The 120,216-nt window shown below is 41.3% G+C and overlaps 6 protein-coding genes across 7 annotated transcripts; 4 read left to right on the top strand and 2 right to left on the bottom strand.

Moving 5' to 3' along the window:
* The first annotated feature begins 3,312 nt into the window (after positions 1-3,312).
* On the top strand, positions 3,313-14,323 carry LOC308109429 (bifunctional apoptosis regulator-like). Its single transcript, XM_080462983.1, has 9 exons — positions 3,313-3,532; positions 4,935-5,232; positions 6,184-6,282; positions 6,448-6,541; positions 8,483-8,655; positions 9,072-9,216; positions 9,915-10,094; positions 11,398-11,594; positions 13,036-14,323. Exons 2-9 carry the CDS (start codon positions 4,943-4,945, stop codon positions 13,226-13,228), a joined length of 1,371 nt encoding a protein of 456 aa, XP_080319109.1. The 5' UTR covers positions 3,313-3,532; positions 4,935-4,942; the 3' UTR covers positions 13,229-14,323.
* A 683-nt stretch (positions 14,324-15,006) lies between these two features.
* Positions 15,007-26,264, top strand: txndc11 (thioredoxin domain containing 11). The gene is made up of 13 exons (XM_080463460.1): positions 15,007-15,338; positions 16,424-16,520; positions 16,843-16,962; positions 17,311-17,408; positions 17,968-18,097; positions 18,194-18,287; positions 18,422-18,534; positions 19,972-20,175; positions 20,261-20,939; positions 22,075-22,262; positions 23,146-23,258; positions 23,371-23,451; positions 24,579-26,264. The coding sequence occupies exons 1-13, from the start codon at positions 15,214-15,216 to the stop codon at positions 25,096-25,098; spliced, it is 2,562 nt and encodes an 853-aa protein (XP_080319586.1). The 5' UTR covers positions 15,007-15,213; the 3' UTR covers positions 25,099-26,264.
* Positions 26,265-30,002: 3,738 nt separating this feature from the next.
* Positions 30,003-65,433, bottom strand: mslnb (mesothelin b). 2 transcript variants are annotated; one of them, XM_080463421.1, is made up of 65 exons: positions 65,400-65,433; positions 61,979-62,078; positions 59,318-59,336; positions 59,102-59,138; positions 56,391-56,513; positions 56,002-56,201; positions 55,810-55,913; positions 55,352-55,464; positions 54,965-55,222; positions 53,785-53,859; positions 53,465-53,706; positions 52,651-52,732; positions 52,292-52,435; positions 51,972-52,174; positions 51,776-51,885; positions 50,932-51,050; positions 50,652-50,828; positions 50,536-50,567; positions 50,179-50,276; positions 49,945-49,967; positions 49,385-49,409; positions 49,250-49,280; positions 49,061-49,139; positions 48,838-48,984; positions 48,545-48,756; positions 47,859-47,959; positions 47,649-47,770; positions 47,382-47,558; positions 47,252-47,283; positions 47,073-47,170; positions 46,642-46,664; positions 46,534-46,555; positions 46,412-46,439; positions 46,226-46,310; positions 45,989-46,135; positions 45,384-45,589; positions 45,201-45,304; positions 44,519-44,637; positions 44,284-44,439; positions 43,490-43,704; positions 43,312-43,397; positions 43,096-43,226; positions 42,454-42,579; positions 42,185-42,372; positions 42,007-42,095; positions 41,715-41,842; positions 41,199-41,326; positions 40,968-41,085; positions 39,799-40,017; positions 39,504-39,671; positions 38,363-38,512; positions 38,198-38,262; positions 37,976-38,105; positions 37,386-37,471; positions 37,178-37,307; positions 36,362-36,552; positions 36,190-36,280; positions 35,965-36,085; positions 35,696-35,886; positions 34,346-34,501; positions 34,121-34,257; positions 33,168-33,313; positions 32,989-33,083; positions 32,396-32,705; positions 30,003-30,680 (listed from the first exon to the last, which is right to left on the bottom strand). In XM_080463421.1, exons 2-65 carry the CDS (start codon positions 62,028-62,030, stop codon positions 30,595-30,597), a joined length of 7,806 nt encoding a protein of 2,601 aa, XP_080319547.1. In that variant the 5' UTR covers positions 62,031-62,078; positions 65,400-65,433; the 3' UTR covers positions 30,003-30,594. The 2 variants fall into 2 exon arrangements, with proteins under 2 accessions (XP_080319547.1, XP_080319548.1); XM_080463422.1 differs by lacking the exon at positions 59,318-59,336 and having other exon boundaries at positions 61,960-62,078.
* Positions 65,434-73,099: 7,666 nt separating this feature from the next.
* Positions 73,100-82,597, top strand: ears2 (glutamyl-tRNA synthetase 2, mitochondrial). The gene is made up of 10 exons (XM_080463039.1): positions 73,100-73,462; positions 74,473-74,628; positions 74,836-75,025; positions 75,119-75,269; positions 75,430-75,751; positions 76,058-76,166; positions 77,186-77,339; positions 78,742-78,872; positions 78,952-79,087; positions 81,574-82,597. Exons 1-10 carry the CDS (start codon positions 73,291-73,293, stop codon positions 81,667-81,669), a joined length of 1,617 nt encoding a protein of 538 aa, XP_080319165.1. The 5' UTR covers positions 73,100-73,290; the 3' UTR covers positions 81,670-82,597.
* A 2,006-nt stretch (positions 82,598-84,603) lies between these two features.
* Positions 84,604-96,725, top strand: LOC308109225 (ADP-ribosylation factor-binding protein GGA2-like). Its single transcript, XM_080462661.1, has 16 exons — positions 84,604-84,886; positions 87,980-88,064; positions 88,678-88,753; positions 89,190-89,288; positions 90,739-90,862; positions 91,052-91,152; positions 91,231-91,311; positions 91,393-91,530; positions 93,247-93,457; positions 93,568-93,729; positions 93,808-93,866; positions 93,956-94,065; positions 94,207-94,361; positions 94,483-94,652; positions 95,046-95,156; positions 95,949-96,725. The coding sequence occupies exons 1-16, from the start codon at positions 84,736-84,738 to the stop codon at positions 96,057-96,059; spliced, it is 1,944 nt and encodes a 647-aa protein (XP_080318787.1). The 5' UTR covers positions 84,604-84,735; the 3' UTR covers positions 96,060-96,725.
* A 2,760-nt stretch (positions 96,726-99,485) lies between these two features.
* Positions 99,486-116,136, bottom strand: LOC308110363 (3',5'-cyclic-AMP phosphodiesterase 4C-like). Its single transcript, XM_080464611.1, has 18 exons — positions 115,675-116,136; positions 115,150-115,314; positions 113,994-114,754; positions 112,893-113,027; positions 110,351-110,478; positions 110,080-110,262; positions 109,926-109,965; positions 109,635-109,705; positions 107,799-107,961; positions 106,994-107,087; positions 106,728-106,885; positions 105,022-105,120; positions 104,741-104,905; positions 103,828-103,927; positions 103,585-103,739; positions 101,883-102,005; positions 101,612-101,794; positions 99,486-100,840 (listed from the first exon to the last, which is right to left on the bottom strand). The coding sequence occupies exons 3-18, from the start codon at positions 114,033-114,035 to the stop codon at positions 100,055-100,057; spliced, it is 2,625 nt and encodes an 874-aa protein (XP_080320737.1). The 5' UTR covers positions 114,036-114,754; positions 115,150-115,314; positions 115,675-116,136; the 3' UTR covers positions 99,486-100,054.
* Positions 116,137-120,216: the final 4,080 nt, after the last annotated feature.

Genomic DNA, 120,216 nt, shown 5'->3' with positions numbered 1-120,216 from the left:
CGTTTCCCCACCGAGTGGGAACAAATCACTTAGAATCTCTCATCTGTCAGACACACCTGAGCTGAGACTTGGGCCTCAATCATTCACTGTCAATTTCCCCGCAAAATTGTTAAAGTCACCTTCCTGAGATAGAGATGGGGAAAAGCACTTTTTAACTTCCATGAAAGTGAGGAAAGAGTTTCTGATTATGCCACTGAATATTGCCCCCTTGCAGCTGATCAGTTTGCATCGCTGGATTTACCCCCAGACATTGGACAAGGAATTTCTCTAGGAACCTCAGTCAGGTTACACGGTCTCCTGGTGAACTCGTCCTGGTTCCATTAAAACTTAAGCGGACCCCCGTGACCACACCACTGAGATGGTTGAGATCCTGTTGAGAGTCATCGCCATGACCTCACCAGTCTGTGGCGGAGTCACCGTCCTGTCAGCTTCAGCTGGATTCACCCACTTCAACTGGTGTCACAGTCAAGTTGCAGCTCCGCTCCACCTCCTACAAGCTCCATTCTCTTTGATGCCAGAGAAAAACCGAGCATCTAGGAAGCTTAAATTGGGCTTTAACAGTGCTCCTATTCCGAATATTCCTGACTTGAAGAAAGGTAGATGCGTCTGATGATTGGTTTGGGGGCCTTCTTCTGCACCCTCCTGTTCCTTCTCATCCGAAGTCGAACATTTCCCTGGATTTCATCACTCGTCTCCCCGAGTCCAAACGCAATACGAACCTCCTCACAGATTCTCCAAGATGGATTATTTTATCCCATTGTCCTCTACGCCTGGGTCTTTTTCCTTTGTCTTTGCCCCCTCTTGTCGTTTTTTTTTTTTTTCTAGTGCAAATATTTCTGGTGTTACATCAGTGACGTGTGTGTGTGTGTGTGTGTGTGTGTGTGTGTGTGTGTGTGTGTGTGTGTGTGTGTGTGTGTGTGTGTGTGTGTGTGTGTGTGTGTGTGTGTGTGTGTGTGTGTGTGTGTGTGTGTGTGTGTGTGTGTGTGTGTGTGTGTGTGTGTGTGTGTGTGTGTGTGTGTGTGTGTGTGTGTGTGTGTGTGTGTGTGTGTGTGTGTGTGTGTACACAGTTATAGTGGATTGATTCTCTACTAGTTTTTTCCCCTCTGGTCTGTCATCTTCTCACAGTTATCTGTCTGTAGGTGTCTTATGTTGGTGGAGCAGAAAGTTGAAGTTCTCTCTTCCCTGGAGCAGACCAAGTGATCTTCTGGTTTTCTGTTGTGCATCATCTTCTTATTTCGTATGGTGTTTTTCTTTTCCCACTCTTTGTATTGGCTTGTCTTTTTTCTCGATGGAGCAGAAAGATCACCATCCGGCCAACACCCTGTCTTGCTTTTTTATGCATTGTACTCAGATTTTTTTATGCTTTTTTTGCTGTTCCATGTATATTTTTTTCTTTTAACAAGTATTTCCTTGTATCATCAAAACTGTGACCTGTGGGCTTTGGTCTCATGGGACTGTTGAGTAAGGTTGAGTAAGGCTGTTTCACTCGAGCATGCGCTTTAACATCTTTTTGCAGTTGTCTCATTTTTCTTCTCTGTTTCCTGTCTTTGGATGTGTCTGAAGTTGGAGCAGTGAGTTCAGAATCTCTGGTTCCGGCTCCACGTAAAGTTTTATACGCAATGTAATGTGGTCCATTGTTTTTTCCTTTGCTCATACCCTTGTGTCTTCTCTTTGAAGCTCCCTCTGACACTGGATCAGTGTGGCCTCTGTATCTTGGCCTCATCCGTCTCTTTTCTTTTGGTATCTTTGGCCTTGAACTCTGCATCTTGTGGCCAACATCGGGTTACGTTATTGATTGTTTTTTACTGCATGCTTCTGTAGTCTTGTGTGATAGTTTTATATTGTTTGGTTTTTTTTGTTCTTGCTTCACAGAGACTTCTGATGTTAGAACAGAAACTCCAGTATTCCTTTTGTCTTGCTCACACTGCATTGTTTAGTACTTAATTGTTTGTTGAACCATCTCTTCTTTTTTCTCTTTTCTAATATTCTTTTTCTCAGTTTTTTCACAGCAGGTATCTTTGACTTTGTAGCAACAAGTCTGAACAACTGGGCTGATCCTTTTTTTCCCTTTTCTTTTCCTCTATCCTATACTCCAATATTGTGACTGTGTATGCCTTTTCCACTACTATACTCTTTAAATTTACCTTTGCATTTAATTTGACAGATTTTAGTCACGTTTACTTAACCACCCTGATGGCAAGCTTAATCTGTGACTCCCCTCAAATGGAAAAGGCTATGACCTTCATCAATAATAATTAATAGTGATTAATTTTTGAATGAGACAGCTGTGTTTTCATTTACTTGATTTAACTATTTAAATATTGATGACTTGATTCAGGATCCAAAAGTGTATTGAACCGTATCAAGTGTTTTTGAGCAGTTCAGACTCTGCAATTCCAGTGACTACTTTGTCTTTTGAGTTGAGTTTTTAAAGCTGGAGAAAACGTGCCTTAGGTCAACTATAACTGATAATACCTGGGTGTACTGACTAGGATACAGATTAGACCTTTTCCAGAGGAGCTACTTCTGTTTGAATCACGTATACACAAAATGGAAAAGCATCAAAGGCGAGGCAAGTCAAGTAGGGCTTAGTAGATACTAGTGGAAAAGCTCCGATAGTGTTCCAGCTGTGAGTTTACTGTCATGTGCTGGAATCATTTCAGAATGTAAGCTTACTATTTGCTGGTTATTTTGTGTCTCTGTCAACGGCCCCCAGCTGGCCCCCGAAAGCTGACCTAGAACCTCCACTGGTCCCAGTCAAGAGAACCTTGCCATTTACCCAGTTGGGTCTCTCTCTCTCTCTCTCTCTCTCTCTCTCTCTCCTCTCTCTCTCTCTCTCTCTCTCTCTCTCTCTCTCTCTCTCTCTTCTCTCTCTCTCTCTCTCTCTCTCTCTCTCTCTCTCTCTCTCTCTCTCTCTCTCTCTCTCTCTCTCTCTCTCTCTCTCTCTCTCTCTCTCTCTCTCTCTCTGCCAGCTCGGAGGTCAGAGTTTCATTTTTATCATAAAGGAGGATTATGCCTCAGGCTTCACAGGGTGGGTGTGAACTTTGTATCTCTACCGTTTGTTGCTCAGCTGTGCTTCCCGGGAAGAAGGGGATTAAGAAGAGGAGGAGGAGGACAAGGAGGAAGAAGAGCAGGAGAACAAGAAGAGGAGGAAGATTAGGAGAAAGTAGAAGAGGAGGATGAGAAGGGGGAAGAGGAGGAAGAAGAATAGGAGGATTAGAAGAAAGAGGACGAAGATGAGAAGGCGGAGGAAAGGGGATGGGGAGAAGAGGGGGATATGTCCACACAGGTGAGAACGTGACGACGTAAGCCGCTGTGGTGCGTGCAGGGGGCGGGGCTTGAAGAAGGAGAGGGGGTTCCCGCGGCTGCAGCTACCGGTTTAATTATCAGCCTGTGCCTCCGTCCTGCCGCAGCTGTCAGCGCTGCAGCCTCATTTTAACCACCGAGACGAGCCACTGGCTGCTTTCCGGGGAGTCATGGCGTCCTCCTGCCGCTCACCTGCCGGAGACCGACCCTGAAGAGCCGCAGCCGGGTCAGTTTACCGAGCGAGCGCGCTAGCTGTCACTCAGTTTAGCACGGTAATTTCGGTTAGTGCGCTAACTGGCCCGTGTCAAGCGTTAACGCTGGAGGTATTGTCCTTTAGTTGGTAACACGAGATAACTTGATGTCACTGGTTTAAAGAAGAGAACCAAACATCCAGGCTGAGTTAGCCCGTAGCTAGCAAGTGGCTAAGCTGAGTACAGCTAACACGGGGCTATCACAAGTGTCAGCTGCTCAGGTTACTGATCATTTTATTTACAGAGATAAACCAGGCCCGTCTTTAAGAACGCCTTGCGTTCGTTTAAAATGTTTTCAATTTTAGTTTGCCGGGTGGCTGATTGATATAAACGCCTTTTCTGTAAGGCGGACGTGACGCCTAATTTCACTTAATTCCAACACATGAACGCAGAGGGGAAAGTTTAAGTGTTGCTTTGTTGACCATTACTGTTGCCCTTGCCTGTTCAGTGAACTGCAACCTATTACCCATCACCTGTGCATATAGTTAAACTGTCACATACTTGTAAACAGGGTCTTCAGAGGATCATTTACTTTGCTTTCTGAACATTTAAATACGATTTTAGTTGTATAAGCACACCTGATGGGGAAAAAAGTATTCTGAAGCCCTTTTCCTGCCCGACAATGACATTGTCATTGACTCAACAGCTCTGACCTGTATTTTCACAGAAACATTATATTCATCATTGAAATAATTAGAACATTTTTTTGAATGAGGATTATTGGTTAGTAATCAACCAGACGTCTGAAGCTGGTTGAGTCTCACTGAGGAAGTCTTATTTGTGGTAAATAAGCTGCTCTATCAATATGGTTAATTTTTGGAAGTCTGTTAAAAGAATCCTGGTGCCCATAAAACAAATGGGCCGAACTGTTTTCTAAAGCAAATTTTAATCAACCTAAGTGGGAACACATCATAGTGATTGACCTCTACATGGACCAAATATCTATTGACGTGTCAAAATCATCAACCCCAGGCTGTGTGTCTTTTCTGGCCTGTGCAGTTGTGAAATCTCTGTTTAAACTTTTGCACTGTGGTGCAAATTCCAATCACTTTTATATGGCAAACTAACATTTCATGCGTCCAGTAAGCCCTGCAAATAGTGTTACTGTGACAGTGTAGAGACTATTATTACTTAATGTAGGTAATCATGAAATATGCTAGTTTTGTTGTGTTACATTTGAATGGCCAAACACTGATTTGAGAGAGAACTTGACAATTGAATTAAAAATAACATTGGTTCTGAATCCAACTTAGAAGTTTCAAGAGTTTACTAATGTGACAGCATATATAAATGACTATTACTGATGCATTATGAGTGTAGTCGATTTATATCACTTGAGTAATATAAACGAGTAATAAGTCATGCCTTCTCTTTTAGACCAGGACATGTTGCATGAGATGGAGTGGGATACAGCTGACGACCATCCGGGAGGCTCGTTGGAATCCTCTCCCACACCCGAGCCTCCTCAAACAGGGCTGACGTCGAGCAGCATCTCGGAGTACGAGTTCTCGTGCCACTGTTGCTACGACATCCTGGTCAACCCCACCACGTTGACCTGTGGACATAACTTCTGCCGCCACTGTTTGGCCCTGTGGTGGGAGTCCTCGCACAAGAATGAGTGCCCGGAGTGCAGGGAGAAGTGGGAAGGCTTTCCCAAAATCAACATCCTCCTGAGGTTTGCGTCTCACAGCCCCGTCGTATCCCTTGCTTATTAATGTTTGAGTTTCTCTGGTGGAGAAGAGAATAGAAACCATCTGATGAAACTAGGTGTGAAAAAAACATTTTAAATCGTTGGTGCAACACAGTGGCTTGATTTGGAACACTTATTTCACAGGTCAAACATAATTGATTTCATTCATTTTAATGTAATGATAGATTTGTGATATTAAGAATATGTCTTTATTAAGCTCATCATCAATTTTACTTGCGTGAAGTGCTTTTGCAAACAGAAGCTATTTTTGTTTCGTTTGTTCTACTTTAGTACCAGTTATTTTCATGATGCTGGAAACGTAGAGGGAATCATTGTCGAAGCTACTGATTAACCTGGTATTTGTACCTACTGTGCCATTTTTTTTTTTATGTTCCCAATTTTATGAAACACCCTCACAGCAGATTTCTGAACAGAAAGAACTCTGCCATAACCAAATCTGGCCAAATTAGTACAAGCATGTTGCAGTGTAACCTCATCACCAATCGTCCTGTTGAGCACAAGACTTAATCGACTTAATCATGTCAAGCCTCACTAAGTTAACAGTATGGAAAAAGCTTGTAATTACTAGTCTGTCATTGATCACGTTCAGGTAGAAATAGAAACGCTCGATGTTACTCTAAAATGTTTTACATAGACTCACCCTTTCTTCCACAAGTGGGTAAAGACAGCTGGCATTGGCCCTATAGTCAGAAACGGCATGAAGACATCTTTGTCACCTCATGAGAGAAGGAAAGCTATCTTTTCTTAGAAAGTCCTCACCACGGCTGCAGAAACACAATCTGACTTCTTATAGTTGGAACACAAGTCTGCATTGACATAGTTGGAAATCCCAAAGTGTTCAAACACCAGCACCTTCACGTTTTGTTTGTTTTACAATCCACTATCGTCTAACAGTCATCATCCTGGTCTCCTCAGAGATGCCACGGACAAGTATTTCAGTGAGGTTGTGGAGCGGCGGAAAGCGGAGATCCAGGCGAACCCCAAAATCTCCCGCAGTTTGTTGGCATTTCAGAGGTACTTTAAAATCCACCACAGCTCATCAGATGTAACACTCAGGAGGACCAATGAACACACTCTTTTTGTAGTCTTAGACATTTACTGGACAATTTGATTATTTACTAAGATAATTTGTTGGCTTTTGACTTGCAAAACTTTTCATCTTCATCCCCCTCTCCATAGATATGGTGACAACTTGGGCAGATCCAGAACAAACCAACACAAAGGAGCAAGTTTCTTCTTCTCCGGGGTCTTAACTGCGCTCTCGTTTGTCGCAGTAAGTTTAAAAAGTCTCACAGTTTGAGTTTTGGAATTTCATATTCAAATGTCCCAGCAACATGACGTGTTGTTTTGACTTGGGAGCGATGTCTGTTTGTTTTGCCACGTGGCAGGAAATGTATACTTGTGTGTGTGTTTGCTTCTGAGAGCATGTGAAGAGATTACAGCACAGCTCTGTTTGACCCCAGATCGTGGGTGGATATCATCAATGTGCTTTGGCCTTTTGTGCAATGTATCAGTTTGTGTTTGATGCTTTTCCTCTTTCTCTTTTTCCTCATGAAAATGAAATATCTGCTACCCGAGGTGCACAAATTTAAATTATGATAGAAATCTAAGTATAATTTCTCAGAATCTTCAGCTTGATGGGAAATAAAAACTGGGAAGTTGAATGAAAATGCACTTGGTTCATTTTCAGCCTGAAACAAGACCTTTCTGCAACAATTAGTTTTTCGGACCTCATGGAATGGGAAAAGTTTTATCTTGTGTCTGTTGCCTAATTATTTATATTGATGTGGGACAAATAATTCAGTACTTTTACATCAAATGTCTGAGTCCTTCTGCACAGGAGGCTTTTATCTCATTCTGTCTCAATAGAAATCCAAATTTATTGGTATTTATATACTGCTAGTTTTTGATATCAACTTAAACTTGCAGGCTTGTGTAATACATGTACAGTCTGATACAATTCCCCATTCCTTGGAATAATTGTTAGTGGAAATTAAAGTGTAAGGAAGTCAATTAATCCTTTCTTTTAACTTGATAGATTATCGATCAACGAAGCCTTTTTTGAAAGCACTGAGTGTGCCAATATGCATCTTCACGCTTGTGGTAGTTTAATTGACAGTGAGTGTTGACAAACATCTGAAATCTTTTCTGAAAATATGTGAAGCTATAAATTCTGTTAGTACAAATGTGACAAAACATGTGAAAGAGTCCTGTTGAAGCTCAATGAAAGTTGGGTTACATTGTCTTTACTTTTTATTCAGCATTCTGTCTTCAATTCAAAGTCTTTTTAGGAGATTATATCGGCACATTCCAAAAATGTTTTTCAATCATGGTAGAAGTTAAAACAATTCCTTAATGTGAGCACACTGCTGAAAATACTTTGAGGAGAAACGGTGATGATGGACTCTTAACAATGTACCTGGACAACAGCTGCTAGCATTGACAACACAGTCATAAACAGTGATGGCGAAGATTGACGATGGTCGTGAGACAAACATCACCGTCATTGGAGTGAAATGCAGGTAGCATCAGATAGAGCACACTTGGCCCACAGTGCTTCTGTAAATGGCAGCGCACGACTCTGGATGTTCCACACGTTTACTGAATTTGTCTGGCATTAGTTTCAAAGTGAAGTGAACACAACCTGATGCGTCATATAATACACAGAAACCAGGAATCTGCATCCTGCAGCTCTGGTGGGACATGTACCTGTAGTAGCTCCCATTTTCACAAAATTGGTTGCGAGTCTGATGAACTCATTAAAAAGAATAAAAACTTCTGAAGCTGACGTTGAGCTGGCGTAGAACCGGGTGTAATGTTCACTTTCTCTCATCTGAACACTTGAAGCAGCATTTTGGAACCGTTGCAAGCTGCAATTTAAAACTTTTGATGATAAAAAGAAGTCTTCATTATGGTAATACAATATACCTGCGGTCCAAGTCAAAAATGACGGAACTCCTAGTTTTTCCTAAGGATGCTTGAAAAGATAGAAATTTCCGATCTTCTCTCATATCTTGATGAGCCTGTTTTCACGCTGGTTGACGGCTATGAAAACAAACATCGAACTGTGAAAATGAGAATTATCAGGAGGCTGATAGCAGCATGTTACACCCATCAGGATGATTTCTTCTACAGCAAGTAATTCAAACCTTACCAGGAAGCGGTTTGATCGAACCGGCTCACCAGCAGTGTTTGTGTGTGTGTGTGCGACCAGGTGGTGGTGCTGGTGTATCACTGGAGCAGCGGTGTGGTGGAGCAGCACGACCTGCTGATCACTAAACCCGTCTCTCTGTGGACTCCGGAGGACGTGGTGTCCTGGCTGGAGCTGCTGGGGCCGTGGGCTCAGCTGTACAAAGAAGCCTTCCAGCAGGAAAACGTTAATGGAAGGTAAATGAAGCACACGGTGGGAAACTCCAGGCACATTTCGTCCTGTACTGAAAAAGTTTGGCATTTATCAAAATGAGTTGTCAGAATTTGTGGTCTCGGCCAAAGACCAGAAATTATAATCTAAACTCGTATTGAACTGTCACTGTGACAAATAATCTGCAACATATCTTCTGTGATAATGCATGCTGGGTTATTGTGGTGGTTTTGTTGCCAATAATTGAGCTATTTTAATTGTTTCACGCCAAACAGCAGCAGGAGTTTCTGTCATTCACATCAGTTCTAATAAACTGAGGATAAAGAGCATCCTTTGTTCTCCGAGTTCAGACTTGAATCGACTTGGTCCTGTGTGAACACACCTTTTAATGCTTAGTTATATGGATTGTGGTTTGTCCTATTGGTGATATATTTTTCTTCAGACTCCTGCTGATGCTTGGGGAGGAGGAGTTGCTGAAGTCTCCTTACAACATCGCAAACCAGGCTCACCGACGAGCTGTCCTGGCTGAGCTGGAGCGAGTGAAAACCCTGGGAGTCAAACCTCCACAGAACCTCTGGGAATACAAAGTAAGCCATTTACTTTTTGAAAATGAAATGTGCTGGGGCCTCTCGAGGATCGGCCAGCACTATTAATACACAGCAGAGCATGCTGATGGCTCACTACGGGATCTTGTGAAAAAGTCCATGCATCAAACAAGCTCGCTTCACCATAAGCTCTAATGTAACACCACACCTACGTTTAGGTCCACAGTTAACGGTGTCTGTGGCTTAAGACATTTGAATGTTGACTCATCTGACCTCAGGACAGTTTTCTATTCTGTCTCAGACACATTTTAAATGAGCTTTAGTCCAGGTTTTTCTGGATTGGCTTCATATTTTTAGTCGCATTGTATTAACTGAGCCTATGCTGTGATATCCAGTGGAGCGTCATGCTTGAGCTTAATACGTTGATGGCTGACGATCAAAATCATCAAATTATAAACTTCATGCTTGTCTTTTACGCACACGTTTCTCATAATTCTCTTTTTGACCTGGCACCAGCGAAATTGGTCACCAGGCGTTTTTGTTTTGCGCAAATCACATTTCCAAACTTTTTTGAGCTGCCATCAAAATGAGGTGACATTGCCCATGAAATGGCAAACATTTAATCCTTGTTTGAAGTTTGGAGTTGTAGTTAGGATTTTATCAGCCTTTCATTCATAACTTATTTTCAGTCTCGTGTCACATTTCATAATTCCCCATTTAATTCTGTTTTTCTCTGCCAGGCGGCCAACGCTGGGAAGTCTCTGTTCCTGCTGTACGCACTGAAATGCTCCCCTCGCCTCACAATCTTTTACCTTTATTTATTCGACTACTCGGAGACCTTCCTGCCCTTCCTGCACACCTGCTGCCCGGCCTTCCCACACATTGATCAGTCCGTGGAGAGCAGATACCTCGACATCCAGGTACGACTTGGAAGATGAAACAAAACACTTTATACATCTGTTTACTTTTATTGCTGCTTGTAATAAGGTTCAGATATGAGCATGAGGACTAGAACTCACCCACTGTGCGGTAAACGCATTATTTTGATAAACACATCATTTTGGATATTTGAAGCTTTATATACAGTACAGTGCAAAACATTTGGGCAAGAGTAATATAAGGCCACTTTTCCTGCTGTTACTGCATTATGGACAACATCTGAACAGCTTGAAGTTGTTCTTTAAATGAGGAAAAGCACCCCAAACATACAGCCAGTTTATGAGGAAGAAAGGTTTGATTGTAACACAATCAAGTCTGTGAGGATTTAAATCCCAGAACATCTGCGCTATCGTTGTGGTTCGTTCTTGAAGACATTTAAAGTTTCTGGTTGAGAAAAAGTGATTGTGCCTTGAAGGTAAACAGTGTTATCTCCAAACACTGTTTCTCCTTCACAATGAGCATGAAGGGACAAAGTAGTGTTCAAGCATCATTTTAGAAAGAACAGTCCGACTTTCTTCTGCACAGCAGCCTACATTGTTTGCAAAGTACACATAAAACCGTTCCTGCTTCTCTTCTTGAAATCAACATCAGGATCCAATTTAAATCTTTGGGATTATATTCGAATCAACATGCAATTGAAAATACCTCTTGCCTCTCAGGCCTCGTTTGCGCGACAATGTTTCACGTGACAACACCTAATCCGTTAAAAAAGGGTGTGTTACACTGCAGCAGTGGACACACAACGATGTAGTTGGTATGCCAGGCCACAGGAGGGCTTGATTTTCTAATGAAACAACACAGACGTGTGCCGAGAACAATACACTATAAACGTGAAGAAAATGGAGAGCACCCGACATCCGTACAGACTGATGACACATCGGATGCTATCAGGGGTGAGTCTCAACTATTAAACTACTGATACGGACGATAAAACTAGAATACAGACCGCGAGTCATACCACTAGGGGTCCGCCATGTTTGTTTACAACTGGACGAGCAGGAGGGAGGGGGAGAATCACATGCGCAGTAACAGGCTCTGTAGCCTCCGGCAGTCTCTGCAGGAGGGAATAGCGACTGAAAGAATCTTTCCACCTTGGGAGCCGGCATAAAAACTTTGCAGATACAGTGGATCCTCACACTGATGCCGTGTAAACGGACGCCCCAAAAGTGAAGAAAGTTTTGCAGATACACTTGTATTCGTTGTCGTGTGAACGGGGCCTCAGTATCTTCCCTCCAGCTTTAATGTGCGGAGCTCATCCATCCTGTGCTCGTCTTTGTTTTCCAGTTGGAGCCCAGCTGGCGACAGTGGGCCGAGTTCCTGGTCAAATACTGTCTGCTTCCATACCAGCTGATCGCAGAGTTTGCCTGGGACTGGCTGGCCGTCCACTACTGGACGTCCCGCTTCATCATCATCAACGCCACGCTGCTGTCTGTGCTGGAGGGCTGCGCTCTGTGGAGGCTGTGGGCCAGAGCCAGGATCAGGTAGACAAACACACTCTGACCTACATGTAGTCAGTGTGAGAAAAGAATTCCTACATCGTTTAGGATGAGGGATTTTATTGTAGTAACAGTTAATTATGGAACAAACTTTTTTTTTAATGATGATGAACTGCAAACTAAAAGAAGTGAAGATGACAACAGTTGTAGACATTTATGTTTGGTATTGGTCCAAATATAAGACGACTCTATTAGGCTCATATTTGGTTTTCAAGTCTTATTTGCATGAAAACAGTCACGTTGTTTTCTAAATGTGTTTTTATCTATGACAGCTGTAAAGTCTTTTTAGTGCAAACTGAACTTATAGGGTGTTAAAACTGCATTATTTATCTTTTTAGAAATGCAATTAGTATTTCATTTAATTTATTTTCCACAGTTTCACATCCAACAAGGATTTTGATTTGTGCATGAATTTCGCAAAATTATGAAAAACTGGACACCCAATAAAGCTTGGAGCTTCTCATGTTCATCATGTCTGATGAACAACGTCTTTGTTTCCAGTGTTGGTGTAGACGCACAACCAGTTATACCAGTAACGCATTACTCTCATGTGACTAAAATGCTGGGGGGGTTTTGTGGGGGGGGACTGGATGTTTATATCAACTTTTGAGCCTTGTAGGTTTGATAAAGGATGCCCACGATGCTTATGTTTATGGTAATTAGAACTGCATCATGTGACTCATTAATACTACAATACAGTTACTAGTTGCTACTTACTGATAATAAAACGTGACTAGGTCGTCTTCCATGTCTCACATTTTGGAGGTCTTAATAATATTCTCATATACTAAATGTGGGTATTGTTACTTACAGTTGTATAGGCGTCCTGTTGGTGTCAGACGGATGGGAAATAGTTCAGGATTATTGAGTTACTACTCCAGTAAACCGGGGGGGTTGAAAATTGCATCAAGCGTAGGATATCTGCACAGCTGTTTTTAGTCACGTCAGCAGTGATGACATCAAAGTAATCGCAAAGAAACTTCTGTAATTGTGGCGCTAATTGCTTTAGTCATTGTAAAGAGGGCAATCTGGTCTTTTTAATGGAAAACAACTCAATCAGACTGACGAAGAAGTGGCCAGGTGCTCGTCACTAACGCGTTGCTGAAAAAAGTGCAGTAACTTGGATTATCATCCTTTATTCACGACACTGTCAGATTCTAAGAAGCCTCTGTCAATACCACCCACCCAGCTGATATGTTTATTCATATCAAATGCAGGGAATTTGACACCAGGCTCAGTGTTAATGAACATATAGAGCTCTGCTATCATGTTACTGCAGTTTATGTCGACCCTTAAAGTCTTGACAACTCTTTGGCGTTTACTCATCCAACATGTAAATGAGTGACAAACCTAGTAAAGCTTCTTCAGGCTGTAGCAGTTAACTTTGCACAGCAGTGCCCTGATCTGGATCTTCCTCTTTGCGCAGGACTCTGCCCAATAAGATGTGGAACCACTCGTGGAAGATGCTCGCTCAGGTATTCGCCTTCGCCCTCCTCTGGCCCTTCGTCCCACAGTTTGTGTGCAATTGCCTCTTCTACTGGGCGCTCTACTTCAGTCTCATCATCAACATCGACCTGGTGGTGCAGCAGCTGATGCACCCCGAAACACAGGCTCTGTGAGGAACTGCGTGCAGCCCGTGGCCACTTATTGCTGCAGCAGGCAGAGTAGAATTAAAACGGTCTGAAGAGACGGTTTGTGGCTCCCCTGTCTCGTCTCTCTGAACAGTTAACGGCTCTGAGACGTGCGGGACACAAAACAAATCCCGAGCAGAAGTGAATCAGCTGTGACGTGAACGATGAGGATTTCTGTGCGCACGGTGCATTCACAAACCACATTGCCTGAAGAATCGAGGGAGCAGTTATGCAAATGTAAAAATAAAGTGAGGGGAGTGGACCTCACCTCGCTCAGGCCTTCGTAGCACTGATATGAGAGTCGCTTCGCTACTGAAGGTGGAAAAAGTCGAGACATGTGTCTTTTAGTTTGCCTTTTTATTAAGTGTCTCTGCTTTGCTCAAACAGTTTCTGCTTCAAAAGCAGAAGCTTGAAGCAGCATCTCTTCAGTGCTGCGGTCAGTTCTGTGTTAACGGAGGTGCAGGAAAACTTAACTCCTCGGCAACATTTTAATGTGTCAAATGTTTAGGGTTTATATTTCCACTTCTCATTTTACCCCTTAAGGCCTGTTTAAATTTCAGTGTTGCTTAATTGTTTATCTGTAGTCCTTTTTTTTTTTTTTTTAAGTTCCACAAATGGGGAAAAAAGAAAATGAATCTTTATTCCTTGAATTGCTCATATAAACTTTTATGATTTTAATTTATCTTTTGTTCATACAGCTGACAAATACATTTGTCCATCTTTGCTTGCCCTTTTTTTTTTTTTTTTTTTTTTTTTCCAGCAGGGGGAACTGAGCAAATCAGATTTGGCATATTTTTAAGTTGTTCATTTGCACTTAAGATTTACACTGTGATTTTGTTCTTTGTTCTGTATTGATGAAAAATAAACCTTTTTAAATAACGGAATTATCCATTTCCTTCCCCGTTTAATCCATGTGGGTTTGTGGCGGCACTTTGGAGAGAAGCGACCTTTCTGAAGCTAATCTTTATGATGTTGACACAGCAGGACAATAAATTATAACAAATACTTTGAGTATTGCCATGAAAGGAATGTCTCCAGTTGTGACTTGGAGGATTTATTAGCTCTAGACCAAATAAAGGTTCTAAACAAAGTGCAAAAACACTTTTGTTTTTCTTACAAAAAATTCTAATGATCTAATTGCCAAATGGTTATTTTGTAAATGCTGTTTCAAATCCTTTTGAACTGCAGTTTGAAATTTGGCTGGATTTCTCATTTATTTTACTCATGATGCTCAATCAATCTCCAGATAAAAAGTCCTTAACTGAATTTTCTAAATATTTCGGAAAGGGGCCACATCAAAACTTTGTTTCTTAAGAGACAGTGTACATATATATATATATATATATATATATATATACACAAAGTAGACTGGTGTCTCTTTTTCAGAGAGTTTTGTCTCTTTTATTCAGGTAAAAAGGCGGAAAAAAAGTACCGCTTGTCGTCTTGTAAACAAGATTTATATAAAGTTGTCAATTCCATTCAAAAAGACCGCCCCCTGGTGTTAGATAATTGTCATGGCAGAAATGGATTGCCGCCATAACAACCAAGAGACTGTCTCTAAAGAGACCATTCAAGGTAATACGCAAAAAGGAATAAATACTATTACGCAGCCGAATTAAAATACGTAGTTGACTGTAGGTGTCGTCTGTATCTTCATTGACATTTATTGAGACGTTTCAAGCAGTTTACCACGAAAGACTCAAACGCACTGCGCGTTTCTAACGCACGCAGTCCCTTTGCAGTCGCTCCCTGGCCGCGGTAGTTGCGGAAGTGAAAAGTCTACGTGGGGAAGAAAGGTTGGTCGCACCGTGTTTGAACACCTTACACACTGACGTCCAATCCAGGTCGGCTCCGTCTCTCTCTCCCTCCATGTCCACCCGGTCCTCCTCGCCGTCCCCTCCTCCTTCCTCCGGCAGGCAAATGGAGGCGTCGAGCGGCGTATAAATGGGACGGGGAGCGGACGACGGGCTGTAATGCTGCGCCGGGTGCGGCAGTCTCTCCGGCAGGTGCTGCTTCTGATGGCCCGGAGACCGGACCTGCTCTGCGGGGCCATCGTGCTCGGAGTGCTGCTCGTCCTGGCCGTCAAGTTCACATGCAGGTAAACAAGACGAGAGCGGCTGCCCGGGCGGCTTGTTTTCACCGCCACACTCACTGAACACCAGGGGATGTTGAGCTTCACTAAGACCTAAATTAGCTTCGAGTTAGTTTGTGGTTAAGTTATGAGCCGCTTCAGATTATAGCGACTGCAGGACAAGAGGATTAACTCAAGCTTGAAACCATTTACACAAGAAGTGATGCCGATAACTCCCTCGGTTTGTGAGGGTTTTTTGTTTCTCGTCGACAAACAACCAAGAAAACTGTCAGACTTCATCCTTCACACTGCTTGAGTCTATCATATTAGATAAGAGCAAACTTCGAAAAAATTGCTTAAACGACGGAGGACAGAAACAGTCACTGGTTTTTTCCATGATATTCAAAAATATTTTTGTTCCCCTTATTATTTAAGGAAACTGAATAACTCCGAATCAATCTTGTGGCTCAGTTACTGAACAAGTAATGTGAGTAGTAATGTGATGCCATTATCCCAACTCTTTAGTGAAAGCCTCAATATTTCTCCTATATTGGATCAAGGCATAAATATCAGGCTGATAAGAATTCAATTTGTATTTCTGTTACATTTTCTGAACAAACAACAAAATTAAATTTTAAAAAAGAATAAAATTTTATTTATTCCAAATAGCAAATCAGCTGACATTGATTGATAGCCTCAGACTCAAAGGTTAGTTGTATCAATTGCACGATTAAAGGACTCTGTACACATACACTCATTTATGCCTGGAGCCTCAACAAATTTCACCTAATGCTCTCAGTCACATCCTGCTTCTTATCCTGTTGTAGTTTTGCACCTGTTGTCATTGACAGTCGGGTGCAACAGAAGTTTCCGATCACTTAGGAGTGACTGACATGCATGAAAGTCTCCATCTGCTTTCAGAATTGTGATAAAGACTTTTCGTGCTGAATAAAATAGAGATTCATAATCCTGCTCTCTTTCTGCTAGATTTTAAGACGTATCACAGTGATTGCGGTGGCATTGACCATATGCACCCTGACATGAAGAATGCCTTTTCTGCTGTAATATATCTGAGTACGGCTCAGCATTGTTGTCATTGCTTCCCTCTGTAGCCGTGCTAAGAATGTGGTGGCAGCAGCTCGCCCTCCGGTGCGGTTCTTCTCTCCAGACGCCCCGGTGGTGGACCTTTACTTGGGTCAGTTAGATCAGGTGAGATTTAAAGAAAACACTGTTTGATACGACCAGAGTCAGGTATTCATTTCATCTACTAGTTTTTGACTGCAAAGTAAACTTGTACGAGACAATAACGGAGGAACTTACGCCAGATGTCTTTCAGATTTATCTGTCATTTTGTAGCCTTTGTATATATTTTATTTCTGTTTGGTGTTATTTTAGTTTATTTGGTCATTCGTGGCATAATTACATTCTATTTCATTTAATTCTCAAGGATTAGTATCTGCAGGATTTGTGTATCGATCTGTGTGTTTTATAATTCGGGTTTACTGGTTACTGTATGATGTTTTCCCTCCAGGTGGAGCGTCTCAGGAGCGTGGCCGAGGTGTCTCTTATCTTCTTCTACGCACCGTGGTGCGCTCACTCCATGGCTGCGCGTCAGGAAGTGCAGCAAGTAGCCAGGAAGCTGGTCAAACAGGTACAATGTAGAGAACGACACACAGAAACCAGCAGGACTGTCTTAACAACAAATAGATAGTCCTGAGTGAAACTACAGTATCGTTCCTTCACACATTTGGGGTGAAGCAGTCTGTGGCTGAAAGAGCTGTCCAGTGCAGTTAGGTTGTCTTTCACTGGGTGAGAGTCATTGTTCTTTAGAGAAGACACTTCAGCCATCGCTCTCCTCTCTCCCTTACGAACATCAGATCGAAGTCTGGAGTTCCATGAGATTGAGAAACTTCAGAGCACCTGTCCTGCTGATGGTCTGGAAATGGGTTTGTTTATTCAGCTTCCTTTCTCTCCGTGTCTCCTCAACACACAAACGCAGGTGCAGTTTGTGGCCGTGAACTGCTGGTGGAGTCAGGGGAAATGCAGGAGGCTAAACCGCTTCTACCAGTATCCCATCATCCACCTGTTTTACAGAAGGTGAGACGCAGAGGCCTGTGCTCCGAGCTTGACTGTGCATGTGCATGATGAACAGGTGGACAGAGCCAAGAATGGCTAATGCTGTGCTTGAATGAGTTCTGACAGCTGTGACTTTATAGGCAGATGTTACTCACATCAACAGTCAACCTCAAACCTGCGTTTTTGCCATTACAGTTTGTCTTGTGGATGAATTTTCCAAATTTAGCTGTGAGTGTTGGGTTTGTCATGAAGGACATTTATTGGCATGAAGTCTATCTTTCTCTCATTCATACATGTAACTACAACCATTTGTTAGATTCAAATGACCAACATTTAGAACATTTAGAACATTGAACGTCTCTCATCGGTACTTATAATGAGAGATATATTTTCATGTGCTTAAGTACGCCTCCAATGCTTTGTAAAAGCAGCTAAGCAAACTGAAATTATCTTATGTGTCAGTTGAGTTTAATTTCCTGTAATTTAGTGAATGTCTCAATGTCGTGTTAATGTTTGTTTATTCAGAATTTAGCTGGTACAGATAATCAGCTTCTTAACTTTGAGGGCTGTGTCTTTGCAGGTTTGGGCCGATTGAGTACAAAGGTCCTTTTGTGGCCACATACGTGGAAAGTTTCATCCTCAGAGTCATCACGCCGCTGACGTACCTCCCGTCGAGAGCGCACGTTGAGGAGTTCCTGGCTTATCATGAGGTGGGGGTCACAATCTTCAATTAATAAACCCTCTCTTTTGTTAAGATTTGTTGGATGAACTGCTGGATTTTCATTTGTCCTCCTATGTATTTTCAGTCTCGAGTGGTGGGTTTCTTCCAGTTTAACTCCTCCCCACAGCCACCAGGGTACCTCACATATCTGTCCTCAGCCCTGCAGGCTCTGAAAAGGGGTAAGAAGTGCCGACACACTGATACATGCGTTGTGATCTTTTGTACGGGCCAAGTAATCGATTCCCAGGTTTTGTCGCAGTAAAGACAAGCTGCATTTCTCTGTTGTCTCAGTATCTCTGTTGTTCTGGTGCAGACTTTCGTGGCGCTGTTCATTTTGGCGTTGTGACCAGCAAGCAAGTAGCAGAGGTCATCCCTCTCAGAGACGATGAAACGGTTTACCTCCATAGAAGGTTTAACTCCTCACTGGTAAGCAGCATTACTGCGCAACGTACAGACAAAAAGGCTTCCTCTCCTGCTTTCCCTTGTATTTTTCTGGCTTACCGTATTCATGAGAGGTTATGCAGTGCTGCACACTAAAAAGTGTGAGACTCATCGCTTTAAAGGAGACATATCATGCTTTTAAATCCTTCCTTTTTACATATAAATCATACAGTTGTGGTCTATACAACGCGAAACTGCAATGCTTGGGTCTGAATTCCTCATTATTATAGCTCCACAGGCCCCTTTTCAACCCCTTTTCTGATGCGCTTCTGAGAGCAACTCGTTTTGGGGCGGTCTCTTCAAATGCAAATGAGACACTTCATACCCCTCCTCCTCTCCAGGTTGCAGAGGTCACACTCGGTTCAACGTCACCCTGTTCGGCCATCTTTGTAGTTTGATAGAACAGATACAATTATCTAGCGGCGCAGAAACTTTATAGTCACACATTATTTACAAAATGTCAACAACGGAAGATTTGTCCATCCAGCCATACATGTTGGAGCCAGAGTCGGACCCGGCGGAGCGAGATGAAAATGACGATGATGCACCTGAAGAACAACGTCTTCATATGGATGTAACGCAATGGTGTGTTACTATATTTACACTAACTTCTCCATCCATGCCCACTACTACAATACTGCCTGTATTACAACGACTATTTAACACAGAAGTTACATTATAATCTAAAACGAGCACACAGCGCTAACATATGAAGACGGTGCAACTGCTAATGCTAACAAAACAATGACAGGGACGTCTTATCATCACACTTTTTAGCGTTATATACAGCTTACCGAAGTGCTCTGTTCGTCGTCTCCATAGATAGAAGGAACTGACCGCTCAATCAGACCAAGTCTTTCGGCAAATCCTTCTTTATACTGGCGGAGGTTGCTGAAGCAGTCGTCCTTAAAGTGATTCGCGCGCACAAAAATGACCTTACCCACAGATGTGGGTACATTTCTGTGAAAAATAAAACTCAACCAGGCACTTCGAAAAGGTTCTGATGCTGGGAGACGGTGTAACGAAGCTTGTGGGTTACTACATCCAACAACCGAACATTTCGACTTATCCTCTCGTAACTTCGGTTGGACTACAAAATCGCAGCGAGAAACAAAAATGGCGGATTGCTCGAAATGTCGATGTCCTAATTTGGCAGTTCCGCTGAGAATACTGTGACGTCATTGTTCAAAAAACGTAATAGAGAATAGAAAAATCTAAACCGATCGCAAAATATGACCAAAACAGAATATAAAGATATCAACGGAGCACCTGAAGAGACTACTTTGAACTTTTCTGTACTTCTAAACACTCTAAATATACAACAAAATGCATTTAAGGGCTAAAAAAGTGGATTTAGCATGATATGTCCCCTTTAAGTCATTAACTTAGCCATAATCTGATGGGTGTTTCTTTCGAATTCAGATTTTCCCTCGATGGGAACTTAACTTCACATCAGAGGCCATCTGTAGTTGGGTGTTTGAGCATCACGAGACCGTCCTCCAGTGGCTTCAGCCTCCAGGAACAAAGTCCCGCCTGCTGGAAAAGGAGCTGACTAAAGGACCGGCACTGCTGCTTTTCCTGCCATACAATCCCCTGGGCTCAAAGCCCAGTGCTGCACTACAGCAGGTGAGCAGAATCGGGAATATAATCTCATTTCAGGTGAGACACGCACTACTTTTACGTCTCACTTTGTTTACCTGTTGTGTTCCAGGTCGCAGACATTGCCGTGCGCTACCATTCCTGCAACTACAGCGACGAGTTGGACGAGAGCTTCCGCTTCTCCTCTCTGTGCTGCCAGTCGGTGCTTCTCCCAAATTCAAGTACAAATGTGTGCGAGGTGTGCGTCAGCTCCTCGCAGCCCAGCCTGGCCACCGCCTCTCTTCGCTGCTCGTTTCCCTCCACCGAGCAGGGAGAGGCGTTCCCCACTTATCTCAGACACTGTTGCCTCCGCCATCCACCATCTGTGTCTCTAAAAACTGCAGCCTCTACCGGCTGCAGCCACTTTCTGAGCAGCTACAGTCCGTTTAGTCAATACAGTGCCTGCTGCAGGGAAGTACAACCTCAACACAATGAGTCACAAGCCAAAGAGGAGCCAGACTTGCAAAGCGTTTGGCTCACACCAAGCCCTTCGCCCTCCGTCCCCCAGCAGGAGGGGGGCGGCATCACGGGGCTTCGGTGTCAGACCAACAGGACGCTCAGGTTTTATGTGCTGGACGCAGCTCTCAACTGGCCTCTGGCCCTCAGACTCGGAGCGTCGGACAACAGCAGTGCTTCTGAGTCACGGGGCGAAGCGGGCGGCGGCAGGACGTTTGCGACCATCGTGAACCTGAAGGATGAAGTTCATTACGTCCTGCACCACAGCCCAGCGGCCACGCTCACAGAGTCTCTGGGTAAGAGGACGGCAGGTTCATACCAATCAAGCAGTGCGAAATGTCTTCAGCGTTGGTCTGAACGAGAAAGTCCTCTTAGAGATGTCGTGATGAGAAACCGCTTCTAATCACAGCAGTCAAAACCCAAAGATCTGAAGCTTGACTTGGATCTGGAGATAAATCAAGAAATCTTCCACAGATTCAATGCTTTTTCTGTCGACATGTACAGACGTGCTCATAGATCAAGGAGACGAAATGCTTCACTGATGCAGGTTTGAAATAATAAATCACAGCAGTTTCACCTAGAATAGCAAAACCAAAACTCCACCAGAGTTGGTTTCCATGCATGTGAAGCTCGTAGCACTGGATTGAGTCTTATAAACACGGAGACATTACTCTGACGTACTCTTTGAAATGTGATGTATTTAGATCAGGGTGAGTGTGACATTAATCTAATCCCACTAATACAAATTAGATCAGGATGTACGTTTGGGAAAGCTTCATGAGAACGTATCCCCAATGTTCCCACTTCATCCCAGCCGACATGTTGAGATTTTGACGGTCACGAGAAAGTTTGTCCCGTTAGTGTGAAGGAACATGTACACTGTTTTAACATCCTTTGAAAGTCTTCATTGTATTATAGTGTTTTGAGTCCTGAGCTGCAGCGTTAAGAAGCTGTAAATCTGTTTGAGTCAGAAAAGTAGCCCACCTTCTAGGTTGTCATCACTTAAAAAAGCGTCCATGTGTTTTTAATGTACCGTTTCTGTAAAGACTGAATAGAGATTTGTGGAGTCGGTGTGGTTCAAATTCTCCAGTGTCTGGTTTGGTGGAAGAAGCTGTATGCAAACCGCAGTTTTACATGTTCTGCACAGCAGCGGATGAGCCGATACAGGACATCTGTCATTGTTTGCATACTGTTCTTGCACTGTGGTTTCGGTGAAACGTCAACAAAATGCAAAAAACACTTGGAGGTTTTAAAAACACTCCAGTTTTGCAGTTACGAGGAACTTTAGAGTTGGCGGACACAATTCTAACCCTCCTATGTTTCTCAGATTGATGAAAGTCTTTGGTCTGCTTGAATGTCAACTGTGTATTCGCCATCAGTTTTGTGTTCAACAGTATTTGAATGTGACCTTGGCTGTGGTTGTCGTTAAAGAGGCCTTCATCAGGAACTTCAGTGCTCCGTACAGCCTCTTGCAGAGACACTTGGTCGGGGAAGCGGACAAGAGGGAAAGTCAAAAGGAAGCAATCCGAGCAGATGAGCAGCCTCCCGCTCCTCAACGCCGCCTCCTCTCCGAGCTGAGCACCTCCTCGTTCCTGCCCTCCGTCATGGACCAGCAGAAGGTGAGAGACTGTGCCGCTTCACTTTACCTCTGACCTCTCTCTCGACCCTGCCTCCCTTTGTATGAATCTGACCTGACTATAGGCCTGACGAAATCACTTTTATCTTCATTGGTTTATGTGGCAAAGATGTTCAACCTTCATATCCAACAAACATGTTCACTCTGGACATTTGTTTCATTTGCATGAATGAATAGTGATAGAAATACCTGGACTCTGAGATGAACTGATGCAGTTTTGCTGGTTGTTGCAGAGAATTGTTTCCAAACAGCCATTTTATCAACATGCATGTATTTCTTTTAGGTTAGTTTTCTTTTCTTTTCTTTTTTTCACATTCACCATCGAAAATAAACAATTCAGAATTCCCTGGATGTGTGTGATTTAGCTGGAGTGACAGTTCAATTGGAGACATTTCCAGTTTTAACTCCTCAAGTGTCAGAGAATAATAAAGATTTGTCGCCTGTTTAATGGATGTCCCGTAGTTTGACTTGAAGAGTGATATTCAGACTCGATTGGCTCAGTTATTCAAAGTCTGTATGAGTAAATAACAGTTGTGATCAGTTTGACAAACAGGAAATTTTAATTCTTTATTATGTTTTGAAAGTATCATGCTTCTTTTGTTTGCTTTTAAATCCTCTTTTTGAATTCACCAAAGCATTGTACACAAGACCCCAACCTGTAACTTGTTAATCATTCAGCACATCAAAAACATTTCTTCATAGTTAGATGCTAAAGGTTGGCAAGTGTGACTCCGATTCATTTTGAGCCATAAGTCTGTTATCGCAGCAGTCGGAAAGGGTATGGAAAGTTTTGTCATTTTAATAACTCAGTCACAGACTGTAGGTCTGACAATGTAAAGGTGTGTATATATATGTGTGTGTGTCAGGATGTGCTGCTGTTCTACTACACCCAGTGGTGTGGATTCTGCTCCGTTCTCAACCACATCATCATCCAGCTGGCCCGATTGTTACAAGGAAACGGCAACATCACCGTGGCCAGGTACGTCTTGCCCCCGTGTTCAATATTGATCCAAAGTTTAATCGAAACACAATAAAATTCAGTTGTAAAATGGTTTTGTAAATTCATGTAATTATTTATTTTATCGCCGTAGGGTGAACGTTGCCCGTAACGACCTTCCCTGGGAGTTCATGGTGGATCACGTTCCTTCCATTCTTCTGTTTCCCAGATACAGGTGAGGAAAGTGTGGAGATGTGCACAGAAAGAAACGCCCCCCCCCCCCCCAGTATTTGATACGACACTATGAACATCAGTGTTCAACATAACATCTAATATGCAGCCAGTTATTGTTTAAACATCAGATTTAGTGTGTTTTTATTGGTGAATAACACTTTGCATTGTAGGTCAGTCGTACTCACTCATAAATAGATATTCTTTTGGTGGGTCTAAGCTCATTTCCAGGATTTCCAATTATAAATAAAGTGGTTTTGGTCAGCGTTGAACCACTTTGTAAGAGATATGAGTATATAATTGGATGTAAGGGTGAATCTTAATACTGAGTTTAAAGTCGTAAAGTTTAGAAACAAGCTCAGAGGAAATGTTTCCATTTCAAAGTACCATGTGAAGGGTTAAATCGTGTGTATGTTTCACACAGGATCAATATTTGAATACTGCATGATCAGACTAATTACAAATGTATTGATTCATAAGTTGATTTAAATGTACGACAAGAAATGTGTTTTTATTTGACCCATAGTGATTCAGATATATAGTCATTGAGACAAGAGCGATCTGTTTAAACTTACATACAATCAGGGGCGACTGGTCATTGGGGGCAAGTGGGGCTGAGCCCCACCTGGTGTCCTCAGAAAGGACTGCATGCAACGTATGTGATTAATTCTTTAAGATTATCTACAATATTTTGAGTGGTGTAACTTTTCCAGTGGTCCAGCGGTGGAATTCCTGTTTACGAAACAGCGGGCCTCGGTTTGGTTTTTGACATTGACTTTTTTGGAGACTTTTCTTTTTTTGATCAGTGCTTATATGGTTGTCATAATGTTGTGACTAAAAAGTGGTGCACCCACTTCACTTTGGCATTCAGTGGTTTCACTAGACCTGAAATAAAATCTTGCCCCACCAAGTACTTCCATATAGAAATGCCACTGGACAGTCCAATGGTATAGTGTATCATATTGAGGACAAGATTTACAACAAAAAAATGTGAACTTTCTGACATTCTCTCCACATTTTTTCCATCTCACCAGTGAAATCACAACAAATCTGTCGTTAAAAACTCCCAGTGCTGAAGTTTGTTCCCAGAAAAGTGTGTTTGAGTCTCCAAAACTTCCTGTTTCTTCTCAGAAAGCACGAAAGTGTGAAGTTTCCTGATGACCTTCCCATCACGTTGCCCAACCTGCTGCACTTCCTCCTGCTGCACTCCGACTCTTTACGCCGAGCGGACGAAGCCTCCGTGGAGCCGGAGCGCCCGGGACCCGGCGCCGTCCTGCGGGCCGAGTTCGCGGCGCTCCAGCGCGAGGTTCAAGCCCTGCACCACGCCCGCGAGCGGCTCTCCAAGCAGCTGGCGCAGCTGTGGCACGACAACCGCCGGCTGACCTTCGAGACCCGCAGCCTGGAGGCCGAGAACGCGGAGCTGCAGCGGGAGAGGCGGAGCCTGGAGGAGCAGCACCGGGAGAAGAGCCGGCAGCTCGGCGAGGCCGTGCGACGGCTGCAGGAGCTGGCCGACACCTCGGAGAGCCTTCTGAACGAGAACATGCTGCTCAGGGTCCTGCTGAGGGCGCTGAAGGACAGGACGGAGGCCCGGGAGCAGGCCGAGGCGGAGCAGAGCCAGGCCGAGCAGAAAAGAAGCCACATGGCCTCTTGAGAACGAAACGGGGCTCGGCTATGAAGGAAGAACTGAAATAAAAGAGGGGGAGAAAATTGTGATGAGACCTGAGAAGGAAGTTAAAGATTTGATTTGAGAGCGCGAGGTTAAAATCCCACCGAGCGATGAATCTCATGAGGGGGAAACACTCCTCGGCTGTTGTGTGAGGTTGCTGCTCTCAGATGAGAGGAGGCAGAGCGGCAGGAAAGGAAAAGACAGACGACTCTGAAGTGCTGTGAAGACGCGAGGTTATCCACTGAGAAACACAAACATCTGTAGAAGTTTAACGTCTGCTTTACGATAAAGCTACTACACAGACCCTGCAGTCAAACTGAGCTTCCTCTTAGTACCGTTAGAGCTGGTAAATCAAAGCAGGCATCGAAGTGACAGACTAAAGTGGGTGGGTGACGTTACCTACAACTAACAAGGACTCGAGTACTGCCGCCAGCAAGCGCTCCAGTTACACTAAAAACTAGACAGCGTATTTGAACGTGGGAGTCGGTGAAAGTAGAACTAAAAGTCTCAATGAAGGCCGCGCCGCACTTTTTCAGATTTTACAGTTTGCACTCACTTGCTACCCGAGAGTCTGCTGTAGGAGGATATTTATTTTCAGAACACTTCACAACAAAAGCTCCTTAAATCAGCTGGTATGTGGCTGATTTGAGTTAAAACTCCATCATGTTGACAGTGTATGCACTACTGTTCAGTTAAACATTGATTCTAATGAGGAATTTACTCATTACTTTATAATTATGCTTCGTCTACATGGGACTTTTTTTTTTTTTTGTTGATAAAATTAGCTGCATACCAATTAAAGTTGTCCAGGAAAAGCTGGAAAATTTAATAAATAAAGACCTTTTCTGTTTTGAATTGTGCGGGATTAGTGATGTAGACTTTGGCTGCAGGGTCAAAAGGTCGAATGATGAAGCTGCAAGGTTATTTAATACTTTTTCATATGAGCTTCAGATCACTTGAAATAATCAGCAAAAATGTTGTTTTCCAAAGGGTGTTCAGTTGTTTTGTTAAACTGATCTATTTTTTACAGGAATCATTGAATCACTTAAATATTTCTATGTAACATTTCAGGTATTAATGACATGCTGCAATTGTTTACATGTGAATATTGCACCGGTTTTACTGATCAGAATAAAGTTCCTCTTCTTGTATTACTGCGTTTCATTGTGGATTCTGTGTGAGGTGCATCATTAATTCTCAGGAAAGCTTACGGCAATAGTTTTCCAGTTATTACATGCACTGATCAGCCATAACATTATGACCACAGACGGGCGACGTGATTAACACCGATTATCTCTTGTTAGTGAGAGATATTAGGCAAGGGGAAGATTTACCCATCTTCTTTCAGGGAGAACGCAGAAACGTGCGAGCTAGACGTGAGAAAGTTAACTGCAGCCCAATGAGTGAACATTTCGCTGGTTTGCAACAGAAAAATGAGAATGAAAATGTTTTACTTTGTTGGGTTTTTTTGTGTGTAATTCTGGTTTCCCAACATGACAGAACTGAATGTTTTTTTAATTTTGTTATCTGCCAGTGTATCTCAAGGTGTGTCCAAACTTTTCTTATTCAATGTAAAAGCTGGGACTTTAATACATCAATCTATACCTCTTCATCCTGTTCAGTAGTGATGGCTAAATGAAGCTTCATGAACCACTTTCTTTTCTGGTTCCACCAGATGGCGCTCTTGGTTTGAAGATAGGCTGAAGGACTGGCAATGAAATGTGTTTTAAAACATTTGTTCAACAGACAGCGCCATCTAGTGGCTTCATAAAATAAATTAAATGGTTCATGAAGCTTCATTTGGCCATCACTACTGTTTAGGGTCACAGGGCGCTTGAGCCTAATCTTAGCTTGGATGAGGGCAGGACACACCTTGGACAGGTTGCCAGTCTCTCACAGGACAAACATACTCACATTCACACCTCGAAGCAATTTCAGGGTCACCAATTTACCTCACATTCATGTTTTTAGACTTCACGAGGAACCCCTGGCACTCATGGGGAGAACATGTAAAGTCCAGACAGAAAAGCCCAGGCCAGTACTTGAACCAGGTCTTTCTTACTGTAAGCTGAAAACTCATCTGTGCTTGTGTGTGAGAGAGACGTGTGTTAATACTGCATTTTAATTACACATCCTTAGATTTGTGCAAAGTTACTTTTCACCAGCAGCAGCAGCAGCAGCTCTTGTCTCTTTAAAAAGATTCAAACTAGGAAATGCAGCTTGTTTGTTACTTTCAACTGTCTCTCAGTTTGGATGTGGTAGTAATGTGAACGTTGATGGACTGTTGTAATTTGTAAATTTGTTGGAATCTAGTTGGTATATCCAGCAGATGGACACATCTTGACCCTGAATTCACCCCGGCGGTGGTCAATAAAGAGTTAAATATCAGCTCTAATGTGGAGCAGCAGGACCATGTGCTGCTTATTTCGCTGTGAATGAAGGATTATCAGTTTTCAGGCAGGCAAAACAATCACTCAGACACAAGCATCTACTATATATTCTCATCTGAAATGTCTCTAACTGACATCGGGTTTAAACTGACCGTCCAGCAGCAACAGCATGTTATCGTTCCTTTTCCTAATAACTATTAACGCCTATTCACACAATTCGGAAGCCCATCATGATAACTCGGACTGAGTTGTATGTCTTTGCCTTCAATGCACAGCTGCAAATGGCAGTGATGCTCTTCGTGTCTGGGTTGGGTCAACCAGAGTCTGAGAAAATGAAGTCTCATGACTCCTGTGGACATAAACAATCCAGCCAGTGAAGGTGTGACACACCAGAAAGTCCTGCTCTGCTGATCGGTTGAAAAACTCTGCTGTCCCTCTTAAAGCTGCACAAACTGTGAGTATTCTCACTTTAGCAGTTTCTAACTTGTATCTCTCAAAGATCATTTCTTTTAAGTATGTATGATAACATCCAATACTTATCATGACTTATGCTTGTTTGTGTTTGCTTTGCTTTATTCACCTTTATTGACATTTGTTTATTATAATTTACAGCAAAAATGGCAAACATACAAGTGCCTGTAGGTGAGTCTCCACACTGTCTGACTTAAAGACACGTTAAGACTAAATAGGAGCAACACGGCTCCAGCTTTGCCAGGACTTCACTGAAATCCTCATCTTTTCTTGGCGCTGTCCATCCTTTCCTTCGCGTAGTGGCGGTGGGTCCATTAGGAGACAGTCCGGTTCAGACCGCCTGTCCTACGTGCCGTCAGGTGGTCCTCACCCAGGTGGACTACACCTCCGGTTTGCTCACCTACCTTTTCTGTGGAGGACTCTTCTTCTGTGGGTGAGAGGAACTTTCAAATGTATTCCTTCAACGTGTGTCTCCATTCATCAGCCTGTGAATCATCCGACATATCGCTGCTTCACAGCTCTTTGAAGCCAGTTTGTGTTTGGTTGGGAGTCGTCCTGCGAATCCGTTCAACAGTGAGCCACTGACCACAAACATGGAGACTAAAACATGCAAGAGGTTGAGGCATTCAAATTAATATTTAAGAATAAAAAATATAGAAAAAGAAAAAAAAGGACAACAGAAAAAGAAGTGATCTGGGGGAAAAAAGAGGAAGAAAGAAAAGAGGAAATAAAGGAAAAAAGATAATAAAAGAAAAAAAGAAAGGAAAAACAAAAAGCGAAAAAGGGAATAAACTAAAAGGAATGATAAATAAAGAGAGAAAATATGACTCTTATTTAGAGCCTAACTGTGATAAAGACCATTGGATTATTGAATCAGGTTTTACTTTCAGTGCAACGAGAAGCTTGTTTTGTCTTCGACAGAATCCAGTACTTCAGATGATTTCAGGAGGACATTTTGGATTGTTTAGTAAGTTTTGATTTGTGTTTATGATATAAATGATCAGCGACAGCAGGGCTGACACCTTGACTTCAGCACAGAGATTTTTAGTCCATTCAATAAGAAAACCTGGAGAAACAGACCCGTCTCCCAGCAGGCCTTCTTACCTTTATTTAGTTATTTTTAAGAAATCACAATCAATTTGTATAAAACATAAATATTTGGGACTGGGTGTTTTGAGTAAATTGAATGTAAATAAAAGGATTAGAAGATTTGAAGCTTTAAAATGGATAAATATGCAATAACAAAAACAAGCATTCCTCAAAACACTGGATTTACAATCAAATCCAAAACGAGTTTATGTTGTGTTACACAGGACGTTCAGCCTTCAGCTAAAAATGACTTATTGTGAGGAAAAACTTGAAAGTGAGAGACTAGACTCACAATCATAAACACGACTCTCAAATAACCCACAATATTTTATGAAAACTATAAAGGGTTATATGAATAAACAGCACACGTCAATCTTTTTTGTGGATCTTGGAATTTGATCTTTTTAGGAAAGTTTTAAAAGTTTTAGTTTTAAGCTTAATTAAACTGGGGTAGAGGCTTTGCTTCCTGTTTGCAGGTGTTTGTCTGGAAAAAGACATTTACTAAATGTCAAGCTGGTACAAGTGGCTCACAATGGCAACAAATGACTACAAACCAGCCCGGTTAAGCGTTTGTTTCTTGTTTCCCTAAACTGGCTTTATGTTAACATAACTTGAAATGATCGGCCTATACCATGTTTCTAGGAGAGAGCTGAGAACGCAAAAATATATATTTGTTTTTCGAGGATCAAATATGTACAACGGATCAGGAAGATGCAACATTTAAAATTTATATTATGATCATAACATCATTACTTTCTTCTCCAGGTTTGTTTTAGGCTGCTGCCTCATCCCGTTCTGTGTGGACCGTCTGAGAGACGCCAAGCACACCTGTCCTGCCTGCAAGACCGTACTAGGAACATACAAACGCTTATGAAACGACGCTAAAGATGCAAAGATGAGTCAAATAATAATCAGGCAGTTAATCAACAGGCGGTAACATTTCCCTACTGTTTGAAGATGTGTTCATTTGATGCTTTTCACAACAACTTTTCAGCTTTTGGCTCTGACATGTTGTTCTGGGCAGATTTATTACTCATTCAAAAGCAAGATAAATGTAACCGAGTTTGTTTTGATACAGATAAAATGCGATCTCTTCACAACTCTGGTGGGAATAAACTTACAACCAGAGAGCGTTTGACTTTTTCAGGGGGCATGGTATATTTATTTTTATTGTCATACAGAAGTGTTAAAGTCAGCCTGTGTGAAGAAAGTCCACCTCCACATGGAAAACAGTCACACAAACAGGAAACGTCACCGTTAATCAGTGGAACCTCAAACTATCCAACCACCGGGGGTAAAAGAGATCTGGATGGATACATAAGTGTAAAAATGATTGGCAAAAAAGGTTTCATAACTTGTCCTACCGAAGCAAAATGTAATCAAGAATCTATTATTTACATCACTAGTGTTATTGCACATAAAATATTTCCTCACAGGGAGCAATACAGTATGGCGAACAGTAAATGCCCTGCGTACGTCCTTCGATTATTGATAAATAAAATAACTTCATCTTCTCGTCTACTTGGTCACATCATGTGGTGGTGAGGGACGTGATGAGGAGTGTGAGGAGGATGAGGAGGGAGAAGCCAGCGTCTGCTCGGATACGGACTCCGTCGGCTACAGAAGACAACACAACAAAAGCAGATATTAAACAGCGTTCATGTTTTTCTTTAAGTCAGTTGGGAAAACCCAATGGAGGAAACGCCTGATCTTCGGATTTTCCACAAATCAAAGTCAAATTTACAGATTTTGAGTTAAAAAACTGCAAATATAATAAAATGAACCCAATAAAGTATGTGTATCTGCAAATCATAACCAATATGATGTGCAAAAAAGAAATACAGAGTCCTTTTTTCCTTTATAGGTAGAAAATATATGTATGTTTTTACCGGTGTGAATACAATTAAAATGATGCAGGGTCCCAAGATTTTCAATTTCATAATCATGTACGTTCATAAATGTGTATGTGAAGAGTTACAGATTGAAAAAGAAGCTGAAGCTTAACAAAAATAAAATAAAAAAATTCAAACAAAGTGTTGCTGTTTGACTGTTTCTACTGGTGCCGTTGTAACGAAGAACACAACTAACAACTATAACTACATCAGGTTTACCTGCCAGCAACTTTCTTTCTTGTTGAGGATTAACTGTGACTGTCAGTGTCAACACAATGCAGACACACACCTGGACTTTGTTTCTACGAGGCAACATCACTAACCCTTTAACCACTGAACCAGCCTGCCAACAAGCCACAATCTAATAACCTCATTTCAGAGAACAGATGAGCTTTTGTTCCCAATTCGATGGCATTCTCTTAAAATGTTACACAGAACTTGCATTCACACAGACCATAATAAGGCCATAGTGACTTTTAAGAGCTTTCGACAGCAAAATTCCATGAAAATTAACTCATCCGGGACTCGATTTTTCTTTAAAGAAGACAAGAACCAGCCCTGTCGATAAGGTGGGACATACAAGTCGTGGCTCTCTAATATATTAATTTCTGGTGTTTGGTGGTGATGAGGAGAAGACCTCGACTCAACTGATCCCTGTTTTCCATTTTAGTGCAATCACCATCACAACATCAAACTACAGTTTTTCTTATCATTTTAACACCATTTTACTTTCACTTGATGTGTCCTGCCTCTTTTCTTGTATTTTGAAAATGTATTTTCTCTGGCCTTTTCGCCCCGAGTTTCCATCATTAGAACATACTCAGACATTTTATCTGCTCTTATCATCTGATTTTCATGTTTTTATATTTGTAAGTACTACTTCTTCAGCATTTCCCGTAACTGAGGATTGTGTCTGTCTGACACATAAAAAAAAACATGTATTATTGATTTAACATGTTTGTCTTCACAAATACAGAATATCGAGCAACTCTACTTAACAAAATACTGGAAAGAGCTTATGCTAATTGTTAAATATACAATGTGCAGTGTAATGTACAATGTCTGAATGAATGAGTTGTTTATGTTGGCATCTCTTTCTATCATGTCGTAAACAGAGTTGTGCATCACGTCAGCTGTCAATAACAATGCTCCTGTTACAGTGGTGAGAGGCTCAGCTGCTGTCATTTACAGACTTGTTTTTTTATAAAGATCGTTTAGATATTTTCTGTTTTGTAACTCAAATTTGAGTCTGTGTAAGAGCATTTCTTAGTTTTTGTTTTTCTGTTTTGAAATACAAATAAAGAGTGGATGGATGGTTGGATGTTTTACTTGGTCGGTTGTGGTCGGTTGGTCAAATGGTTGGTCGGTCGGTTGGTGTCGGTACTGCCAATGCAGCTTTTGCGTAATATTTGCTCATCATGCGACCCTTGAAGAACTCACCTGTGGTATTTGGAGTGGCTGTGGTGCCTCCAGATCCAGACCCAGACCCAGACCCAGACCCAGACCCAGTACCAGACCCAGACCCAGACCCAGACACGGATCCTGACCCAGACCCAGACCCAGTGGGAGTATTTGGTCTGGTTGTGGTTGTGGGGTCTGCCCTGCCGCCCGTGAGGGCCAATCCCAGCGTATTGATCTCTGACTGTAACTGCCTGCTGACCCAGCTGCCCACCAGCGTGTGATTTTCGTAGGACTTCAGATCAGGCAAGTTGATGCCAAGAAGACCCTTTACTTCATCAACAGTCAGGTTCTAAAGGAAGAAGAGCAGATACATGTTATCCTAATGTGCAAATACACCATTTGTTCTTTGAAAAACACTTACAGAACCTTTTTTATTAACCAAGTTTTAGTGTTATGCTGGAGATTCCCACTGGGGGTTCCCATAGATCACAGAATAAGGCAAAGCTTTTTCCACTTGAAGACTGTCAAGAGAAACCACAGCAAAACACTTTCTAGCCCTGGGAAACCGTCTCCCACTGTAAGCTCTAATGTCCATATTTGAGAGCAATGATAAACACAGACAGAGCACTGACCAATACAACATTCTCATTCATGCTGGTGAAGGCAGCCAAGTCCATGCTGATGTTCGACCTCGCCAAGCGTTGCACAAAGTCCAAGTTCGCACCACCTGCAAGGACACAGTGTTCTGTTCAAACGTTTTGCATCCCATGTACAGTAGATATGTGAGTGTCTGCGCGGTGATTTTCCTGACCTATGTAAGGCTGCGTGAGCTGGTACTCCTCGGCAGACACAGTGTCTGTAGACCGGGTGTTTTGGGCAAACGCTTGCCTAGCGATGTTGAAGAGTTCCTGTTGTTTCTCTGAGGAGCAGCTCATCACATTCAAGGCATCGGCCTCTCTGCACAAGATCCAAACAGAGAGTAAGAGATGAGACAACCAAGCTCACTTACTGGAAAGTTTGTGGCTGTTTTGTGTGTCAGTGTTTTTCAAACAGGTTTCTTGCATTTTGTAAGAAGCCAAACATTTTATTCAATCACTGTGCTTATGAAATTCCCTTTGCCCATCTCTGTTTATTGAACTCTTTAATAAAAATTTAAATTCTGTCCATAGACAACCAGGTGGCAGTGTCTCCTCAGAAGAGACCTTTGGTTTTACCCGCCATACATTCATTCCATAAAAGTAATGAAAATACTCAACCATGGAGATACACTGGACAATGAATTAAAAACAAGAAACATGTTTCCATAGCACACTGTTTGCTAAGCCAAATTAATTATGACTTTATTGGTTGTTTAATGTAAGTTTTAATAAAATATATAGTGTCAGTATTTACCACATGAAAACACTAGAAGTTTCAACACAGTATCCTCACTGGTTTTTGACACCTGTAATAATCCATTGAATTAAAGGAGTTAAAACGTAAATCAAAAATTCTGATATTTTTTTTCCATTTGAAAACCAGGTATCATTTCATTTAAATTAGGCTTACATGGTTTTGTGATTATGGTGTAATAACTGGTGAAATAAAACTCCTCCTAACACACACACACACACACACACACACACACACACACACACACACACACACACACACACACACACACACACACACACATACACACACACACACACACACACACACATACACACACACACACACACACACACACACACACACACACACACACACACAGTTCAAACCCACCTGAGGCTCTTTTGGGAAATGTTCTTCAGGACATTGATGTCCAGGAAACACAGGTTTGTTCCTCCAATGAAGTTGAGCTCTGCACTGCCGAGTTTATTCCCCTCTACGCTCAGGTATTTAGAGACGATGGCGACGGCCTGCAGGAGGACCAACGTGCTATGGTGAGATCATGAATGTGCTACGAATGACTTATTATGGACGACACACTGCATTTAGTTTGCTCACCAGGCTTGAGTTCCACTCGCCGTTTGTTGAGTCCATCAAAGATGCGAGAGTGTCGACCTGCGTGATCGTCCACCTGTGGACGTCTTCAACAGAGGCTACGCGGGACACCGGGCCTAAGTTCTGGACTTGGTCTTCTGGGATGGAGGAGTCGTAAGCCTGGAAACATGTGAGAAAGTAGTATTACTTTGCTTCACTTGTACTTTTATATAAGTAATATGTCAGAGCCTGAGTGTTGACTTTGACAAACATAACAAAGCAAATCAAGGCAAAAAACAAATATGGATGAAAATAGAATTGAACAGTCAATTTCTAGACTATATACAGAGTTTACTCTTACAAATGTGTTTTCTTGTAACTATCTAACTACATAAGCTGGGAGAATACAATTTTTCTATTTTTCCCTTAACTGAGAACAGATTGGTTAATTATAAACAAACATCACAACTGTTTCTGTTGTTGACGCACAAACGCTGTCTGTGATGACGGGCACATCTAATTCACTGAGCTGTACGTATAGGACAATGTGTGAATGTATTTTTTTTTCACTCTCAAGAACTTTTTAACTTTTTTGTTGTATATGAAAACAGCAGAGCTGTCAGTGTTTGTCCTTCTCTCGGTTGGCTTTCTTGTTCACTGCTCTGATGCGGTACAATTGTTTTATTTCATATCTGTTAACTGAAGAAGGAGTATCCGCACAGAAGCTGTGACGTATCCGTGGCACCAAATATAGGTTTATATGAGGTCTCTGTGTATCGGTCCTGTTGCCGCCTCTACCTCTTATTCGTACTTAAATCCATTTTTCCAGATTCTGCATGACTTCCAGCTAATGCTTCCTCATATGGAATACTTGCAGTTTAGAACATCAGACATTAATAATAAATGATTTAGTCAAATAAAAAATAAAAAAATGCTTTTTCACCGTCTAACTTCCAAAGAAACAATGTCATTTAATCTGAACTTAATGGGTGCTGATATGTATAATACAATTATGTACACAACCTTAAGACATCCTGATTAGGAAAGACTGTTCAAAAATAATTCAATTATTCAATTCAGTACCTAGTGAAATATCATCACAACTTTTTTAAGAAGTAACTAATAACTGATAAAGTAGTTTTCATTAACTTGCGCTAAACGGCTTGTTGTGTTTCAGTCTGCTGCGCCTCCATGCCGGGTCGACCTGTTTCTGTTTTTTGCACCCTCATATATCCGTGTTTACATATTTTGATCATCTTTGCCCTTTCACTTTGTGTTCCTCCCATATTGGTGAGGTTGTAGACTTTTGGTTCACAGTTTATTTGGCTCAATACCTGTGAGATACAAACCAGTCACCTCCTCTTGTGAACTCACCTCGTGCAGCCTGCGCAGAACAACTGTGCGATATTCATCCAGATCCACCTTCTCGGCGATGGCGTCCAGGTTTTCCCTGACCGTCAGGGCTGACAGACAGCTGTTGAACTGGTTTGTCTCGAAATAGTCGAAGGGGAACGCGTCATCGCTGATAGTCACCTGAGTGATCTCGCCCACTGAACACTCAGAGTCTGAAACACAGAAAAACACGCCAATGTTAAAGCCGTGAAGCGTAAAAAAGGTGCAGAGCGGACAGCAGAGACACCGACCTGTCGATCGTTTTGACCTCCCCCTGATAGACCGCCTTATTTGTCGCTTCAGATTACGCCTCTTCTGCCTGCCGACTCGGAAAGTTCTCAGGAAACGCCTCAGGAATCTGCGCTTTGTTCTCTGCTCACAGGAATGACAAAAAGCCGTGAAACATTATGCTGCTGATGCGGCTCTAAAACAGAATGGGTAAACAATCCTGCTAAATGTGTATGTGAGTGACTCACTCTGTCAAAGTTGTCATAGAAGTTGGATGTTAAATACAGAGGCAACATCTGGAGGTTGATTAGGGTCTGCTCATCCCACGACGCAGGAACTCTGGTTATTGGAAAACAAAAGTACCTTTCAAAAGTTGTATACCTGAAAGCTGAGTTAGTGTGTTTTTTGCGGTTTACATACCCGTGCTGTGTGTTTCCACTCAGCAGCAGCGTCTCTACTGCAGCCGCTTGACCGTCGGTGAGATCCTGGCAGTTGTTGAGCACGTCCAGGATGGACGGGTCAGAGTTTTCTATGTATGATCCATCAACAACGCAGCACATGTTTCCCAAAACTAACACGTTATCCTTGGTCAAGCTTGTGTTGGTGATACCCTAAAAAAAAAGAAAATAACTGAATCTGAAGTGGATAACATTTAGTCTCATCATTTATCAGCTGGTTATTGCTTTTTCATGTATTTGTGACATAATAAAAGCCCTCAATGTATATTTAGTTATTTTCCTACCCTGGCATGGAGCCGACAGTGTGTCTCGATGTGCTCAGACAACAGCCTTACAAGCTAATCCTCTTTGAATCTGACAACGGCTCGAGTTTCGTATCTCATTACCTGTTTTTTTGTTTTGTTTTGTTTTGTTCCTCTGACAGCCCGTTGCAACCGAAGACAATGCAATGCTTAAAGTACTGATGTCTCAGTAGGATTTGAAAAACCAGCCGGTTCATTTACTCATCTGTCTAAATGACTCACCACTTTTAAAAGAATTCATCAGACAGTTTTTTTTGTTTGTTTTTTTTCAGACTTGTGCTCAAAGCCTAACAAATATCATCCCAAAAAGTATATGAATCTATCATATCAGTGCCTGATGTATTTTCTCTGGGTTTCTGTCTCTCAGAAGCAGCATTTTTAATATTATTCCTTGTTCAAAGTGCCAGTAGAATGCACTGCCTTAGTGTAAATCCTGGGACCTGTGCATAGTCCCAGCAAAAGGTTCAGACACTCACCAAGCAGCTCCTGGCGTTATCAAACAGAGCAGTCAGTCTGTAGCTGAGAGTCGGGGAGAACACGTAGAAGTTTGCATCTGCCAGCTCTTCAAAATAGGACCTGCAGCTGGCCGCCGGCACCAGTGAGTAACTGCAGACACAAGTGAAACACAATCAGGCCATCGTTGTTAAAACCAGACTGATGAGATTAAACATGACTGAGTCTTACTCGTAGTACAGCAGCATGTCCGGAGGATAGAGCTCGAAGCTCGTGACTTCTGAATCGTCCCTGATGTAGTTGTACATGCAGGTCAGCTGAGCGAGGAGAGGCAATGTTAGGAATCAACAGTTAGTTATGTCAGGTGATGTTTTATGATGACTGTTTCTCCCATCTATGTTTATACACAGAAGCTATGCATGGATCGATCCTTACCTGTATCCATTCAGACGGATTTTAGATCCACCAGTGTGTGTAAAAACAAGGAAAGCTCAAATCCAGACACATTTTGTCTTATGTAAAATGTCATTTTGCGCTAAATGATGTTTTTCTTGAGAAACAAGTCATGTAAAATTTGAACTCTTAGGATTACTCACTAAATTATTAATGTCAAAGTGGCTATTCATGTCTTCTATTTTCTGCTCAATTTTTCCTCTGCTGTGGACAATTATATGTCCTCCAAGAGCCTTCAAACATGCGATTTATGTTGTAAAATAAGGCTGTATATGGATAATCCTTGCCCCCTCAATAAGACGAATGCTCCAAAGGGGAGACTGTGTTCACATGTTTGTGTCATGAACATCCGTTTTACTTCTTTTCACCTGAGTTTCCACCAGTGCGACCCTGTCCCTCCCTCTCCTGCGACAGGCTCGGATCAGCCTCTTGATCTGTCTCCGTTGGATGGTCCTCACCCCGGTGCATGTGAACCCCTGAAGCACGGAGGACGACAGACTGCACGCACACATTCACACAAACACACACTCAGTCAGCCGCGTACAGACTGAGCTATGACTTATTGAAAAGTCCCTCTACCGGCAACTCACTTGTTTGCACCTCCCAACTGCGTCGCAGCAGATTCTGTAGCCATGATGTTAAAGAACAGCTCTGCCTAAAAACAAAAAGAAATCAATATAATTATTAGATATAGAGTGTAAACGAACACAATAGTTGTGTAAACTAAGGGTTTCCTAGCTGTGCCTCTTCTTTACCTGCTGTTTTTTCCATCTCTTCCTGTTGAGCCTTTTGATGACCCCGGAGTCGCCAGGCAGTCCGAGCAGCAGAGCTCGAGGAATCTCAGTGGCAAACTCATCCGGCACGTTCTCGATGATCCTCTCGCTGCTACTGTTCACTGACACGATCTGTGAGAGAGCCAACGGTAAAATAAGTGAACTCTCACTGGAAAACCTTTCATCCTCTCATATAGCAGCTGGACACGGTGAACCGACTGCAGGCTGCAGTGTCTCTGACCTGTCTGCTTTTATTTTCAGCTCCTTAGAATCAACCCTTTACGATAGCGAGTTATGGTACTTCAGAAAAGTAAAATGTCACTATCAAGGAATATGAAGGAGTAAGAGTAATGACACTTTGTACTCAGATACAACAACTGTTACATTATATAGATCACACCGAGTTACCTGTAAATATACTGCGATTTGACGAGTTGAAAATTTATATTTTTACCTATATGAAATGTCTACATCGACAGCTCATTTCTCAGATGCACAATGAAGTGAACAATGCCCTAAATATATATTTAATATTGGGGAAAAGACTAAATCTTTTTTAATTTGGGTCACATTTGTCAGAAACATGCATTTGTGACATGAGCAGCAGAGCTGAATATGTGTGACTGGACCCTACGCAAACTCAGAAAAAAGACACAACTGCAGTTTTATAGTAAATGAATGTGGATGTAAAGCATCAGTCTGTTAAAAGAAAAACTTTATTGGCTACATAAATGCCAATTAAAGTTTGAATATCACTTCAGTTTGAGGATCTATTCTGTCACAACTTGAGAGTTTATTGGCTGATGGGGAATATTTTGGCTTCAGTATCTTATTTAGATTTCAAGTTTTGTTAAATAGACACCACTCTGCCCTGACATCAGATGAGTTTATGAGATCTAGTTCCACATAAGTATGTGTAATATAAACATATTTCAAGAAAGACTTTTGGTGCTTTTCACCCGCCAGTAATCACGTATTATACCAACCACTCGGGAGTGATCACAAAGTTCCCCTTCACCTTTAGGGAGCTGTCACATCATCTATCGTTGATTGTTGTATTTGACAGGTTACGATTATGTGCATTACAAAAAGAGTCTTTTAATTCAAAATGAAGCAGTCCTACCTGAGTAACAAAGATCTGCTGCACAACCAAGGGTGCAGATGACAAGTGCTGCAGGAATGAAGAGTGCTGGGAGACAGTGATCAGCTGGGAGCTGCTGATGATCACAAACACGTTGGAGGGTAAACCCACGACCAGAGAGCCCAGCATGAGCAGTGATGAGCTGTTGATCTGATCGGGTGGAGAGGGGCAGAGGTGACACAGAAAATGAGAAAACAAGCTCCCACAAATGACTTCATTCATAGTGGTTTGCTCAAAAGTCACAACCCGAGTGTGTGTAATGAAACGCAGCAGCTACCTGCATCATGCCTGAAGCCATCAGAGCCTGGATGATGACTCTGGCCTGACTGCTTCGCCAGCCCGTCACATTGCTGAAGGTGCTCAGGGAAGCAAGTATGAGAATGGGATCTAATGTGCCGAGCTGGCTGGAGGAGAGACCGGTGAGTTCACTGCCCAGTGCAGCGATGTCATCTGCAGTGATGTTGTGACCAAAGTTAGCAGCCAGTGCAGCAGAGACCTGCAGAAGCAAAGAACGCCTTGCTTTAGGATGTATGCTAAGTGCAATGAATACAGAAAAACCTGGGGGACTTGAAGAGAGCATTCCAAGGTCTCTTTTCAATGACTTTTTAATGATTAAACCACTGAATTTGTGTAATTCCTGTTTTAATAGTGATTACCAGGAGTCTCATCACAGATTGCTAATAAAAACAGGTTTGATTCTGTGAGTTAGACGCACGTTTACCTCTTGTCATTTTTTTTTTTTTCAGTGATATAATGTTGGCTGATATTTTTTATTAAAATTCATCACTTTTTCATAGAAAAAGCTCGCTTTTGGACGTTTCTGTAAAATATATTTGTCCAGCTGATGTTTTGTTAAACAACAATGAAAAAGGAAGTGAGGCAATCAGTGGACATTTTGTTAAAAAATTCCATAAAGCATAGGGGGTGCGGCTCCCAGTGTGTTCTGTTCAGTGGGAAATGAGTCCAAATAGCTCTTTGAGTGTTGAAAGTTGACAACCCCTGTTCTATACAATTCAAATGTTTCAAAAAGAAAACATATATCATAACTGAACTCCTTTTTTTTTTTTTTATCCAAAAAAAAAATCTATATTATTCTGGATGAATGAACATGGAACATTATGAAAAGGCCTAACACTGTTCTTCTGACTTAATACACATTTAACATACGTCTTTGTCCAAATGTCCAGCTTACTATGGGAAACACAAGCAGTGGTCCATGTGCAAGCGGGTAATTTGTTGATAAATGTAGATTTTTCTCTTAGTTATAAGTGTATATACTTGAGAATTACACAATTATCCTACAGTGCTACTATTAAGGTTTGGGTTTAGACACTAATACATTATTGTTGAGGTTATGATAAGTCTATAAAAATTTATTTGAGTCAGTGGAATCGCCCTGAAAAATAACACAATCAACAATTTTGAGAGCGAGATATTATTTCTTACCTGTGGATCCACTTCTGTGCAGAGAGCAGTCAGGTTGTGCAGAACAATCCGACTTTGTATTGGTGTCAGCTGGCTGAATGCCGGGCCGGGAACAACACACCAATACAGAGGAGGAAGACTGCAGAGAAAAAATAATTGGGAGAAAAACAATGAGGTTCTACATCTGATGTTAAATTCCCTTTTTAATGATGTGCAATAGAGTTTGTGGGCGAAGAACATTTTCTAACTTACAGCAGCGGGTTGAAGTTGCTGTCCTGTTGATAAATGAGCTGGGTGTAGTAGTTGGTGAGGTTTACTGGTAAGGAAGCGTGGTTGATGAGTGCGATGTTGAGAGGGTCAACTGTGAACGCCTGGATGACCTGCAGGAGGAACAGTCACACAAGGCAATACGAGTTTATTTATGATGCTTCGCAAAGCATGCAATAATGTGATAAAAATGTAAATTACAGAAGTACATCAAAACAAATACATTGGCGAGTAGGAATCAGCTTCATTTAGATAAAGGGGATAAAACAAGTAAAATCTATTAGTAAATGGAAATTCTGGGAAAATAATCACATTTTAAGGCCTGATTTAAAAGAACTGAGTTTGTCCTGAGAGGTCTGCACGTTTTAAGTAAATCTGAGATGTGGTATTTACACCACTCAATGCTTTCTGTAGTGTACAAGAAGGGAGATTTTGAAATCAATCCTTTCACACACAGGTGGCCTAATGAGCAAATGAGCAAAACCTGGATAGCTTCAGTACCTTCTGAGATCCAAAGGTCTGAAGGTCCTCCAGAGTGAGGAAAACTATAAAAGGCCCAATGTACTCAGCGAACCACGCAGTGGAGTTCAGTTCTGGGTCGCTGGCATCATAGCACCTCGGCACCGTGGCTACAAAAACAAAAACGAGAGAAAAATTCAGAAAAAGGCCGTAAGAATAAACAAAATACGCATTATATTTCAGTGTTTTCTGTTTTAAAAAAAAATTATATATATATATCAAGTGGTTATTGTATTGTTTTCTGAAGTAATTTTGTCCTGTGCTTAACACTGACCTGAGGTGAGGTAATCTCTAATGCTGCTGAACACATCTTGCCTTTCGAAGTCTGCTGCGGTGTAATTATGATCCCCGAGAACTGAGACACTGAAACACATTAAAGTTAACACACAGTTGAGAAAATACACATTCCTCTGTCAAAGAGCCTGTTGTGAAGTGGCTGGAACCAAACATACAGCCTTTGGAAGGCCACACAGGAGGCGTTGTGTGTGACGTTGGGGCTGATCAGTCTCCTTGTGAGCAGCGGCAGGTAATCCCGGAGGCTGTTGAACCAAAGGTTGACCTCTGACCTGTTGGCACTTCTGAGAGCCGTAGGCCACACGCACAGCAGAGTGGGCTGCCTCACCGACTCCACCACGTGCTCCTGTGGCAGATATATAGAAGCGAGTGCGTGTAAGTCATCAGAACGAGTTAGCGTTTATTTGTTTATTTCTGAGGTACATACAGTCTCCAGGAACGTCGGGGTCAGCGTGTAGACACTATAGAGGTCACAGAGCCGTGCGTCATCATCCACAACGTCAGGCCGACGGAGGAATTCCCCGAGATGTGATGGAGGCATTGAGTTCACCACCTTGAAGAGCACAAAACATGACATTAGGCACAAACTGTGTTCGTCAGTGTTGGGAGCAGCATGTTATAAAGCAAATAATGAATTAATAAAGTTGTGACAATTCCTAAAGTTTCTGAGAGCTTGTTGCTTGGAACTTTTGTCCTCCATCAAAACAGTTGTCTCTCTCGGTCCAGCTCAATAAACCTCTGTATTCTGGAGGAGAAATGCTGTATTTTTCCTAAACTACCATATAAACTAAAATAAACTTGAGCTTCCATTTTTATTAAGTGTCTATGCTGTCTGCACATTGGTAGTGTATCTCAGCTGTTTTGGGATTACTTCTTTTTCTTGTCTTCAGTTGATCACTCCATTTCTTGCAGGGACATGTAGATTATAGAGCATCTTCTTCCAACTCACTGATGTAACTTTAGCTGAGGAGTCAGTCATCAAAGTGCTGACAGCTCAGCGAATGTGTTTTACGAAAGCAGTACAAACGTTTACTTTCCAAGTAAATAGTTACTTTTGAGTTTCACCTACCTGAAGCGTTCTGTCGTGGGGGATGAGTAACAGGAAAGTTGTCAGGTTGGGGAACTGGAATCCCATGAATGTGTCCACAAGGTAACTGTAGAAGCTGTGGTCATTACTGTAGCAGCGGAGAGGCGTTGGACCTTAAAGTGAAGAAAATGGAAGAGATTTGATGCGAGCAGAATGAAAACACAACAATCTACGTAGTCGTCGGGATGATGGTTTTACCTTGCAGACTCTGAACAATGTGATTATGGATGTCTTTCTGTGTGTCATCAGTCAACGTTGAGATGGTCTGATTGAGATTCATCACACTAAAATATGAGGTAAACACAAAAGATGGTCACATATACAAAATGTCAGTTATAATCTGTGGTTATTTTGTTGGTACTCGCTAAAAACGCACCCCAGCTGCCCAATGCTGCAGTTTCTTCCCGCCAGTATACTGAAGAACGTGCCAACGTGCATCGTCGACAGTTGAACCAACAGGGGCTGCAATCGGTTGTGGAGCCACAGCATCACATCGGAGTCGCTCACTGAGTGATCGGAGAGGTTCGCGCGATCGAACACGACCTGTAACATGGCCGACCTCACCGAAGAGGGGAACATGTCCTCCTGACCCTGCAGAGACAGATGACCAGTAAAATAAAAATGTTTCAAGTGATTTTACAAAGAGTGGAGCAGATAGGTGACGGCATGTCCCTGGTTTGGAAAAGCAAAAATCATATTTTAACCACATAAAAAGAAGTCTGATGTTCGGATGTTTCTATATTTATAATATGTTTACTGCTTCATCCAGCTGTCTGAGGACTCCTTATGGTACATACATACTGACATAATGCTTTGCTGTTGTTTTTTACATTATTCTAAGTTAGGAATTCTGAGCCCCAGGGCAACTATATAACAGCTTTTAACACCAACTATGAATACCACAAAGTCACACCTGTAGAGCAGCATGTGTCAGCCATCACTGAACATAAAGTCATTCCGTGAAAATCTTGAAAATACTTCCAACACCTTTTAAATGAGTAAACATATTGTTATTGTATCCACGGCAGTATATGGGTTACCTTCAGTACACAAAGAGCAACATGTTTAACATATACAACATATAATGTGTTAATAAGGTTGGATGAGTAGATACTGTGTGTTTGATTCATTCTGTATTATTTTCCATTTGCAAGCAGGAAGCATGCTCACCATGATAGCTGGTGAGAAGTCATCAAAGAAGGCAGGGAGGAGGTGACTGGGAACGTGACCCATCACCATGTTGACCTGGTCGGAGGAGGTGAGCTGGCCCGGTGTGGCAGAGACCTGAGCCAGCTGTCGCACTGACAGCTGAGACAAGGCCTCCATCTGCAAACCAACACACCTGTTTACCCCAAAGAACTGAGAAGAAAGAAACATGCAGGAGACACAGTGGGAGGTAACTTACTGCTGAAAAGCCGGGGTAGATCATCTTAATGTCCTTGAAGGACAAGAGGCTGGAGAAAGCTCCCAGGTTCAACTGTAGCCATTGCCCGCTGCTGTTCGTTTGAATGCTGCATGAAGGGTCTGCAGCACGAACACACAAGCAGCTTGTTCAACCACAGTCCTCTGAAGGAGCATAATCTACTACTCTGTTCTTTATAGATTCTTTATAGAGACAATGAAATGCTTTAAACACTGTGAATATGTCACAGTATAAATATATAAAGGTGGTCAAAGGTTTAAAAGAGAACAATACAATGCAATAAAAATAAAAACACTCATACGACATACAGCAGTTATTGCTCTTTTCATTTCAGTTGTAATGAGATGTTTAATCCAATTATGGCCCTGAGGTAGAAGCTGTTTCTGAATCTGTTTGTCCTGGCCTGACTCAGAAACAACAAACAGCTATGATTACAGTGTTTTAGAGATTAGTGTGTGTTAAACAAAATCTATCTGTCAATCTGTACTCCTTGATTTTCAACAGGATTAAACACCAGCCTCCGAGATAAAAATCCTGCTCCTCATCCACACATCAGACTATTGACCTCTTTTGTTCATATAACCACCATATGCCACCAGTAAACACCCATTAAGTGGGGCTGAGAACATTTAAGGTCCCTGGTTGCCCTCATAAAAGAACGTACCTGCAGTGTTGTTCCTGGTCAGGAAGACCCTGATGAGGTGAGTGTACACAGACCTCTGCCTGTCCACTGTCATGTGTGGCTGGACACGGCTCAAAACCTGTATTCTGAGGTGAGGAATGAGTTCAAAGTGTTAAATGAGTCAGGCGTTTACTACATTCAGCACAGACAGGCTGAAACACTTACATGTGTTGATAGGTGCTGCAGCTCAAATTCCTTGTGGCAAGACACGAGAGGAAGTCTTGAGAGACGGCGGGGAGGAATGGACGCAGGCGCTGGCTAAACCACAGCTCAGCAACGGCAGGATTGTTGAAGCTGGCAATGGTGTCCAACCGGATTTCTCGTATAGAGTCCAGAATCATTGGGAGTGCAGGATTGTTTGGGTCTAATGTCTACAATAAAGATCAAGATGTGAGAAGATGCCCTTTAAAAGATATGTAAGATTTAAGTAATATGACTTTTGTGCACTGGGGGGCAGTAGTGAGTCCCTCTTTCTCAGAGTTTTAGCAGGTTGCGACAAAAAGATTCGACAATCATCACATTTCCTCCTCTTACGCACATCATAATCTGTTGCTGTTTCTTTGGTATATAAACAAAATACATTAGAGTGACTCAATGCACCATCTTGTGGCACAAAGTGGTATTACAGTACTAGTTGGGCTGTAGCGAGCTGTTTAGCTTGTTAACTTCAGTAGATTTCTTTCTGATTATCACAGGGTGTTTCCACCCAAACATACTGTACATTTAAGTAATCATGCTAAATCCCATAAACCTTGGATTATTTTTCCTACCATGTTGGACAGATAATCCAGAGCTTCATCCAGCACATAAGAGGCTTTGGAGAGGAGAAGCTTCCAGACAGCTCTGGATCCTCTCAGGTCAGAGGAGCGATTACACATCAACATCGCTGCCAGATCTTCTGCTGTTAAACTAGACAGCTGTGTAAAGAAGGACATTGGGTGAGATCTTACACTAAAGATAAACCTGAAACTATTCCTCACAGCAGCATTTTTGTTTGAGCATCTCACCGAGGCACAGGCAAACTCCTCCACGTTGAAGTCGCAGAGACGTCCGTCCAGGTTGCCGCTGTCGAGTAGGAGCTGAAGCGCTGTGCTGTGGTTCAGGTAGAAAACATGACATCAACATGCCGGTCACATTTTATTTGACACATTTCAATGTCAATAAAATAACAGAGATGATTTTATGAATCCCACCTGTTCACTCCAATGCAGATATCAGTTTCTGTGAAGAAATAGCATGAGAGGAGTTAATGAATGACAAAAACGCTCTATATTTCCTAAATAAATGTACTGAAACATTAGATTATATACATTACCATTTGTCATGGTGACTTTGCACTTTGGAACAAAAAGATGAAAAAAATAGTATTAATGGTCTTCTCTTATCACATCAATATGAGACAGTAAATGAAAATATTAATTACCTCTCCACTGTAGATGACACAACCTATAATAAAAGCAGAGGACATACAAATAAGTCACTTCAGTAGGGGAACATGGGGTCAGTTTCTATAGATAGCCTGTAATTCCCTCTTTTTGTTTGGTTGTTTTAATTGCATTTATATTCAATTTAAAATATACAGTATCTGTATCAAATAAATATGAGTTCTGCCTTCCTCTTAATGATATTTTATTCACCCTTTTATTTTCTGTCTGGCATGTACGTCATGAGTATGTTCCGACATACTAAGCCACAATTAACAACTATTCTGAACTGTAAGAAAACTGACTTTTACTTAGATTTGATTGATCTGTATGAGGTGGAGATATATTAATCTATACAAGTTTAAACTATCCATCACTTTGCAGCTTCTAGAAATGTAATGTAAAATTTCTTAAGCTTAATGCTTCTCACCAGGTGGAATGTATTTGAATAATTCCATTTTGCTGTAGTCGATGTATGAAGCTACATGCGGAGACACTGTAGGTATGACCAAATCCAGCCGGCTAAACCTGGAACAACAAAGCAAGTCAAAATAAATAACTAAGTCAACATTTATCGAACTAATTCAACATATTTAGATCTGAACGTACAGCATCCTATATGCCGAGCAGGAAAGTGTTCCCTGAGAGATGACAGAAAACAAAGATTATTAGTTTCACTGAAGACCACGAAAAACCCAATACAGGAGGAAGATTGGGGGGGGGGGGGGGGGGGGGTTACCGGCTGGAGGAGAATAATGAGGTTGGACAGGAACTCTTTGAGTTTCATCTCCTCTGTGGGTTGCATCAGGAGGTCAAAAAGCATGTTGATGATGACTTCTTTCTCAGGAAGAGCAGGATGGTCCAACAGCAGCAGCTCGGCGCTCTGTTTCCCTGTGAGGAGCTCGAGAACCTGCAGCTAGAATTAAGAAACGTCGTCATGAGAAAATGCACTCTTTTTTTTTTTTTTTAAAGAAGAAAACTTGGTTTTGCCCAAATTAAACCTTACAGGGTTAAAATGTGGGTTGAGACGTAGCAGATCTTCGAGGGACACAAACATTGAAAATGGCCCAAAATTCTCCATGAGCCACTCTGCACTGCTGTTATTAGACGTAGACACACAGCCTGGATCTGAAGCACATGAAGACATACTTGTTAAATACTTTAAAGTTATTGCTACCTCTTAACGTGATGCTCGAAATATGAGAGGTTCAGGCACCTGAGTGTTGCTGCTGCAGGAAGTGGAGGATGAAATTCTTCAGAACCATTTGCTGCTGTTTATAGGTCATGTTATCAAAGCGGTGGACAAACACTTGCAATCTGAAAGGAAGATAAATTGCATGCATGTCTGGGTGTTTTTTTAGTTTTTCACTGGTACTAATTTGCATGTGTGCACAGAAAATGTTCCTTTATAAATAGAAGGAGTGGAGTAGGTGCAAGACGGTACGTGTCATTGTAAAGTGGACTTCATCAGCTGATCATGAATGGAATTTGTTTATTTCTTATTCAGAAGATGCATTCATTTTTAGAATATCAAATTTTTGAGATTGAGTTATTTTGGTTGCCTTAATCATCAAAGAAACGTTGGCATAATGAAGCCTGTGGTGCAACTTCCAAGAAGATGAATATTGCTATATATAACAGAATTTTCTATGAATACAGGGGAGACATATTTAGAGTAAAATAGTTTAAGGTGTCATGCACATCAGTGGTTCTGGACCCACAGATTGCCCCTCGGTTCATTTTTGCTTTATAAACACTGAAGCCACAAGCCGGTGGACACATCCTCTCTTAACAACATACAAAAGAAGGAGGATTGGAAATAATTACAGAGTTGTTTTGATGCTAGAAAATACCTTAAAACATTTTTTGCATGTACAACCCAGAACTTTGACCAACACCTACATTTGCTGGTATGAGTGACAGCTGAGGTTCTTGTTGCTCAGACACAGCAGAAACCTCCCCGATGCAGAAGGCAGGAAGCTGCTCAGGCGGCCGGAGAACCAGAGATCGATCACGCTGCTGTTCATCAGCTGCTCGTCAGTCAGCATCGACACCCGGATCTCTCCGAGAACGTCCAGAATATCCGTCGCCGAATGGCCAACCATGGCCATGGGCTGTAGGAGAGGTTAGTCATTCAGTCATTGATTTTGTTAATCAAACTTTTGTGTTCGGTAAAGGTCGTTGAAGCCACCGACCATGTTAGCCAGCAGGTCCAGGGCTGGGTCCACCACGTAGGAGAGCTTGGTGAGTAATATTTTCCAGAGCACTCTGGAGTGACTGCTGTTTCCGGGCAGGTCACACTTCAGGAGAGCTGCCAGCTGGTTGGCTGTGAAGTTCTCCAGCTGTATGAGTAGGAGATTGGAGAGTCACTTAGAAAATCCAAATGTTTCCATACAAACTGACTGAGAGAAAAATCACCTGTGCACACGCATATTCCTCCAAGGTGAAATTGCAGGAAGCTTGCATGGACGAAGCCAGGTCGGACTGCAGGGCAGAGCTGTGGGTACATGAAAAGAAGACAATGAATGTCAGTACAAAAAACCCTGCAGTAGTTCTTTTTTTTTTTTCATTATTATTTGGTTTAGAAAAGCAGAGATGGAGGAATACCTGTCAATTTCTTTGCAGATGTTTGTGGTAACTGTCAAGCAGTGGAAAAAGAAATGATTTCTGATTGGTTTATATCCAACAGAATTAGATAATACAATGACAATTTAAACTGACAAATGTTAAGAAATGTCTTACCATTATTAATCTGGGTGTCTGGGCACTGTTAAAGACAGATTTGAAAAGGTTTGATAAAAATGTTTGATAATAGCATTCAAAACATTTGAACATGAGACAATCAGGTACAATGATTGAATCTCTGATGGTTTACTGTTGGAATTCTGGTATAGACGGGAAAACTGACCTAATGATTACGTTCCTAGAGTAGTAATATTTGAAATTACCAAGCGAGGACTGAGCTGAAGTCATCTTAAAATCAGATTTGAAATCAAAGATTAATATGGCGTTTTTATGAACTTACACAAACAAACGTACATAATATACGGTCTGTTATTAAAACCCTACAAATACCCAAAGTGCCAATGTTCCTATGGTCCGAGGAGTAAATAAAAAACTCAAACTTCTATCTTCATAAAATCAGCTAAGTAATTTAGTAATTTGTTTATATTGAGTCTAGAAGAAGGTGAAAGTAGTCCTCACTAATAACATCCATGCACAGCCTTTAAACCGGGCTGAGCTCATTTCAACTGAGATACACAAAATCAAATATGAGTTGAACAAATGTCAAGAAATCTCACCGTTATGTTCTCGGGCAAGCACTCTGTACAAATAAAACATAGAGGACGTTTGGTCAGTTACAGCAGGGATACAGTTATATAAATGTAATTTTAAATGCTTAAATAAAACATTTCTAAGAGAGTTTTGTGTGATTCTGCAGGACATTAGTTAAGGTAATTGTATTGTCTCATATAGGACGTAGAAGGTGTGTGGGCCTGTGGCCGTGTATGTTTGTCTGTGTGTCTAATATTGACCTGGTGGTGCAACGTAGATCAACTCATCTATGCCTGCCCACACATACGGTTCCAGCTCCGGAGGCAGGGATGGTATGGCCTCGTACAATCGGATAAAACTGAACAACAAAGAACGAAAATTCAATAAAGGAGTGGAAATAAGTGCAACACATTTCAAGAATGCATACCATCACCAGATCTTTAGAATCAGCCTGAACAAGAAATTCCCAAAACATGCTTTAGACAAGTATTCATGGCACAAGAATCCCACTGATAATATATAGTTTGTGCAGGTTGATTTACATATTGTTTGGACTGTCAGTGTCTACCATAACAAAACTAGTAGAACTAAATATGCAATCAGATAAATATACTTACATGTGTTCGTAGACATAGCACGGAGGATCGACCTGAGGAATGATGTATTTTAGAATGAATCGTGGGGAAAGGTTAACGTTTGCAGATGACTTGTGTGTTTCCCCAAGGTTAGTTACCTGCTGAGCGAGGTGAACCAGAGACTGGAGGACTTCTCGAAGCCTCCTGTCTGCAGGCGACTCTGTCAGGAAGTCGAACACCTTGCGGATGACCACGGCTTTCTCTGGAGGAGTTGGAAGAGGCAGCAGGAGCATCTCTGCTAACTGTGGTGGAGTCAGGAGGGGGAGGACCTCCAGCTGAGCAACACACAAAGAGCGATAAGACACGAGAAGGTTTCCAGAGAGCACAGTGCTTCAGATAACCTTTCAAAGGAAATGGGTCCATGATTTCCAGACTTACTCCCATAAAATCTGGGTACAGCCTGTAGAAGTCGAGAACGGAGGCGAATCTTGAGAAGAAACCAAAGTTTTCTCTCAGCCATTCTGCGCTGCTATTGGCTGAGGAGACACACTGGGGATCTGAAACATTTGCATAAAAAATTAATTTGTAAAATAAGTAAAACTATTTGTCTTTACGTTGTCATCTGTTGATATCACTGTAGCAGAAATACAATCATCTAAACCAAAATTACAGTAAGTAGAATTTGTCAAAGTCTTTATTTGAGGAACAGAAATTGTTTTACAGTAAAATATATCAGTATTTGATATGTTGGGCAAATTTAACTGGATCACTCACTTTTCTGCTGCCTTTTCCTAGCAGTAGCATATGTATATTTCTGTGCTCACAAGTACTCAAAATGTATTTCTTTAGACTTTGGTGCATGATTTATTAGTTTTAGTTTACTTCTTCTGATCTCCTTTAGGGATATAAGACATAAGCTGTGGTGGCAACAAAATTTGCAAAAGAAAATGCACAAGTCACATTGAAAAGTTAGTGTTTGAGTCATCCTTTACCATTTATTATAGAAACAGGGTGACAACCCATGTTATTTCTATATTTATATTAAGATGCACTAATCAAGTTTTACATAAATGACCATTTAACTAAACTTCATATTCGTATAGGATCAAAAGAAAAGCATATTTGTGGTAATTTATTTGCACTACACCTCAAGTTGAAGATTTGTTTTCTGTCATATTATTTACCAATATGACAACGACACATGTTTGCAGGAGTCAAGCTTGTGAAGAAACTTGAATGATATATAATTGGTTGCTTGAGTCAGTGTTGTCAGTGTACCTACCAGAGCTGTTGTGATGCAGCAGGAAAGGAAAGATGAAGTGCTCATAGATGTTTTGACTGTACGTCGGATGGGCTTCCATGAGACTCATGTCTTGGCTTAGCGCTGCCACACTGCAAGCAGCGGAAATGAAGACCATCAATACATCTGGATACACTGAACCACCTGTTTATACTAAGAAAGAGAGTCATGAACTCACATCGTTTGGTAAACAGGGCAGGAGAAGTTCTTGGTGCTGAGGCAGGCGAGGAGGTCCGGATGTACCCCGGGCAAGAGCGGCATCAGCTTGACCTTAAACCACTGCTGGATGAACTCGGGGTCCTCCAGGTGTTCTTGGGTCAGAGACGGAGAATCGACCTCATTAAAGATCTGCTGGAACTCGTATCCCAGCTCCTGGAAGTCCTGAGAGAGAGGAGTATAGAGCGAGTGCTAAAGTTAAAACACACAATTGTGATGTAAGTGGATTCACTCTGACCACGGTGGAAAGGTTTCACATCGTGTTGTAGTTGTTTTACTGACCACTGTTGACAACTCTTTCATGAGTAAGTTCAGACGTTCTGCCAGTTCCAGAATGAGCCTCATGACCGTCTCGTCTGTCATCATCAAGTTGGTTTTAGCGGCACAATGCAAGACTTTAGCCACATTTTCCACAGCGTCAGTCAGCTGGCAGAATTAAAGGAAGAAAACAGGCATGCTCAGCTTGTCTAAATACTTTCTGTAGATTTCTGACACTTGGGGAAAGGTTTGTGTGTGTGTGTGTGTGTGCGTGCGTGCGTGCGTGCGTGCGTGCGTGCGTGCGTGCGTGCGTGCGTGCGTGCGTGCGTGCGTGCGTGCGTGCGTGTGTGTGTTCAAACTATGAACTCAAGTAAGAATCTCACCCCACAAGGGTTTTTGTCGAGGGTGATGCTGCAGACATCAAAAATCTCAGCGGTTTCATTATCCATATTATGGTCCAAATAGCTGCACAAAAAGCAAAATACATACTGAAATATTCAATTAAATCCGATGTAGAAAACGTGGAATAGTACAAACTAAAATCATTACACATCACAATAACTTGCAATAACAATCCATTAAAATATATTACATTAGACCGGTGCTCTTCAAAGTGTGAGGGATTAAGCAAAACCTCATATAGATATACTTCTGCCTCCCTTACAATTATCATAAATTAAGAAGGATGTATATTACATTAAAGTTTTACATCATTGATTTCTTTTAATTAGGATTTCTGCTATAAAATAAGAGGAAAAGTCAGCCAAGGAAAAGGAGATTCCTCTGACCTTCACATTTTTCTTGCACTATAAACACGGTGTTACTCAAAACATGCACCATGTAAATATTCCTGTTGTCTGTGAGTGGTTGAGTTAACTGGTGCACCCAGTGAAACCACACTGCTGATATTCACGCACCGGTGAACAACTATTTTTTACATTTGAATTCATATTGTGAAGAGGTTAGCACACAAGCGCCCTTTTATACTTGTAGAAAACATTTTCTCACATTATTGCAGAATATACTCAAAAGTAAGCCAAACATTATGATATTGATTGTCTCCATTAAAACCATGAACCTGAACACAGTGCTTAATTTAACTAAAGCAGAGATAAAATATGTTTATTATTAAGAAAAAAAAAAAAGCGACATCTAAGAATCAATAAAAGTAAAATAATACACGACTGCTTGACTTACAATACTTGGTGAAAAGGGAGCCTGATGTTTCCACTCATGGGGTCCACGTAATCTGGCAAAAACCTGCGTAGCACCGGCATTACAACTTGTTGGTACCAATCCTCCACATTTGTCACATCGAACGAAGGCACCGGAGGACCCACAGAAGAGTTTTGTGAACGGTACATGTCCGCCACCTCGGCCAGAGTCCAGTTGAGCAGGAACTGAGCCAGCGCCGTGCTCTTTATTTGTGAAACATCTCTCTGGAAACAACAGATAAGGAGGTACTTTACTGGGGCCTGCGTGTCAGCCTCACGTGCCTCTGGAGAACCTGACCGTACCTCATTTGTGAAGGACACAAAGTTGTGGACAAAGCTGCCAAGCGGTTTGAAGGCCGTCATGAATCCATTCACAACCTGCAAGTGTGACAAAATGAGGTGCAACATGTTCGCCACAAATTAATAGCATGAGCATACTTGTAATCAAATATGAGTATTTGCCATTATACTTTGTTGGAATTACAGCATAGTCACTGGATCTGCTGCATTTAATTTAGGTGGGCTTTTTGCCAGCAGTACTACACGCTATAAACACAAAACTGGTATTTCATGATGAATGAGTTTCACTCGTCTCCTCTTTGTGTTTGTGTCTATTTGACAAATGTACCTTCGTCATTAACCTTCATTTTGTTCTTCACCAACTCCTGAGGTAAAAGGCTTGTTGTTTATCTAACAGATTTTCTCTGCACGTGTGTCCATTGGCTGAGTCCTGGCTTTTACTATCTGATGTTAACTGATGGACTTTATTCTGCTTTAGTGTGGAAATTGCAGTAATAAATGTGGATAATTTCTCTCACTGGCAGCAAAATAGGACTTAAACTTACCTCACATTCGTTTCCTTTATGAACAAATACTTTATTACAAACTATTTGACAATTTTATCGACGTTAGCTACGCTGGCAACATTAAGTCTGACTGCCGCTTCAGTTCAACTAAGGCTTTTTCATTTTCACTTGAAAAAATTGTTGTGTAAATGAGGCAGAATGCAGTTTAAAGATCAAGTTTACCTGAGTCTAAATAATGAAATGAACGATTTATGACAAGACAATTTGGCCACCTCAAACAATAAACTGATATTTTAGCTATTTTACTTTATGTTTGTATTAGAATATTAGGACATCAGTGGACGTTTGGCTTTTCTTACAATTAAAGTGTGTAGAGTGTCTATCCTGCAGAAATGTCAAATTTCAACACTTGAGTTTTGTTAAACAATATGTCAAGACGTACTTTAACAGCTTTACAAAATGAAATTATATTTTGAAAATGTAGTTTACGAACATCTCTAAATAGGCTCAAGTTCTCAGTGGATTCATTCAAATAGCTTTCACAATACTACAGTCTCATCTTAATCACCACATGTTCAAAACAATGTTTTAATGAGAAAACTTTATATGTTAGTGTTATAAACTTAGAATTGTTAGTTTTAACTGTGTAGCTGTTGGTACTTGGTGTGGTTGGGTACCTCTCTGATGCTGCTGTGAGGAGCCGCTGGATACGGCTGGTAAGGTTGCAGTGGACCATAGGTGGGCATAACCGACGTGTATCCAGGGCTCGTCCAGTTGTGACCCCAACCTGGGCTGCCAGTCGGTGAAGGACCAAATCCACCAGTCATCATACTGTGCAAGATCAGGCTTAAGGTACCGTTGTCTAAACTCTGGACCTCGGGCCTTAACATCAGCTCGGCTTTTTGTGCTGGAGACAACAAGTGGACAACCTCCAGCTGTGCGGGAAAAAACGGCAGAAAAGAGTCAGGCGATGGGTTCAGTGTGGAAAAGGAATAAATGCTTGTTGACATGTAGAATCGAAGTCCATTGTCTATGTATCTTAAACCAAGAACGGTGTAACTCACTCCACTAAAAACCAAGTTGAGGGCTGAAAAGTCATCCATTCGAGCCATGACTCTGAAAGCACCAAAGTTCTTCATCAGCCACTCCTCGCTGCTCTCACTTGAGTTCACACAACCTGGAAAGAGATCACAGAGTGTGAACACACGCAGACACACGTGAAAAATATTGATATTTAATCATGAGTGCAGTAACAGATATAAAATTATAACTTTGACTTTGATACTTGTACATGACAAGTTTGGATCAGGGAGAAACATTAATTTTTTTGTAACCATTACTGCATTTTTGAGCTTTGGCTGCACTTTGGTGTTATAACTTAATATGATTTAATTTCACATAATTTAATATATATGATCAAACAAACTTCACAAAATGTGAAACATGTAGAATGGGTAAAACAAGGAAAGTTGAGGATTGATTAGTGACATCATTTCTAATCAGTATTAATAAACAGTGTTACCAGCGACTCCGTTTCCAGACAGGAAAGGGTACATAAAAAATGTGTAGATCCATTTTTGCCTGGCAGGATCCATTTCAGAGTAATAGTCGCTGAGCTGCTTCACACTGCAACAAGATGAATGGTGTGTTGAGAGACATCACTGTGACACACACTGTTTGTATAACAAACACACGGGCAGACGTAGAGACATACACAATCTGGTAGGTAGAACAGCTGAAGTTTTTGGTGCTGAGGCAGGACAGAAAGTGTCTGGTGATGGACTTCAGCAACGGCCTCATTCTGACCTCCAGCCACATTTGGACCAGGGCCTCATTCTGGAGAGCGTCCGCTTCCTGGTTTAAATGCAGCGCCCCCTCCAGACTCAGAAGTGGCACACCGGTCAAGCTGGATCTCTGTGACAAATGAAGCCGAAAAATGTTTATTAATCACATTGGATTCTACTTTCTAGGTAGTCACTCCAAATGTTAGTGTGAAAGGTCTCGCTGTGACATGACAAAAACTGAAGTGGCATTACAACAAGAACTGGTCAGGTGAGAAATTCTTGCGACATGTCCTGTGTTGCGTGCTGGCTGAAACCGTACCATGAAGGTGTACACGTCCATTGTGGCTTCGAGCATTCCTTTCAGCCTCCTCAGGTGGTCCGTCCCCGTGTCGGTGGGAGGCAGGCCCACACATTGGAGAAAGTGAGCGGTGGCATCAGGCGCCTTGGAATTTATGACGAGAGGAAAATGTAAACGATGTAGGAAAGTATTTCCTCAAAGATTTAACTTGAAGACAGTTGCGGGTTAGCAGACAACACAAACTATTTCGAAAAACTGGTACGAATGTTATATGTTGGTTTGTGGGCTGGATCCATTGTTTCCTTCCAAATAAATGAATAATGGTGGCTGTAAACAAGGGAGGAATGGTATCAAGTATCAAAGTGTGTAGTCATGTAGTTAATAAGGTTTTTGCCACCTACCCACAGGTATCATATTAAAGAGTTATAACAGCCACCTTCCACCATTATTGAAATAAATCTCTTCTTATTCGGCATTTTTCAGATTTTTAACATGGACTCTTGATTTACAACATTAACAGAATTCTGATTACTAAATGTAATCAAAAAGATGTATTACAAATACTCTCATTAGCTAAGTAAGCATTATTATATGGTACTTTTACATATATAAGTGTTTATTCAATTCACTTACACTATTTCACTACTTGTAAAAACGTAAGTGAATACAGAGGACCACCAGAATTGTAATTGACGTTTAAACATCAATTAAAATAGTTTTTCTTACACATTTAAAGTCCTTTTTCCACCTCTGGATTTGACTTCATTATAACAGTAGAAGTTTCTTCAGTCAGACAACTAAAAACCCAACAACCATGCTTGGAGACTCTGTGGTGATCAAGAGGGAAACCATACACATGTTTTCTGATGCTGTTCTAAATTAAAACTGTTTTGGAGTATTGTAAACACACCTATTAATATAATAATATATTGACCTATGATATACCAAATAACTGTGTTGTCATGTATCTGGGAAAGCAAGACAAAGCCGTGGGGAAAGACCTCGGTATCTGATTAATATATTACTAAAATATTCATATTTTACTTAATGCCAGTAAAAAGGCTATAACCAGGAACTGGCACAAAGTGGGGACACCGGGTACGGAGCAATGGTTTGAAACCAAGAAGTTACTCAAGGTGACTCATCAGTTCCAACTCAAGGAACATACATTTGACAATAACTGGAAGAAATGGAACACCTCCGGGGAACATGACACAAAGAACTAAATGGACTAATTTAAAGGACTGAGAAAGAAAACCACGCATACTGGAGATACCCCTCCGCATTTTTGTTCAACACTGTTTGTGATTGTTGAGAGAAAATTAAGTTTAAAAAAAAAAAAAGAAGAAGTTTCTTCAGATGTTTGAGATGCTAACTCCTTAATTTCTTTAGGTTCTGCAAAAACTGTTTCCTGCTATAGTTAATGAATATGTGATTTCAGTTGATACCGGACCTCTAACTGATTATAATCACAAACTTCTCTCGACATGAGTCACAAAAGGTACATTAAGTCTGAATGATACAATCTTCCACAGCTGAATTGCCAAATTTTCCATAGCTGAAACAGAATGAACTGGTTTTGCCATTGCCTTGAGAACTATTCACATGACGAGTCTATGTATGGTCTGGTATTCTCCAACATTAAACTATGTGATAGATGGTTGTGGCTGGTGTCCGACCGGTTTATAAGGTGTGTGTTGATACTGATCTTCCTGGTATGTGCAGTTTTATGTTTACAGTATCTAGACCATGCATATGTTCACAAGCCTTGGTGTTGATGGTAATAGCTGTAAATTATTGTTTATTTTCTGTAAAGTTAAGGGTCTTTGCCTGGTCTACACTTGACAAATGTTTGGGCAATTTTGAGTATCCATTGTTTTTAGAGAAGTTTTTACAATATGTTTATAAAAATCCATGAAGATTTCTAATGTGTCATTGATAGTTTAGGATTGCTGCAACAATACCTTTAACAAGGGTACTGTAGAGTATATTTGCATTTTACTATACAAAGGTGTTGTTAAACTGGTGAAATAAAAAAGTATTTTTTAAAGTGATCAGAAAGAGTAGAAATCCAATAATCAGTTAAAAAAGCAACACTTGTCTGAAACCTACTGATTTACTGAGACCAAGCTGATAGAAAACTAGTCTAAACTAAAACAATGTTGAGCAAAACTAGTGAAAAACCAGACTTATCCAAGACCAAAGCTCGTCAAAACTATCGCAAAACCAGTTAAACTGCTTCAAAAAATTTTAATAATACAAAATCCCCTCAAAATAGTCTAAGACCATTTCCAACTAACACCAAACTTAGTCAAAACTAGTCTAATCGAATACAAAGTACAATAAAACTAGTCTAAAAACCAGCCTAATCTAAGACCAAACCCAGTTATACCCACTTTAGACCAAGACCAAACACCAAAGACGTCCACAAGCTGTTCAGCAGATGCTGATGGAAGATCAGATTTAACTTGCCAGTCTTGAATAACAAAAGCTCATCATACTAACACATACACCTGAACAGGTTCACATCTGTGGTTTAGTAAAAAAACCAGACAAACTGCCTTCAGCAAGCAGATAAAATCAGAAAGTGACGTCTGTTTCTGTGACTTCAGAGGGTTATCCAATTCTGATCATAAGTTCACATCTATAAACATAATCAGAAGTAAACCCAAAAACCAACATGGAAGCAGATGTTTTGAGTGGTTTTGGTTCGGCGAGGCAGCTTCACTCACCTGATCACAGGTGTTGTTTGCCGTGCACCATGCATTTCTGCCCATTTTTACCAGGGAAGCAACCAGATGAAGATTTGGAGATAAAAAGATCAGACAGTTCATTTAGGACAGTGTATCTTCACAGGTGAGAGAAAGCACACTGTGTGCATTATTCACTCTGATAAAAACAAACATAACAAACAAAAACAAAAAAAGGTCCTCTTTGTTTCTCCTTACCTTTGTGTGCTTGATCCTTCTGTAGAGATAAAAAAAAAAGCAAAAGAGAGACTTCTTATTAGACATTTAACTTGAATGACTTTAAAACTCTGTTTTTCTTTAAATAAATATAATATCAATTCCACCATATTGAACATATCTATTAACTTCTGTTTCTTCCTGTTCATTTCAAACCATTGACTGAACATTAATGGCATCTATTCCCTCCAGTCAGTTCATCTGATTAAAGCTGAAAATAGGATAAATAACTTTTAAAAAAAAACTTGAAAAAAACCCCAACAACATGTGTTTAAGTAAAGCATTGTACACATATTGTAGATCAAGCTCTTCTAGCTGATCATGTAGCTATTGTCAAGTTATCCGATACAGACAAACTGCTCCCGCCTTTGTCCGCTCTCGACTGGAACACTGGAATAAACTACTCATTGGGATCTCTGGCAAAAGCCTCCGAAAATGATAAGATATAAACAGCAGTTCAGCCTTTTGGCCATTTTATATCTGTTACTCATCTGTATAATACACATTCATATAAAAAGTTTGGTCTCAATGAAATATAGCAGACTAAGAAAGTTCAGATATTCGCTGCTGCTGGAAAATGTGTTAAATATAAATTATCACATTTTTGAGAATCTATAACTGCATTATGGCTGCTGTAGCGCACAAGGCAAAACAGGAAATTAAGGGAAAGGGGTGATGTTCACAGAAAAAGAAAGTACAATCATACATGGAAAAACTGTTATGTTGTGTGGTGGATGTACAAGAAAAAAGAACTTCTAAAAAAAAGCATTTCCTGATGGATTGATTTAAGATCATATCCTGCATTGAATTAAACATTTTTTGTATGTTAATGGATATTAATATTTATATGTGTGGAAGCTGTGAGGCTGGCTGCCATTACAGCACCGTGACCGTGGTATCCACAGAGAAAATATCTCCATAAAGTGAAGAAACTCCGTGATGATCAGTCTCTTCTGGGCAGAATAGACATAAAACCAACTCTGAGTCTGAACCAGTTTCATTCTCATCTCTCGCCCATCAAACAAGGGTCATTTATTTTCACCACAATAGGATGCATCTGTTCATCCACTTTGCAGTGGCTCTGCGTGTGACCTACTACTGCCTTCCTCAGTAATAGCAGGCTGCTTTGCCAAGTTGCCCGAGTCATCGAACGTACTGTTCAGTCATTGTGACTTCATATGGTGCGTCATTAATAACATAGTTAGTTCTAGAATCATATGATTAAAGTCAACATGATGAGAAAGTATAGAAATCCAATCGCATGTGTGATGGTATGAAGTTGAAGGGTCCGGGCTACATTCTTCTACATAAACGTAACAACAATGGCTTGTTGGGGAGCAGAAGAGCATTTTTATCTTACCAGCTTTCTTTGTTTAGAGTATTGTCATTATGTTTGTGTGGGTATGGCAGAAGGTCAAGCCAAACTACTTCACTGTCTCACTTTCTCTCTTCGTTCTGTTATCCTCTTTCACACGGTGGTTAGCCAATGTAGAAACAGGAAGTCAATTTTATTTTATTGTTTTAAATGTTTATATGACTCTCTCTAGTCCAAGTACTAATTTTAGTGTCTGTGTTTCTAAAACCTGACTATGGCGAGAACAACTCAGTAAAGATATCTCTGAAATCAGACTAAACCAGGATTTGAAATTTGTCAACATATTTACGAAACCAGTCGAAACCAAGAGTAAACTTAAAACAATTTCAAACCAAGACCACATTTAGTCAAATGAAGCTTAAATCCAGCTCTGACTAAGACCAAACTTAGTCAAAACGAGTGTTAAACCAGGCTAAACCAAGTTCAAACTCAGTCAAAACTAATCTAAAATCAGTCTAACATTACTCACAATCCCAGTCTGAGACCAGTCTAATCCAGGACCAATCTCTGACATCTTTGACTAAACTTAGCAAAATTGAGTCTAAACCAAAGACAAATTAAGTCAAAAGGCTTTAAATTCAACAGTAATCAATATAAATTGAATGAGGGTACTTTAGATGTTCATTAAAAAATAAATCCATCGATGAATCTTAAATATCTGACTTAAGGTGTTGGCCATCTCGAGCTGATCCATTATGGCTATGTGCTTGACCAGCTCCCCATCAATTACAGGACAAACCAACCGCACACACCCACAACCACTATTCTGGACAATCTGGAGTCGCTAATTGAGCTTAAATGCAGGAAGGAAAGGCCATTAGTTCTTTGGAAAGACACTAGCAACTAAAAATATCTTTGATTTTAAGAGACTCTCTGCTCATTCTGCAAAAGACTAGGACATTGGTTAGAGAGGGCATAGAGAGGAATCACATCAGCAATACATGGATGTAAATCAATGAATTACCCGTGCATGTTGGCCTGCTTATCTACTGTACTTTTGTTTAAGTGAAGTATTTGCATACTAAATAAAATACAATGGTTGGTTGATTGGTTGATTGGCAGCCAACCATTGATAGCTGATAGCGGGCTGCTCTTTCGCCAGCTTGATAAATAATTTTTCTGAGATTTGGTGACATCTTTGTCTTGTAAGATGGCTGTTATAAGAAAGTATTGACACTGTCACAGAAAAATCCATTGAAAAGACAATACACAGAGGCATCAGACTTCTAACTGATTCATGCCCAGATACACAAAAGTTGCTCTCTTACCACAGAGGCTGCTCAGGAAGTAAACCAGCAGGAATATGTAGCTTGATTTCATGATGTGAAGAGTCTCATAGGATCAGTGGGCCTTTGTGGGGAAAAATCTCTGGGGAGAGAAGAAGAGAAAAGCAAATTTCAGTCGACCTCCATGGACAACAAACAATTCTGGACTAACAGGTAGATTAATGGTCGTATCGGGACATGTAAACCAGACTGAAGCCATATAGCTGTCTTCCCTTAATGTTATATATCCAATTGTCTTTGGAGTTTACATATCAGTGTCACAGAGTGTCTTTTGTGATCCTGGCCAGTGGTCAGGATCAGTCATTGTTGGGGTTGGTTTTTTTTTTTACCCATCCCATGCTTTTTACAGCAGACAGGAATCAGGGAGTGGCTTCTCATATTTTACAGTCATAGCGGTACAAAGGTAATGAGACAATGGAAGCATCAGTGGAAATAAATGCTGAAACTCTACACCTCTCCTCCCAACAAAGGGCATAAAAACAGGCCAGTCACTTCCCCCTGCAGTCACTTCCCCCTGCAGTCAGTTCCTCGTCCAAAGCGGTGTTTGTAAACAACAACAGGAGAATACAGTATCTACAGCCGTTAAGCGATTGAAATATGGTGGGGTTGTTGAGAGTGACGATCGTCACTGCCAATCAGCAGATGGCTGCGTTGTCGCTGCTCCTTTGTCAGTGAAAACACTCGAAAACCGACACCGTAGCATGCCGCACACAGCACAGTGAAGATTAGGCTTTAGTGTGTGTTAATTGTTTCCAATTAACCAGTTGTCTTCTCCTCCATGGGGCAATTATCCTCAAGTACGTCAACTTTGTCCTCCCCTATTTATTGCCTGCTCTCCTGCCGTCTCACGGCAGGATCTCGTTTGCTCAGAACTCAGATATCCAGCAACTCCTCATGTGATTTCCTCGCGTTCCTTGTGTTCTTCAGTGTTTTTGGGCCTCGGCTGGTTTTTTTCCGCTCTCTCGGGCCTCACCCTTTCTGCCTCCAGTTTGATAATAAAACTTTTTCAAATAAACCTTTGTGTCAGCCAGCTTTTGGCTCCAACATGATTGTGACATTGTGTATGCCATACATAGTGATCGATTGACTGACACACACACACACACACACACACACACACACACACACACACACACACACACACACACACACACACACACACACACACACACGTACAGTACAGCTATGAATGTTTAACGAGCTCCCGGAAGACAAAAGGTTTTCATCGGTCATGTCATTAACATTTTATTTAAAAAAAAAAATGTCACTTCTTGTGTGTTAAGAAAGTATAAAAGATGACAAAACATTTTACTATTAACCTTTTCATAAAAGTTCACCTTCTGCCTCACAAATGCATTCTTGAGCATCTTAAACCACCAAAGGAAACTTTCCCCTGCTGATTCTTCCTCATATATTGCAACACGCAGCTTTGTGTGTGAGTAAAGAGTTGGTTTAAGCACAAGTGTTTGCTCGGCCCCCTTCACACATTTATAACTCTGGCAGCTGAGAGATAAACACTATTCAGACTCTTTGTGACCAATTTGCAGGAGGTGTGTGAAAGTATTTAAAATGTTTGGCTAAGTTTTATCACTCATATAGGTACACACTGTAAAGGAATGAAAGCGTATTCATTTATATTTTGGGTAACATAAAAATAATATAAACATTAATTTCTATAATATATAATATAGGTTTAGGAACATGATGAATTTGAAGTGGGGAAAAAAAGCATTAGGATATGATACTTTATAATCCATTGTGTCACACTAATATATATATAAACAAAAAAGATGTATTATAATATATATGGTAGGAATCTGACCAGGTGAAAAGCAGTCTATGTGCCTGATTTACTAAGACCCTACATAATCATAGTGAACTGCATAATTCCCGTTAATAAAATCCTCTTTCAGTTTGATTTGCAAATGAGGGCTTTTCATGAAACATGCTGGTTGATATGAAAAAAACAACCTACAATATGTGAGATGATCTGACACAGAGTCAAAGCTTTCAGAAAAGATTGCAAGTTATAAGAAGACAGTTATCTATGTCAGCTTATAAAAGTCGTGGGGAGCAGTAACAGCAGCATTTTCGATGAAGACTCACTCAATCCGCTCCTTATTTTCAACTGCATTAAACCTTTCCAGAGATTAAAAATGACATGGCACATGAATCACTTAGCAGAAACTCCAAACAGAGTTTTGCGCGATCTTGATCACACACTGTCCCACAGTCCGAACATCAAACTTGATCATTCAATAGTGCACGTTATTTTGTGTCTGAAACACAAACAAGCTTCTACCTGTTTTTAACATCTACAAACCTTTAGTAAATAAAAACCCTCGGAGTGCTGATATAACAGCATCACGTCGTTAGTGACAACAATATCAGCAAACAAACTCTTTTCAGTTTTTTGCTGATTATTTTCCGCTTGTATATTATTGCTTTTTTACATTGTTAATTCACATGTTCGTCAGCTGCTTTGAAATAAAATCAAATAATGTTTTTGGGGAATGACTGTTTTAGTCTTTAAGTTCATGGAAATCTAATCTGGGCAGGTGGGACTACTGATCGGGAAAGATTACGATCTGGGCCTCAACATACGTGTACAACAAAGGAAAGTAAAAAAAAATGGTAATATATATTATATATGTATTTCTACTTGTCTTTAAAATAATTAAAATTTAAGGACAAAAATAATTGTAAATAGTTATCAAATGGATTTGAAATGTGTTATGGAATAGAATACAACATACATTAATTATTATGTAAGTGAATCAAAGTGGAAACAAAGTAAACAAAATGAATATAAGTATTCAAAAGTGCATATTCACACAGTAATATTCACAGATCATCACTCTATCTGTAAATTGAGGATTTAAGAGTTTTTCCCCGACTATGATACAAAACCAGTTGTTTTTTTTTTTTTTTTCAATGTTCTTGTTAAACCTTTTGCTATTACTGGTAATTATTATCCAATAGGAAGTTGAAGTTCACAGTTAGCGACTTTCCTTCTTTGAGGAATGTCTGCACCCTTGACCAAACAGAGTTTAATAAGGTTCAACCCTTGTTCGTAATCCCTGAAATCCCTGAACAGCATGTGGGTTTCCAAAGTCACTCTCACACAACAAAAAGAGATCTGGGATGATTTATTCAATGTTTCCCAACCTCATTATCCATGTGTTTGAATTTAGCGTAGCATTATTTAGCATGATCCTGCTACTCTGTTGTTGTTTTGTTTTTTTAATCCCACACAATTTAACAACTGAGGAAAAAGATTTACTATTGAGTACATGTAGAGTTAAATCTGCATAACTTTCTTTTAAATAGAAAGACAGATTTATATCTTGAGGTAAGGTACTAAAAAAAAAAAGAGAAAAAGAATCAAAGCTAAATCTCTTACCAGGTCTTGTTTGTTGCCAGAGTCGTTCAACACTGTGTCTCTTAACACCTGAGACTCAGGTGTACCAAAGAAAGGGGCGTGGAGCCTCGTGATGATGACACGGCTAGTGATGGCTGAGTCCCCTGTGCTGCTCAGGGTGTGTGTTTCCCTGAAATCATTTCTCTTAAGTGTGTGTGTGTGTAAAAGAGCAAAAAAAAAAAAAAAAAAAACTCAGCAAGTGAAAGACACAGAGTGTAAAGTTACAGTTGATTCATGTTCGGCAGGTTACACCTACAGCTTTTGTCTTTTCACACAGAATGAAACCAAACAGCCAATGGCGGTGCGTCTATCTTTGCTATTCAGGCATTACTTTATTTCTAATACTAAACAGTGTCAGGAACACGTTTTCCTCCTCTGCTCGGTGGTTACCCAACACAGTCATCATGTGTGAAGACCACAATAAGGGTTCACCATCAACATGGTTCTTATTACATGAGCACAGAGATGTTATCTGCTTTTAACATTTTCAAACCAATAATAATAATAATAATAATAATGATATTAATAATAATAATAACAACTAAACTATATATAATTTACTTTTTTATGTCCTGTGAATTTAACATACACGCTGTGAAATCTGACTGTAAATCTTAGATTTACAGCATTGAGGGAAATGGAACATTTAAGGTATTCGTTGTTGCACAAGCAGATCCAGTCAGACTGGTTTCCTCGTGTACAGGTGAAAGGCAATCTGGAATCATCAGTGACAGGAGATGGTTCATTTTACTACATTTCTAAGAAAGATGCATTCTAAGAACGGTCACTGTAACAGTGTTTTGGTCACGAGTTTACTGTATCTCTTTGCCAATGTTGCCCATTGATGTGACCCAATGATTACTCATTCATTTCTTTTACTTTTATTTTGAAATCTAGTTGTTGTTTTACATATATGTTACAGTCTTTTTCATGCCTATATTCTCTATGTTCATATTCTATTTTGGGTGATGTATTTTATGTATATTCTCTATTTCTTTTATTTCAAGTGATATATGTCAAGTGATATATGCCCTGGATAACAAAGAGTTTACAAAATGCACGTAAAAAGAAAAATAACCTCTATCAAGACGTCATAAAGTTTAGAAGAGAGACTGCTTCAAAAAGATATAAGATATACCAAAATAGATTAACTAATATACTAAGACAGGGCAAAAAGTAATATTATAATAGGAGTACATGGAACACTCTAAACAATGTAATAGGTAATAATTGTAGAATAACAGATGTACCCAATAATTTCATTAAGGATAATAAGGTGATTACAACATGAATGAAGTGGCAAATAATGTAATTATTTCTTTGTAAATGTTGGTACTAATTTACCAAAAATGTTATAAATTGAAAAACAATGGTCCAACAGGCAGTGGCTGGTAAATTTATGGTTTTTGCTAAAAGAAGTAAAGATGAATTTGCATTATCCATAGATTGAGTTAATATTGAGGGTTTCATGACAATTTCACACCGAAGTCACACATATCGTCTGTTAAAAAAAAACTGTCAAATATTTTTTTATCTTGAATAAAGTTTATGTGTTGAATCACAAAACAATGAGAACGTTGTATTGTTCACTTGCATTGTTTTACTTGAGTTACAATGCAGAAGTGTTCGGAAACACATAAGAGCAATATAGTACATCTGATAATACTGCAAAAAAAGAGCAATTCAACTCATCCACAGAGTTAAATTCAGAGAATACACTGACAGTTTATTTGATAAATCAGGGTTAATAAAACTTAGAGAAATAACAGAGTTACAGACACTGCTAATCATGTTCAAAACCAAAAATAGAATCTTTTCCAGAAAACCTACTAAAGTTATTTGTGTTCACTTCCAAAAATGACAATCATTGGAGCTTTGATTTCAAGCACCAAGTTGATCTGACTAATTTAAAACAAATGTGTCAATCAGTTGTTGGTGTACAAATCTGGAATTTCCAAACACAGGATTTAAAAGATTAGACTAATAATAATAAAACTGGATCAACTGCTCCTGAGACTGTAAATTTGTACTGCATTGGTTTTTGTTTGTTTGTTTGTTTTGTCGTTGCGGTGTGCGAAAGGCTTCTAAAAAATACATGTTTCATTTTTATTATTATTATGTCATCATTTTATTTGCTTTCATGAAAGGAACAAAACTGAATGAATGAATTATTGAATTAATGAATGTCAACAGTGTTGGAGGGCAAGTGGGATGACATTTCAATTCCACTGCATGTGTTGCATGTACAGCAGAATTGACAATTGCTCACTTCGACTTTGATTTTGATTAATCAGATGACGATGATCTCATACTTTTGGATCTCAAGTTTATGATTTTGTGACGGTGAGGACATTTTGTACAAGAATGACTCCACCTCCTCACGTTTGAATGATCTCCAGTGGAAAATATGTTCTTTTCTCTCAGCGGCATGGAAATGAATCATGAAATGCTTTGTGATAAAACGTGCCATTGTGTAATGCCAGTAGCCTTTCCCACAGAAAAAAAAAGTGACTCAAACTTGAGTTCACATAGATATTTGTGGCAAAAGTGAGGCTGCTCCCTTTGGGCTTTACTTTAGTTTTTAAGTCTTAAGAGAACGGGAACGGAATGAGATTTCAAAATCTCACCAGTTCACTTTTTAAATCTCATTGGCGCCATTTGAAGAATATTGTGTTTATGCCAAATGGATAAACGAGAGGTCTTTGTTGTTTGGCCACTGAAATGTAATTAGCCCCGGCAAAGGGACAACACACCAACTCCTGAGAGAAATGCCCTGTTAACTTGTAACTTGTAACCACAAATCTGTTCTATGCTCAAAATGTTTTGGGTGGTTTTATGACTCACTTACAGTTTTCATTCAGTTAAAAAAAGAAAAAAAGTATTTTGGTAACTTGGTGACTGAGAATCCGTGAGTGATTTTCCAGTGTCTCCCTCTGTGGCTCCCCGCATCACAAGACAGCTCCCTCGACTGTTGCAGCTACACACACCGTGTGATTATCCCCCTGGTGTGTTTCATTGTCTCAGTTATCGGGTACGTGTGTCTGCAAATGAATGTCAGAGCCTCCAGCTCTCATGTTTTCTTAGTTACCTGTGTGTTGCTAATGCTCATTAGTCTGCTGGATAGAGACGCTGTGTGGACCCCAGCTGGGCCAAGGTCCTAGCGACGGGGGGACCCCCTCCCTCAGAACCCTCCCTGCCTTACCTCACCTTATATTACCCCACAATAGGGAACAGTGGGGCGGTGCCTAGGTGGGGGGTCCAGGCTACTTAATTGCGGTCTGGGTCCTCCCCCGACTTTGCACCACCCACAATTTTAACCACACTTAGTCATGCAGGGTCTTGAGGGGGTAAGCCGCTTTCGGGGTTCTGCCGCTTGTCAGCGGTAGAACGCCCGGGCCCCGCTACCCCCCAATTTTAAACCGCACCATAGACGCACACATCGCATCCACCTTTTCAAGACACAAAAACACACCCTTACATACATCCAACACACATATAGGGCAGGGGAAGGGCGGGAGACGTGGCTCCCCCCAGCACCTCCCGCTGGGGTCCCGCCCCGGCCCGGGGTGAGTGCGGCTGGAGTGCGGGGGGCGCGCTCCCTCGGGCGTGGCGCTTGTGGGGGGGCTGGGGTGCGGTGCTCCTTCTCCACTTGCTGTTGGATTGGTGGAGGTTGGGATACCGCGGTGGCCGGGAGGGGGCCCGGCCGGCGGCCTGAGGGTGCGAGAGTCATCACCCCCCCCCCCGTTCCGTGTGTGTGTGTGTGTGTGTGTGTGTGTGTGTGTGTGTGTGTGTGTGTGCGGGGTGGGTCATGGGTTGGGTTTCCCAATCAAGACCCGGGGGGAGGGGTTATGGGGCGGGTGGAATATGAGGCTCCTGGGGGTGTAGAGTTGACTGTTCTCCGACCGGGGCCTGCGCCGGACTTCGCTTTCCTGGGTCTGGGGGCGGGGCTGGTCCGGGGCGCGGCGGCTGGGGCCGTCTCTGCCTTGCCGGGTTGGGGGGGGCGGTGGGTGGGCCTGTTCCCGGGGGTGCGGTGGGACTCGCCGCCGGGGTTGGGGGGGCTCTCGGCCCGCTCGGCCCGAGGGCCCTGCTCCGGCCTTTTCTCGGCTTGGCGGCTTGGGTCGGGGCCTGGGGCCCTGTGCCCTTTGTCCTTCTCTTGTGGGCCCCTCTTGCCTGGGGGGGATTCCTCTCTGCATTCTCCGTCGGGTGCTTTTTGGGCGGGGACGTGGCTCTCTGGGGTGGTTCGCTGGGGTCTCCCCGGGCCTGGGGGGCTTCTGTCTGCCAGGGTGGCGGTGTCCGGGCGCGGTGGCCTCGGACCCCGGGGTGTCACCACGGGTCCCCCCACACCCAGTGGACAAGCCACACACACTCACACACACATACACGCACACACACACACACACACTTTCACTCCTCACGAAAGGTGCTTCTGAAGTTGCTTGTTGTCTGTCATCATTTGCTCAAACTTTAAAAATCATGTTCCTCTTTTGTTGTTGCCTCTTTGTTATTTCATGTTCCTGCTTCACGTTACTGTCTAGATAGAGCTGCTCAGGCTGGTTAATCTAGAAAATCATCTTACTGTCTAGATAGAGCTGCTCAGGCTGGTTCAATCTAATAACAGTTGGAAAGTATTTGGATGAGTGTGATTATTGCAAATAATATATGTAGCACAACAAGGACATTGTATGTTATCCCCTTCCCCCCTCCCCCCTCCCCCCTCACCCCTCGACTTTCTTCTCTCTTTTCTCTTCTCTCTCTCTTTGTGCGTTCCCCCCCGGTCGTGTACGGCAGCCATGCCAACTTCTGACGGAGAAGGCAACAGGAGGAGACTCCAGGTCTCTCCCTGTTGCAAGACCAAAAACTGTTCTGACTCCGAAGGCTCTCAATCACATCATATTGTTGGCCCAAGCTGCCGAACAGGACAAGGGCGAAAAAAAAAAAAAAAAAAGAATTATTGAATTAATGAATGTCAACAGTGTTGGAGGGCAAGTGGGATGACATTTCAATTCCACTGCATGTGTTGCATGTACAGCAGAATTGACAATTGCTCACTTCGACTTTGATTTTGACTAATCAGATGACGATGATCTCATACTTTTGGATCTCAAGTTTATGATTTTGTGACGGTGAGGACATTTTGTACAAGAATGACTCCACCTCCTCACGTTTGAATGATCTCCAGTGGAAAATATGTTCTTTTCTCTCAGCGGCATGGAAATGAATCATGAAATGCTTTGTGATAAAACGTGCCATTGTGTAATGCCAGTAGCCTTTCCCACAGAAAAAAAAAGTGACTCAAACTTGAGTTCACATAGATATTTGTGGCAAAAGTGAGGCTGCTCCCTTTGGGCTTTACTTTAGTTTTTAAGTCTTAAGAGAACGGGAACGGAATGAGATTTCGAAATCTCACCAGTTCACTTTTTAAATCCCATTGGCGCCATTTGAAGAATATTGTGTTTATGCCAAATGGATAAACGAGAGGTCTTTGTTGTTTGGCCACTGAAATGTAATTAGCCCCGGCAAAGGGACAACACACCAACTCCTGAGAGAAATGCCCTGTTAACTTGTAACTTGTAACCACAAATCTGTTCTATGCTCAAAATGTTTTGGGTGGTTTTATGACTCACTTACAGTTTTCATTCAGTTAAAAAAAGAAAAAAAGTATTTTGGTAACTTGGTGACTGAGAATCCGTGAGTGATTTTCCAGTGTCTCCCTCTGTGGCTTCCCGCATCACAAGACAGCTCCCTCGACTGTTGCAGCTACACACACCGTGTGATTATCCCCCTGGTGTGTTTCATTGTCTCAGTTATCGGGTACGTGTGTCTGCAAATGAATGTCAGAGCCTCCAGCTCTCATGTTTTCTTAGTTACCTGTGTGTTGCTAATGCTCATTAGTCTGCTGGATAGAGACGCTGTGTGGACCCCTCGACAGCTCCCATATTCCCATCACTGCAGCAAAAGTGTACACTGAAATTAATTGGGCTACTTTATGTTTTAAACATTTGGGTTGGTAATAACGTCAAACAATAAAAAATGCTTATTTAGTCATAATAAAGCTGCATGAAATACACATTAACACTGTGGCTTAGTGACCTTTAGAGGCAAGATGTGTAAACACATGTGAATTCATGAAACCTTTCTGGATGTTCAACTTTTACTTAAAAAAATTTTGTATGCTTCATGTGACCAATGTATAGTTGTGACACAGGACACTTCAAAAAATGTCAAAAAAAATACTTTTATTTGTTCAAAGTGACAACATTTCTTTCAGTTTATTAACATTAGCAAGCCTTAGTTCAACTTACACTCAAGTTACACAACAACTTCTTTTCATCTGGAAACACATTGTTTTGAGGTTTTTGTTTCAGAATCTTTTTACATTTACACAGCAACATTTGAAAATGATCTCCACTTGCATAGAAACAGCAGGAGCACAAAAGAATTATGGAGTTTTCATGGAAGCCCACTAAAGGGTGCTGTTGTTTGTTTTAGTAATGAAACAACACACACATGCGAGCGGAGAACAATATGATATAAACATTAACAATGGGATTACACAGACATTCGAATGGACGGACAGCCAAGTTGGATTGCTATTATGTTGACTAGTCTCAACTATAACACTACACAGTCCCAGGACAATATGGACTGGGAGTCATGACACTCTGGAGGCAAATGTTTTTGATATTGTTAATCTACTTGCGCAACTGCAGAATAATTTTGAAATACCAAAATTTCCAGACCATAAGCCATGAGTTTTTTATAGCTTTGAACCTCGGGGCTTAAACAATGACGCAGCTAATTTATGGATTTTTACGGGTTAACGAGCTTCATGCCGCCAGATTCTACTTCCGCCTGTATCTACTCAGATACAGGTTTGAGCGCCTCTGCTTCTCCAAAATTCACCCCAAGTGATATTTCTGTCTTCCTGACCTGTCAGGTGCTGCTTTATGTGGTCCAGTTTAACTCCAGCACCTGACAGCCCTCAGTGATGCATTCAGGTGCATCATGTAACTCCGATCTGCTGCGAAACTGGACTTTGAATTGAAGCAAGAGGTAATAATTAAAGAAAGGTTTGTACAGAACGATCATGAACTTCATTTATAAGTAAAGGCAAGATCATAAAAATGTTTTGTTAAAGGCAAAGTGCATCACGTGATCTACAGTTTGTAGATGGATACTGCCTGTTGCTCCTGTCTTCATTCACTCTTTTTACAGTCTTTAAACTTTTTTTTTTCCCATCACTTTCGGTTTCTCTCTGCCCAATGTGTTGGTCAGTTTTATTCTGCACCGTCCAAAATGCCATTTTTTGGTTGTTGTTTTTTGTTTTTTTACTTGATTATGAATGGCCACTGTTTTTTACATTCTGATGACCTGCTGGCTTGTTTACACAAGAGAGCACCTGATCGCTGTCAGGCTTAAGATACTTATTTGAAAGTAGTTTTCACTGTGAAGCTTGGGTATGTATTTATTGTGTGAATTGTGTAAATAATGTGATAATCTACTCTGTTGAGTTCATATATTTAATAATCTGATTCTAATGACGTCAGTGCTTAACCAGTCATGAACCTTACTGCATGTTACTGGACAGTGTTGTGGTTATTATGAGATTTACCGCTAGATGGCGACATTTCCTGTTGAGGTGTTTTTTTCTGATCGCCATGTTCTTCTTCCGGTTTTCCACCAATTAACTTCCGGTATGAGCCAAATAAACTCCTCTCGGTCAGGAACTCTGTAGGATTGAAACGTTTCTTCTTACTTCATGAACTTTTGAATGTCACTAACACCGACAGCCGTGTCCTTATGAGCTTAAAGAGCACCGACCTCCTCATGACGCCGTCAGTGTCCCGGAAGTGACACGATCAGTTCATCCAGCATGTCGCTGTGGTTCTCAGCCTGGCAGCGCTTCCCGCTGCCTCCCGCCGGGGTTAGGTGTCGCATGGTGGGCAGGAGCAGACGAGCCGAGCCGCTGCTGCTTGTCAGCGCCCGGAGGAGCTGCTCCACGGGTCAGGGGGAGGTCAGGGTCAGGTTCGCTCCCAGCCCGACAGGTGAGTCACAGAAACACAGGACCCGTTTGACTTCCGCAGGGTGTGACAGGTTCTCTTGTCAGTGTATGAGACGAGAACAATTACATGTTTACAGCTCTGTAAAAAAATCCCAAGAGAAAGGGGAACTGCATGGGTGTCTTCAGGATCGATATGCGTATGTTTGATTAAAATAATGTCATACAAAGACAATCAACAGGAGGGAAATCAGTGTTTGGTTTATATATAGTACCATTCAGACACAAGGAAATGCACAGTGCTTTACAAGGAACTAAAGCAAATACGTTAAACGACTGTCTGAACAGCAATACATTTTAACTCATTCTGTGTATGCTCAAATTCAAAATGACCTAATTTTAAATACGAAGACAAAATGCACTAATTCTTAAAAAACATAAAACAATCAAATCAATGTTAACTGATTGACAGCCTGTATTTTTCGTCTTACCCGGTGGCAAAAGGCCAGAAGTCAGAATCACTAAAGTCCACCAAAAACAACAAAATCACCAAACTGTTCTTCTTCTCAAACGCAGCTGGTGGAAACTGCACACATATGTGATGGGGAAAATGGACCATATCCAAATCATTTTGATATTACTCAAAATGCTCATGCTTACTTAATATCTTGCAGCCTCAGACACAGAAGCTGTGTCAAAATGTCGCTATAAGATGCACAAAAGGCTTTATATGAGTGACTATTTGCTTTTGGTTAAAAATTTAAGGTAGTGAGTTTTTATCTGCAGAAAGGAAATAAATACATATAACTGTTTATAAAGCACAAACAACATAACGTAAAATAACTTCTGTTATTTTCATGGAGGTGCTTCAGTGTTTGCTGCCAAAATGACCATTAATCTTATCTTTTGCAACACAAGTGATGCTGTGTCATTATTGTCGTACATCTTGTACATTTCCAACTTTGTCTGGAGAAAGATGGCGCAAGGAAGTTATTTGATGCACTAAAACAGTAATTACAAATGTTTACACTGCTGTCTGTGTATCTCTGTGTGCAGGCTTCTTACACCTCGGAGGTCTCAGAACTGCTCTGTATAATTTCATCTTTGCAAAGAAGTACGGAGGCAAGTTCATCCTGCGACTTGAGGACACTGATCAGAGCAGGCTGGTGCCTGGAGCTGCGGAGTCCATTGAAGACATGCTGGAGTGGGCTGGTAGGAGGCAGGAGCTTAATAACTCGCTGGCTTTTGTGAACTGTTACTCTGAATGATTGTGTCCGGAGGTCTTGCATTTAAAGGGGAAGATTCTTAATCTAAAGGAATCATTTTTTGACATTAGGTTAATGGATGGGTGAACCCCAGGAATCTTACAAATGACTGCAATACAATACAACTACAATGTCCTCATCACCAACGTTACAGGAATCCCTCCTGATGAGAGTCCTCGTCGAGGCGGGCCTCTAGGTCCGTACCTGCAGTCTCAGAGATTAGATTTCTACAGACAGACAGCCCAGCAGCTTGTTGAGAGCGGTCACGCTTACCACTGTTTCTGCAGCTCCCAGAGACTGGACCTGCTCAAAAAGGAGGCCTTAAGGTCTGGGCAGACTCCAAGGTAATACAATGCTTTGTTATTTCCTCCAAATCCCTTCAGATTTCGTCTGCTGTCAGAATCGGCATCCTGATTGTGTCTCTTTGTGCCGTCCAGGTATGACAACAGGTGCCGTCACCTGCAGGCCAAGCAGGTCCAGGACAAGGTGGCTCAGGGAGCGCCATATGTCATCAGATTTCGTCTGGAAGAGGGTGTCGAGCCGTTTCAGGATCTGGTCTTTGGTTTGAATCGACACGAGGTGGCACAGGTGGGATTTGTAGTGATGGGACATACAAAGATGTTGCAGAGACTCATGCATTTATGTATAGAGCTCCAGAAGCTCTTTTGTAATGTCATAGGCAATTTGTAATAGGCGATGAATGGACTTTTCTCCTTTTTTTTTAAAGCCTGTTGTCATCTTTTTGCAGGTGGAAGGAGACCCTGTGGTGGTTAAAGCAGATGGTTTCCCCACCTATCACCTCGCTAACATTGTAGATGACCATCACATGAAGATCAGTCATGTTCTGCGCGGGTCCGAGTGGCTCATCTCCACCTCCAAGCATCTCCTCATGTACAAAGCTCTCGGATGGCAGCCGCCCGCTTTCGGACATCTGCCGCTGCTGATGAATAAAGACGGCAGCAAACTGTCCAAGCGACAGGGAGACATTTTCATCCAGAGCTACCAGAGGGATGGCGTCCTGCCCGAAGCACTGCTGGACATCACAACCAACTGTGGATCAGGATTCGCCAGTGAGTAATGGAGGGATAATCTAAATCAGGGGTGCCCAACCCTGGTCCTTGAGGGCCCCTGTCCTGCATGTTTTAGCTCTCTCCCAGTTGCAACACACCTGATTGCAATGAAGGGCTCGTTATTGGGCTTTTTCACAACCTTGGCGATGACATCATCATTAGGTTAAGGTATGCTGAAGCAGGGAGAGCGCTAAAACATCCAGGACAGGGGCCCTCGAGGACCGGGATTGGAGACCCCTGATCTTAATGAAAAAATTGTAATAGTAAATTAGTAACAACTATTGTGTTGCTTGTGTTTGCTTGCAGCCAATCGAATGGGTCGGAGTATAGATGAACTGATTTCAGAGTTTAACCCTTCAAAGATCACAACTCATTCTGCTTTATTAGACCTGGACAAACTACCAGAGTTCAACAGGTGAGATGAAACTTTAGCTTCCAGCGTTGGTTTAACATCTGTATGTATTTCATACATTCCACTCGAGGGTCAAATTCACCACAAAACACATATAAGTGCTATTCTTAATTCATCCCCTGGTTTTTAGTCAGATTAACTGGTAGAGCACAACACAGATCAGAACTAAATTGTTGCAGTGAAAACGGAATCAAATCCAAGCAGTCAGGGGGAGAGTTTGTTTACACGTTCGCATTGACCCTTGCGGACAGAGAAATGATAACCCAGGGTGAGTAAATAATATTTCAGATTGCCCTCTTTTCAGCTTATTTATAACAAGTGTTATAACAAGTGCACATGGGCTCTAAAACAAAGAGAAATACATTTTCCGGGGGTTATTTTGCTGTAAATTTATTGCTCTGGCCCAATTACTAAATAACTAAACTTCATGTTTCCTCTGAACTAAGATGAGTTTGACACCTCTGATGTAATATCTACAACCAAAAGGTCTCGCAAAAGTCAAATGTTAAATTAGTATATACAGTTTGTTTAGTTAATCCTTCTTTAGTGAGAAGAAACCAGCATAAATAACACCAGGTTGTGACATAAATTCTCCTCTAACGCCATCATCAGGCAAAATGTTTGTTTTTTTCTTCTTCTTCACTTTGAACAGACGATTCAGTTAACCTCTGCTTCAATTCTACAAGTCCCAGAATGCTTTGCAGTCTCCTCTAGAGAAATGCCTCCACGTGTATAAAATGACGTCATACAAATAATCTCATTATCGAGCACGAACAGCGTGCTTCATTTGTATAACACAGTTCAGCAACAAGGCGATTGAAAATGCTTTATATGAAACAAACATGCTGTAACAAATGCAGAATAACAACAAGAAATGTGAATGAAAAGAAGGAAGGATAAAAAAGGGCTGCATTATAATAAAACTGAATAATCTGCGGGTGCGGGTTGGAACCTGTCCAACTGGTTTCTATTGACCACAAAGTCTAAAATAGATATTCTTTATCTCTCTGTGACGGTCTCAGAATCCACCTGCAGCGGCGGATAGAAGATGAAGAACAGTGTTGTTTATTGATAAAAGACCTACAGAGAGAAATTCAGCAGGTCTACCTGGCAGAGATCCAGGACAGAGACGTGCTGCAGGAAGACTACATCAGACGAGTGCTGCTTCTGCGAAAGGTATTTTCTGCTTAAACTACACCCTGTGTCATGTGGCGAAAAAAAGGTGAGACTTTAATTGTGTGGCCGTGTAATAAAAAGTGTTTCCTGTCCTTGGATTGTGTGATTCTAGTGGATGTTATTGAGGTTGTCGAGATTGATTCCTGAACCCAGTAATATTGTGAAAGACATGCAAAATCATTTATTGTCATATTCATGTTGTGTGAGTGAAGGTCTGCCTGAAGGTTTGAAACACAGAAAACATGAGCCAGCTCACAAAGAGTAAGCAAACCTATCCTGAGGAAGCATTTTAACTAATTTTACTATATGTTTGGATTTCTTTAGTCACTTTACATTTTTTTCTTTCATCATTTCTATATTTGATGTTTATAGATGTCAGAAAGTTATGTTTCAGGATACAGCGTCAGTTCTCACAGTTCTTAGATTTTTTTTTTTTGTTCTTGGATTTCTTTGTAAAAACATAAACACCTACTGTGGTTGTATGAAGTCATTCAACTTTCTTACTCACATTGTTAACGTACAGCATTGTTTACTTTATGCATTCTTAGTTTTGCATAAATTCTTGAAATAAATTCTCTATACATTGCTTGATAACAGTATAGAAGTGCAGGTAAACATAATTTTATTTTTTTAATACAGCAGGTAAATACATTTTCTTTTTGATTAAATAGAATTGGCAAAATTCCAGATATTTTACATTCATTACACATGAACTGAAACAGCTTTTTTTTTGTGGTATTGTTTATGATTTTTGCTCATAAGTCATTGAAATGCAAAACACAATATGTCAAATGAACAGTTAATAATATCAGATGAGTTTCTGTCCTAATTTGAGAAAATTATTACAATTTAATAATTAAGAAAAACATTTTCATGTATATGTTTTGAGTGCAGAATGTCTGACAAAGGGATTAACCTTTCAATAATATTCTAATTAAATTGAAACACAACCTCTGTATCATGATTTGGACTATACTAACTAATGTTTGCCTTTATATACAGTCCTTTGTCTTTGTCGTTGATCCTGTCAATGCTCTTGCTGTGTGTTGTTTGATGAGAGGCCTCAATAGTCTGAGGTCATGAAAAGAGCTGCATTGCACAGTTTTTAACCTCAGGTTGACTGAATATATAGAACAAAGTTGTTAAATTGTTTGTCTGAGTCTCACCTTAAAGTCACATGGACTGACTTATATGTTGTTCAACAGTATCATCTGACTGCTTACAAAAGGAAATGCATAGTGGCTTTTGTGGCTGGAGGAAAGTTCAAACCTTTGAGATTTAGTTCCTAAATCTTACTTTACATGCTTTTTTTTTAATTACCAACTGTCTGCTCCTACGGGAAACCTCATGTGGTTTGTCGTCTTCCAGTAATACTGAAACTTTTCTCTTCTCTCTTCTGCAGGGACACATATCCTCCCTGAAAGAGCTGGTCGGTCCTCTTTACTCCTACCTGTGGGTGCGTCCTTCCTTCTCCAGCCAGCAGGTGGCGGCGCTCACAGCAGAGGCGCAGCTCGTCGCTTCCTCTGTGTTGAAGTGTGTAGAGTTCACCCCTCAGACCTTCACGTTTACGGTGTTCTGGCAGTGCAGTGAACCGTCCTGCCCGTGTGTTCAGGTTGATAGAGGAGCGAGGTGATGATCTGTCAGTGGATGGACTCAGTAAAGACCTGAAGACTGTGGCCAAGCAGGCGACATCCACCAAGTACAAAGACGTGATGAAGCTGTTGCGGCTGGCTCTGAGCGGTCTGCAGGTATACATACACATCTTGTCTCACTCGTCTCGTGTTGAATCTGCAGGGTTTCCCTCCTGAAACCTGTTGAGCAGAAGTGAACGTCGAACTGCAAACTGAGCTTCAGTACATAAAACCATAAATCTCTCTTGTTCTACTAAAGACCTACAGATTTGATTAGCTGTGTGCAACTAATGATATTTGTGTGCTTGATGAGATTTGTGAGTGCACAGAATCCTGTGTGGGCTGTGCAATAAGCACTTGGTTAACGGCAATAATAGTAACGTGTACATGCCCACAGGGACCTGTAAATGTTTCTGTCCTCTCCTCCCCAGACTCTTTTTAAGAGATTTTGCTCTTCTGGAAAACACAGCGTTGTGCAATACTCCAGCCTTATTTGTGCTTCCATGATAACTTTTAGAATCACATTTTCTTCATTTCAACAAAAGTAAATACGTGTTCACAAACACATGGACCATTTCTAAGTGCAAAAGCTCATTCTTGTCTTTAATCTTTGGGCTGATGAATGGTTGAAATAACATGGAAGAAACAACGCAATAGCACACACAGAGAGTGGAAATCTAACTTTCAGTGTCTCTAATCTGAAAACTGCTTGAATAACATCTGAAACATACAGACTTCGTGTGGGCTGCCCTTCCTTATAATTAAGATCTTTTGACCCATATTCCATTTACACGTGAATCGTGTTTCATTGTGAAAAGATTGCAACTCGTCTACACTGCGGTGGTTAAAGTAAAGCTATGCTTGAGGGCGAACGTGACAAAACTGCAACACGACTGAGGTTTCATTCTGTCTAATGTCAGGAAGTGCTGCAGTTTCAATACTGTCTCACAAAGCCCAGCTATTGCCTGATATTAGAATGACGTCTTTTTAGTACTTTCAGTGTCATCTCTAATGCAGTCAAAATACACTTAAAATCACTTTTTGTTATTTTTTTTTTATTATTATTAAGCCTGTTATTAGTAACAGTCGCTATATCTGCCTCTGCGTTTCCAGTGTTGTGCAGCTTCATATAAAACCTGCTGAGCAGAAACATATGCATGCATTAAAAACTCTCACCACAAGCAGCCACAGTGCACGTAGAGAGCACTCGGCGAGCTTTGGCCTGACGATCTCTGGGGCAGGTTAAAAATAGCAGAAGTCATGCAGTCTGGACCAGACGTTCATTAATTCACTGGAAGCAGCATCTGATGCAAACTCTGCTTCAACTTTCATTTCTGTGATGGTCAGATGTTCTTTTTGGTCTGTCAGTTTCTACGTCTCTGCAGGAAATGCAGAAGGACTCATCCAAAGTCACTTTTATGACTCAAAACGTTTTGCTTGTCAAAAGGCTCCCAGCCGAAGCGTCACAGGGACGTACGTCAGGGGCCGAGTTTCTTAAACAAACAGGCTTGAAAATAGTCTTCTACTTGACTGGGAGAGCTCGGTGATGGAGTGCAGAGTGAAACGTGATCGTTGAGGTAAAGGTTTGCCCCATGTTTGCTCAGTCAAGCTCCGATTATTTGTCTTTCTGAGTGGTGATGTTTGCAAAGCCGTTGTTTCGTTTACCTCAAACTCATCACTCACACTAAATATTATTATCAGAGCGTTTTGAGGAAGTGAACGTGCCTTTCAGTGATTTTTTCAAAAAATTATTGCTCACTTTCATTTCTCCAATTATAAATCGAATAATGTCTTTGAACAGCACATTGGCACTTTTTTTACTTCAGTTAACAGAAAATCACAAAACTCAATGTTCAGTCTGACTTTTCATATAGTGATTTGTTATATCTAACTCATGGTTTCATGTTGTCATAGCTTACTGTTAATTCATTTGATCACAATATTGTCCTTCTCTTTTACCTAAACTTTGACTTTTAACTGTTTCTCTTTGATTTTTTTCTTCCAATTCAACTAATTATTTATTATATTTTATTTCTTTAATGCAGAGACCCTAAAGGCACATGTTTGTGTATTTTTTATTTTCTATTTTTTTGTCGAGACATGTTTGTCTACTTTACTCTCTCACTATTATGTTTTAGTACTACATATAAATTGAGATAAGATAAAGCTTCATAAGAAATCCAGTTATCACAGTGGCTCCACATGGCACAAAGCATATGAAAGTGACAAAATGAAAAACGATGAAATGGCTGGAAAATGTTTTCAAAAGGGGGAAAACTACATATTTGTTAAAAATGTTTAGCATTGTTGTCAAATATCTTCAGTTCTCACTCGCTCATTGAAACATGAACACGATTATTACAAGATCACTCTGTTTGTGGCACTTGAAGTAACATTTAGTGTTTTAAATATAGATTGATGTCATTGTGATCTGAGCTCTAAAACACTGGCAGTGAGTCTCCAGAAGTCACGCAGTGACGCGACTCACTCTGCACAGGAATAGAAAGAGAGGAACTTCTTTCGGATTGCTTCTCTCAGAGGATACCGTCTGCTTTAACCGTGCCCCTTCGTGACCGCTCGTCCTGTTTCCGTCCGACCCGCAGCAGGGGCCCAGCGTGGCGGAGATGATGGCGTCTCTGGGGTCTGCGGAGATCAGCCGGCGGCTCCAGAAGCTTCTGCCACTTCCAGACACGAGCTGACGAGCAAACGGCCTGAAGTTGAGCTCACCGGCCGCGAGGAACCTGAACACAGCTGCTGTTGTTAGACTAACCGAGAATCACATATTTTATCACATGTAACACTTGAATTATTTATATAAAGACCTTTCAACTCATTTGATGCCTTATTTTATTCTTTAACAAGACAAGACTTTAAAGGATCATCTGACACCACGCAGCCAACGGATGGAAAGTACCTTTTTAATGCAAATTAGCCTCACTTTTTCCTTACATTTACACTTTACCCATGGAAAGAGGTTAAAGAAGAAATATTCCCTCCCTTGGTTAATAAAACAGTGATGAAAAACAACAGTGCCGACTGATGTAACGAAGAAACAAATAAGGAAATAAAGTAGAATTATCTGCCCTTTCACATTCACATATACTCAACTACTGCAAACAAGTAGTATATTAGTAGCTTTATTGCATTTCCATAAATAAAATGTACCTTTACTGCGTTTCTAGTGACCTTTAATATCATCACGGAGGACAGGCTTCTGCTATATTTGTGATTTACCTCCTCGGGAATATCAGAAGCCTTAAAAAGAATTTGTGTAGTTCAACACTGTGACACTACTATTGGTGTTTTCAAAAGCGTTCTAACAGTTCTGGTGATGGCTCTACTGTGCATTACAGACCGTTTTTCACTAGAAAACGGGTGAAAATAACACATTTTCCAATGTGTCTGCTGTGTACTTCGACCTACCACACAGGAAAATGCAGTTTGTTTGAAGATTTTTTTTTTTTTTTTTTTTATGAACAAAAATATTAAGTTTCAGTCTTTCTTTGAGTTTATGTGTTTTATATTGTGTGCTTGCTCTTTCCTTATTTTTCTTCTACATTATACAACTGTATAACCTTTTCAAGAAATTGCAGAAAAGTGAAGGAATAAACACATTTGTTACACTGGAATGGAAATATTTGACTGTTTTAGGTCGACGGAAGCAACACATTACAAATGAGTAAATCACATTGAAGTTAACTTAAGTATTAACACGTGTCGGAATCGAAATATGACATCTGGTACTTTGTGCTTCACAGTGGTGTGAATGGTGGTTTCCCACTGGAATATCCCCTGTTCAGAGTTTTCTCTGATGACCCCCCGTTTACTTCCACAGTCGATTAACATCTGTGTTGGGTTTAGATAAATTACTCCGAGGTATATGAGACTGTATAGAAGAAGAATGTTGCAGCTAATTTTAGCTTTTAGCTGCTTTTGAAACTAAAGTCATTACGTCGGCACAGGAGAGTGAAAAGTACATGTTGTTCTGTAACGCAGTAAAGCATTAACATTGCATGTCATATGATTAACAAACGAACCTCTGAAATCAGAGATCATAGAGCTATGTTCAGCGTTGCTTCAGCAGAATATAATAATAATGATAATAATACATTTTATTTCTATAGCACTTTTAAAAAAGCCCAAAGACGCTTAAGAATACAACACTGGCTTGTTGGAGGAGATACGTTTGCCAACCTCGGTGTGAAGATTCACTCCCTTCACAGATATGAGCAGCTTCGGCGTCCACACTGCAGCATCATAACGATGCCATTCATACCTCCGTCAGGTGTCATGTTGTACACCGCTCTGGTATAGCAGGAGTTGACCTTTGGAGGGTACAATAATAGTTACAGTGGCACGAAAGGGAAATAAACAAATGCTACCACTTTTTGTCTCCAAATATACTGTTTGTCTTTGCATATTTGAATCTCTGGAGTATGTTTGGATGTTTTTGATTTTTTTTTTTTGCAAAAGAAAAAAAAAAAATGTTTTGATGTATAGGTTAAACTACAGTATTTTATTTGACGTTGTCTGCCATGGCACGCAAGATCCTAACTGCTTTTTAGTTTTGGTCGTTTTGTGACACAATAGTAGTTTCAGAATTATGAATTGGAAAGTAACAAAACATTTTACCGATTAAATTAGTTCAGGATGTTTTCAATTTTCTTCATAGTTTTGTTACGACAGCAGATTTTCATCGTCAAGTATGATAACTATATTGAATATATTCATAAGTATGAAATGTTAATAAGAACTCTTTGAGATATGTCTCTTAAGTGAGATTTTCCACAGGTCATCCAGTGTAATGGTGTTTATTTCTGCTGCCTTTAAAAAAAACTAGTTTTCACAAAGCTTACAATAACATCATGGATGAATAGTTTACTTGTGTTCAGAGTTCCGTGAATAGAAAATACAGACAAGCTACCTGTTCATTGAAAAGTCTGAAGCCAGTGCATTATTTATGCTTCTCCTATGAATTCTACAGAATAACTTGGAATCTGTGCAGCAAAACAACAAAATGAAAACAGATCTAAAGACCAAAACATGACAACAACATATTTAGTGATATTCCCTTTCTCTCATCATGAGTGTGAATGTTAACCTTTAATCATTCTGTGTTTTGCAGCTCTTTTGAAAGTTGACAGCGAGCCGCCACATTTCAGTTCATCACAGAGAGTTTGACGTCTGTATTGTTGACGTTTCGTTGTTTGCTCCTAGAAAAACAATCATCTTGAATTATATTTGCCTTAAAAAATGTCTTGAATACAAACAGGAAAGTTTTTATTTGGGTTCACATTTCCAGTTTGCTTAATTTCCTTCACTGAGCGTTCAAAGAAATACAGAAACAACCAGAAATCTGAAACAAAAACTGAAAACTGGTTTTATCTTTGATGGACTACGCACCAAATGTTCTTTTTGTATATTCAATAAGTTTTCCGGAAGATTTCAAGTCGTGAAAAAAAAACTTGTGAGGGAGTAAATTGAAAACAAGAAGTTTATTGTTAATGTGATCAGGAGCTAAGACGATTCTGAAACTTTACACACACACAGAGAGAGAGAGAGAGAGAGAGAGAGAGAGAGAGAGAGAGAGAGAGAGAGAGAGAGAGAGAGAGAGAGAGAGAGAGAGAGAGAGAGAGAGAGAGAGAGAGAGAGAGAGAGAGAGAGAGAGAGAGAGAGAGAGAGAGAGAGAGAGAGAGAGAGAGAGAGGTGTAACGGGTAACTCGGTTAGTGTGTCAGCAGTGTGACTGACGGGGTATGAGCGTCACATGTCCTCGCGCTCATGCGGCAGTTTGACACTTTTACCCCGGACACACAGACCCGCCCGGACCCGCTGCTGTCCCTCCACCACGGACCCTCCACAGACCCCCCCGGCCATGGCGAGCGCTGACGGCCCGGCTACCTTACAGTCCTGGCTCAGTGAGTAAACGCGGAGCTCCGCTCAAACTTTCTAATGTTGTTTACTTGTTGATTTCTTCGCGGCGCGTGGTGAATTCTTCACAATCCAAGAGCGCGTGACTTCAGCCATGCTATCAGAGGTTTTATGTGGGAGTCAGAACTCCGTGTGTGCATACAGTTTTACCTTTAAACACAAGTTGTTGTTTTTTTGTTTTTTTTGCAGTCTCTCAGCAGGAAGTTGTTTATCTCGTGCGCGCACACTGGAAGCGCTCGAGCGAGATATTTTTTGCAGCGCGCACGCACGATGTTATTATGAATAATAAGCTCAAGAGATCACCTATCACATAAAGCTGTATTTTTAGTTTTTATTCACATTATGGGATAATTCTAACAGCTATGGGCTTTAAAAAATAAATCTTCTCTTACTGTATATATTTATATATGTAGATAGATAGATAGATAGATAGATAGATAGATAGATAGATAGATAGATAGATAGATAGATAGATAGAGATATTTGTATATCGTTACAACTTTCATAACTTAATAAACTAAAGCGTATTTGTCTTATTTATAAGGGCAATACATTATGTCCTAAAAACGTATTATAACAAGACTTTACATAGTTTTACTTGACAGTTTTTGCTTTTTATTGTTTTTTTCTACTCAAAAATTAAAAAGGAAAAAGGAAACTCTGTTTGACCATCAATTTGGTCCTGGTAATCCACATAAAATCCACTATGATCATTTTTCAAGGCTCTTTGTAATGTTCATTTATCTCTGCGTCATAGCTTCACAGTACTTTTCAATGCAGTGCTGTAATGTTCTTAAAAATATGTGAACTCATCAAAAGAGAGATGGAAGCAGTTGATGGTGTTAAACAGACACTCTGGACAGGTTAGCGCCTCATCATAGAGAAACAGACAAACACCCACTTATCAACATCTATGGTGTCTTTAGAATCACTGACTAACCTGACTTGCTCGTCTTTATCTGAGAAAGTGCCCAAAAAAAACCCACAAGAAAAAGGACAACATGCGAGTTTCTCAGAGTGGCTGGTTTAAAGCCATGTCTTTAGAATATAATAGAAGATATCAAAACTATTATTCAAATGACAAATTCAGCAATCGCTCACTTGTGAAGTGACATTATTAAAAGTGATTTGACAGCAGATAGAAAGCTACATTGGTGGGCAGAAAATCTAAAATATTTACTTTGGTCCGAGTCCAGCAGGGCTTTAAAGTCAACTGTAAAATGCTCCATTTGAGCTTTTACTTGGAGTTGACGAAGAGAAACAGAAATAGCAACAATATTCATCAGTCCTTCCAGCCGATGCTGGCAAAAGTTTTTATGTTTCCATTTTTGGTTGTGGCAATTTGAACTGGCTATAATTTACAAAATACATAAGTCATAAATATATGTACTGTTGTGATAACAGACAGGACCCAATGAAAGCATGAGAAACAGTCTGAGGACTCCTGCAGGGAAACATTAATGTGATTTAGAACTGTCAGTTCAGTTGAAGGAACTGCGTTTTTTACTCAACTTCCAGTTAAAATAACGTTGAATGTTTGTGCCCAGAAATAAGTAAATTAAAATCATTTAGCTTGTGTTCAGTTAGAAGTGAAAGGAATATAACTAAATTGTAAGATCCATCTAACGATCTGCTTTTATCTGTAACTACAAAAATCATGAGGCAGTTTTCTTTGTGAACAATTGTAGGTATAGTGTTTATTTTTTTTCTGTCATAAGAATAAACCTGTTGGCTACAGAAATGCAGATCAAAAGGTTTCAGTATGTACTCGAGTTGTGAGAACACTCAGATTGAAGAAAGTTGTAATTAAGTATGAATGAAATTACATTTTCCATTAAAAAAAATGCGCTTAAACATTCAAACGCTTAACATACTTGATGTCAGTAATGTGTGTATTTGTATCTTTGTTAGTAGTCACAACTACTAAAACATTGTAAGATATGATGGTTTAAAACTTCACAGCAGTAATTACAGCCATAGTCAGCTGACGAAAAATCAACTGATGCTTTTTTTTAACGCTTCGTCAACATTTCAGAGTCTCACTGGCAAAAGTGATGAATATGAAGATTTGCTGTCTTTCCTTTCTACTTCACGGTGACCGGTCATTCCAGTGGAGGGGAATCATTCATTCTGAAAACATGTTTTAGAGTCATCGTAAGGTCAGATGTTAGGGTTAGAGTTGTTAGTCATTACTAGAGTTTGGACGGCATGAAGTAAACGTATGTTCATACAAAGTCATGCAAGATGTAGAATGGGCTTTAAAATAAACACCTGAAATTGAGGTGAAACATGCTCAATCAGACATAATACTGCAATACACCAAGGTCCAAAGAGTCCTGAACATTTGTATTCAAGTACATCTACTGTCACTATGTTTTAGAAGTGTCGTTATTAGAGAAATACTCCAGAAAAAGTTACATTGCTACTCATGGTTCTGTGTGGGAGTTTGTGCCAGGTATAGCGTGTAAGTGTTTATTAATCTCAGTAGAATTGCTGCTCAGGGGTTTGACGTGTCTCGAATCAGTTTGAGTTTTTGTTGTTTTATTGTATGAAGTCATCATTTCGTATTCTGATTTTGAACTGCTCCCTTCTACAAAGTGCTTGTTGTATTTTTTGCTTCTATTTCAATAAGTTAGCAAGTCCCCTCTCTTCAACTCTTTAGTTAAAGTCAAATAATGATCTTGAAAAATACTCATTGTCTATTAATCTTATATTTACTGTTTGTCGCCGGTTATTGATGTGTGATACATTTTGTGGAGGAAAGTCTAAATCCTTTCAAATAAGCAGAACCAAATTAAAAAAAAAAAGCAACAACACATATTTAAAATGAATCAAATGGCAGAAAATCAAAGTTAGTTGCTTTTAATAATAATAATAAAAAGGTTTTTTTGCTTTCTTTATTCAGTAAGTTTGATTGTGATCTTCATACAATGAATTTAAGATACTTAAACTTACACACAGTCACATCTTGTAGGTACGATCGTTACACCACAGGTCTGGGTGTCATTTTCCACTTCCTCTTGTATTATACATTATTGTTTTTAGTGGTAATTGATGTTTTTTGTCTTTTTATTTTTTAGATCAGGCTACAGATCCAAGCAACCAGGAGGACAGATGGGACTGCATTCAAGGCTTCTACCAGCTGGTCAACCAGGAGAGTGACGGGTCAGCAGAATATTATTATTTACTCCTCATGACATTTGAAGTATTTATACGCAGCTGTGTGAACGTCGCCCGTCTGTTTTGAACACTTAACGCATGAATTAAAGCTCTGCGGGTTGGTGGGTTGCTTTTGAAAGTTCCTGTAACGTAACTTCGACCCTTGAGAAACGGTTGCTTCACGTCCAGATTGCAATCGCAATAAGTAACCTAAGTAAGTAAGTAACGTTGGTTTATAGAGCCCCTTTTCACAGACAAAGATAACAAAGTGATTTACACCATCAATAGCAAAAACAGAAACAGAGATAATGTCAATATAACCTTAATTAAATGTAGTAACAGTGACGAAAACTGTGAAGTAACAACTAAGATACAGAGAGGCAAAGCATACATGAACAAACCAATGAATAAAATAAATAGAATTTAGCAGCTGCAGGTCAACGAAAAGTGTATAATTGTAATATTCAGGAAATGGTAAGTCAGAAAGGCAAGCAGGGTAGTTTGTGTATCTTGACAATGTCTGTCATTGTATCTGTCTTATACTGTCTATAAGATGGATGTTCAACGAGGGCCTGTTCTGCCCTTTTAAACGGATTAAAGCTTTATTCTCTACCTCCAGACCACAGGAAGGCCTTCGTCTCCTCGCCCATAAAATCCAGTCCCCACAGGAGAAAGAGTCTCTGCAGGCTCTCACTGTGAGTAACTCCCTCTGTGTCTCTGATAGAGAAACCGCACGCGTGCTCATTTTCTGAGCTTCATTTGGACTCACAGCTCTCAGATGACTAGTTCTAACTCTCATGAGTCAAGCTCTGCATTTGTCGTGGCCTCTTCACACATTTAGTCCATTTATTCTAAAACCAAAGTCTTTGTTTTAACAGGGGCCCATTGTGGTCTTGTGAGTAATTATCTGTGACTAATTTCCACCGCATGGAGAGTTTAAGTCAGTCTCTCACTCCGAGATGTGATTTGGAGAAGCTTCTGGACGGCCCCGCACGCAACATGTCATGTGATGTGTGTCGGTGGTTAACCGCAAACATCCAGTTCTCTCCTCTGCCATGTGTTGCATCACAACAGAGCAGTTTGATTTCAGTTTGTTCTCGCCTGCAACGATTTATTCTTGGTGCTTTCCAGGTTCTCGAGGCATGCATGAACAACTGTGGCAGGAGGTTCCACACCGAGGCCGCCAAGTTTCGCTTTCTCAACGAGCTCATCAAAATCCTCACACCGAAGGTACGGCACTGAGGTGGCGTCATCCTCTGGTGTAACTGTTGTCCCGGTTTTATAGGCTCTGAAATCCTTTGCTTTTATCAACTTCAGAAAGTGGTTTCAAATGAAAAGGGTGTACCATTTGGATCCAAGTTTAAGATGAGCTCTTTTTATGAAAATAAGTCTGAAAAAGTGGGATCATCTTAGGCCTCGTTCACACGGCAGGGAAATGTGACCCAATTTAGATCTTTTTGCTCACAAGTGACCCATATCCGCCCTGTTTTGTGGCTGTGTGAAAACTCCAATTATATTGATCAGGACCCTGTATTAGAAGACTTAATGTGACGAACACAAAATAAATGTGTATAGATTTCAGAAAGCCTTGATCTGGCCTCTCATAAGCAAGCAGTGATAGAAGTAGAATTAGCTCAGCAACGCCATCCACAACAAACTGTTCTTTGAGCATAATGTCGATGCATTCTGCGACAAAGCGGGACGGCACATAGGAACACACAGGAATTTTAATGTTGATTAGACTTTTATGAGAATGTTTCATTGAACCTCTTCTTACTTTTTCCTTTGTGTGTTGGCACGAGTCACTCACACTCCAAGATAAAAACGGTGAGTGTTTTAAAAACCTGTGAAATTGCACAAGACACACCCAACGAGCTAAAGGATTTGTAGAGAAGAAAGAACTCTCATCTTCTGAGTTTCGCTTGCGAGCGTCTGGTGGTCAGTTCATGCCGAGCCAAAAGACACAAAACCTTTTTTTTCCAACTTCCATTGATCTGCTCAGGAGCTGTAAACAAGTGTAAATGGCTGCATATATTGTTGGACTGCTGTTTTTTGTTTCGTGTGTTTTATTGGCTGCTGTACTACAAATTGCACCTCAGGGTTAATGAAGTTCACTCTCACCTTGACTAGGAATATGCAGTATGTGGACGCCTGTAGCTCAGCTGGTGGAGCAGGTTGACTTCCATTCCTCATGTTGGTGGTTTAAAACCTGTCCAACCGGAATCTTTGCTGCCCCCTGGTGTGCGAACACCTTTAGTGTATTGAGTGTGGATGTGAGTGGGTAAATATGACTGATCCTGGAAATCAGTTGTTTTATGGATCGGAGGAATCTGTTTCACTGCAGAGTATGAAAGAAAATAATACAAAACAATAAGGAGAGGGTATTTTGCTGATTTAATTTGGATCGAGACAAATGAAAATGGTCAAATAAGCTTTTCTGCAAAACATTTGCAGACATTAAAAGCTAGGATAGAAACATTAATGCTCTTTATTGACTAAGAATCCCAGCAGCTGTTAATAGTTTTGTGAAACTTTACCTTGTGACGTGGTTGAAGATCTGTCGGGCAGTGCTCGTCATACAACCTCGGCCGTGAAGCACGCTGCTGTACGATGCACTAAGTCAAGTCTATTTAAAGTCCATGTACAAAGTGAAGTGACCCTTCTGTTTCTCTCTGAACAGTACTTTGGTGCCTGGAGTCCACAGAAGGTCAAAGACAGAGTGACGGAGGTCCTCTATGGCTGGACCCTCTGGCTTAAAGATGAGCCCAAGATTCAGGAAGCCTACAGCATGCTGAAGAAACAAGGTCGGGGGGGGAAATGGACTCGTAACCGTGAACTTTTTATCAATTCTTTTTTAAGAAAACATGCGGATTTTCACATGGATCATCGATATTTACAGATATATGAAGGACTGATGTGATTTATACAGTGCAGAGTGCTATTTTATCTAAATTTAGAATTAAACTATCTGCTGTTTATTTCTCTGTTTGCAGGTATTGTGGAAAAAGATCCCAAACTGCCAGACAGAGTTATAATGGCTCCTCTACCACAACGGCCCACTGAGTCTGTTTTTGACAAGGAGGACAAAGCTAAGGTGTGTGTGCATGCGTGCGTGCGTGCGTGCGTGCGTGCGTGCCTTTCAGCTTGCTCACATGTGTTTCTGTGTCTTCAGCTCTTATCTCAGTTATTGAAAAGCGCCCGTCCTGAAGACTTGGCGACTGCTAACAGGCTCATTAAAAACACCATCAGAGAGGTGAGCTGGGCTGTTTCACTGATGTACTACAGACCGAATGAATGAGGAGGTCAATTGTCCGTGTATACGTGTGTTTATTAGGAGCAGGAAAAAGCTGAGAAAGTGTCAAAGCGGGAGTCTACACTGAAGGAGGTGGAGCGCAGCACCAAGCAGCTCAGAGAGCTTCTGGACCAGCACAGAATCAGTGGAACCTCGTTACAGCTCAGTGACGACGTTAAGGTACGCTGAACGCAACAATACTAATCCTGGGGTTGAAGTAGTTTGGACAATACCTGAATTTTAGTCTGATAAAACAAACGGAAAGAATCCTCTTTTTAATCACACATCATTGTTTGATAGCAGCCTCAGTGTTATTAGCTGTGTTTACACAGTTTTCTCAATCTGATTGAAATCTCCGATTGAGAGATGAGATTGTCTTGTTGACATAAACACAGAATAAAGGGATGATCGGACTGATTGTTTGCATCTAGATTATTGTCTGATTCAATTAGAAGCTCAATCCATCATGTTTTGACTTGCATTTACTGCCTGTGACATGTGCACATGATGGCTTTGTTTTCTTGACTAATGGACCTTGTTGTGTTTTATACATTTATTTAGAAACTGCAGCAATACCAAAATATATAGAGTCTAAAAGTTCTGCTTTGCCACCACTAGTTTCCTCAAAACACAACGCAGTAAGTGTCACGTGGTTAATGATGTAACAGACGTGACACCTCTGATCCTACGTTCATTCTCATCCAGCGATGAATCGAAGGTCATTGTGATCCCAGAAAGTGGCATCAGTGATGTGTGTGTGTGTGTGTGTGTGTGTGTGTGTGTGTGTGTGTGTGTGTGTGTGTGTGTGTGTGTGTGTGTGTGTGTGTGTGTGTGCGCAGTGTCCTGAGCAGTGTCGTTCAGATTTCACACATTTGTTTCCCCTGTTACAAAGATGAACTGATTAGACTTCACTGTGACCTCAACCGATTTGGTTCATTCAGGATCTCTTGAAAACTGACACTTAATGCTTCTTCACGTATTCCAGAATATTCTGAACTTCGTATGACTGTATGCACACTTTAAATTACAAATTTGTGTCTCTTAAAAAAAAAAAAAAAGCACAAAAACATATTCAAAAGGAAAATAGATTGTCCTTCCTACCCTGAAATAACTTGGAAGTTTAGAGCACAAAGACTAACTACTGCACACACTGTGAGTCAATTTAGATCTGAAAATTAGTTTGCTATTTTATTTTTGTAGTAGAAGTTTTAGATGTTTTTGATTCTTTGATGTTTGTAAAAAAAAAAAAAGAGAGAGAGAGAGAGCCACAACATTTGGCTATGCAGGTCATTAAGAACAGTCCAGTATAGCTGCAGTTAAAAGGTTTGGCTGGTTTAGTTGCTTGGTGGATGACTCACTCAGATGTTTTATCTTGGGGAAGCAGTACGAGTCCTTGACAAAGCAGTACTTCCAAAACCTATTTAGTTGATGTTTCTCAGAGGTTATATCAGACTCTTTAAACTGAGCTCCAGTACCTCCTGTACTAGAGTATCCGACCGTTCCCATTTAAACCTTGGAGCAACATTTCCATTTTTCTGGTCTGGATTAAAATAGACAAACTTCCTCCTTTGTGCAGCGCTTCTTGCGAAGGATTGATCGATTTTTCAAAACGGGTGAAACTCGCTTTTGTCACCTTAAGTCTGGGTGGAAAAATCTGAAAACGCCTGTTTTTTATTGTTGCTCCTGGTTTTTGTGGGTTGATGTAAACAAAAAGAAGGTTTTTTCTGGACGACTACTGTTGATTACATTTCTACTCAAATGCTTCATAGACAATATAAACAAGTCACTAATTAACTTGCATATTGTTGATCGGACTGAAAGACACAATGTCTCCTGACTGTTGTCATGTCCATCAATGACTGTTAAGCTGTTGCTCCCCCACCATCTTCCTCCTAGGCGGTGTACGAGCGCTGTGACCGCCTGAGGCCCAACTTATTCCGGCTAGCCAGCGACACGGGGGACGACGACGACGCGCTGGCACAGATCCTGGCGGCGAACGATGAGCTGACGCTCGTCGTGAAGACTTACAAGGATCGCGTGGGGAGAGCAGAGCAGGACGGAGGAGGAGCAGGAAACAGGAGCGAAGAGGCAACGAGTCAGGACACCGGTAGACTTCGATCTGTTCACCGCTTTGTCCGTGGGTCCCCGTGGGCGGACGCCTTGACCTTCTGCCGAGCTCTTCTTTGTGTTTGAACCCGCCCTGTCTTGTTCCTGCAGCTCCCACGAGTCCCAGGGGAATTAAGAGCTACCACCTCATCGATCTGTCCGCGCTGGACTCTCCTCAGACCTACAGGAACGCTGACTCACCGCCTGCCTTCCGATCCTCGTCACCAGACAGCAGCTTGCAGTCTGAATTCCAGCCGGGCTTCAATGAATTAGGTAGACCGACTCTGAATTGATGGTCTGTAACAGGGATCAATGTGTTTCATAAACTAATGAGGCGCTTTGTGATTACAGAGTCGCTCTCAAAACAGGTTGAACAGAATCCAAAGTCGTACTATGAGGAACTGATGCAGGTGAATCTCCGGCTCGGGAATTTGATTTAAAGATGCGTTTCACTTGGACTCGGACGACGAGTACCTGATTATCTCTTCATATCTTTTAGTTTGATGGAGACATTCATATAAAGAATAACGAGCAGAACGGAGGGAGAGGAGTCATGCTGAGATCTCGAGGTTGTGGGGACGGCAGTACGTCCAATGGGATGGACACTCGGTAAGATTAATAGTAGAGTGAGAGGCTCTGGACTGGAGTCAGCGATGTGCACTGCATGACGAACACACTGCACAACCGATCCAAGCATCACATTTAAACTTATTTAACCACTGAACTGTTTCTGCCTTTTCTTTTTTTAAGGTTTCTCCTTCAAACTCAACAGTTTACAGATTCAGGATCAGCATCCAAGAGCCAGAAACAAGCAAACAGTGTTTCCCCATCGAAACGGGAGCAGAGCCCGTGTTCTCCTCAGCTTCTGAAAAATGTCTTTGTGCCCATGGAGACCATCGTATCCAGTACGTTCCTCTTTGTCGACTCTTTTCTCCCAAATTACTGCTGTAAATAAACTTTTTTTTTTATTGCGTGTGAGCAGTGGGACAAACCACATCACTAATTGTGTGTCCTGGTGTCCTGCAGGTCAACTGGAGCCGATCACGTTATACGACCGTGGCGGGATCCGTGCGTCGCTTCATTTCGCCAGAGACTGCCCGCCCGGACATCCCGGCGTGGCCGTAGTCGTCATGTCCGCTGTGAACACGTCTGCCCTCCAAGTGGAACACCTCACCTTCCAAGCCGCCGTCCCAAAGGTATCAAACGCTCGCGGAGAAGCCAGATAAAGTGTCATCTGACAGTAAAGGTTGGCGAATGAAAAACCAGGACTACTGCAGTGTCATCATTCAACTGTTTCTATTTATTTCCCTGCTTATTTTTTAAGAACTAAAACTAAGACGGACTAAAACAGATGAACTTTTTGGTGCTTTGTGTCATAAATCAGAGATACAATATTTGGCCGAGTGAAGAAAAATTTGAATTTCATTTAGAGTGGAGGATCAATCCCGTGTTTATACTTCATTTTTCAACTTTGAGTCCTCCTGTTGGGAGTCGGGCTGTAAAAAGTCACTCATGTCACCTCTGCCTTGGTTGGCTTGTTGTCAGTGTTGAACACCCGGCTCAGTGTCTGTGTGATTACTGTCCTGCAGAACATGTTGGTGAAACTTCAGCCGGCCTCCGGGACCAACCTGCCTCCTTACAACCCTCTGCTGCCTCCACCGGCCATCTCACAGGTGCTCCTGCTGGCTAATCCTCATGGCGTGAGTACACACACACACACACACACACACACACACACACACACACACACACACACACACACACACACACACACACACACACACACACACACACACACACACCTTTGGAAACATTCAACTGAAATCATTATTTTAACACCCTTTATCTAGTAACTACTACCAAATGATAACCCAACAATTAGGTTTCCTAAAGCTGACAGTTAAAACATTTCTTATACGTTTCTTCTTTTTGAATCCATATTTTATCAATGGGGAAAGCAGCAAATTATCAATCAGAAAAAATGGTTCCAAACATGATACTAATGGATTGAGGTGATTTAAGATGGTTTCAGGATTTGCGGGGGTCTCCGGGTCCTTTTCTTGTTATAGTGCTGAAAGCAGTTGGCCTGGCTGTGAGAATTAATGCTTTTATTGGAGTTTTTTGTCTTCAATATGGAACCTCCCATATTTTTCCTAATTTTGTGCCGCTGTCCTCCAAAAAATGTGAAAATAACTTTTTTAGTGACTGGTTTAGCTTAGCATTTAGCATCGGGGGGATTTAACAGGGTCTGTCACACAGAAGTGACAGACGTACTGTGTAGTACTGTCAGGTTAGTACTGATGTACTAACATTACATGTATAATGGATACACAGAAAACATCCAAGCAGGACAACTTATTGGAAAAAAGTTTTATTGAGCAGAAAAAAGTTTTTAGACTGGTTGTTTGTACGGTTGATTAAGTTGATGTGTTTACTTAATCCTTCGGAAGATTTGAACGGTTCTGCTCTGATTGCATGTCCTCTGTCTTCAGGGTTCGGTCCGCCTGCGCTACAAACTCACACTGACACACGGGGAGCAGCAGCTGGACGAGACCGGAGACGTCAGCAGCTTTCCTGACTGGAGATCTTTGATCGGCCGCTGAGCAGCTGAACCAGAGGAGGAGCTGACAGCAGAGAGGTCAAAGAGAAACTTAGTGGGAAACTTTTGAAGCATCAAATGCACCTGGAGCAGATCCTCTCAGAGTAACACCAGCAATGATTTCGTTTTTGTTTTCTTTTACTTTGTGTTTTTCCCCATCAGAGACATTTGTGAATTTACAGTTTGAGTAAACAGAGCTGGACGATGTTTCGCTGGTGAAAATGCTACAGACCAATGAGCAGGAGAGATAAACGTTTGAAAGCAGTGATAAAACATTTTCTTAACAAGCAGGAGATAAACGTGTACGGGAGTTTAGAACTAGAGTATGGTGTCATTTGTTCAAGGGAGGATGATACATTTTAGTTATGATTCTTGAAAACAAGCATCATTGTGGCTACGTCCTGCCTCTTTCATGGAAATCTTTATTTATTGGCTTTTTGTCAGACTCCCAAAGTGCCTCAAGAGGGAACATGTTGTGGGTTTTTTGTATTTATTTTACAAGTGTTTTCTAAAAGTGAGACCGCCATCCTGTTTTGTAATTGATTAAAAAAAAAAAAAAAAAAGTTGTTCTGCAGATTTGTATTACAGTCTGAATATGTGACAAACATCTGAGAATACTTAACTTTAAAAAGTATTCAAAGTTGTGAAAATTGTACAATTAAAAGGTTTGAAAAACATGTCAGTTTTTTTTTTTCATAGAATTACCAATTTTCAGAATCATACAAGATCCTATCTTCCTCTTGTTACGACCCGGCTCTGCTAAGAGAAGGATGTAGTGGAGGAAGCAACAAATACCAGGTGAGTTTGGGTGAAGTGAGGGTTTTATTGGGAGTTCTTGGGTTTATAATAATCAAACAGAACCCCAAAGACGCAATAATACAGAGGGCCAAACAGGTAGTACCCAATAACTATACAATGTTTGATTGAATATAACAAAAAAGGCAGCTTCTTCTCTAGAAGGCCTTTAACTAAAGTTCAACTAACACAAACTCCATAAATAAAAGAGTGGCAAATTGGAAACAAAAAAAACCCCACTAATTAACAACACAAAACTGCTGGTACCTTCACCAAACTGTTGGACGATGGGTCCTGCTGACCAAGGTTCAGCTCACACACAGATATCGAAAGGTTTAGCGTGGAGGCGAGTTCAAAAGCTCACGCAGCGATTCAAACACACACACCAAGGTTCCCGGGACAGACCGAGCAGACACTTCCTGCATCAGCCGCCCATAGGAGTCTGCTGGAGCTGTTTAAATAGTCTCAGCTGGTGGGCGGAGCTGAGCCAATCAGCAGTCATTTTCCAATCAAAGTGCTCCACATCAGGACAGGAGGAGGAGGAGGAGGAAGCCGGTGAGGATACCTCCTGTCTAACAGCACAATGGAACAAACACACACACAGAGGCGGAGGCGATGCCATACAGCCTGGGGGCTGTAACGCTCTCTTAAAAAAAACATGTCACAGACTTTTAAAAATACATTGAAATTACCTTTAATCTCACATGAGGCAGCAATTCTAGACTTGGAAAAATGAACAGATAAACAGGCCTTGTTTTGAAAGTGTGAAAGGATGCAATATGTATGTATTTCTGAAAAGTGGGAAGAAATTAAATCAGAAAGATCAGAAATGTAAGAAAAAAATCATTGTAAAGGTGGATAATTGGAAAATAATGGAAATGAGATGAAAAAAACTATGAAGTGATAAATTCGAAAATAGAAGTTAACACAAGTTCAAAACAATTATTTTCAGTTACCATTATTAAAAACTTTAATTATCCAAAAAGGATAAGATGTGATCACATTTAGCACAAATATCCACTTGTGTTGAAGGATGTACTAATTCTGCAGCGGTCGCAATAACCTCACTAATAAACATGAGACTAAAACAGGCCTGCCAGAGGATCCAGTCCGGCTCATCCATCCTCGGTGGGGTTGCAGGAGCCGATCCCAGCTGACTGGGTGAAGGCAGGTACAGTCTGCACAGGTCACCACAGGACCAACACACACACACACACACATATGGCCAATCACCATTTAGCCTCAAATGCATGTTTTAGCCATATAAAATCCATAACTGCTGGGAGAAAGGCCTCAAATGTACATCAGACTGGGGATTTTCTCACTGTGAGGCGAAAGTGCTGACCACTACACCACCATGGGAACACCCGATGAGAGCTGGTGAAAACATTCACACTGACCTTTTTAAAAAAATTTAATTTCTGGTTGTTAGTATTGCTTGAAACATTAGATATTGTACTGAAACAAAAACCTTTGGAGTTGTCATTATTTAAAGGTTACAGACAGAATGAGTTCAAACGAGGCTGCATTTGGCCCCTGAACTCATGATTTGTTCGTTGCATTGTCGAGACATTCCCTTTGTGCGGTGCTGTTGATAGAAACTCATACAGTCAAGCTTTGGGCAGGTTGATTACGAATCACACAATAAAAGAATTACATTTTATGGAGCTCAATAAAAGCTTAGATCCTTCACTATTAAGGTGGAGGTGAGGTAGTTACTACAACTGTGTTAGTATTCTATTGATTATTACATTTATGTTCATTATTTTTTTTTTTTTTCAAATTAACCCTTTATATATACATATTCTTTTTAGATTCAGGAAATAAGTCGTATTGTGAATAGAAAGGTTGATATCCATCACATAAAACATAGCTTCTTCATAAATCTAATAATCTGGATGAAAAGTGAAAGACTGTTGCAACCTTGAAAAATGTCCTCTAGACTTCTAGCTCTGATACTTTGAAGGAAATAATATTGGCCCTAAAATATATTAATAGAAATATTAATATAGAGCCTGGAAGGTTTTATTTTAGCTCTGCCTGGAAAATGGGTGAACTTGTGTAATTAAAAACAGATTCATCAGCTTCATTAATCGTATTTATTATATGACATCAGCAGATTAAAATACATGTTTATTATGTACATATATGTCACAGGGGTGTTAGATAAAGTGCCAAATACGTTTTTTTTTCTTTTTTTTACAAAACCAAAAGAAAAAGAAAACCAAAGGAAGGGATTGGTGGAAGACCATCACACCCGTTGGCCTGGTCCTACAGTTTCATTGCTTCGTGACGAGGAGCCGCCGCGCTCGGAGGCTGGATTGCTCAGTGCTGGTCGTGGGACGGTTTGGCACTAATCAGGTGAACCTGTCGCGATGGGATGAAATACTCTGATTCTCAAAACATGAACCGACATCAACACGTACAATAGATCAGCCCTCGGAGCTTCACTGCCCAGTCTTTATTGGGATGATCCAGCATCGTTCCTTTAAGGTCTGTACGTGAGGAGGTGAAACGGGCCCAGAGCGGAGCCCTGAGGAGCCCCCCCAGCGTCCCAGTGACAGGCGTACACTTGTAGTAAATATAAGACGACGGACGACACTTTCCAGAGGTTGTTTTTTTTTTTGTTTTTTTTGCATTTGTTTTCTCTCTTCACTGACAAACAGAAGAAGTTGACATTCTTTTAAGAGTTGCTGTTGAGTTGATGGTCACTGTGTGAGATGTTACCGTCCTCAGACGGGACGGTAACCGAGAGACGATGTGATAATGTTGTCTATTAGAACGAGAAAACAGGCACGCACTTATTTGCATTTCAGGTGTTTGTTGTTTTGTTTTTTTGTTCGTTTTTTTCAGGAGCTACAAAAGGTTGATAAAACAGGTTTCGTCTCTTTTCATGAGTGTGATGCCCTCAGTGTTTCCCTCTACGGCAGTGATGGATGAACACGCACCAGAAGGAGGAGGAGGAGGCTCTCGTCTGCCTCTGCTGCAACAATCTGGCTGTTCTGGAAGATCCGGAGAGTTTAGTATTTGCGTGTCCGGCGCCGTGTTTTCTCTCTGGCGGAGAGGGTCTGGTGGTGGGCGGGACTGGTCTGGAAGGAGGAGTGTCTTCAGCTCTTCTACAGCCACACAGCTGCCGGGAGTCGCCTCGTTTTCCCTCGGTAACCTTTCCTCACTGAGCCGGTTTATTTGTCACGTTGCGCTCCACTAGCTCTCCTCTTCATCTGCCACTTCCTCCTCATCTGGCGCCCCGTCTTCTTCAGCCATTTGTGACTCCTCTTCCTCCTTGTCCTCCATCTCGCCATTCTCCTCCTCCTCTTCTTCTTCTTCCACCTTCTCCTCTGTGGTATTCTCCTCCGTCTCTCCCTCTGCATCTCCTTCCTCATTCATCTCCTCCTCCTCTTCCTCGCCTTCTTTATTTCCATCTATTTCTTCTTCTCCCACATCTTCCTGCCCATCGCCTTCTTCTTGTTCCTCTTCCTTGTCGCCCTCTTCTCCTTCCTGATCTTCTGCATCATTCACCGCTTCAGTGTTTTCCAATTCTTCTTCCTCTTCTTGTTCTTGCTCTTCATCCTGCAGCTCCTCCTCTCCTTCCTCCTGGACTCCATTCTGTTCGCTGTTGTGATTCTCCTCGTCGTCCCTCCCAGGTTCCAGGTGGTTCTGCCCCTCCCCGTTGGGCTCCTCCTGACCGTCCTCCGCTGGGTCCCCCTCGCCCTCGTCGCAGACGGCCCTGTGGCTGCTCCTCCTGCCGCTGTTGCTCAGGTGATGGATGTGGTTGTGGTTGTTGTGCTCCAGGTCCTCCAGCGTGAGCTCGAACTGGAAGCGGTCGTGTTGGAGGTGTCTGTCCGGGGGGGGCGAGGGGGACTGGGGCATGGTGTTCAGGTACCACTCTCTGTTCTCCTCCAGTGTGTCTAGCAGCTCCTGAGCGTCCGGGTGCACCAGGTCGGCCCACGTCTCCCACAGCGGGTGGACGATGTAGTCGATGAAACCCACCTGAAAAACACAGAATCACACCGATAGGAAGCATGTACCTGAACCCATGCTGGGAGCTTAGTGCGTTCCCATGGAAACTATGGTTCCTAAAGCACTTTACAAATCATACTCATCATCCAAACCAGTGGTGGCAGCTGCTGTGTGAGGTACTCCATCCATCCACTGGGAGCAGTTTAGGCTTCAGTGTCTTGCTCAAGGGTAGTTCAACATATTGTGGAGGAGCAAAGCTGCAAGAATTTCCAAGTTAACATACCAACTATTTCTATTCTATTGCATTGTAGAAAGTGACACTTTAGGGTCAGTTTAGCACACGATGCACTCACATTTGAGTTTTTCTTCAGTCCCTCTAAGACACAGCATTTTGTGTGTCGATTAGAAACTATGCAGCTTAGTGCTTTTGAACATTCCTCCCTCTGTGAACGTAACGAAGCTGCCCACATCAAATCAAACCGGACCTCCTTAACAGGAAGTGAAGTGGATATGTTCGTTGAAACACGGCTCACCACCCGACGATTCATGCCATTTTGTAACATTACACAACTTTTATGCAACAGGTCTGTGAATGACGCAGCAACAAAAAAGCCTGCAAAAGCTTTAACAGCTTCTATTTTCAGGACTTCTGGATCATCCCACACTGTTTCGATAACTTCATCCTCTCACACAGAAGCTTAAAAAGCCTCGTCATTTTGGATTGTTATCCATTTTTGGCTCTGCCACGGTGACCACTGCATCAACGATGACTCAACGGTTCAGAGAGAGATGGAATCTTACCTGACTCTTCTCCACGGACGCCGTGTGTTTGTCGCACATGGCGCTGATCTCCATCCCCCGCTCTCGCTCTTTGTCGCCCTGTCGGAAGAACTCCTCCATGATCCTCTCCGTCCACTGCCGGTACAGCGGGAGCGTCTTGGTGGGGTTACTCAGGTCGGCACAGTGCACCATGTTCCTCAGCACCTGCGCACGCACACACACACACACACACGCTTTGTGCCTGATCTTTCCATGGATATATAAATCTCCATTGCTGTGACTCACTGGTTACCTGTAGTCGTTCTGTGTAGTTGTCCAGAAGCAGCACGCCAGAACTCGTCACCTTCTTGGTCTCGACCATCGTCTTCAGGTCAGCCAGCAGGGTCATGTGTTTGGACATGTCTGTGGCCAACACCTGCACACACAAACGGGCAAAACTAGAAATGACGTCCAAATAACCACAACAGCCAAGTGTCTAATGATCTTCTTTAGTTTTTTTTGTTTCTTAACAATGGTTCCCAATCTGAAGATCCACACGTGTAACAACTCAGAATTTGACTGCTTTTGTTCGTTGGTGAGAGTGGGCATGCTTGCTCGTGTTTGACTTTAAACACATTTGAGAAATCAGCTTTTCCAAAAGGCAACCTGGTCAGGATCCAAGCAACAATCTAAAGCAGGAGTGTCAAACACATTTTAGTCCAGGGGCCATATACGGTCCGAATTTCCCCTCAGTTAGGCCAAACTGGTAAAATCATGCCATAAAAACCTTTCAATTTAAACTTTAAAGTCCTTGTGCAGAGTATACGAGTAGATATTACTACAATCGCAACATAAAGCAAATTTTAATTAAACATTCTGCGGCAAAATACAATGAAATGTTCAAAAACTTTTGCATTAAGCATGTTGTTACAAACTCACTCTGATGAGCTTTGCTTTGAGGTTAATGCTAGTTTGCCCATAATGATTTCAAGGTCTCAGCGTTGCGTTTTGTGTGCTACTCCTAAAAGATTTGCTGAAGAAAATAATGTTTGAAAAAAATCTTTGAAATTGACACAATTTGCTTGGTGGTTTGATGGGCAAGATTGGAGCCTCTTGTGGGCCGCTTTGGGCCCACAGGCCTCACGTTTGACACCCTTGATCTAAATACTTGTTATCAATTACATTATGTCCATGTATTGTGTATTTTAAGTCACACTTTGTTTCACTAATTAACACTAATTCCTGCTACAGATTTCACAGCAGTGGATATATGACGGGGAATCAGCATCATATGCAGATTTGGGTGAAGTTAGAGCTCAGCCTGCATTACTTAAAGACATGTTCCAAATAAAACACTCCTGTAGTATCTCTACTTTTTATATTATCCTGTAAAGGGAAGAACTTTAAATCCAGCCCGAGCAAAACCTCAACAGGTGATGATGCCACCTCCGTGCTTCACAGGGAGAACAGAACAGAGGAGAAAACAGATGTGCCTCCAAACACTTGAATTTAAAAAATATCAAGAGAAAAGATGAGTGAATAAGCAACAATTTGATTGAATTTACAAAAGATTTGGAGACTTTTAGTTAATGTCAGCATTTCTTTTGCTCAAAAGATCGCAGAAATTGTGTCTTCACTACAAATTGAATGCGGATCGATAAGGCGAAAGGAAGTATTTCAGTCTCAGGAAACAGTCTAAATACTTCCTGAACACATTATTCATTTGAAATGGATCTGAAGTTTGATTACCTTTTTAAAACTTAAACTGCCACAGAAGACTTTTTAAGAGAGCTTTGGTAAAAATCCATTACAAGACTAGATGTAAGACTGAAATAAATTTGAAAAAGTGCAGCTTCTCGATTCCTGTTTTGATCTTCTTTTTTTTTTATCACTGTCCTGCTGAAAATGCTCAGCGAGGCATAAACTAGCAGCTTAAAGGAAAAAAAGTATTTTATTTGAGAGGGTTTCACATGTGTTGTGTTGTAATGTGATGATTGGTGTGAAGGATCTCTGACCATGTCGATGACCAGCTTGCGAAGGCTCTGGCGCTGCCGTTTGGTGAGGTTCTGGAAGATGTCACAGTTTTCCTGGTGCAGAAGCTTGAAGCCCACAGCGAGGTGGTGGTTCTCCAGGACCGACTCGTCGTTATACATGAGAGCCAACTCAGAGTCTGAGCGCAGAGCAGAGGCGGCATGAACACACTGAGGACGCTGTTACTATTCATGTGTGTGTTTGGGTGCGTGCGTGCGCACACTCACTGGTGTTGATGAGAAACTGGTTGGAGACCCCGGGGTGGTCGACGTCATGGATAGCTGCAGCAAACAGAGCGGCGAGGATCTCCAGGTCGGTGAAGACTGCCTGCAGGGAAGAGAAGAAAACCACGAACTTCAAACTAGTTTATTGTAGATCCTTGGTTTTCAGAGTGTGTGAGGTGGAGCACCGTCTTATAACTGTATTTAACGATATTATATTTTTATTACAAGCAGTTGGGAAGCATAAGCAATAAAAAGTAAAACTCAATTTTAAATCTGTCAGTAGTCCGACATGGTGAAACTGTGACATATTGTTTTAAATGAAATGTTATTTCACCATTTTAAAGTGCCTCCACTACACTTACAATATAATCAATGCTAAAAATGTGTTCATAATAGAAAAAAAGATGACAGACATCTGTGTTCTACGTGAACATTTGGACCGACACCATGTGTTATATGCTTTATTAATAAAATTAGGGATGGTCCTGGCTTCAGTGGTGGATGTTGTATTTAAAGTGAAACAAAGTTATATATAAGACTCAAACTCTTTTTATGTCCCAGGGTTTGTGCCAGTAGGTGTAGTCAAAAGCAATTAATAGGGCTGAACGTGCAAAAAAGAAAATGTTATTTGCACAATAATAATGTATTACCTTACCCAGCCCAAATATTTATATTAATTACTATCTTAAAATACCATTTGCAATTAAATTACCTAATAATTTCATTGTGCCTATTGTTGTTTGAGAGTTTAAAGTAACTTTTTTGTAATATAGTGTTTATGATCAGGGTCACAAATAGTTAAATTATAGTATTTATTACCTAATTACTGCCATGTTGCATTGGGCTGAAATAAAAGCACCCCAATGCTTGAGATGAGATAATGAAGAGTGTCTTTTTTGGTTGTATGTGTACCTACATCAAGCGCAGGTGTGGACAGGAGGACGTGTGTGGACTGGGTGACATCAGCAGCATGGAGGCTATTGTGGTATGCTACGTTTCCATGGTAATGGTCCTCTAGGGTCATCACGTAGGTGACGAAGGTGTCGACTGGGATGCGGAACGTCTTTAACAGCTCCCGTTCCTGAGGAGGGACGAGAGGAGGCACACAGTTCACACGCCCGACAACACAGCACACACGAGCACAGACACTTGGGGTGAGAGCGCACGCACGCACGCACGCACACAGTGTTGTGTTACCTGGAAGATGGCATACATGACGCAGCTGAGAGGTCTGTTGTTGGAGAATTCTGCTACTCTGAAAATGTTAAAACTCCACTTGTCCAGATCTTCCAGCTCCTGGTTTAATTCAACACACAGAAAAACGTTTTTGAGAAATAATCAAATCTCATTTGATTGGCAACCTCTCTCCTGCAAGCCCCCTCCCTCCCACCCACCCCACCCCGTGGAATCCTATGTGCTCTGTCTTGTGACATGTACTATGTTGTAATATGCTGGATGCTAAATGTGCTGAGGTGTTTTTTTTCTTATATTCCAGACTTTACTCTAAGGAGTACTGTCTGCAATGTGACTTCTTTTTTCTCCTCCCTCTCCCAATGTTGTCTTCTTCTTTCCATCTGTGCTTGAAGTAATTTCGTTGTACTGAAAAGTAGAATGACAATAAAATGAATCTTGAATCTTGAAAAAATCTGTTGTTTGTGATCATAAATTCTTCACAGAAATTTTATAGGATCAGTTACCCAGAGTTTTTTTTCCTTTTATAATTACTTTTGAAGAGTTGCAAGCAGTCCCAACATCATAAAGCATCTTGATCAACTTCATCCAGTTGTTAAAACATCTTTACACCACATCTAATTCAGTTCAAAAAAGTCACTCAAAAGACAAAATAATCATGAACTTTATAAAGAGGAAAACAAGCAATCTACTCATATTAGAATACTGAAGCCAATTTTTTGTCCTGTAAAGTGTATCTGATGAATAAACCTGTGTACATAGAAAGTAAGGGTTCAACTCTCCCCTTTCTCTTACATTGTGATATACTTTTGTTTATTTCTTGAAGAATGTATTTTCAGGTTGTGGTTTCAGGTTGTATTTATGTTTAGGTTTGAAACACGGGGAGTTATTGCATTTGTTAAGTCATTTATCTCTTCTCCTCTGGACTTTGTGGTTTCTCAGTCGCAGCGCCTCCTGCAACCTACTGGATATTGCAGTGTTTCTCCATAATCAGATGAAGCCCTGCACCAGACCTGCAAACCCTGTTTGTGGTGACTCACAGGGAGATCAGGCTAATGCTGAAAGCACAGATCCATATACAATTTTGAGAAATGAGGGAAGAATATTTCGATGCAGCTACCAAGTAGATTCAAATAGCTGGGCCCAGTCTTTTCCTGGAACCCCCTCAACAGCCTGTAGGAAAGGCTGAAGGCCCCCTCTCTAATTTCTGATTTGCCAAAATATCACCATGAGCCTCATCACTGGAGGACACACCCACTAATAAACAAATGCAGGAGACTTTAAAATCAAAGCAATTAGCAGGTTCCCTGGTCTGCTCTTGTGTCTAGAAAGTAACTTATGTTCATTTTTCTTTCACGTGTAAATCTAATATTGACAACTTCAGAGTAGGCAAAGCCTCGGGCACTCTCAAAGGAGGTCCTGGACCTCTGGCCTGAAACCACTGGCCTAAGATATGCAATGATCTGCATCGTCTCTCGTGCAGCTACGTTCCGCAATGTTTTATTCAAACACAAGATGCACACTCTCGAGCCAGGAAGGAACAGATTAAACATGTGTAAATAAACATTACGCAAGAAAAGACTCATATCAACGGAGTTTCCCGACTCCTGAGGAGTATTTTCAGAGATGTGTACAGACGCGGCACAGTTCAACTCAGAGCAAATAGTTATTTGTGTCATGCGTCTCGGAGCGAGTCAGACAGAAAACAACACCTTGGCGAGCTCGTCTTCGTGGTCTGTGTTGACGCCGAAGCGAGGCATGGAAGTGCTGGAGAGGCTGGAGCTGTGAGACAGTTTCCTCACGCCACTGATGTGACTCATCGGTTTGTCTTTGAGAGTCGGAGACGGGATTTCCACCTCGTTCTGCTTGTCTACAGGTTGACGGAGGGGGAGAACGTGCACAGGGCCGTTTAAAGTTTCATTCAGCAAGAGGACAGTGAGTGTGACGTGAGTGGAGACGGGAGTCTCGTGGCGCTCACCCAGGAAGGTGCTGGAGATGTATTCGGACACCTGGTTCCCAGAGCGACTCATCTCTGACAGGTGGGACAGCTCTCTGTTCAGCATCCTCTTGAACTGTGGCAGAATGGGAACAGAACAGACACAATCAGTCAGATGGAGCAGGATTTTCAAAGTGGGAGAGGAGAGACAACCCCCCCCCCCCCCCCCCCCATTCACAGAGCTTGAACCAAATAAAATCTGCCTCAACTCTCAGGATGCGTCTAACGGGTAGTGATCGTTGGTTCAATGCTTTATCTTTTTGCACAAAAACGACTCTTCTTGTGCTAATTGAATGCTGTTAATGTGAAGTATCAGTCTTTATATATTAGCCTTTATATATGGTCCGCAACTGTGATATCTGTTACTCTTATGGATTCCGCACTGAAGTTTTTGTTTAATTTGAATTCATCTTTAATTAATATTGTTTCAAAGATGAAAAAGTAAATGTCATCCTGGGAAAAGGCATCACAGGTTTGTCCTGCTGCTGTTTCAATCTGAAGCTTTCTGATACACATGAATCAACCCATGTAAGATTTTGATTGTAATTATTAAGAATTGTGTAGAAAAAAAAACTTAATTTCTGACAAAAGTTAGAAAGCAGCATTGGAACTAGCACAAGCAGCCACAACGAAAGTGAAATGAGTTTGCAGGTTTCATATCTGTCAAAATGTGACAAACTATAATAAACTCACAAACTAAAATTTTACTGAAAACAGACCACATGCTGAAGTTTGATGATGAAATGATGTATTTGTGTAATTGTTCTTCTGGTTGTTGTGTTCGTACCTTGTTGGAGGCCATTTCACTGACAGAGCGGTGCGTCTGAATGGTCTCCAGCTGGTCCAGGCACCAGTCCAGCTCCTCCAGCGTGTCCAGGGCAAGCTGCTGGTACTGCTGATCTGAAAGTGTCGCCCTGGGACTGACGCACCCCCCACCCAGAGGAGACCTCCTGCAAACACAGCAACTGGTTAGAAAACTGTTTCAAGCAGCATGACTTTACCAAGAGTTTAAATTGATTATATCATGTATAAAGCACATGAATAGATTGTGCTTTCAGTTTGATTTACAGAGAATAATCCATGAGACACATAATAATAAAATGTGCAAATAAAAGTCATGGTGAGCCAGCTGAAGAAATGTCTCTCAGCACAATGATGGCAGCCTCTCTGCAGGAGGCTGACCTGTTTGGTTACAAGTTTTCAAACATTAAAAACCAACACGATCATAAACAGACTTGTAATCCTGCAAAAAGGACGTTAAATTGACTGGCCAAGCAAATACATTTTGCTTTGTGTGCATTTTTCTGGTGATCAGTTGAAAATATTACCATGAATGATAGAGTTTATAATGTATTTTGAATTAGGGTTTTGTGTGATTTAGACACTGTTTACATGAGAATGATCTGCTGGAGGTATTGACTATGTTCCGTTCACTATTTAAATGAGCGTCGAGCCCCCACAAGAACAAAAAAGAAAAATTGGGCGCGTTGGAAGAAGGAACGTATTAATTGCATTGAAGCATCACAGCAAACAAATCTGAATTTTGCACCAAAAAAAAAATCCAAATAAAACCCAGGTCGACAATTTGAAACAAAATCTAAATTTTAGGTACAAGATCAGAAAACACAGAAAATATAATAAACGTCACAGAGAGCCAGCAGAGGAAATGCATCTCATCACAATAACGGCAGTGTCATAGAGACAGGCTGAGCAGGTATCCGCCTGCTTTTCAAACACATTGAAAATAAAGCATGCAAGTGTTTTCAGATATAGTGCATCACATTGCACTTTCATTACCATAAACAAACATATTTTTGTGCAATCCGGAGCTTCAGCTCCCATGTACGTGTGCAGCCAATTCTAACATTTGCACTTGTCCTTAATATATATGTAAAGCTTTGGTAGATCAGGCCCTTCCTTGTGTGTCACCTTGTTTTATATATTAGCAGGGACACCCAAGAGCAAACCAAGGACTCATACCACAATTAAAGACTAAATAAATTTACGTCCCAAAAGGGAAAATCATTCCATTTTTATGTGAAGATATATCTTGAGACTACACTTAAAATTCAGTTAACCCAGAGGAGCTTGCACCTACTTTTTCTACACTTTTCCAACATCATTCAGAAAATAGCACCATAAAGCGTGTTCCAAATGTCTTCTAAACTATAGGAACCATGTGTGTTGTACCACTGTTGTACTTTTGTTTTATGGAAAGCAGAATTGAGATTCCAAAGTCACTCAGAGCAAACAAGTTCGTAAAGTTGCTTTAAATGTGACCATTGAGTTAAAGTCAAGGATAAAAAATTATAAGTAACTTTCCAGGGAGACTGCATGAGCAGTTCCTTTCATGTGGTTCAGGTTGATTAGGACAAGGAGTAGTTATGGCTGAGTTTATAGTAAGTCTGCATGAAATGAATTGCAATCTGAAAATAAAAATGTGCAGGATTAGTGTTGAGTTTGATGGGATTTAAACCAGAGCACATGTTGGAGTTACTGAATCCTGTATATGAGTGTCCATAAGCGTGATCACGATCAGTAGTACAGGTCCCTAATGGATCGCTCACTAGTTTTTCATTGATGAATCAGTCTAACATGTTCTCAGTGATCAGGCATTACTGACTTGACTATTGGAGTGGTGACGTTGGCGAGGACGGTGAAGTTGCTCCTCACAGATCGAAGACTGGCCAGAACCTGAATCAACACACAACCACACAATGAACTACAGCTCATATACAGAGAGGAAACAAGTTCTTCTCATGTCATGTCTACTGTTATCTCATAAGAGCCTTTCAGGGTTTTTATGTTTACTTTAGATCTCAATCTTACAATTATACCAGAAAGGGAAGAACTGTTAGGACTGAAAGCAGAATAAAGCATTTTTGTCAGGATGAATCTATGAAGTCTCACTCACTTGAGCAAAAGGTGTGACGATAAAATCTTCTGCTGTGTGCCTACAGGACAAAGGGATAGTTAGAATAGATGGAAAGGAAATAGAGAGAAGGAGAGCTGTTGATGTCAAGATTTCTCCATGAAAATGTAGAAACATCTTCCGTGTTAAGTCTCACCCTTCACTGGCGAGGGACGAGTTGCGTGAGACAGTCTTGGGCGACATGTCGTAGTCCGAGTCTGAGCGGTAGAGGAAGGATTCTCTTCTCTGGCCCTGGGGGAAGGAGGTGTTCAGGGTGAGGCTGGGACTCTGGGAGCCCAGCGGGGTGTGACCTGGTGACACGCCATTTTCAGCTTCGTAACTGGAACATGAGAACAGCGATTTAGAGAACGCAGGAATGAGACCGTCCGATAACGAACCCGGGGGCGTGACTCGCTCTGAGTGCCAACCTGTCGGCGTCGGCTTGTGTGATGGAGATGCGCGGTGGGATACGAAGCGGCAGAGTTGTGGGACGTGACACATTGCTCAAGACCTCTGGCGACCGCGTGCGGTCCCGGGGGCGGAGCCAGCAGGGCACCTGGTTTGGAGAAAAACTGTAAAGGAAACTGACCCATTTGAAGAGGAACAATGCAAACAGTATACGATTGATTCCTTTGATTCTAAGAGGGACTATGGATACAAAAGGTAACTAAACAAAGGAGCTACAATATTTGCTTTCAATTAAGGCCACATTTGCATTTGTAGGATGAGCAGTTCCACGTACTTCTCTGCCAAAGCCAAACAGCTTCCTTTTGCTGTTGAATATTCAGAATCAGTAGACAACTTTAAAAAACTTTCAAATAAACAGTTGAAACTGTGACAGTAATTTAAAAGACCTTGAAAAACTGGGCCTTACAGTGACCCACTATTGCTACATAATGAACAAAAGTTACTATAGCGGCACCTTAACTTATTTAAGGTGCTGCTCTGGTGAGGACGGGGGAACTGTTTCAAACGCGTTCAGAGGCAACAATGATCAGGTCCAATGCGAAGATTTCCTTGGGATATTTCAATCCATTTATTTAAATGAGGTTTTCCACAGTCCAAAAGCTGATGTCTGTCATCCATCACTCAGCCCAATACTGAGTTCCCATGGTCCACATTTAATCTTTCCTACCTACTGCCACTCTCCCTGGACCGGTTCAAAACTGTGTCTGCTCTCCTGTCCTGCACACCTGGCATTGATTAAGTTGAGGCTTTATAACCTCCACCTTGCCCTGGCTCCACCTAGTGGGCGAATATAAAATCTAAACAAATGGCCAGTCATCAGGAAGACACACACAAACAGAAGTAAACAATAAACCCATAAAATGGCTCCTACAGTTACATTATTAATATTGTAAACATTGCAACTTTAAAGTAAGTAATAGCTATACCCATCTTGTAGCCACATCTATTTCTAGAATTAACCTTTCCTGTATATTTTCATGGAGTATCTGAAGCTGTAAAGTAAATCTGATGCAGCTTATGCAGTAAAGTCACAGTTACAATCCTGTCAAAATGCACCTCTATTTTGTAAGTTTTATTCACCTGAAAGCACATTTTGGGGGATTTATTTATTTGTTTCCACACTGTGACACAGACATAGAAACCTGATCAGTAAACAAAAACAGTCCACTTAACCTATCAAGCAGACTAAGCACAATTTCCAGGTACGTTAAACATTCACTATTCTTTCAGCATGTGCATCTTCTCCCCACTTATAAGGGGAGGGAAAAAGTCCAAACTGAGGACGTGAAAGTCTGGACAAATGATGCAGGGATGCTTCTACTGTACAGACTGGGAGATGTTTGAAGAATCATGTGAGGACTTGGATGAACTAAACTGATGTTGTCTGTTCTTACTCAGCTTTCTGCAGAGACATGCTCATACCCAGTAAGAGTTAAAATATACCCCAACAATAAGCCATGGGTAAACAAATCTGTCAAATCTCTCATAAAGAAAAATAAAGTCAAGCATTCCAACAAGGAGGAGCATCAACAGGCTTTTTCCAACATCATTGTGAGAAAAAACTAATTTCAGATTCACCTTATTTTAAAACAAAATCAAGTTCTTAATAAGTAATGCAAAAAATGTATTGCATATGATCAATTAAGAATTAGTTGTAGTGAAGAAATTGGAGTTATGATTATGTATCATGCCATCACTTAACTGATTCAGCCCAAATGAAATTGAATTGAGCTGTATGTGACCCTGAAGTATAGTGACTTTGACATCCAGCTGTGGGAACATTTACAATACTTGGATGTATAGTAAATAAATACACGCTAACATACAAATATTGACGTTCCGCATGTTATAAGAAGACTGTTTGCGCAGTGATTTGACAAATATTTCTACAGATTTAGTGTCGAGTATTAGAACGAAAATCTCTGGATGATAAATCTTTCACTTTTGTGTTTGGGAGTGGCTCCCCAGCATCTGGGTGATAAAATATTTCTTGGATCTGACCTGTTATGCTCAGTAGAAAACTAGTACTAATAGGGAAATTTCAGAAAATTCAGTTGATTGTCAGTAATCAGTCTGCTGTTCTATCAGGTGTTATGCAGACTGTTGACAGCTCGTTGGTGTTTTGTCCTTCATGATCTATGAAGTGGGCATAATGTACAATCCCAAAGGAAAACATTATCACGCCAACAAACTGAATGTAAACTGAACTTTGAAAAACAATGCACATCTACTGTATTTCCCTCTGAGATGGTCTTAGTTTTATAGTGCAGCTGCAGTTTTTTCTGACAGTAAACCACAGTAACCCGAGACTCGTCTGTTCTTTTCCATTAAACCATCGATGTGAAGGCTCATCTTGCTACACTGAACACTCCTGAGCTAAAGCGTGCTCAGCACTGAAATGGGCTTTCAAGAGCACGTTGTTCTGACATTACACAGGCTACACACAGGCAGGAAAGATGGGTCTTTTATGCCTGACGATCCCATAATGTTGTTGTTAGCCACCTGGAGACTTGGCGAGAGTCTTCTGCTCCTCCCTCTGCGTAGCTCAGCCCCCAGCGTGGCCCCGGATGTATAAGAACGGCTGTAGCGAGATGACTCCGCCTTCTCACCAGCACCTGTTATATCCGTGTCATTGCCCTGTGAGACATGAGGGAGGGCAGATCGGGGGAGACGGCAAGCGAGACGCATCTTTAAAGAATGAAAAGACGTTGAGCATTGTGTTGCTTATAAAACACTGTCACTTTGGCACATCTACATTACCATGTTGATTTGCCGTCATTGTAATTCTGACGATTGAGGAAACTCCCACAGACATGCAAAACATCTATTATCAGTGTGTGTGTGTGTGCATGTGTGTGCAGCCGTGCGTGTATTTGGCAAGGTGCATGTGTGTCTGCGTGTGTGTGTGTGTGTGTGTGTGTGTGTGTGTGTGTGTGTGTGTCTGTGATTGGGCCTCTACAGACTGAGCTCTTAGAGGCTGATCTGCACTGCAGTACCGTAGCAACAAAACACTGGGGGAATGGCAGCAGTTGCTAGGCAACAGTGCCGTGTTGCTTCCATGCTGCGTTTGATGTCGTCCAGACCCAGATGTGGAAAGATGCTCACATTCACACACACGCACACACACACACACACACACACACACACACACATAGAAGAGAATGGGCCAATCTTAAGCGTAATCAATAGAGAGTTTGAATAATGTATGGTCTCATGTCCTTCAGCCAAGACGTCACCTTTACGGGAAGAAAGTCTCATTTAAATAGAGACCGCGTTTAGTGGGGGCAAATTTACAGAGAGGACTGTGTGTGACCGAGTGGACCGCACAGTGTGGCTGGAGGATGCAAACTGTCCACTCAGACTTCTAAGTGTGCACGCAGACCTTGATGGCAAGAACAAAGAGATCCTGGATGTGTGAAAGTCATGGCAGGCATTAACACAGACACACACAGACACACACACAGACACAGACACACACACACACACACTCAGGAACACACTCAGGAGCACACTGAGGAACACACAGTCCCTTCTGGCGGTCTCTCCTCTGCCTCTTCACAAAGTTAGCTCATCTTCCCCAACTGTTTACGCCCAGCGTCTCACCTCTTCTCCAGTCACCGACAGCACGCTGCGGCTCTTTTTCATCCTGATTGGCTCGTTCTGGGCCCCAGGGCGGAGCGTTCCGGAACCCAGGCAGCAGAGCAGGTGGAGAGCCAGGACCGGAGAGGTCAAAGGTCACTGCAAGGTCAAACCGGGGTCAGACCGGGTCACAACCGGTCCCCATCGGAGCTAGCTCTGCCAGCCAACCGCTCCCACCCACGCTCTGTCCAGACCTCGGTGCTCAGCTGGCTGGAATCAGGCGTCCACCCGCTGAACAGCACAGGGGCATGTATGTACCCCGCAGAAGCTCCAGGTTCAAAAGGAGGAGGATGGCCTGATATGATATTTGTTCAAAATCCAAAGGTGGAAGAAATAACAGACCAAGAAAACCTCATCCATGTTGTCCTTGTTTGGCCAGGTGAGCCAAGGGGATATCCCAGTCAGAGCTCATGCTGCTGCTGAAGAAAGCCTCTACCCCAGTTTTCTGAAATATTCATCCAACTCAGAGTGCAGTTCACATGATGTTCCCCCGCTGTAGACCAAATCCAACATGAATGCAAGTCTCCAACACACGGAAATCCAGAAGGACTACAGAGGAAATGGGACCAGATCTCCACACACCCAGGTCTGTTTTCCAAAATCTGATCCGTCACGTGGACCCAAATTGTACTCCAGAAGCTGTGCCGAGTCTGACCTCATGTGAGAGGTCTGAATGTCAAAACTCCTGGTCCGATGTGCCGGGATCCAGCCTCAAATCCCTCTTGCTGTCAGGAAACAAAGATGAAGAGTTAGAATAAGCAGGAATTTCAGGACAAGCTCATTTTCATTACCGACTCATTTCGCCTGCCTCATTTTGCATTTCTCCGTCCTGTGTTGATTTAGCCTCATAGATTCATCTGATGCATCACAGTGAGAAGTGATCATTCATCTCTACATTCACCTTTGGAAAATATGCCTGGGTCTCCACTCATATTTGTTCTTCTGTTCTAAATATCTATTCAATGGGCTGATCAATAATATGAAGGGACACAAACAAATTATTTTGCTTGTGGTGGCCTTGCAGGAGGAGGAGGACCTACAATGTGGCTAATTCTGAGCAGATACCGCAACACCAGAGCCCTCTAATGTTATATAATTACTCTGAGCAGTCCAAGCTGACCTATTTCCATTGGATGGGACGGATTCAGCATATGCGAGTGTCTCAGACTGAGCTGGTACACAGACGGAGTGGAGTCGACTTTTACCAGGGTCACAACGAACACACCCTCGCCATGAAAAGGACTTTCACACTGGAGTCAGCGCAGGATCAGAGGCAACACCAGCACTGTGTGGAGAGATCAACAAATATGCATGGTGACACAGTGACATATATAAATAAACAGACAATGAGCACACATACACCCAATACCTCCACTACAGATAAAGCAGCTTATAAAACCGGGCAGCAATGCATCAATATGCAGCTCAACCAGCAGCCTGCTGCTCCCTTACAAAACGACCAGATATGTATTTATAAAAGCACTCACACTCTAAAGGCATGCATACATGGGGAGAGCCTGGCCATCACGCCTGTCTGCACACACTGAGAGGTATGTCACACACACACACACACACACACACACACACATGCAGACACACACACACGCGCGCGCGCGCTACAGGATGTAAGAATAAAAACTCTCACCTTGATCGCCTGAAGATCAATGGTAAGATGGGCTGGGCCTCATCTTGCTTTCACTCGTCTCCTTCAGTCTCCCCCCGATGTCTCCGTCTTCCTGCTGTAGGCACAGCGGTGGATTCACCACGGCGAGAGGAGGGGACAAAAAAAAAAACCCCACACTTGGCGTTTTCATGAATCCGTGGCTTCACTCGTTTCCCTTCTCTCCCTCTCTTCTCCCCTGTCACAGTGGTCTCCCCCAGCCGCCCCCTCCCAACACCGCCACAGCCTCCGTGGAGAAGCCCATCTCACCCCCCCTCCCTCCTCCCGCACAGCGTGTCCATTAATCCCGTACAACAGTCCCCCGCTCCTCCTTTCTCCATCACTACCTCTGCCTTTTTTTTTTTGGCTTTTGTTTTGTTTTTTCCCCCCATCAAAGCCTTTTTTCCCTCCTCCTTTTAATACCAGCCACACACCATCTCCTCTTTCAACAGCCAGGCGTCATTGCGCTCCATCGTACCCACCCCCACACAGAGCTCATTTTTATTGGAACACACCACTCATAACAAAAACAAAAACAAAAACAAAAAAAACCACCCTACAATAATCCTGCCTCTTATCACCCTCTTCTTCCTCTGTTTGCCATGTCCTGTTCAAGCCGTTCAAGGACAAGCGGCACATCTAAAAACATGAATCATCTCCGCAACTGATCTTGGGGGGAAAAAAATGAATAAATGTGAACATGGAGACTGGGTTCCTGAAAGTGAAAGGGGAGGAAAAAAAGCACCTCTTTCTTGTGAAGTTACCTCATCGATATCATTTTAGTCCAAATGAAGGAATTTGACATTTGTGATGGGAAATCTCAGTCCAGAATGGGAGGCTTCGATCAGAAGATTTAACACAGACGGACAATCGTCATGTTGCTGTCTTTAGAATGAAAGAAAAATCCAGTCACAAGAGGCTCAGGCAACACAATGTTTTCAGTGAATATATTCACAATTGATCATTAAATAATCACCCATTTACTTTGTTTACAGCAGAAATAAAATACCGTCTTTAAAATTGTGTGCTGATCATTTGCACGCCGGTTACAGGTAAAATAATAGAATCTATAGGTTTTCTGCTAATTTCACAGTATATTCTAAAAGTGTTCAACCAATTCAAATATGATAACAGCAACGTGTTTTCAAAAAGGTTAAAACTGGGCCGACAAGGGAAACGTGTGATGCCACTTGAAATCTCGTGTCGGATTCAACAGGCAACATGACTGGTATGAAGTGAGCCTCCTAGAGGCTCTTTCACTGGATGTTGATGGGGAGGCTACAACTCTGAGGGATCACAAAACACCATAATTAAGACTGCAAAGGTTTCAAAGTTACAATATACTAAATATGCATCTATTATGTTGTGAAAATAGTATAGTCCATCATTTCAGATCATTTGGAGAAACTTCTGCCTGAAGTATTGTATAATTGTAATATCGCTGCTGTGCGTCTGTGCTTTATCCCCTCAGTCCAGCTCTGGAGCAGGAAGTTCACCACCGATAAAGAAAACAGACAAATGTACTTAGGGGTCATGATAGATTTCTTTTCACCGTCACCTGTGTTTGGTCATCTCAAATTAGAGAATATTTCATTTGAAAGTAAATTGCTGTCTAACAACTGTGTTGAAACTGAAGCTGTATTCTTGTGATATTCAGGTATTATAAACCAACAATTCCGAAGTGGAAATTACCCTCTAATCAAGTTAGTAGATGCTAAGATATTGAACCGTTGAGTCTTTTGGCATATTAAAGTGACTCACGACACCATCTTGTGGTGCAAATTAGAATTACAAGATTTACAAAATTCCGTTAACTTTACTTGTTTACAGTAAAGGCCACATTAAAATGTCACATCAGGTCAAACTTTATTCCCAGTATTTTAATTTTAGATACAAATCTACATACTGCACCTTTAAGCAATAAAAATTCTTGTTTTGACATTACACAACATTTTTTTAGAACTGTAGTTATAATTTAACATAACATAAGTAGCATAGTGAAATACAAAACTTGTATCTGCTTTTTACACCAAACGTCAACCCATTTTTTTAGCAATGCATTTACACAACATTAAGACTCGTATGTATTTGCAAGAAGCTGTGAAGCTATTCTATTATTCTCCTAGCAGGCATTTACAGGCATTATCTAGATTTGATTTATGCCCTGGACCTGCGCTGATCGTTTCCTATTTACAAAAGTGACTGCACAAAGAAGCTTTGCCTCAACAAAATCCTGCACAGACCACTAAATCAAACCTAACAATTAATTATGAAGGAGAGAGAGGGCGAGAGCGAGCAGCCCTGCAATTAATTATGCAAGTGAAAGTGAAAGAGAGTGATGGAGACAAAATGAGTTGGGTTTCAGAGAAAATACTGGAAAAGTTATTACTGTAATGCAGTGCTTCTCAGTGTGTGTGTGTGTGTGTGTGTGTGTGGGGGGGGGGGGGGGGGGGGGGGGCAGAGAGCTTCAGGGGGGCACAACAGGGGTACAAATCTGGGGCACAATAGAATGACTTCTCAGATTTTATTTTTTTTACCCCCCTTCAGTTATTTCCTTTTATCAGGATAAATGATCAGAAAATGTGGAGAGTAAAAGTATGAATAATCTCATTTAAACATTTTATCACCAAGTTGAAGGACACATTTTAGGAACTGCTGCTGCTCGTCTGAACTACAAATGAGTTAAGTTTACTCTGCTGAAACTCAGCTGTATGTTGTGGCCAATTTAAAAGACAGAAGAGTTGTTAAATACTTTACGTAGACAGGTCTGTAGTGGACCAGTGATTCTCACTAAGACATCCTAAAGACTGTCTCAAAGTATCTATCCTAACCTCAGAACAGAAATCCTGAAGCTCACCCTGCAATTTCTAGTGCTAAGCCAAGGAGAGCGTGGCAAAAGGTTGGGAAACTGCTGGACTTCAGGCTACAGCACAGACTAAGGCAAACATTGCAGTGAACTTGACATAAGCTTTTTTTAATTGAATATACCGAACATAGAATTTCAGGAGATGCTTTTCATTACACTCATCTATTTTCTCATTAAATCATAACATGCCATTCAACCCGACAACACACATCCCTATCCGTACATGAACTCACCCACCCTTTCCCTCATACCTACACCAAATAACCACATTCACCTCCGTGTCTTTATCCACACATGGCATCCTTCCCATCTTCCCTCAATCCTTGTTCCCTGGTTGCAGAATCTGCAAACATTTTGGTATTTTGTCGTACATAGACAAGTACTTTTAAAATAAAATACATACAACGGATGCTGTTCAGATATCTGTTGCTCCTGTTTTTAAACATACGTGTCACAAATCACGGCCAGACTGCGACACGTATGTTTTAAAAACAGGAGCAATAGATATCTGAACAGCATCTGTTGTTCCAGCTGGAAGGAGAAACAGATTTTGACCACTGATGTGAGGTACTGTGATGGACAAATCCACACAGCAAACGCTGAAGGGGATGCCATTCACACTGGCCTCACCTAACTTCGCTGTTTCTTTTGCAGACAGCCACACCCCACACATTTCATGTGCATGCCACACATTTGATTTTCCTAGTGTTTCACCGTTCAAATGGAGTGCACACATTTTCACATTGAAAGACTATCATTACCACATTTCAGTTGTACTAATTATGTTTTCCTATTTTGCGTTACCGTGCTGGTGGGAGGTGTCATCCTGCAGTGGCAAAAGGCAGGGCAACAGGTCAGAGACTCTCTTATGCAGACGCCCAAGCAACCTGCCGTTCCATCTCTTGCCGTGGCAGAGGAGGGTTTTGAGTTTAGGTCGTTTCCCGATCATTAGTTTTTGTGTGGTGTAATTTGTGTTTCTTACTTGGTTTTACGCAGTCACTATGTGTACTTCTCGTGGCACATTGTGTTTGGTCAGTTTGTTGTGTTAACGCCTCAGTTTGTTAGTTATTTTGAGTTTGTTTTGGTGACCTCTTGTATCATTCAAGAAAGTTAAGTTTGTATCTTATATTTTTTTGGTAATTAAAAAACCCTTTTTAAAAAAAACAAAAAAAACGTTTTGCTCATTGCTTAACTGCTGGTTCCCGGACAGGGACACATATGAACGGATGTCCTATATGACTCTGAGTTTACTGGACATTAGGTTTGGTATCTGTATGTACTGTGGGTGTGTTGTGTCATTATGTCCACTAGATGTCACCAAATGCTATTTTTACATTGTTGATACGAGAAGCATATAACAGGTATCACTTATTTTCAACGGACGTTTCACTATTTATTTCCACATCTATGATTTAATTAAAGCATGTGAGTATAAAACTAATATGGATTCAATAATCAAACTAATGAATGATGACGTTATTTTGATGATAAAAACCCATGATCCATACAGTCCTGCACTTTAAAAAGTATTTAAAAAAAATTATTTATCAAAAGATATGTGAAATATGTTAGTTTCAGAACAAAAACCTTTGTTTGTACTCATGAGACTTTGACATTGATGATTAGATGTGTTATTGTCATGTTATGTTTAGATCTGTTTT

This window comes from Lipophrys pholis, assembly GCF_963383615.2.
Source record: "Lipophrys pholis genome assembly, chromosome: 5".
Lineage (NCBI taxonomy): Eukaryota > Metazoa > Chordata > Actinopteri > Blenniiformes > Blenniidae > Lipophrys > Lipophrys pholis.
Note: the sequence above shows the minus strand (reverse complement) of the source record. Positions and strands in the feature narration are given on the sequence as shown.

Bases quoted from the DNA above. Each gene is read 5' to 3' on its own strand.
- LOC308109225 (XM_080462661.1), top strand. From the start codon at position 84,736: ATGTCCTCGCGCTCATGCGGCAGTTTGACACTTTTACCCCGGACACAC. The intron at 84,887-87,979 runs GTGAGTAAACGC...TTTATTTTTTAG, and splicing joins TACCTTACAGTCCTGGCTCA to ATCAGGCTACAGATCCAAGC. The intron at 93,458-93,567 runs GTAGACTTCGAT...TTGTTCCTGCAG, and splicing joins GGCAACGAGTCAGGACACCG to CTCCCACGAGTCCCAGGGGA.
- LOC308109429 (XM_080462983.1), top strand. From the start codon at position 4,943: ATGTTGCATGAGATGGAGTGGGATACAGCTGACGACCATCCGGGAGGC. The intron at 8,656-9,071 runs GTAAATGAAGCA...ATTTTTCTTCAG, and splicing joins CAGGAAAACGTTAATGGAAG to ACTCCTGCTGATGCTTGGGG. The intron at 11,595-13,035 runs GTAGACAAACAC...CTCTTTGCGCAG, and splicing joins TGGGCCAGAGCCAGGATCAG to GACTCTGCCCAATAAGATGT.
- LOC308110363 (XM_080464611.1), bottom strand. From the start codon at position 114,035: ATGAAAAAGAGCCGCAGCGTGCTGTCGGTGACTGGAGAAGAG. The intron at 110,479-112,892 runs GTGGCTAACAAC...TCTCCAAACCAG, and splicing joins GACTCTCGCCAAGTCTCCAG to GTGCCCTGCTGGCTCCGCCC. The intron at 109,706-109,925 runs GTGAGTGAGACT...GTGTTGATTCAG, and splicing joins TCGTCACACCTTTTGCTCAA to GTTCTGGCCAGTCTTCGATC.
- txndc11 (XM_080463460.1), top strand. From the start codon at position 15,214: ATGCTGCGCCGGGTGCGGCAGTCTCTCCGGCAGGTGCTGCTTCTGATG. The intron at 20,940-22,074 runs GTAAGAGGACGG...TTGTCGTTAAAG, and splicing joins CACGCTCACAGAGTCTCTGG to AGGCCTTCATCAGGAACTTC. The intron at 23,452-24,578 runs GTGAGGAAAGTG...GTTTCTTCTCAG, and splicing joins CTTCTGTTTCCCAGATACAG to AAAGCACGAAAGTGTGAAGT.
- ears2 (XM_080463039.1), top strand. From the start codon at position 73,291: ATGTCGCTGTGGTTCTCAGCCTGGCAGCGCTTCCCGCTGCCTCCCGCC. The intron at 74,629-74,835 runs GTAGGAGGCAGG...CCAACGTTACAG, and splicing joins AGACATGCTGGAGTGGGCTG to GAATCCCTCCTGATGAGAGT. The intron at 79,088-81,573 runs GTATACATACAC...TCCGACCCGCAG, and splicing joins TGGCTCTGAGCGGTCTGCAG to CAGGGGCCCAGCGTGGCGGA.
- mslnb (XM_080463422.1), bottom strand. From the start codon at position 62,030: ATGAAATCAAGCTACATATTCCTGCTGGTTTACTTCCTGAGCAGCCTC. The intron at 46,665-47,072 runs GTGAGAAGCATT...CTTTTATTATAG, and splicing joins ATTCAAATACATTCCACCTG to GTTGTGTCATCTACAGTGGA. The intron at 36,553-37,177 runs GTGAGTGTCTGA...CTTTTTTTTTAG, and splicing joins ATAACGCCAGGAGCTGCTTG to GGTATCACCAACACAAGCTT.